The sequence below is a fragment of the Mytilus edulis genome, chromosome 8, assembly GCF_963676685.1.
Source record: "Mytilus edulis chromosome 8, xbMytEdul2.2, whole genome shotgun sequence".
In the NCBI taxonomy this organism is placed as follows: domain Eukaryota; kingdom Metazoa; phylum Mollusca; class Bivalvia; order Mytilida; family Mytilidae; genus Mytilus; species Mytilus edulis.
This window is the reverse complement of record NC_092351.1, coordinates 83,063,768-83,184,652: the sequence shown is the minus strand read 5'-3', so window position 1 is coordinate 83,184,652 and position 120,885 is coordinate 83,063,768. Positions and strand designations below refer to the sequence as shown.

Sequence of the window (120,885 nt, the reverse complement as noted above, 5' to 3'; positions counted from 1 at the left end):
GTTTAGTCCATTTTTTTATAATATACATGTATACTTATGATGTGGTTCGATACTTATACATCTCGTCATTGTGTTTTTTGCTATAATAGTCAATTTTGAGTTTTTCTTCTGCACTTTAAAATTGTCCATAATGCATATTATGTTTCTTTGTTGAAACAGTTATATTTAGTATAGTGATTTAGATTAATTTACACTGTTATCTGTTTTCATGTCTGTTTGTCTTGCTTACATATTGTTGTCAACATAATATAATTCGACTTTCATACAAGTGAGAGGTTAACAAAAAGGACATGCCCCTACCAAGTCAGTTACGTCCCAGCTCTTTTGTTCTAACAGGGGTGATCTGTGCCGGACTTATGTCTATTCCACAATAAAGCTCAGATTTATCTATACAGCATGTACAGATAAGACTAACTATCAAAATTTATGTAGAAAAAAATCTATTTTGATCCTTGGATTCAAATTCAAAACCTTTAGTATATCAACAAACGACCTCAACCCCTACATCAGGACGACTTGATTTGTAATTTAACATACTTAAATATTGTGTCCGGAGCTCATTGAATGTATATACTATATAATGTTATATAAAGTATATGATAAGGATTGTGTTGCGTTCTAAACTAGATTTGATGAAGTGTAAATATTTTTTAACTAACCAGGAACAGCTGGGATGTAAAATAATTATATCATTCGTACTTGGTGTGTCAGTGTCAGACCACTATTAGCTTGCATGCTACCTGAACCGTAAAGTCGTTATTAGTTTAAGTAAATAAAAGCAGCAGTAGTATACCGCTTTCGAAATTCATAAATCGATAGAGAAAAAACAAATCCGGGTTACAAACTAAAACTGAGGGAAACGCATCAAATATAAGAGAACTACGACACAACAGAAACACAACATTAAAATATAACACACACAGTCACTAACTATAATATAACTGTTACAATGGTCATTTCCCTGAATTGGTACAGAGCATTTTAGAATAAAAATAATGCGTTGAACCTGGTTTTGTGGCATGCCAAACCTCCCGTTTTAATGGCGATACTAATTATAACATATAACTGACAACATTACATGACAGGACTGCAGTACAAATAAATTTGAGAAAATATAGGACAAAGACACAAATCAATAATAGCCAACAAAAGGTACCAAGTTTAAAATTTAATATGCTAGAAGTGCGCTACGTCCACACAATACTTATCAGTGACGCTAAGTTTGGAAGCCAAAACAAAAAACACAAGGTTGAAAAGCACTGAGGTTAAAAGTCTCAAAAAGTTGTAACCAACACGCCAGGGACAAAATCATAATAATTGTTTACATCTTTAAGAGTAGAGAAATCCTATAGATAACCAGTATATCAGTCTGTAGGACTAGGTTACTTCGAAAAGAGGGTTGTATACCTGACCTAATAATGACTTCACGGTGTAGCTCAGTGGCGGATCCAAGATTTTGGAAAGTGGGGGCGAAATAAAAAAATTCGCCGAGCGGAGCGATGCGGAAAATATTTAGGGACCTTTTTTTTGCACAAAAAACATAAAATAAGTGTAAAATGCATTTTAGGTAAAGTGTAGGGGCTGGCCATTTTTGGTGCCGTATTCTCTGCATTGATTGTCTTTTATAAAATGATTGAATGGATCCAAAGCTATGTACTATTTAATATATTTGAAGTGGAATTTGTCAGTAAAAATGGACATGGGAAATTCCCGTTTGTTGTATGGTTAGTTAGCATAACTTTACAGATTTCTTGTTGTGAACAAGATATACGGCTATTTAATGAAATTTACAATACGATCGAAACGAAGAAAAACAAACAAAAAATTATTATCCATTGAAATGTTTGGTTGAAATGTTTCACCCAACAATGGAAGCGAGGGGTATAAATCAACCAAAAGGCTACGAATGAATTGGAAACGAAAATGAAGTTGTGAATAACGTTCGACACATGGATTCATATAGGCCACACCCAGCAGGCCGGTTGCAGTCGGGCTTTGAAAAAAATATTCAGTATATCAGTTCGGCGGAACAGATCTGCCGGTTAGATATGGGATTCACATGCAATCTTCCCGCCCATCCCCCCCCCCCAAAAAAAAAATACGCCCGTTTTTTAAGAGTGTAATAGGGTATAATTTTCTGTTGGTGGAATTGTGATAAAGAAGTCAATACGTCCTTGCTCAATACTTTGAAGGCGTCATCCTTAGCCTAAACATGTGTTACTGTAATCTGAATTTCAAAATTACTGAGCAACGGGTTTTTTTTTCGACGTACTTGTCAACTTTACCGTAGCGAATCACATAACTTTGACATAATCAATAATATATTACAGTGAATACGAGCGAAAAATATCTTTATAAGCGGAGAACTGTCGCATTAAAATTAAATACACCACAAAATTCACGAAGTCTAGTCAGCAAAGGGGGGGCGTACGCCCTCTACGCCCCCTCTGAATCTGCCACTGCAGCTAGTAAGCAAGCTTAACAAATATATTACCTTTAACTATACACTTAATAGAATCAGCTGTAAATAATAGGACTGTTATGTACCTTAGCTTGATTTAATTACTACCTTGTATATCATATTTTCCAACATAAACTTATACCAAACAGCTAGCATAAATGAAACCGAAAGCAAAAGACTGCCTTCAGTTCGGGGTTTTCTCGCTGCGTTTATAACATATTATTGGCCATGGGCTGCTGATGTCTTTCGTGGAGGTTGTTGTCTCTTTGACATATCCCTGTATCCATTATAATGTTAGTATTCATTTAAATATCATGTGATAACAAAAGATAGAATACTGATAAGTTGAAAGGCTAGATTAATGTGTTTTCTTACCTTCCATTACTCAGATTTCCACTGCACTAGTAAATGAACTCAATAGATACCAGGACTAAGTTTAGTATATACGGTAGACTCGCGTTTCGTCTACAAACGACTCACCAGTGACGCTCGAATCCAAAAATTAAAAAAAAGGCCAAATAAAATACTTTATTGGTGTGGATGTAATTATTTGAAGTTTTATTACAGTAAGTTGTAAATCATATATCTAATCAAGTACTTATTTTTAGTGTCAAAATCAACAAAGTGATTCGAAGCATTTGAGTGCATTTTCTTTACAAGCACCTACTTAACTATTTCCGTGTGTACTACTTACATATTTAATGATTTTGAAGTTTGCCTCAAGTCAAACTATAATAACTTTCTAGTAATAATTTTGTCAGTCTCTATCATCGACCTTTAAAGTACGTTACACATTCAAAGAATTTTGTAAGCTGATTTAAAATGCTGTAATCAATTCATATAACTGCTATCATATCAGCAACATCTCTCTGTAGATTAGTTATAATATACACAGAAAGTATAACTATCCAATACAAAATCAAGGATAGCAATTACAAAATGTATTTAATTGTTTTATTTGACGCATTTCTTTCATTTGACACAACTTTTGTTTTGATAAAAAAAAAAAAGAAATAGATAATACCGCATCAACTTCAGAAAATATTCTTGTCTAGAGTACTTTTGTACAGGAATATTTAAAACTATTTTCGGGTTAAATTAAACAACTTCTATTTTCCCAGTACTTTTAGGCAATTTAGATCAGGACTTCTTGCTTATGTAATGCTATGAAGAAGAAAAAACATAAAGCAGACAAGTTTTTGGTATGCTGCTGACGAAATCATTAATTAATCTGACAAATCATATGCATATGTTGTCAATTGTAAGAATAAATAAACCAATATGAATATTTTATTCAATTTCCTTCAAATGTCATAGACAGATAAAAGAGGCGGAATTTACCAAAGGAATTTTCAAACGTATAAGCCAAAGACAAGCCATCAATGCAGTCACTAAATGGAAGAACTCACAAAAATACCATAACAGTGAAGAACGCCCATATATAAAAACTCAATACTGACCAACAAGAACTCCAGAAAAATCCGGTTTTAATTCAAATTAATTAATACAAAAAGTATGTAGTGGTATTAGTGCTCACCAACCCTTTTGCTTTCCTCATAACATTTCTTTTCGCTATTCTTCTTTCATAATGGAATTAGACACTCAAAACTGAATATGATTCATTATAATAACATGTTTTCACATCACGTCATTTCAATTTACAGTTGATCAAAACGTCGTTGATTGATTATCTTACACATGCCAACGAAAACGGATATAAACAGATCATGATCATCCCTGTTTTTATCTGTTTTATAGCCACAAAACCTGGTTTAACCCACCATTTTTTTCTAAAAAAAGTCCTACACTTTGTCATGAAAATTGCTGTTGGTTTCTTATAGTTCGTTTTCTGTGTGTTGCAAATGTTTTTGTTGCACTTCAGTGTATCTGTCGTTTCATTGTTTTCTTCTGATGTTTGATATGTTTCCCTCAGTTTTAGTTTGTAACTCGGTTTTTTTTCTCTCAATCGATTTATGACTTTTGAACAGCTGTATACTACTGTTGCTTTATATTAATAACGCCACGATTGGACTTGTGTATCAAAGTTACTAGATGAGAGGGTTCAGAGACACCAGTAATACAAAAAAAGTTTTGTGATAAAAAGATTATAAAAATGTCACATGTGTCATGAGGATGACAATTTCTTGGGAAAATTTCAAATTAATTTCAACTTCTTATGATTTTGTAAATGAATACATAGCCAAATTGCTGAAGAACAGTATGTGTGTGATTCAAATACAATATGCTAATACATATTGTGTCATGAGTATTAAGACATGCAATAATAATCAATGACAAAAAAACCTCGTAAATGTGGAGACAAAACCAGTTTTATTGAATAATAAAACGTATTTATCAAACACCATGAAATAGTTGTAGACCGTTGATATAATGGGTTATGGCAAAAAGGTACTCAGATCAATGTTTGAGCATGTAAATTCAGTACCTGAAAAAAAAACAAAGTTGCCGTTGAATAAGTTGTACGGCCTCAATAAACGAAAAATATGAACCAATCATTTGTTGTCAGTTGTGACAAACAAAAACAAATCGACTTTTGGTTTAACTAACAATATCTTTATGAGAATATTTGACATTAACTCATATTCTTATATTCGAAAAATTGATAACTAGACTGTGAACGGTGGAAACTAAAGTGTCCAGTATACTCCAAAATTGACGAAAACTTCCGTTTTGTCAGATAGTGGCCATTATCTTTTTTTAATTTATTTAAAAATTATTAAGAGTGTACCTGTCTTGTCAGAAATAATGTTTGCTGTTTAGTTATCATAGATAAAATCAAATATCTTTGATAGAAATTATGATCTTGAATTTAATCATAAATTAGAAGCCTAAAATAGTAAGTTCTTGTTTGGATAAGACGTTGATTTTGCGATAGCGTATTTTTTCAATATAATAAGTTTATCTTTGTAATAGTTTATCATATAGCATTGCTAAGTATAGTTTAGGTAGGTAGCTAAACACAAATAACCAGTTTTGACATACACTAAACAGAACTTAATTGGCTGCTGGTACAAAGTGTGAGTACAACTACTGAAATGATCGGATTGAACAAGTCTTAATATTGTCTAAAAGACTGAGATGTGAATGCCCCGCTGTTGTCCTTTTTTAATAGTTTATTGTTGATTCTTTTAGAAGCTGTTTATAGAGAAAAAATTATCGATTCATTAAGAACGTATTTTCTAGTGAAAAATACTACATGCAGATCGTATATGTTCAAACAATGAGTTAATCCGGCGGTCATCTTTGACGCCTGCAATATCTACCCTATTAAATCAAAACAGATTCTTAGTTTTATTTCCATTTCATTTTCTAGTACTTTGCAATAGTAAAATTGCAGCTGTTAATTTGTTTTGTAGATTATACATCATCATGATTTTATACCTTATAGAGAGGCAAACGATACTAAAGGGAGATTCAAACTTATATGTATTACTATATCATCAAGGAAGAAAGGTGTATTGAGTTATTCACACTCAATGCAATAAAATGTGTACTCTTATAATTATTACACTGTCGACTTATATTGCTCCTTTTAATCACATTTGATTACCTTTTTTGTCGTTTGCTAAATAGTATTTGAACATCGTTGAACTACTTCTGTCTAAATGTAAATCTAATACGTTAAAATATTGACATTGGAAAATATATTCACTAAAGTATCAGTACATGGCTTGCGTTTCGGTATAATCACTAAGGATTGTTAGGTAATAATGTGGATCTTCTGTACAGAGTGCAGAATATCACGATATCAATGTTTTAATTTTTCAACGACTGAATATTCTGTTGGACAAAATATCTGTTCTTGTGTATGGATCGACGTTATTTTTTTTAATTCCAGAGTGTGAGTTAAAATAGAACTCCGATCAAAAACCATATAGATTATGTATTTGGGATTTAAAAACATTTTATGTTGACAATATCTGGTCCATATTCCTCGTACTCAGCTTTTGTGATCCACATGGATTAAAATTTAGACAGTGATGCAATAATTGATCGATCAACCTATGAGGAATCTTTTCTTTCTGAAGGCTCAACTACATTTGTCAGCATGCGTTCAGGAATCAAAGTTGCAAATTCTTTTTGCAGACGCTTTGCAAATCCTACAAGACATTGAATTTCTGTGAATTAGTATTTTAAGAAAAATAATTCTATACGCCCTGTTTTTTTAAATACCGATAAGAAATATGCCTATTGGTATGGCTTGGCTTGGCTTTGACAAATAAATTGATACTTATTGCCATTTTGCAGGTATCATTAATGACAATTAAAATTTGCAATGTTAAATGTTCTGTACACTATACAATAAAGAGTGCGTGGTGTGAATTCTAACGAGGCACCTGACCTTCAAAAGTTAGATGAAGTACTGTAAATTCAGATATTATCGCGATGAGTTTATTATTTCAAAAATGCGAGTCAGTTATAATCGAAATAATTTAAAATTGCATTTTTTAATATTTTAATGATACCGGATTATTTTTATTAACGCAAATGAACAGACTAAAATACCAAAATCGCAGTAATAAATGTACGCAAAATTATCTGAATTGTCAGTAAGTGAATGTAAGCAATCATAAGCAATCGTACGGCCTTCAAAATTGAGAAAAGTAGTAGGTTTTGAAATGCCTTGAAACATGTGAAGGTTGTATCCGAAATATGTATAGTTACCTCTCCACGTTACATGGCTTAAGTGAGTCTATTCTCAAAAGTCAAACACAACTTACAGTAACTTATACATGCAATTGCATAGTATCACATGCTGATAGTGATTGTAGAAGAGAGAATGTTTATTCTGAGTCATAATGAGAAAACAATTACTACACAAACACCGATCATATTATAAAGGAGATTTACATGTTTCGGCAAAAAAGTAAAATCACATTAATACTGAACTCTGAGGAAAATTCAAAAAGGAAAAGTCCCTAATCAAGTTGCAAAACCAAAATCTCAAACGCAACATGCGAGTGGATAACAAATGTCGTATTCCTGACTTGGTACAGACATTTTTTATGTAGACAATGGTGGATTGAACCTGGTTTAATAGCTAGCTAAACCTCTCAGTTGTATGACAGTCGCATCAAATTCCTTTATATTGACAACGATTCAAAACTGGGAAATTAAACAGAAGGAAGGAAGGTCAAAGCAAAACTATAACGAAATAATGAAAGAACACAACCATTGAGTATTAAAATCTATAATTGTTGATATTGAGATTAAAGATATGAACGACTATTTTTCTTTTTTTATTTCTGTTGTGCATTATGTGTAGTGTACCCCAATATTTTAATGAATCATTTTTTTTTTCTCATGTCATCTGGTTAGACAGGGGTCTTCCGTTATAAACAGATGCCTTACGGTATGTTAAGCTCTAAAACATTTAGTTAGGACTGTGATACTATAAATATACACAAAAGTGGTATTCAACTCTATCTGTCATTACCTGAGAACATTTAACAACCACCAGATATAACTATGTGTGTATAATAATGTTTTCTCCAGTCAATATCAACTGCCATTATTGAGTCGTACAATAACTTGTGTATACCATCAGATCCTATATCTAATACAGAACACAATGTGAACAATATTATAAACGCCTCATACTACCGATCTATACTGAACACCGATTTCTACTTACATGGGCGACACGACGGTTGCAAGATCGAGAGTAGGATTCGCATACATTTCTGGAGCATCAGGCTTTGTTGTTTTGGTACGGTTCGACTTTCTCAGTCTTTTGTGTTTCTATGTTATGTTTTGTCAGCTGCTGTATGATTTCATTTTGTTTTTCGTTTTTTGCCATTTTTTTTCGTAAAATTTTCGATTAATGAGTTTGAATGTCTCGTTATGTTACGTAACTCCCAATTCAATCCGTATAGTACATTTACTTTTGATAAGGATCTGCTGTACCTTAAACTGAAAACTACTGTCATATTATCATATTGTTTTATCTCATTTGTTTTTTCGCTTTAGGTGTAATACCACCATTGATTTTTCCCTATTAGTCTTTGTTAAATTGGCACTTTTAACAAAATTGTACAGTATTTACCTTTATTTCAACCAAAGAAATACTTTGCATGTATAAAGTTTAATCCTTTCCAGTGCTACAGTGAAAATTTCACACTACATTTCATTGCATATAAGAAAGTAACCATCACCGGAAGTAAACAACCCAAATTTTCACTGTTATTTACTGGTTACCTGCTTTGGTAACTATGTAACCTTAACGTTCCAGAATATTTTATAAGACCATCAAATAAAAAAAAGAATGATGCTTTCAGACACCCAACATACATGTTTATGACTCAGAAAAAATGTAAGTGCATTGAAATGCAGGGTTATTTTTCTACAACTGTTAAATTCAAGGGAATATTTTTAATACTTTCGTATACAACCGTATGTGACGTACCATGATTTGGTGGTATTACACCTAAAGAACACCTAAATGTCAAATAAACTTAATGTAATTATTTTCCCTCCAATTGCAAGTTATTTCAAGCAAAACTGTCAAGTTTTGTCTCAGTTAGAGCTATAGTTTCAGAGAAAATCACTATAATATGAGGCCATATCCTACGGCAATTTCAGTCTAATTTCTTCGAAAAATCCTAATTTCAGTTTATCATTATAAAATGCAGTGTTGACTAATATCTGATCATATACTCATGATCTATGCATTCAAACAATCAAATAAAATACAAAAGACAACTTTAAGATGATAAACAATTGTATTGCGCGTTTTAGAGTTCATTTGAAGGTCTGTTTTGGTCTGTTTTGGTTCATTTTTCCTTCTTCCTTCTTTTTTCATCAAAACTTGATATCTTTTGTCTAAAAAATAACACAAATGTGATTATTTTCCCCAAAAAATGAAATAAATGTAATGTTAAATCAATGATTAAAGTGTTTTAGCTGTAAGAACTGTCTCTATAAATATTAACATTCTACACGGAAGTTTCTATAGCCCTTATGTGTAACTTGAATTTTTTTTGCCTGTTCCCCTAGTGTGACAAATAACGGTTCCCTTTCAGTCAATCATTTATTGTTACTGGTATAAAAGTCTTTTTATTTACTCAAAACAGTAGATTTCTAATAGATTTACACAAAAAGTCCACTTCCTTGTATTATACATTACAAAATGGGGAGAAAGAGTAATAACAAAATACCTCAAAATGTTTTTAAAAAGGGTTATGTCCCTTGGAATGCTGGTAAAAAAATAATTGGTAAGCATTATAAAGTTTAAGTATGTGAGACTGGATTTTGATGTGTATAAATCCAGGACAAATAAGTGTTTAGATGATTTATTGTCAGTGCAAAATGCAGACGGCACAATGGCAAATTGTAAACTTTTGCGGCCAAAACAAAAAACAAACATGACATTAGTTGATACATACTTTAATGCTGAAGTGTCATCTGCAGACCAATTCACATCTAAGATTTTTCAACAGAATGCTCTTCAGAAAATGGTTAACACTGAAATTAAAATTCACATGTTGTATAAACAAAGCTGAAAGGGTGATTTAAAAATTGACACAGTAAACTGAATACAGCTTCATCTGTCCACCCATTTGACTTAGCAAACAGCCGTAAACCCCCATTTCAAGGCAATTTTACCTCAAACGTGCTTTCTGTGTCTCAATCCATTCTGAATAGTCCATGTTTACAATGTATGAACTGGTTTAGTAATAATTTTTAACTAGAGGCTCTCAAGATCATATTAAACAATGACACAGATAAATAAAATTCATGACAAAATTGTGTTTTGGTGACCATGATGTGTTTGTAGATCTTACTTTACTGGACATTCTTCTTGCTACAATTATCTCTATCTATAATGAACTTGGCCAAGTAATTACAGTGGAAAATATATTCTAAAAATTTACAAAAATTTATGAAAATGGTTAAAAAATGACTATAAAGGGCAATAACTCCTTAAGGGGTAAACTGACAATTGTGGTTATGTTGACTTATTTGTAACTCTTATTTGGCTGAACATTATTGCTGTTTACAGTTTATCTCTATCTATTATAATATTCAAGAAAATAATCAAAAAATGCAAAATTTCCTTAAAATTACTAATTCTGGGGCAGCAACCCAACAACAGGTTGTCTGTTTTGTCTGAAAATTTCAGGGCAGATAGATGTTGACCTGTTAAACAATTTATCCCTGTTAGATTTGCTCTAAATGCTTTGGTTTCAGAGATATAAGCCAAAATCTACATTTTGCCCCTATGTACTATTTTTAGCCATGGCCGCCATCTTAATTGGTTGGGAGGGTCACGCCACACATTTTTAAAACTAGATACCCAAATGATGATTTTGGCCAAGTTTGGTTAAATTTGGCCTAGTAGTTTCAGAGGAGAAGATTTTTTAAAAGAATACTAAAATTTTAGAAAAATTGTTAAAAATTGACTATAAAGGGCAATAACTCCTTATTAGGTTAACTGACAATATTGGTCATTAGACTTATTTGTAGATCTTACTTTACTGAACATTATTGCTGTTTATAGTTTATCTCTATCTATAATAATATTCAAGATAATAAGCAAAAACTGCAAAATTTCCTTAAAATTACTAATTCAGGGGCAGCAACCAACAACGGGTTGTCTGATTTGTCTGAAAATTTCAGGGCAGATAGATCTTGACCTAATAGATTAATTTACCTCATGTCAGATTTGCTCTAAATGCTTTGGTTTTAGAGTTATAAGTAAAAATCTACATTTTACCCCTATGTTCTATTTTTAGCCATGGCTGCCATCTTGGTTGGTTGGCAGGGTCACGCTACACATTTTTTAAACTATATACCCCAATTATGAAGTTTGGATTAATTTGGCCCAGTAGTTTCAGAGGAGAAAATTTTTCTAAAAGATTACTAAAATTTAAGAAAAATGGTTAAAAATTGACTATAAAGGGCAATAACTCCTAAAGGGGTCAACTGACCATTTCGGTCATGTTGATTTATTTGTAAGTCTTACTTTGGTGAACATTATTGCTGTTTACAGTTTATCTCTATCTATAATAATGTTCAAGATAATAACCAAAAACAGTAAAATTTCCTTAAAATTTCCAATTTAGGGGCAACAACCCAACAACGGGTTGTCCGATTCATCTGAAAATTTTAGAGCAGATAGATCTTGACCTGATTAACAATTTTATCCCTGTCAGATTTGTTCTAAATGCTTTGGTTTTTGAGTTATAAGCCAAAAACTACATTTTACCCCTATGTTCTATTTTTAGCCATGGCGGCCATCTTGGTTGGTTGGGCGGATCATCGCACTTATTTTTTAAACTAGATACCCCAATGATGATTGTGGCCAAGTTTTGTTTAATTTAGCCCAGTAGTTTCAGAGGAGAAGATTTTTGTAAAAGTTAACGACGACGGACGACGGACGACGACGACGACGGACGCCGGACGCAAAGTGATGGGAAAAGCTCACTTGGCCCTTCGAGCCAGGTGAGCTAAAAATGAATGTACAATAAGGTCACGTGTGCACATATAGTTTCCCTAAATAGGTGTAATACCACCATGGATTTTTCCCTATTAGTCTTTGTTAAATTGGCACTTTTAACAAAATTGTACAGTATTTACCTTTATTTCAACCAAAGAAATACTTTGCATGTATAAAGTTTAATCCTTTCCAGTGCTACAGTGAAAATTTCACACTACATTTCATTGCATATAAGAAAGTAACCATCACCGGAAGTAAACAACCCAAATTTTACACTGTTATTTACTGGTTACCTGCTTTGGTAACTATGTAACCTTAACGTTCCAGAATATTTTATAAGACCTTCAAATAAAAAAAGAATTATGCTTTCAGACACCCAACATACATGTTTATGACTCAGAAAAATGTAAATGCATTGAAATGCAGGGTTATTTTTCTACAACTGTTAAATTCAAGGGAATATTTTTTTAAGGCCTACCTTTGTATACAACCGTATGTGACGTACCATGATTAGGTGGTATTACACCTTTAACTAATTGTAAAGGATTGAGATATCTTATTGTTTGTCTGTTTGTTCTTTTCATTTTTAGCAATGGCGTTGTCAGTTTATTTTCGATTTATGAGTTGGACTGTAATTCTGGTATCTTTCGTCCCACTTTTATATTCTTTCTATTGGTATTTATAAGGGTTTAAACTGCCAAATTCATTGCTACTAGTTAATATTTTTTGCGACCGAGGAAATGCACTGCTTTATGTTTTCATTATACGACAAGACAATCGCAAACGTCAAACTTTCCCCTCCAAGTGCAAAGTTTTTGACTTCTGTTGGTTGCTTTTATTTTTACCGAGTACCAGAATGTCTAACTATATATAAGGTAACCTTTCAAATAATTATATAATCCGGAATCAAACGTCGGTAATATGAAAAAAGTCTATTGACTTTAATTATTGTATTTGATTTTAATATTAGACTTTTTACCAAATTCCAAATGCTCAACAGGAAAACATTCATAAACATTTTGTGTAAGTGCATAACAGCAGAATGAAAGGTTTGAGCAGTTATAGCAAATTTCAGGACTAAACGTAGCCTAGTTTCAACCTAGTTAACTGTTGATGGTTATATAACTAAGATATAAAAAGAAAGACGTAGCGCGTGCAAAAGTAATATGGTATTTGTTTATGTCTGCTTTATTGCTATAAAAAGAAAAGAAAAAAAAGAAGTACTTAGCCGAATCTGTATACGAAATTGTCAAAAGTGACTTTCCCGTATAAAGTAGGGGAAACGGTTTACAGATGCATTCTAAATACTGATTTCGTATACATCATGTACATAGCTCTTTTTTATCCTTATTCGGTTTTAATCCATCCGGTTTTCCAATAATTATCTTTGAACGTTCCTGATAGAATAAAATTGTAAAATTATAATTTAATTTTACTAGCACTGATTCCTGTCTATCTTATTTCTATATGGTATCATTAGCGTAGTAGCTGATACTGCGGTACTGGCATAATTCATAAAAAAAAAAACATTTTTTTCTCGATGGAAGTAAATCCAGAATTGCGTTCTAGATGCATATAATTGATACACTGTTATTTACTTTTTAGCTAATGCTGGAATTCGAAAATATTATTGGATATTTCAAAGATCGATGATTTGCTATAAAAACGACATTCCTTTTTATTTTCATTTTACCAAAGACACTCCCCCTACCCCTGCCTCCAACCTCCTTTCAATCTGAGTCTCATCTGATGTGTTCACAGATATTGATGTTTGAGACTGTCCTGCTAAATAAGAACAAAGTTTAACAAAAATACCCAAAAAAAGCTTCACCTTGGGTGAAAGAAAAAGATATGATTTTTTTTTAATATCTCTTTCGTCTCAAACGATATATTATTCTTACTTTGCATTTTGTATATGACCTTGGTCTGCCTATAACTGTGCTCTGCACACATGTTGGTTCTTCGTCACCAGAAAAACCGGCTCTGATCGTACCCGAACCGTTGCCAATAACAACGGCTGAAATATCATCATAATCAGACATTCTGAAAATAAATTTTAACTTTTAATATATGCAGTGTTGTATTTTTACATGTTTTCTTCAACATTTAACCATTTCTTATTCGCAAAAAGGGCTCCATCATTATTAACTGATGTAATTCTATCTAAAACTAAAGAAATATGGTATATATAAATGCCAATAAGACGATTTGCGATCAAATACAAAAGCAATCGGATGTAAAAAAAAAAAACTTTACTGTACGGCATCCAAGATTTTGCATCACTGTCGAGTAACAACAATTGAATTGAAGTTGATTTTTAATGTTTTAATGGCACTTTTAAGCACCGAAGTTTATTTCGTGGCGGTCAGTTTTTTTGGTGGGTGAAACCGGAGTGCCCGCGGAAATCCAACGCCTTCGAACTGACAATATTAGTATCTTAAGATGGGACCTCATTTTTGACGGACTAGTGATAACAATTGAAGAACTTCTTAGACCATGTGGCCTATAAGGCTCCTTTAAATATTTTAGTTTTAAGATTGTATGATTTTGAATACTAGGAACTAAAAAGTAAATAACAAAAATACCGAACTCCGAGGAAAATTCAAAACGGAAAGTCCCTAGTCAAACACATTAATCCAATGGCAAAATCATAAGCACCAACACATCACACGAATGGATAATAAATGTCATAGATTGTTTTGAATTTTACACTTATAAGGGTAACAAAATAAGGAAAAACAATGTAAATTCAATGCGTCCGAGTCTTTTTTCTAGTTACAATACCAATTTTCTAAAGTCCGACAACCTAGAAAGATTATCAATTTTTATCGTTTTGTTCTTCAACTTTTTACTTGTCTGGCTTTATACCTATATATAGATCTGAGCATCACTGATGAGTCTTATGAAGACAAAACGCGTGTCTGATGTATTAAATTATAATCCTGGTACATTTGATTAACTATTTACACCACTGAGTCTATGCCACTGCTGGTGGACGTTTTGTCCCCGAGTGTATCACCAGTCTAGTGGTCAACACTTCGGTGTTGACATTGATATCAAGTATATGTCCATTTTAGTAATTTCCTGTTGATAATTTTTTTTAATTTTCGTAAAACTAAGGATTTTCTTATCCCAGGAATAGATTACCTTAGCCGTATTTGGAATAACTTTTTTGGAATTTTGGTTCCTCAATGCTCTTCAACTTTGTACGTGTTTGGCTTTATAACTCTTTAGATCTGAGCGTCACTGGTGAGTCATATGAAGAAGAATCGCGCGTATTAAATTATAATCCTGGTATCTTTGATAACTATTTATTGTAAATTAAATTCTATTAATCTAAGTACAATACCACAATGCAATTAAAACAATTTCCAAAACTTAATATTTAACAAAGGTTTCAATATTTTATAGTTATGAACAAAAGGACCAAGTGATATATGTTTTGGTTTAAACACTCCTGAAGAGGAATTATTTTGATACGATATATTTTCATGTATTCATTTCAAATATTGCTTCTTAGTATTTGTTTAATAATTTAACTTTTATAATACTCATTTGCTAAGTTTATTACTTTATGAATATTTTCTTATTTATCATGTTTATTTTCTATATGTTTCTGTAAATTAGCTTCTTAATGATGTGAAGTAAATCTTACTTGTTTCTATATTCACTAGACCATATCATTATATTGATGATGTGTTTATCATAGAGTATATTCATTTATTAACCATTTAAGTACATTATTGCCATGCAAACATGACTGTTTATTGAAAATTACATAGTTTCTGTAATGGCCCTGTTTTTCTGTAATGGCCCTGTTTTTTTCTGTAATGGCCCTGTTTTTCTGTTATGGCCCTGTAGTGATGCCCAGTTTGTCTGTATTAAGCCCAATTAGGGTTTTTAATAAAATTAATAAAATTAAGTTGTAAAGAGTATAATACCTTTTTGTATTTTATTTAATTTAGTAAACGGCAACCAACATTAAAGAACCATATAAAGGGATCACTGTTCATCCTGTTTTTCAACACATAACTTCTTTCAACTTTTAATATCTTGGATATTTGGTATATCTAAAGATTTATGATGGTGAACAAGATTTGTATACAAATCCTTGTGGTGAAGTATAATTTATTTTTTTCAAACTAAACTGTCATTAAAAGAGTAAAAGAGTACATCAAGTTTGCAGCAACACTTACACTTTTGTTCAGTTGGTTAATAAATGTATTAAGAAATAGGTGTTTTTATAATGGCCCTGTTATATGTCCTCGGTCAGTAATTATGGCCTCAGATATCTGTAATGGCCCTCGGTGTTGCCTCGAGCCATTACAGACTTCCTCGACCATTATTACAGACCTTGGACATATAACAGGACCATTATAAAAACACCAATTAATGAATACTATAATATTACATATTATATATACATGATATAGTAATACGTTCATGTTGGGGAGCGTGGTATTACAACTATATTTTTCCTTTGTATTGTTCGTTTATAATGATACTTACATAGTTTGTGTACTTTCAACCATTTGCTGCAGTTCTTTACAGAAAGTATAAATATCAAACAAATATCCACTTCTGACTACATAGTTATGTGTGTTCTAAAAATAAATGACCTACACAACTGTAAACAAGGGAATTAATCCTAAACACACTGACAATTTCCCGCGAAACGTCGATAGAAATTACTACTTCAGAAATAAAAAGACATAACAAATGTACATTAGTACGAACAAACAAAATGAATTCGAAAGACAAAGACAAATCATTCGGATAGTTTTAAATTATAACATGTATAAATTACATAGGAGAACACAGTTTGATAAAAGTTATAATCACCGCTTTAATTTTTATCAAGCTGTCAATTGTTTTATTTTAAAGTTGTGGCTGCCATTTAGGTCCACAATATTTAAAAAATAAACAATCATTTAAATATTTGCATGGGGTTGGTATTGGTTCGACCCACATTTGAATAAACCAAAGAGATCATAAAGTGTTTTTTTTCTTTTTCGTATATAAAGTATGCATGGTATATGCGGGGAAATTAGAAAAACGTCGGTTTGATGAATTGGATAAGAAAATGGAGTTTTAATAATGATTCCGGTTATAACACAAAGCTGACTGCTATATCCACAATTTTTTTAATTTTTACCTTTTATATCTGACTTGCTCACACATTGATGTCAATAAACCTGTACCAAGTCAGGAATAGTTGTTTTGTACTCGTTAGATATGTTTGACCTTTTCATTTTTCTATTTTATAAATAACTTTCCGTTCTGAATTTCCATGGAGTTCTGTTTTTTGTTATTTCACTGTTTACACATTTTATAACCTTATCTTCTCTTCCATTTGCTAACAATGTTCACTAGTACTTTGATGTGACTATCTGCTTATAGTTTTGTTGTACTATGATTACTGTAGCGGCACATCTTCACCATGCAATCAAGATTATTGGCTGGTTAATATTATGTGTTTTATTTTCACGGCAAATGGTTACGTAGAGGAATGGAGAGGTTTAAAAATAACTGGCTTGAAACCAGCATTGTATAATTGATTGTTTATGTAACAAGGCATGTTATCTGACCTTGTCTTCGTATGTGCGACTGTTAATTTTCGGAAAAGGCAGTATTGTTGGTTTATATATATATATAAATATAAATGCCTAGTACTACATTATATATTAAATTATTCCTTCTATTGCTTGGGTACCGTATTATATGTCTTTAACAAATGCTTCTTAAATACTTATTTATCAACGCAATCCAAAATTTAATGTTAATTTTTTTTATTAAATATGAATGTACAAAATAAGTATTCAGTATGTTTCAGTTATCAATTTCATAAACTATAGATGCATCAAAATTGTGTCTTTTTAGTATCCAGTCTCTTTATTTTCTGTAGCATAAAATCTGAAAAAGAAAATTAGAACTGTCATTTCCGTTTTCAATCAACATGTACAATTGAATGAGTAGAACTGTTAAAAGTTATTCAAGAACAACAAAACATCTTATCATAGTCCGGATTATTATAATTTGTTGGTTTGTTTTTATGGGGGCGGGGGCGGTCACCGAAACATGTGATCATTCTTTTCCGATATTATAACTTTATGAGAAAACGGTCCAGTCCGATCTCTACGACGGATATGTTTTATTAGGTTTATGCTTGGATTTTTCCTTGTATTTAAGCCAGACAATTGTGTTTTAGTTAGAATTTTACTGATCAATGCAATTACGTATTAAATCTGAAATTCAGACCGTTAAAACGTAACACAAAGATTGTTAAGGGAGCTACCATTTGATTTTTATGGGGGGGGGGGGGGGGGGGGGCTAGGATGAAATTTGAAAAAAATAGGCAGGACAGGAGTTTTGAGTAAAAAAAAAAAGGCAGGATGAGACACTTGCATAAAAAAGAAGTCAGGATGACAATTTATGTAAAAAAAAGTCAGGATAAACTAAAAAAAAAAAAAAGATGTGATTTTGTACAGGTTATAACATGAACAAAAAATTTGTACATGTTATAATTTGTACAATGCAAAAATACAAGTTATAACATGTACAAAGTACCTCATACAGGTAATAACATGTACAAAATATTGCTTAAAAATAATTTTAACCTGTACCAAATTTGAAAATAAAAATATGTTTCTATAATTACATTAATCTCATTAATATTTTCATCATTTTTTTGTTTTTGTCTATTTATGTTAGTTTGATACCTTTTAAATACAGTTAATAACAAGATAAATAGTTTTTATAATTACTTTATACTTTTAAAAAGGCTTTTGAAATACACACATAGTCAATAAATAGTATGCGGTATTCTCACCTGGTATTCAAACAGAACTAGACTTAGAAGCAATATTTGAAGCAAAATTGGTATTCAATAATACAGATAGTGAAGAAACTTTTACCGAGACAGTCTTGGAACTTAATCATGTTAATACCGACACTGAATTTGAAACTGACAAAACAATGTCAAAGATGGATAGTATTACTGACACAAACACTGAAACTGTTGTTGAATTGAATGGTCATGCTTCAGCAGACAAGAATAAACAAACCATTGGGTTAGAAACAAAACAATGGTAATTAGATTAAGTGATGTTAACATGGCTAATGAAGAAAGTTTCAGCATGACATCTACTGATTTACTTCCTCGTAACAAGGCGCTTTCTGGTGGTGATATTTCTGCTAATAATTCTTTAGTTATGATTACTTTTAGTTGATTTCCAGTACATGGTCCCTACGGTTCCTCTTCACAAGACTCTTTTTTCTATTATATATCAATATCGTTTTATTTTAAACATGTATATATATTTCTGAATAACTGCAGATTTTTATTTTCGAATATGTTTGTATGTCATGTATGTTTAGGATCTTGAATACCAAAGATAACATAAATAAACAAAAACAAGTAGTGAGTTATTTGTATAGATCGCAGGGTTAGGCAAAGCCACGTGCACCCTTGTAAGGCATTGTCTATAAATGTCATTCAAGATACTGTAAATTTTAGTTTATATATATAAGGATAACACGCATGGAAGAACAAAATCATCGAAATGTTTATGAATTCATATACAAAGACTCATCGATGCGTGTCTATGAAGACACTAAATTATGATCGTGTACAGTGAGTTAGTATATCGATGCTGCATGCTTTAAACTATGGTCCCTTGTCCCTTGTTTATGATTATCTGTTTTCGTTTTGTATTCATTTTTTTTTTTTTAAATTATGTTGCAAAAGTTTATTTATTTACCAAAGATTGTCTATTGACGTCTTGTTGATTCTTGTATTCCTACTTTCTCTTGCTGGATCGGAGGGAGAATGATTTTGCAATTCCTTCTATCAAATGGTTCCGATGATTGATAACAATACAGTATTCCATATGGTACTAATCGAGCCTCAGTTGCATTATAAATTATTATGTGACTGTTACCCATCAACGGTTGTACATTTACATATGGAGGTGCCGTAAATTGGTGAACAGGAATAAAGTCCGCATGGTTGATGTCCCTGTACGGCAATCCACTCGGTACTATGTGACTGCTTGCTAAAAAATTACTCTCTTGTATGCAAAATTGACTGTTTCCTGAAAATAGAATGTAAGCTTTAATTACATATTTATACATCACAAATAACACAAACAAGTGGTGAAAAAAAATGTAGATTCTCGGTTTCAGTTTCATGATTCTAGCTTCTTTTTGTCAGCACACACAATAGTACTCTGTAAACAATCACTCGGATCATACAAAACATTGTTTAAAATTACATTACCAGCATGCTTGAGTTCTAGATTTTAAACATATTTATAACGTTTGCAGAACGTTTTTTTTTTTCATCAAAGATCGGAATTCCCATAGGAACCATTTGTGCTCCTTATCTGCTATCTTGTTGCCTTATTCTTATTAGGATGATTTGATACAGGACTTTTCATGTTACGCTATATAGATTAGGTCCTCCCACTGAATAATTCAAAGTAAGGTGACTATGATGAACATATAATTCTTGAAAAAAAGGATACATCGGATAGAGTTAAGTCGGCTTCACATCTTGACTAACGTCTAGAAATTGACAATGAGGGTCGGCTGAGAACAAAACTTCCCAATTGAGAACTCTCCATAATCAGTTAGCAACATTCATGCAATGCCTGCATATTGAGTATATATCTCCTAGTTGATACCATATTCTAGAACTTGCATTTTCTATCATGATTTATTATGTTAACAAAAAGTGGAAGCTACCAAAGAGGCTATTGACCTAAGAGTTCCAATTAGTATAGTTCAAATCAACACTTTGCATAATTTACGGACCCCATCGCGAGTTGGTTGGAGGTTCTGGAATTACACAGATGACGGCATAAGTTTTCCAGTTGCCGTAACAATACTCCTCGAGAGTGGCATACTAATTTAAACTTATCGCAATGTTTTAACTTACATGCATAACACGACAGGTGCTACAAGTGGAGCTTATCCCTTCCGGATCACCTGAAATCCCCCCCCTTTCCCATGTTTTTTGCGTGATCATGTTGTTCAGTCTTCAAATTGCTATGTTGTGGTTTGTGTACTGTTGCTTGTCTTTTCAATGTTTTTCGTATTTTGCCATGGCAGTGTCGCTTTGACTTAAGAATTTGATCACTTTGGTATCTTTCGTTTTTTTAAGCGGGTGGCTCAATGAAAAAGGAGTAAACGTTTTGGTCTTGCGTCTAGCATGTATAGCATGACTATGTACATACCATAAAAATGAAATTGTTGTCTAGATTTTTATGTGATATTTTTCTAGACAAGATATCAGCACTGGCGGATAAAGGATAAAACAGCGCTAGTGGAGGGACTTTTATAATATTAAGAAGTCCGGCGGAAACATAATTCTGAAATTGTACTTTACATTCTTAGTTTTTGGTCATAATGGAAGCTCGGATCGCTGGGCATTCCTTAGTCACAACCTGATCGAGTCGGTTTTCATGTTGAAAACAAACATTCTCTTTTTAAAAGTGGGTCTTTCAGCTACATTTACAGGGAAAAACATATCATATATATTTCATAATTCATAATGCAGTTACTTTTTTCTTTATCATAATCTTTTTCTCGAGATTAATGATTACATTCTTAAATGCAAAAGAATTATTATCTTCCCATTATATTTAATAATGAAAAAATGTTCAAAATAAAGAAATTATTAATTATATATAGTGCCTTACCTTCCATTAATAATTGTTATCCTTTTTAACAGAACTCCTAAGTGATGTTCAACTTTAAAACATCGAACAAATTAATAATCGGAAACTTTATTTGTGCTATGCGTACTGTTCGTCGGCTTCATGCTTGTTAGCGGACGACAGTTAAAAGGTGAACAACGATTTTATTAATAAAAGTCATTCACTGACCCCCTTACCCCCCTCTTAACTTAATTTGGGAAAAATTGATTGACCCATATGGATATATGTAAAAATCAATGTCGGATAAATAAATCCTGCAGAGTTCAACTATTTGAATAAAGTTTTTTATCTTACATTGATCTTTTGATGTCGTCCCTTAGACGACAGCAGTAATTATGATATCGTGTGATGAATAGTAAGGATTTCCCGTCGTGTATAATGTTTGTTAGGCGTTACAAATGTGAGTTGCATGTGTGTGCTGTTAAAAGCAGCTTAAGTACCATAATAAGAAATAATTATAATTATATTCAAAATTTGACATCAGCATCTAAATAAAAGTTTCAGTGGGCTCGTGATTCATAATTTCGGTGTCTTGAATGAAGTTCCTTCAGTAAACAGAGAAAATTTTACTATAAAAGTGATGACGTAAATTTTCAAAATTTGTACGTACGCTTAGAAACAGTACAAATAGCATTATACATATATGCATATATCTGGGAAAACTCCTAGTTAAGGCGATACTGTATGAAGCTATTTTATGAAGTATTGTAGCTTATACATGTACATTTGTAAGATGCCAAGGGTTCTTAATGGGAAATATTACGGACACCATCATTATATAAAGGACCAATCAGTGTTACTCGTGATATAGATGGTCACATATATGTTCCATTTACAAATACACTATTTCAAGCCCCCTTTCAACGTTTTTGCAAGTTAAGTGTTGCACACACTCTTTAATTTTCTGTCAGGTGTTTTGTGGAAGGTTGTTCAATTTGTCTGTCTTTTTCGGATTGTGTTTCTTTTTGGGCATGGAGTTGACTTCTTTCTTCAACTGGTTTTATAGTAAACAAATTATATACACAATCTGACTCGTAATAGTAATGTCTAGTCGGCATCTGCCGCAAATTAGCTGATATACCGACTTTCCGTAAGGGAAATAGTTTATAATATACGAAAGGCACATTATAATCGAGTAGAATTCCAAAATGGCATTTTTTTTTATAGTTAAAACATGTAATTAATTAAGTCGAAAAGGTACTCAATTGAAATTCGAATCCATACACACACTCTTGAAATCGAAAGTACGTGTAGCTAAACAAGGGGGTTAGTGGTGCGACTCCTTGAATGAAAATGATTATCTGTTTAACAAGACAAAATGCCGATTTCATGCCCACGCATTTGTCGTTTTATCTTACTCGCTTGCATTTTGTTATGACAATAAACAGATATAATATCATCTGATCATACGATATAAGGTTAATTTATATAGACAATAATAGTGCATTGACTTGACATATCAACGATATAAGGATGAGGCTTAGAAACGGGGAAATGCGAGGCTGTGCCGAGCATTTTCCCCGTTTCGGGCCGAATCCTTATATCGTTGATATGTCAAGTCAATGCACTATTATTGTCTTTATACTGCAATCTAAAAATACATTTTCAATTGTTGTTTATTGTGTTAATGTTATTTATTTGATTTAAATATTGGGGAAAATCCCCCTTTAAAAAGGCCTCATATCACACAGACGGAGAAATATAAAACACGATGAAATGTACATCATTACCGCAATCAATGATGAACGAATTCGTTGCAGACTAAAATATCAACAATAAACATAAAACATAATGATTTATAGGTTGCAAACAAAAAAATATTAATAATTGAAATATGTTTTCCCAAAAATTGCAAAAGAAACAAGTTTGAGTCGTTAAACGCATCGTTGTTTACATTGGAAACAAGAACAGGTTAAAGAGGTCGTATGAATAATTAAATATAATTTCGACAATTTCTATTTAAATATTCATGAGGAAAAGTGATATCAGGTCAGTGACTGTATATGGCATAGAAATATACAGTCAACGCATTTTGACTGCTCAAATAGAACGAGTGCAGTATAAAGGGGTTTAACATACGAACTCATTAAAGTGGTATAAATGAATACTGAACTTTAAATACTTTTATATCATTTAGTATGTTTATGAGAATAATACCATAACCTGTATTATATATGATACGTCACTTCATACATATGTTTTAATCAATGTATATCCAATGACGCAATAACAATTTCGTTTGCTGTGTTTACAACTAAACAGACTCAATTTGTTTTACGAAACAACTTAATAAAGAACCAAACGGTAAAAGCATAAAAAAAAAAAAAAAATAAATAAAAGTCATTGATATTTAAAGTTATAGACGAATAGATTTTTTTTTATATAAAACACTAATAAGCGTATGTGTTGAATGTTTTAAAAAGCATTCCACACAATTCAAAACCTGTAATTACTCATTAGATGAAGGAAAACTGTCAACCGCAACATCCAGATGCACATGTATTATAAGTTGGAAACTATCCCTCGTTACACAGTGACATATGTTGTTTTTCTTAACATGTTATGTTGAACTTTATGTCGCGTTTATCAAATGCGTCTATTTTACAAACCTTTGTTTTACCGCTTTGTTTTGTAAAATTGTGCCGATAGGGTTCCGATATTAAAAGCATGAAAAGATAAGAGAGAATATTATTTCCCGCTAAATTTTATATCTCGTAAACACCCATCCCTTAATGTGGTTCTGCTTTTGTTGTTCCTTGTTTGCTTAATGTCTTTCTTGTTTTGAAACTGAGTAGCGAAGATCCTTAAAGAAACCTCAAATTAAAAAAAAATGCATATGTTTTTATATAACTTAATGAATAGTTTTCATTATAAAACGTATGTACATATACTTTTTTCTAAAGAAAATTCTTTAATTTATTCATATTTAGAAGAAGTTTACTTTATTTTAATTGCTTCCTTCCAAGAAGCAATTCCCCCGACATATTCTCCGTATGCAATGTAACCTCAGTGTGACCCATCTCGTTAAAATCCGGTGATCGCAATACGCATGGATGTCCTTAAAATAAACTATTATCTAAATTTACATGTTAAACACGTGCTCAATTTCCATGCTTTTTTGTTGATATTTTGTTGTTTGTTGACAAACAGATGACAATCGTTAAACTTCGGCTTCAAAACACGTATTTTAATTACCTGCCATATTTTCACAACAACACTGACCGATTGAAAAAAAAATTGACGATTATACCAAATTTTTGCGAAAAATATGAAAAATTCGTGCATAGAAGACTAAGAGTATGATGTTTGAATGCATTGTTTCAAAAATTGGAAGAACATTATGTTTCACCGGTCACTCGTTTCTTATGACTTTAATATATAAACAAACTTAATCATGTTAATCTTACAAATGAATAAGCTGACTTTTAGAAATTATGTGTTGGTTACTATTCAAAGAGCTACTGCTAACAAACTATACCACTCTATAAGAATGAAACATTTGATGTGAAAACGCTTCCCATTTCAAAGCAAGTTCACACAAAGTTTAATACCAAATTTAAATGCAGCTCTCATGTATTGTTCTTCACATACATTTCAGTTCATAGTATGTTTTGGAGTTAAGTATTACGTCTATTTCCACTAAACTAGTACATATTTATTTTTTTATTTTATTCTTTTGGGGGGGGGGGCCGGCTCCATGTACGTGATTTTTTCGCTGTGTTGAAAATCCATTGATGGGGTTGGCATATTTCCAATTTCAATTTTCTTTTATATTTTATAAAACTATCAACATGACCTGAACATCCTGAATATAATAGCAAACAGGAAGCTGATGAGTGACGAACGCGAAAAGCATCACACCATAAAGTATGTGCACATGAAGCTTAATATTGGGGTAATTAATGTTAAAATCTAAATTAAATATTTACTCGAAAAAAAGTTATTCTAACGAAACAGGTTGCATGTGTCCAATATGTGCGAGGTAAAAAAATTGACAAAGCCAATTATAATTTATTTCGATTGACAGTCGCCAGACAGTGTAAAAATTTATTGGTAAATCAATAGACTGTTAAAAACCATAATTAAAACATTCCTATTTTTAAATACTTATCATAATTACAAGAATTCTCGTCGTATCAAGGCATGATGATTTTACAAAATATGAATATGCATTAGTTAATTCTTAAGGAAGTAGAATAGAAAGAATTGTGTTACTGAAACCGATATGTTTATGTTATAATAGCACTATATTTAAAAATAAGATTTTTTACACAGTTTTTAAAATGATTTTTCTGTGTATACTGTTAGTTTTATTAAAACACTAAGTCGAATAACAAGGTGAATTTGCTGCACAAAGTCAATAATTTTGTTGACTATCGAGGCACAAAGTGCTCTAAATATGTAAATGAAAAATAGGAAAAAGGTTCAAGTATATGAATCAAAATAATTTACTACAAAATAGTTTCCCCCGAAACAATATGTCATGATAATGTGTAATTACATTTTGTCCCAATCTATGTAAAAAAGATTTATAAGAGTCAGGATAGGGGATCCTTCATTTCTATAATCTCCAATGTTTTAGGTATTTTTTTCTCTATTCGTTATATATATGGCTTTATTCTTAAACAGGTATCTTAGCACCCCATTATTCTCTATTCTTATCTATTTGTCCTATTTTTTCTCTATTCTCTATTCCCCCTTTCTTTAGCACTTTTTACAGATTATTATATTTTCTGTAAACCCAATCATTTAATACCGTCATGAATAGTTATGTTTTCCTCATTGAAAAGGGTGTATACACAGTTAGATCATACTTATCTTCGTTCATACGAATTATATAATCATTTCAATCAATCAATTTAATGTATATAGGCAAACTAAATACAATTTCAAGACGTGAACATGTTAGGGTTCATCATAGCCAATGTTTGCTGCTAGTTTACTGCTAACGTTTGCCACAAGGCCTATTTTTCGGTAGGGGTTAAATGTCGAAATGCGTATCTGGTGTAATAACATTGATACCGTTTATTGTAATTATACATTCAAAACATAAGTTCTTGTAATATATTTCGATTTTTCTTTTATCTTTTTCTGTGTCAACAAATTTGGAGATTATGTTGATGTTTGTTTGTTTGTTTGTTTGTTGTTGTTTTGTTTTGTTTGTTTTTTTTTGGGGGGGGGGGGGGGAAGGGGCTTTTCAATACACAAAAACGATAACACGAATAAAAAAAAACATATTAGGCAGTGCCTGAGATCAGCCCACTATCTACACCCGACATATCCGAAAAGAAAAAACGTACAATTCAACATGAACAACAGATATTGACAGATATTGTCCTGACTTGGAAAAGGCTCCTAATTGGCTTTTCCGTTAGTTTGGTGTGTGTGTTTTCCAAAGCCTTTTGTTATACACTGACCGGGCTGTCTCCATAGGGAACACTATAGGCTATATATTCAAAGGTTGTGAGTTTGTATCTCGCTCGTGGTAGGTAACTGTTTGATTTTTACCTTACTTGAATAGGATCGCCAAGTTTCCTGCCAAACGTACATTTGTATGTGCTCCTCTCTTTGAACTCAAGCTTACTTCACAAATAAATACATGACGCCATGATATAGCCAAAAGTGCAGTAGTGGCATTTTTAACACCAACAATAAATAAATATATGCATACACCATTTTCGTTGGCATCTACAATGAGAAATATTACTGATACTCCTGTCGGATTTTAAAAGTTCAATGACAGATATTACGTCCATGGAGAGTTATTCAAGTGCAACACTTAACCTCTGGTCACATGAATATAGATATGAGTAGCGGACAGCCATAAATGAGGTCCTGGATGAGGATGAATTTATGTATGTATTCTCTTTTTAAAGGCATGTTCTCTACTCATTTCTTTAACATAAAATAAGAAGATGTGGTACGGTTGCTAATGAGATAAAATCCACCAGAGACAAAAGGCAGAGAATTCTACAACTTTTACCGATTATTCTCAATCCTTTATATCACAGATCCAAATATTCTCTATTCTATCCTTAGTAATGTCTTGCCGGATAATAATTTTTGATTGAAATAAGGCTCAAAAAGATGTATAGTTTGGTTTTAATCCTTTGAAAGGTTTATAATAAAATGGCAACAATTTAACTTCAAAGAAGGGAGGGGGTGTATGGTTTTTATTCCGAGCCAGAACATTTTTTGCGAACAATTTTAATAGTTTTTCGACGCTGTCTATCAACTTATTTTTTTTCTAAATTTTTCCCTTTAAGGGGGAAATCTCCATGCAAATTTTTTTTGTCATCTCTTTGACCAGAATTCATCAAATTATAGAGATAAGAATATTTTTTGTAGGAAAATACATTACGAACACCCCACCACCACCACCACCACACCACTTGAGTTAAATGGTCGTTTAATTCAGTTTCATTGAAGTCTGGAGCTGACAAGTCAGTTAACTGCTAGTAGTCTGTTGTTATTTATGTATAATTGTCATTTTGTTTATTTTCTTTTGTTACATCTTCTGACATCAGAGTTGGATTTCTCTCGAACTGAATTTAACTGTGCGTGTTGTTATGCGTTTACTTTTTGTTACATTGGCTAGAGGTATAGGGGGAGGGTTGAGATCTCATAAACATGTTCAACCCCGCCGCATTTTTGCACCTGTCCCAAGTCAGGAGCCTCTGGCCTTTGTAAGTCTTGTATAATTTTTGATTTTAGTTTCTTGTGTATAATTTGGAGTTCAGTATGGCGTTCATTATCACTGATTTAGTATATGTATTTATTTAGGAGCCAGCTGAAGGACGCCTCCGCGTGCGGGAATTTCTCGCTGAATTGAAGACCTATTGTTGACCTTCTGCTGTTGTCTGTTCTATGGTCGGGTTGTTGTCTCTTTGGCACATTCCCCATTTCCATTCTCAATTTTATGTTCCCTAACCAATGATCTAATATCTGAATACTGTGTGGATATAATAATGGAAACCTATGGATTAACCTGGCTACGAGACAGATATATAACAAAAAACACACACAAGAAGACATCATCATGATCATATATACAAGTTGATATAAAGTATTTAATAGACAAGAGAAGAGAAAAAAAAAAGATTCAATATTACATTAAATTTTTTGCTAGTTTAATGACAATAAAAATAACGGGTTTAATTTTCTCATTTTTTTTAAATGACTGTTGTCCATTTGTTGATTGTTTTGTTCATTGTTGAAGGTATTACCCATAATGCTTTATATTCAGAACCAGTCAGTTCCGATTATTTTGATTGTCCATTCGTCAATCTCTCCTATGCACGATTGTTGGTCCATATTCTTCGTATTCCTGTTTTGTTATCCAGTACGATTGAAATGTGGATAAAGATCCTAAAATAGATCCACCAATCCACACTGAGGATTTACGTTCTGGGTAAGCTATCACTTTCACTTTCGTTGTTTTTGGAACAAACGATTCTATTCCTTTCCTAATTCTCTCAGGAAAACCTGATTATTAAATTAAGAAAAACACCAACATTTATTAAGTATTACATGTTCTTAAAGGAATATATATATATATATCTGCATGGACATTTGTGGGAGTGTGCTCCAGTTTGGACCGAGACCACAATTATTTCGTAGTGCATTTCTTTTAGAACATAAATGAAAATTAAACAAGAATGTGTCCAAAGTACACGGATGCCCCACTCGCATTATCATTTTCCATGTTCAGTGGACCGTGAAATTGGGTAAAAAACCTAATTTGGCCTTTAAAGTAAAAAGATCAGCCAATAGGGAATATGTGTACTAAGTTTCAAGTTGCTTGGACTTCAGCTTCATCAAAAACTACCTGGACCAAAAACTTTAACCTGAAATGGGACGAACGGACGGACGGACGAACGAACGGACAGACGAACGAACAGACGAACGTATAGACGGACGTACATACCAGAAAACACAATGCCCCTCTACTATTGTAGGTGGGGCAGGAAGGACGCAGAGACCAGAAAACATAATGCCCCTCTACTATCGTAGGTGGGGCATAAAAAATCCCACCGGCGCTTTCTCAATGAAATTTTTACAGTGTGTTGTACTACTTTTGGGACAGATTATATCAAAATTATAGAAAACGTCATCGGCTCTAACTCAAAATATGGACATTTTCATGTTTAGGGCTTCTTGAAGTCTTTTGAAGGCTTCCGAAGTGCTAATTTTTAACTCTGATCAGCTGGACCAAATCACTACTTTCCTTTAAAATTCTGGACCCAAATTTTTTTACAGTGTAATTTCACCCCCTACTTGCAATTTGATGCATTAAACATGGAGAAATAAATTTGGAAGGGGTATAAAAATTAATGGCAAGTAACCCACTGTCAACACTAGGGACTATATTAAAATCAAGGACAACGAAAATCAAGGACAACGAAAATCAAGGGACGACAATTGTGGTCTCAGACCGTTTGTTAACTTCAAGGCGTTATTTTCCTTTATATTAAATAACAAATTCAATATATTTCAATTCATGAATTACAACATGTACTAGTCATATCATTGTTTGTCAGGGATCGCATGTTTTATACTGTCTTTTTGTTGATGCGCAGAATTTTCATTAATTACTTTGTTAGTTATTCAAGTTTCTTTACAATTTTCCCCTATAAGTTTGTATATTTTAATATACAAGATGGCCTAAAGAATCACTTGTTGACAATACAAAAACAAATGACTCATTTTCAATTGATTGAAGCAATGTTCTTTTCTACTTTTTTCCTGGCATTATTTGAGTGTAAAAGATATCACTAAGTAATGGGGAAAAAATAAATACTTAGTGTTTAAAAATACCGTTGATAGGTCATTATCTGATAATATATCGCAAATTATCTACGAGTGTGCTTGTAATTCGCATTACCTGGGTTGCGTTCAATATCGTAGCGGCTACGTAATACTACGTAGATTTATGACTATTGAACGAGTAGCTAGCTTATAGTTTCTACATAGATATTGATATCAGACCCTGTTTTGATTTGTAAGCTTAAGGAGGTGTTTTTTTTTTCGGTTGTTTTTTTATAAACATTCATCGTTGATTGACAGATGACCTATGCTAGATTATATCTTATCAGATATCGATTATAAAAATAAGGTCAACAATAGTTTACAAATGTTCGAATCCCGTAAATCCATAAAGAACATACGGGTTAAAAGAGTTGTCTCATTGGCAATCATACCACATCTTCTTATATCTCTATATACATATAAACTTTAAACAAGAGTGCACACGCTGAAATGTCTCGCCTTCTATACTAATCATTGATATTATGTTGATAGTTCTAAGTATAAAGCTTTAATACAACTGTCACATAAACTTAACATTAACCAAGATAACTTAACAAAGACCAATGAACCTTGAAAATGAGGTCAAGGTCAGATGAACCATGCCAGGCAGACATGTACAGCTAACAATGCTTCTATACAACATATATAGTTGACCTATTACTTATAGTTTAAGAAAAATAGACCAAAACACAAAAACTTAACACTGTGCAATGAACCGTGAAAATGAGGTCACGGTCAAATAAAACCTGCGCGACTGACATAAAGATCATAAAATATTTCCATACACCAAATATAGATGACCTATGGCATATAGTATTAGATAAAAAGACCAAAACTCAAAAACTTAACTTTGACCACTGAACCATGAAAATGAGGTCAAGGTCACATGACATCTGCCCGCTAGATAGGTGCACCTTACAATCATTCCATACAACAAATATAGTAGACCTATTGCATATAGTATGAGAAAAACAGACCAAAACACAAAAATTAACTATAACCACTGAACCATGAAAATGAGGTCAAGGTCAGATGACACCTGCCAGTTGGACATGTACACCTTACAGTCCTTCCATACACCGAATATACTAGCCCTATTGCGTGTAGTATCTGAGATATGGACTTGACCACCAAAACTTAACCTTGTTCACTGATCCATGAAATGAGGTCGAGGTCAAGTGAAAACTGTCTGACAGACATGAGGACCTTTCAAGGTACGCACATATCAAATATAGTTATCCTATTACTTATAATAAGAGAGAATTCAACATTACAAAAAATCTGAACTTTTTCTCAAGTGGTCACTGAACCATGAAAATGAGGTCAAGGACATTGGACATGTGACTGAAGGAAACTTCGTAACATGAGGCATCTATATACAAAGTATGAAGCATCCAGGTCTTCCACCTTCTAAAATATAAAGCTTTTAAGAAGTTAGCTAACACCGCCGCCGCCGCCGGATCACTATCCCTATGTCGAGCTTTCTGCAACAAAAGTTGCAGGCTCGACAAAAATTGAGGGAATCACGTGAACTCAAATACGATATCGTCTGCGTCGAAAGGGTGTGTGTCTCCAGCTATGCATCATTCAACTGCCATGTTAATCTACACTGAGTCAAAATGTTTCAATGAGGAATAATACACAACCTGCAGATTTAAAGATAGACATCTTTGCTTTACATATAAAGATCTGGAACCCCGAAAAACAGCTAGTGAGTTGAGAAATCGTATCTCAATAATACTATACGGAGACCTAGTTTTAAAAGTACATATATAACGCTGTTTTGAACTAACAATGGCATTTTTGGCAGGGAGTAAACAAATACCTCATGTGAGTTGAGACATCACATCCCAGCAATCCTATACAGATAACAATTTTGCATTACACTTTTAAAGCCGTTTTGAAATTACAATGGCATTTTTTGGCAGGGAGTAAACAAAAACCGAATGTTAGTTGTGACATCGCATCCCAGAAATCATATACAGAGAACACGTGTTAGAAGTACATGTGTAGCGTTGTTCTGAAATTACAATGCTATATTTTGTCATGGAGTAAACAAAGACCGCATGTGAGTTAAAACATCGTATCCCAGTTATTCTATACAGAGAAACTGTTTTCAAAAGTACATTTAGAGCGCTATTTTTAACTTAAAACGACATTTTTAGGCACGGAGTAAACACAGACCAAATGTGAGTTGAGACATGGTATCCCGGTTATCCTGTACAGAGAACAAGTTTTAGAAGTACACATGTAACTCTGTTTTTGAACTTTCAATGGCATTTTTTGGCAAGGAGTAAAATTATTTATGTTTACCCTGCCCTGAATATACAATTTGCTGTATATACTTACCAGGGAACATAGTAGTTGCTCCTGATAGAATGACATTACATAATAAATCTTTTTTGCAGTCTACGTCTGTTGAATCCAAATTACTCTTCAACATATCCACTATACCTCCAGATCCTACACCTACAAAGATGCAAATGTTTACAGCAAGTTTAAATTAACCGGCTAAATACAAATATGAAAGGAAAAAATATTTGACGGTCTATCATTTTTAAATAAACATAGCCTATGTGTATGTGCCCCCAATGGCGACTGGGTCACGTGGACACTGGTATTTTCCCGATCGACAGTAAAATGCTTGCCAAAGTGAGGCGTTCGTTTTGCAATGCGCGATGTAAAAGTTTGAAGCCACATCCGGTCAAATGGGGACGCGAAATTCGATACCGCGTGTACAAATTTCCCCGTACTACATCCCTCTATGGCCTCTATTACCAGACCTTTTGTATTTATTGTTCACTTTTTAACATTGAAGTGCATTAGTATGTAACGATAACGCAATGTAACCGTAGACTCGAATAGTATTGAATAGTATTGTTACATTTGTAATTTATCGGTTACTTACTTACTTACCCATCACAGCATTCCGGCAATTAGTCTCCAATGTAACAATGATTATTTTGTAACATTTTCAAGTAACCGTAGCCAGTGCCATCAATATATGTGTATGTTCATGGTCCAAAGATCGCAAGTATTCTTAAAACAGTTCAAATCATAATGAATTTACAAGAATATTCATTATGTTGAATGAGGACAGTAATTTGAAGAAAAAGAAGAACATGCTTATGTGTAAATTAATATTCCAAATGATTTGACAGAACCTTCATGATAAACCACCATTTTTACCGCATACGGGACAGTCAAACAACTGAACGGATTTGCATCCTAACGAACAGACGGACACACAAGCAATATGCCCATGCATACTATCAATCGGCAATCCTCGGATGACTCCGGTACTCTTCGTCTATTATATGAAGGTACGGAATTGGCCGAATTGTGACAAATGCCCATAATATTCTATGAATACAACCGTTTTGTTTATTTTACCAAAAATCTTTAAAACAAGCGATCGAAATACCGGAACTATTGAACCTGCTAAGACCAGCCGTCGTTTGAACCCCTAAATTGTGAGTACGTGCGAGGTAGAGAAGCCGGAACAAGTACAATGTATAGCCGACTACTATAGTATACGGTATGGGTTTTTTTCTCATTGTTGACGGTCGTACAGTTGCATATAAATGCTTACACCCACTTCATTTGAACTTTGGTGGATAGTTGTCTCATTGGCAATCATATCGAAATGAAATCTCCTTATATTAATATAGTAGTAAATATATCATTCAACCTTCTTTTCTGTCTTTAAATTTAGATCATGGTCGAAGGTTTGAACTGTGGCTTAACCTTTAAGCATTGACTAATCAATTTACAGTATTCTAACCCGGTATATGTCCAAATAACGCTTCCGGGCACATAAACCTCTCTTTCCCGATTGTGATTGCGTTTCCATCCGGAAGTTCAAATTTCTCATGGCGAACATTTATGACCTCTTGTTTACAATCTAAAGCTACATAACACAGTTTTTCTTTCATTTCTCTAACAATCTCCAATTCAGCTGCAAAAACAAAATAAGAAAATTAAATTTGCAAATATATTTGTCGTTATTAAACGTTTTGACACTGAAACCTTGTTTCTAAGTATCAGTAGAACATATATGATAATCTTCTTCTTCTTCTGGAAGTCCACCCTATCTGCAGGGTCACCGCATTTAAAAAAAAATCATCTATTATTAAAATTGCGTTTTTTTAAATTTTATGTACTAGTTAAAATTTAAAAATAATAGTAACAGAGTTAGAATAGGATAAAACTAAATCATTTAAGTAAATTAGTATATTATTCATCATACTAAACATACTGTAACATGTATAATGATCATACTCTTTCCAGTCTAATTTTACATTAGGTTTGAAAGTACCATTTTTAAAAATAATGTCAATGTTCCATGTATTAATTTGTTTCGTTTACACAATTAAAATCTAACAAAGCAACATTCATCTTTCAAATAAGCTGTGCTGTCCGCTGTTCTAGACCGTTTGTTATTGTTTTTAGTTTTGGGTTTTTTTTCTTGCTCTCACTTCCTTGTTATCATTTATTTTGTTTCTTATACCCCCCTTTACTAATAAATTCTGTTAAAAGTAACTTTTCATCGACGGTCGTATAAATATTAGTTCTCTGTTATGTTAGTCTATTCCGCATTCTCCCTTTAATCCCATTACTTTACTTACAATTATTTACAAAATCATATCCTTTATCGTGCAGCAATTTTTGTAGATTCAGTGTCAAATCCAGTCCGCCAAAATCAAGTCGTCTTGTAGCCGGCATAATACAGTGCCCTTTATATAACAAAATGTCAATCACTTTCAAGTTATGTATAATCAGAAATGTCCACCCTCTACCCTTTACCCGAATCTAGTCCCTTTCATCAACTCTGAATTTTTCAGCTAGTTGATTAGATTTTTTGAGAATTTTATAGACATTTTCTAAAACTATCAATAATCAACAAAGGTTATGAATTAATTCTTCATCAAATTTATAGTTAAAAGGGCTGTTTGTCATCTCTAAGCTTTGTCGATAAAAGGGTTGATAGATGAATACCGTCCAGCGGCGGTGTTGGATAGTTGTCTCCTTGGCAACCCTTCCACATCTACTCATTTTATATGAGATACTAGATCGTAATGTAACAGTTCGTTGGAAGTCATGCCACCCTTACATAACAAATTATTCAGATTGTGTGAGCCGAACAGTGTTTCATATTTCTCCAAATTAATGCATGCTGTTCGCTCAGCGAAGCATCAGTGAATATACATTTCATGTCTTTCCTCTAACCATTCCTCCCCAAACCAATCAAAGTTTTATCGGTTTACGGCATTCATAGGACTAAAATTCAAAGTTTTCTGAGATGTCGGATGAAAAATTAGGTCAGTTTCTGTATTGTCTGTTAAAGTGTTTCTATATCATTTTCTTTACAAATAAAATTGAGAATGGAAATGGGGAATGTGTCAAAGAGACAACAACCCGACCATAGAAAAAACAACAGCAGAAGGTCACTAACAGGTCTTCAATGTAGCGAGACATTCCCGGGGGGGGGGTCATTCCCGCACCCGGAGGCGTCCTTCAGCTGGCCCCTAAACAAATATATACTAGTTCAGTGATAATGAACGCCATACAAATTTCCGAATTGTACACAAGAAACTAAAATTAAAACAATACAAGACTAGCAAAGGCTAGAGGCTCCTGACTTGGGACAGGCGCAAAAATGCGGCGGGGTTAAACATGTTTATGAGATCTCAACCCTCCCCCTATACCTCTAGCCAATGCAAAAAAGTAAATGCATAACAATACGCACATTTAAAATTCAATTCAAGAGAAGTCCGAGTCTGATGTCAGAAGATTTAACCAAAGAAAATAAACAAAATGACAATAATACATAAATAACAACAGACTACTAGCAGTTAACTGACATGCCAGCTCCAGACTTCAATTAAACTGATTGAAAGATTATGATTTCATCATATGAATATCAGGCACAATCCTTCCCGTTAGGGGTTTAGTATCATACCATCATAACATATATAAGAAGAACATAACCCGTGTCATTCCAACAACTGGTATTTTAATAAATGTGTTTAGTTCCTATGCAAAGACCCTATAAGTGAATCAATATTAACGCCAAAATAAGCAATCTTTAGTGACCTGACAACAGTATCGTAACTATATCCATTCTTGATAAGTCTATTTAAAGGTTTTGTTAGTTTCTGAGGTGAATACTGACATTTTTGTGCTTCATAAAAAATATTTTCATAAAAAATTGGATGTGAAATACCTGAACGTATAAGAAGTCTGCATGTTGAGCTATATTTACGAATGATGTCCTTATACCGATGATAAAATTTAGTAAATGTTTTGACTAGTTTGTGATATCGAAAACCCTGGTGTAATAATTTTTCAGTAATACATAAATTTCTCTCGTTAAAATCTTAAACATTGTTACATACACGAGCGAATCGTACAAGTTGAGATATATAAACACCGTAAGATGGTGACAATGGAACGTCACCATCTAAAAATGGATAATTAACGATAGGAAATGAAAAATCATCTCTTTTATCATAAATTTTGGTATTAAGTTTTCCGTTAGTGATATAGATATCAAGATCGAGGAAAGGGCAGTGGTCATTGTTAGTATTAGCTTTATTTAAAGTAAGTTCAACAAGATAAATTTCTTTAGTATACATACTGAAGTCGTCATTATTGAGAGCCAAAATGTCATCCAAATATCTAAAAGTATTATTAAATTTGTTTATGAGATGTTGTTTCGATGGGTCTTTGCTGATTTTTGTCAAAGCATACATTGATAAGATGTAAATTTATAAAAGATTCACACGGAAATCACAAATTACTACCGAGAAATGTGCATGAAACGGGAAATTCGATTTGAAAACAAGATGACCGTAAATCATTATCAAAATATTTTCAAGATGACCGTAACATATAACAAGGATGACCGTGATTGGTAAAAAGATGACCGTAACTTGTAAAGGATGACCGTAATTTGTAAAGGCTGACTGTAATTTATAAAGGATGACCGTTACTTTTAAAGGATGGCCGTCTTCTAAAAAATATCCGTATTTGTATTCATAGCTTTTTGTTGAGTTTGTCTCGGTTAGCGGATATAAATATGTTTCATTAAATTCTTTTTAACTATTTGCCGTATTTTGGGTTCATGACAATGATAGTAAATTGCATATTTCTCGAAAACAATGAAATATTCATTGATAACGACGGACGTTAAAATTTTAATACAAATCAACAGCGATACGACGAAAAGTTGAAGAATTTCAAACATGAATGTGTCCCTAGTACACGGATGCCTCATCTACACTATCATTTTCTATGTTCAGTGGACCGTAAAAATGGGATAAAACTGTAACTTGGCATTAGAATTAGAAAGATCATATCATACGGAAAATGTGTACTAAGTTTCAAGTTGACTTCAACGTTATCAAAAACTTCCTCGATCAAGAATTTTAACCTGAAGCTGGACATATGGACAAACGAACAGACGAACAGACGAACGGACGCACAGACCAGAAAACATAATGCCCATAAATGGAGCATAAAAAAACATTAATTAAACATTTGAATATCCGGTAATCGAGCCCATGTGTATAGTTCCAGAGGAAGCAGATTAAAATCTTAATTTGTCTTGATATATTAACAACATTTCTATATATATATAAATTGACAAGGTTCCCCCTTGTGATACGCTATATTCGTACAAGACTATTTTAAGGATCTATTTTGCTAGTTTGGTCGTATTATTTAAAAAAAAAAAAACATTTTCAAAGACGATATAATATCAATGGGTGTACATGCATTAGCATTTTTAAAAAGGTGTATTTATAATATGTCATTAAAAGGAATCCCAGAAATAAAAAAAAATCTGTGCACCGCCTTTTTTTTTTTATTATACTAGTAAGGTGTCATTTTATCGCGCTTTTGTTGCATGTTTTCCCAAATTGTTCATGTGCATGTCTTGTTGCAAATTCATTTTAAAATTACCCTATACCGTAAACAAGAGTGCACACGCTGTAATGTCTCGCCTTCTTTACTAATCATTGATATTATGTTGATAGTCCTAAATAAAAAGCTTTATTACAACTGTCACATAAACTTAACATTAATCAAGATAACTAATTAACACAAAGATCAATGAACCATGAAAATGAGTCAAGGTCAGATGAACCATGCCAGACAGACATGTACAGCTAACGATGCTTCCATACAACAAATATAGTTGACCTATTGCTTATAGTTACAGAAAAATAGACCAAAACACAAAAACTTAACACTGAGCAATGAACCATGAAAATGAGGTCAAGGTCAAATAAAACCTGCGCTACGGACATATAGATCATAAAATATTTCCATACACCAAATATCGTTGACCTATTACATATAGTATTAGATAAAAAGACAAAACCTCAAAACTTAACTTTGACCACTGAACCATGAAAATGAGGCCAAGGTCAGATGACATCTGCGCGTTGGACATGTACACCTTACAGTCCTTCCATACACCTAATATACTAGACCTATTGCTTATAGTATCTGAGATATGGAGTTGACCACCAAAACTTAACCTTGTTCACTGATCCATGAAATGAGATCGAGGTCAAGTGAAAACTGTCTGACTGGCATGAGGACCTTGCAAAGTACGCACATACCAAATATAGTTATCCTATTACTTATAATAAGAAAGAATTCACAATTACAAAGTGGTCACAGAACCATGAAAATGAGGTCAAGGACATAGGACATGTGACTGACTGACGGAAACTTCTTAACATAACACATCTATATACAAAGTATGAAGCATCCAGGTCTTCAAACTTCTAAAATATAAAGCTTTTAAGAAGTGAGCTAACGCCGCCGCCGCCGCCGCCGCCGCCGCCGCCTGATCACTATCCCTATGTCGAGCTTTCTGAAAGAAAAGTTGCAGGCTCGACAAAAAGATACATATCGTTAACTATTTATTTGAAGCACGTCTTATTTTCTTCTACCTAGGATAATACTGTCATATAAATAAGTTTATACCAACACAATTAATCATTTGATACAAAAAAAAGGAAGTTATATAAATACGGATATTTCTTAAAATTGACGGTCATCCTTTAAAAGTTACGGTCATCATTTATAAATTACGGTCATCTTAAAACCAATTACGGTCACCCTTGTTATGAATCGCTGATTCTGTTACGGTCATCTCGGTTGTGATTTACGGTCATCTTGGCGATTTTTTCAAATCAAAATTTCTGTTTCATGCACATTTCTCGGTAGTCATTAGTGATTTCCGTGTGAATCTTTTATAAATTTACATCGTATCAACATATGATTTGTAAAGAAAATGATATAGAAACACTTTAACAGACAATACAGATACTGACCTAATTTTTCATCCGATATCTTGGGATTACCCCAGTGAATGTCCATTAAGTTTTCGCAAAAAAAAAAATTAAAACTAAAAAACTTTGCTTTTACCTTCATAAATCGTCATAGCATATGACACCCCGTCTCCTACATCCACAGTGATACCTGAACCACGACCGGAAGCGTATAAGGAAAGTTTGGACGACAAGGCAAGAAAAAATGCGCACGCATTCAATTTTTCAAACATCACTTGAACAGTCCTTTCTTTTTGCGCTTTTGGATTTAAAGGGGGTTCTGTCATAATTATCGGATGGTCCGCCGGGTCTACCCTCAGTTCGTCATTAAAACAATGCTGCCAAACATTCTCCATGTCGTCCCAATTCGTAATGATGCCATGTTCTATTGGATAGTTCAAATTAAGCGTTGAACGTCTGTGCTGAGCCTCGTCACCGACATAAAAATCCTTATGGTCACTGGCAGATACCTACAAGTATAACTTATAAGACTTTTTCTTGAAAATTTGGATTTCAAAGAAGATACAAAAGGGGGAAATAAAAATGTAAAGAAAGACGAGGACCATAAGAGTTACGGTTCCGCTGCTGTAAGGAACCCATAAGGTGAATATTCATTTGACCAAAGACGGGTTAGCAGTTCAAGTCCGGATCCTTCCTAACTATTTACACCCGTCTTATGTTGTTGATAGCAGATCACAATTCAAAAAATATACAGAAATAAAATGGTTGTGATAGTGCATGGAAACAAACTGATTTATATATTTACACACACAAAAAAAACACCAAAAAATACGTATTGACATAATCTTAATTCAAATTTCCAACGGAGTTTGCAACCATAATTTTCTATAAGAATACATCTTAACAGTGTAAAAATAGAAAATGACATACCTAATTATGTCTACAAATTAAAACTAATATTCCTTAATCAGCATTTTAAAGTAACTTCTAAAATTAGATTGACATCTAATCATCTCAATACAATACAACATTTCTTTATACATATTTAAAAGCAGTGTAAGGGAGGTAATTCAAACATTGTGTTTGGATTACCTCTTTTACACTGCTTTTAAATTGTCTTACGTATTGTCCATTAACCAGGAAACCCTTGTTTTCCCCCTTTAATTCCCCTAATTCCTGAGCCATCCCCTTATTCCTAAACTGTTAGGACATTAACCCTCAAAATCATTCCCAGCCTTTCCTATTATAAACGTGTTTAAAATTTATAGATTTCTATTAACTTATCCTGAAGTTAGTATTCGGACGACGTTGACGACGACGACGACGTGATACCAATACGACCGCAATTATGTTTTTGGTCGTTTAAAAAAATACTAGGCAAATCAAAACAACAAGCTTTTCCTTGTATACAAATACAACACTTTAGCATTGTCCATGAATTGTCTATTAGGCAAAACAAAAAGGATGTGTGATTACTGTACCCCAACCTACACTATGTTTTATCACATACCCTAAAGTTTTTTGGGCCATTTTTGATTAAGCACTGTTAAGTTAGAGTCACAATGTTGCTCCCATAGACTCAATGTAAAAAAATTTAAAAAAAAAGTCCCTACCTACCTTACCTACACTGGTTTTTTTTCAGCATGTGACGGTAAACACACATACTTTTTTGTTTGGCCTTAAATGAATATAGAATTTAAAGCATTAATGAAAACCTGATATGCTGGGCGACCAGGTCGTCCAACTACTGTCGAGAAAACAGATCTATGGCAATCATCTCCTGCAAACCCCGCCTTGATTTTATAAGAACCGTTGTCAATGACGACAGCATCTACGTCATCATCTGCCATAATATAGCTTGTGTACACCAGCTTACATTACAGTATGCATTTGCCTGTAAGAAATTCAATCGTTATCATAACATACATATGCGCTAGCCAAGAGATACGGAAAACATTCTCCTCCTCTTCTCCTCTACACAGAAGAGGGGACTGGATCGATCCTCTGAGTCTCCTCCTCTACACAGAAGAGGGGACTGGATCGACCCCTCCTTCTCTTCACAGTGGAGGGAATGGGTCGATCCTCTGAGTCTCCTCCTCTACACAGAAGATCGAATGGGTTGATCCTCTGAGTCTCCTCCTCTACACAGAAGAGAGGACTGGATCGATCATCTGAGTTTCCTCCTCTACACAGAAGAGGGGACTGAGAAGGTCCTCTCCTTCTCTACACAGAAGAGGGAATGGGTCGATCCTCTGAGTCTCCTCATCTACACAGAAGAGGGGACTGGATCGATCCTCTCTTTTTCTTCACAGAAGAGGGAATGGGTCGATCCTCTGAGTCTCCTCCTCTACACAGAAGAGGGAATGGGTCGATCCTCTCCTTCGTTCTCTTCACAGAAGTGGGAATGGGTCGATCCTCTGAGACTCCTCCTCTACTCAGAAGAGGGAATGGGTCGATCCTCTCCTTCTCTACACAGAGGAGGAGAATGGATCGTAACTCTCCTCCTCTACACAGACGAGGAGAATAGCTCGTTACTCTCCTCCTCTAAACAGATGAGAATGGATCGTTACTCTCCTTCTCTACACAGAGGAGGAGAATGGATCGTAACCCATGGCTATCGAAGATGCAAAACATACTAAATTTATTCATAATGGTACAAGTATTTCATTAATAGTTATCCCACGATGACGCGGTGTGTCAGTGTAAGATCATCCCGATGGCCGGAGATACGGACTTGGCCATCAAACTTAACCTTGATCACTGATCCGTGAAATGAGGTCGATGTCAGATCATGAACCCAGTCTGGCGGACATGTAGACCTTGCAAGGATCTCATAAATGGTGTACAAGATGTAAGTTTTTACAAATTATAATTTGTACATGGTGTTTGTAAAAGTTATATGTGTTCTGATACATACTTTCTTGTACCAGGTGATGGAAGTTTAATCTTCTTAGTGTATCAGTCAAATGTTTTAAAATCAAATTTATATACTAGTACTTCAACCCAAAATTTAGTGCTATTCTCCTTGTCTTCAAACTGAAAATGAGGATAACTGAATGGTTTAAATTCTAATGTTTTGTTTGGCCTATTGCTAATTTGTGACTGAGCTTACTGTATGCATGATTTTGTATTTTTCATTGCATACAGTATAAGCTCTGTAATCACATGACCAGAGTTATTTAAATGAGTACAATGAAACAGGTTTGAAGCACATGTCTAATGTTTTTGTTTTGAATGGAAGGCTGTTACACTACTCATACTTACTCCATTGAATATTTTATATTAAAATAAATAGACGTAACATAGAGACCTATAAAAATGAGTAACTTTTTTGATTATTGGTTCAAAATTATGATATTCATAGTCAGAGTTCGTATACATCATACATTAACCTACATGAAGAAAAAAAATATTTATTTGTAAAAATGAGTACTTAAGAATTATTTTCTGAAGATTTATAGAGGTCAAACGAACTATATATATCCAATAACATAATCGAAACGAGTATTTCACATAAAAAGAGATACAATATTTTTCAAGCAGTCACAGAACCATGAAATCGAAGTCAAGGACAAACGACATATGAAAGACGGAAATATGATGCAACAAAAAGGCATCCACATCAAGGTATGAATCATACAGTTCTTCGATACTTCATGCATAGAGGTGTCATACCACAGGCGCGGATCCAGAGGGGGGGTTCTGGGGGTTGGAACCCCCCTTTTTTTGGGACGATCAATGCATTTGAATGGGGACATGTAGTTGGAACCCCCCCCCCCCCCCTCCTTTGTCCTGGGTTAGGAACCCCCCCCCCCCCTTTTTTTTTAAATGGCTGGATCCGCCCCTGTACCACCAATTATGGTACGTCACATCCGGTTATACGAAAATAGGTCGAAAAAAAAAATTCCCTTGAATTTGACAGTTGTAGGTAACAAGTAATAGTTTTTCAAAAAAGGCTAGCCGTCTCTTAGTTGATGAAAATGGAAAGTGTTGTCGCTTTGAAGATTAATTCATTCAGAATAGCCTTGCATATCAATCAACAAATTTTACCACACACGTGAGGTCACACGTTATGAAGTAATACATTGTATATAACGTTTAAGGGAGTTGGCTTCTCAGTTTCAAAGTAATTAACTTTTCAAAACACTAGTTCATATAGATAGGGGGTTATTATAAAAGGAATCCAAAGAGCAAAAAAAATATATAGGTCACCGTGCTTGTTTTCGAGATATATGCCATTGAAATTTTGGCGGGAAAATATTCTCTCTTGACTTTTCATAGCTTTATCATTGACAAGTTGAAGTTCTCAAAAAGTGTTTAAAAATAATTAAAATTTTATAAGACTTTTACAGATTGCTTATCATTATACATGTAAAAGATTTATAAAAAGAAAAATTGGGGTCACCGGGCAAATTTTTTCCAGGCATTCAAATGGATAAAACCAGAGGATTCCGAAAATCTGTCAAAAAATCCAAAACATGACAAGCCAGCTTCCTTAACAATGTGTGTGTTTTCAAAACTCCAGATGATTCCAATCGGCTATTTATAGATAAAAGTAACCTGTGTACCAATACCATGAATATGCATGAAAATGACCAAGCAAAATCTAATTGCTAAAGTAGAGAGGACAAATCCGATACTCTACGGGATTTAAAGACATTTACTAGGTTTGGATTGGCCTAACCAATCAACAAAATTTGATTATTCACGTCTCGCAATATCTTCCAATCAGGTAGTAAGAAGCATTCAGCGCACTGACTGTCTAACGTTCAATCCTTAATAACGTCTTCGAGGAGACGTTAATTAATTCTACATTTTATTGCAGTAAAACATTTCTGGGTCATAAACATATATCTTGGGTATTTCAAAGCACCATTATATTTTTATTTAATGAATGGCTATTATCTATTTTGAATTTATTGAACAATAAAACTAATTTTTGACTCTTCACATTGAATAATCCGCGAAGCGGATTATGTCAAATGTGAAGAGTCAACCAGATGCTCCGCAGGGCGCAGCTTTATACGACCGCAGAGGTTGAACCCTGAACGGTTGGGGCAAGTATGGACACAACATTCAAGCTGGATTCAGCTCTAAATTTGGATTGTGATTAATTAGTTGACACAGCATAGGTTTCGGACACAGAATGAATGTGGTCTTATGAACTTGAAATATTTTTTTTGCCTTCGAGCAATTCACTATGCTGTTGAATATTAATCCTCTCAAAGTCAAAGCGCTGTAAGCACTGAAGGCAGTTAACCAAAAACCAAAGCAAACGGAATTATGAAAACTGTGGCATTGTTGCTTCAATTCTTTTTTTTCAAATTTAAAAAAACAAACATTAAACATTTATGTTTATCTAATCAATTAATTAATATGTTATCAAGGTTTTCAAAAGTAACGCATATATCAATGTATATTTTTAATGGCGAGTCTGCAGTGGTATAAGTTTGCAATGATTGCAGTTGTTCTAGTTGGTACATGTAGTTAACGTTGGTATTAGTTGACTGTTAGTAGTACAAGTTGACTTAGTAAGAGCTTGTAATAGTATGAATGGACTTGCTTCCCTAGAAAGAAAACTGAGTTTGTGTTCTATAATACAAAAGTTATGAGACACAAATCAGACAAATGTTTACTACTACAGGGATCAAAGGTGAGGTCTGACTGACCTGCCCACAGTAAATGTAAATGACCCCCACCTTCACCCAAAGTCCATGATGTCTAAGTTTGGAATAAAATGATAGGTGATTATAAAACAGTTGGTCAAACATTCTTTGGCTTGAAAGATTTATATGTTTTCTTTAAAATGAGCCATAAATGAAAATTTTTATAGGACCACAAATAATTCAAAATATAATTAAGGTAAATTCTTTAAACCTACTCATTTTTTGCATCAATAAAATTTTATAATAAACAAGAAATAATTGTAACAGCACCCTGTCTCCCATAATTTTTCATTCCCATGGTCGCCTGACATTGGGCAAAGTCTAGTACACATTGGACGGTTAGGTCTAGTAAAGTGATATGCATATGTGACGCCTAGGAGATTGATCTTGTATTTCATTCAAATCTTTTTGAAATGACGAACAGGAATAAATATGGTTTAGGAGTTGGTAAGCACACACAGGAGGGGGTGGGGTGACCCTAGGGACTACTCCTATATTTCATTTGATTTTTTATATTGTCCCATACATGAATATATATGGTTTAGGGGTGGGAACTCTACCGTTTTCAAGTTCTCAAACAGGAGGGGACAGGGTGACCCTGGGGACTTCCCCTATATTACATTTCATTTGTTATATTGATCCATACATGAATATATATGGTTTAGGGGTGGGGATCTCATCCGTTTCCAAGTTCTCAAACAGGAGGTGGTAGGGTGACCACAGGGACTCCCCCTATATTTCATTTAATTAATTATATTGTCCCATACTTGAATATATATGGTTTAGGGTGGGGATTTCATCCGTTTCCAAGTTATCAAACAGGAGGGGGTAGGGTGACCACAGGTACTCCCCCTATATTTCATTTGATTTGTTATATAGTCCCATACATGAGTATGTATGGTTTAGGGGTGGGGATCTCGATTGTTTCCATGTTCTCAAACAGGAGGGGGTGGGGCAACTCCAGGGACTCCCTTATATTTCATTTGATTTATCATATTGTCCCATACATGAATATATATGGTTTAGGGGTGGGGATCTCGACCGTTTCCAAGTTCTCAGACAGGAAGGGGTGGGGTGACCCTCTGGGACTCCCCCTATATTTCATTTGATTTGTTATATTGTCCCATACATGAATATATATGGTTTAGGGGTTGGGATCTCGACCGTTTCCAAGTTCTCAGACAGGAGGGGTTGGGGTGACTCCAGGGACTTCCCCTATATTTCATTTGATTTTTTATATTGTCCCATAACTGAATATATATGGTTTAGGGGTGGGGATCTCGACCGTTTCCAAGTTCTCAGACAGGAGGGGGTGGGGTGACCCTCTGGGACTCCCCCTATATTTCATTTGATTTGTTATATTGTCCCATACATGAATATATATGGTTTAGGGGTTGGGATCTCGACCGTTTCCAAGTTCTCAGACAGGAGGGGGTGGGGTGACTCCAGGGACTTCCCCTATATTTCATTTTATTTATTATATTGTCCCATAACTGAATATATATGGTTTAGGGGTGGGGATCTCAACCGTTTCAAAGTTCCCAAACAGGAGGGGGTGGGGTGACCCCAGGAACTCCCCCTATACTCTATTTGATTAGTTATATTGACCCATATATGAATAAATATGGTTTAGGGGTGGGAATCTCGACTGTGTCCAAGTTCTCAAACGGGGAAAGGGGGTTTACTTCAGGGACTCCCCCTATTTTTCATTTGATTTGTTATATTGTCCCATTACTGAATACCACGTGTGTCTATCACTTACTGTTTTCAAATAACAGTCATTTGAAAATTTAATTAAAAAAAACACAAAAAAACATGGGGTTCTTCAGTAAACCCCTCCCTTCTTTAGACCCCTCAAATACCCCCAAATAGACCCCAATGCACCAATGAAAGATTGATGGCTCCGCTAGACATGTTAGTCTAACATATTATGTAACCCTAAGTAAATCTGACAGACGGTCAGTGTTGTCTTCCAAGACGGTCCGACTTGTCTCGGGGACGAGTTGTCCCCATTCTGAAAACATCCCATCAACGTCGATTTCATGATCTTTTTCATTCTTTAATTGTCATTCGCGTCGGCGAATGACTATATAAAGATAGACAAGACTTTACTTTGAAAATATAATCTTTAAAACGTTTAAAGTGACGAATTTCTGTTTAGGCGCTTGATTTTGTCTCCTGTCAGGGACGTTGAAGTGTTGGTGATAAAAACAAAAATGTTAATATGATGACAAATTGGCACAAGATAAGGAAGTGGAAACAAACTTTTGTATAAACAAGTATAATTGATAAATATAAATTATATTTTATGTGAAAAAGTATCTCATTAGTTACATTTTATTTCGAAGTTGCATGTGTTGACATTGATGTAAATATACACTTTATGTTGAGTTATGATCTATTAATAAAAGAAAAGACGGTGAAGTGTTGATGATAAAGAATACTTTATACAAAAACGGTAATATGATGACAATTTGGCATACGATATGGAAATGTAAAAAAACTTTTATATAAACAAGTTATAATTGATAAATATAAATTATATTTTATGTGAAATACTGAATCATTAGTTACGTTTTATTTCGAAGTAGCATGTGTTGACAATGATGTAAATATACACTTTACGTTGTCTCATGACCTACTAATGAAAGAAAATATGGGTATTCTGTTTCTGAGCTTCTAAAAACAAATTTGTTTTAAAATGTAAAAAATGCGTTGAATTTACGACATATTTTTATGAATAAGAATCTTTTTATCTAATCAACCTGTTTTCGCTATGAAAAGATTGTTTTTGCCAAGATTGTTCTTTCACTTTCGTGCAATTTATTTTGATTTTGAGATGGTCCCTATAAAGCTTTAATCATACCTGGGGTTTACATTTGCACAATCACGGTTGTTTTCGCCTTTTAATATTGCATTGTGGGATCGCGCACAGCTATCAATTTACCTGTTTACCGACATTAAACTGTAGTAATATAATTATTCCCCACGCAACAAAGTTTTAAGGATATAATGTTTTTGACCCATCAGTCTGTCAGTCTTAATTTTGTCATGACAACTCTAAAACTACACCACAGAATTCCATGAAACTTTATAAAAAGTAAGCACTCCACACGTAGTTGTGCATGTTACCATAAAATTGTTATCCCTATGTTTTGTGGGAATTGTACCTCTTTCAACTTAGAAATATACATTAATGTACCCCTGAATTAGCTAGTAAACAGAACTCCTCTGAAACTACTCAACAGAATTTCAAGAAAATTGGTCAGTAAGGACATCACATATAGTTGTGCATATTACTAAAAAATTCTTTTCCTCCTTAATATTCTAGAAGTTATACCCCTTTGAACTTTAAAAAAAGGTCAAAAGTCAAGGTCATATGAAGTTACAATGGAAAATGGCATACTGTCAGATTGAACACATCATATTTGTCCTGGACAAAAAACAATAGCTTGACATTAACATGATTAGTCATGGTCATGGAATACTAATGTTATGTCCTGGACAAAACAATATGAAAAAAATAATTTTGACCTTAAGGTCACAGGGTAAAGTCATATGATGTTCACAATAGTGTATAACACAACACCACAACCTTAATACATCTTCCTACCAAATATGATAAATGGCACACTGCCTTGGCCTAATTTCTTCATATATGTCATGGACAAAAAATATGGAAAATAATAATAATTTGACCTTGAAATGGACGTCACAATGGTGCATGAGAAATCACCTTAGCCAATTACATTTTCCAACCATACATGATTCGTCAATGTCATGGGATAATAATGTTATGTCCTGGACAAAACAATTGGAAATCAGGTGCTCCGCAGGGCGCAGCTTTATACGACCGCAGAGGTCGAACCCTGAACAGTTGGGGGAAGTATGGACAAAACATTCAAGCGTGATACAGCTCTGAATTTGGATTGTGATCAAATTTTTGACATTACATGGTTTTTTTTTACACAAAACAAATGTCAAGATTTTACAAATCAATTAAAGATTTCTTCTTCAAACTTTTTAAATCTAAAATTAAATAGTTGACACAGCATAGGTTTCTGACACAGAATGAATGTGGTCTAATGAACTTAAAAGTTTTTTTTTGCCTTTGAGCAATTCACTATGCTGTTGAATATTAATCCTCTCAAAAAAAAATTTGAAGAAATTTTCTTTTTATTTATGAAATCTGAAATGAGAAAAATTTAACCCCCCCCCCCTTTTTTCACATCCCCGTTTCCCTTTCTCCAAAACTGATATCAATTCAAATTTCTAATGGAGTTTGCAACAATAACTACTCTTTTAAATACATCATAAAATATTAAAATGTAAAATAAAGTGCTTGTTATCACTGAATGGTAAAGATTTGTTGGTAGTAAAAGTGAATATACATTGTTTATTGTATAAAACAATAAAAAAAAACTTCATCAGCAACATTTTATATTGGCAAATTTCCAATGAAGTTATTTACATAAAGTTATTGGCAAATAAAAATAGAAAATGACATCATAGTCATGTCTGGCAAATGTCCAACATACATTATCTAAAAACATTTTAGATAAGATAAGGAAAAAAAGCTTCATCAGCAACATTTTATATTGGCAAATTTCCAATGAAGTTATTTACATAAAGTTATTGGCAAATAAAAATAGAAAATGACATCATAGTCATGTCTGGCAAATTTCCAACATATATTATCAACTACTATTCTATACAAAGAAAGATAACTCCAATTGAAAATTAATTGCTATTGCACAATATTGTGCAATTAGATATTTCTTGCTATTGTGCAATACTGTGCAATTGAAAATTTCTTGCTATTGCACAATACTTGATATGGAATCCTGATTTGGACCAACTTGAAAACTGGGCCCATAATCAAAAATCAAAGTACATATTTAAATAAAGCATATCAAATAAGCCCAAGAATTTAATTTTTGTTAAAATCAAACTTAGTTTAATTTTGGACCCTTTGGACCTTAATGTAGACCAATTTGAAAACTGGACTAAAAATTAAGAATCTACATACACAGTTAGATTTGGCATATCAAAGAACCCATTTATTCAATTTTTGATGAAATCAAACAAAGTTTAATTTTGGACCCCCATTTGGACCAACTTGAAAACTAGGCCAATAATTAAAAATCTAAGTACATTTTTAAATTCAGCATATCAAAGAACCCCAAGGATTCAATTTTTGTTAAAATCAAACTAAGTTTAATTTTGGACCCTTTGGACCTTAATGTAGACCAATTTGAAAACGGGACCAAAAATTAAGAATCTACATACATAGTTAGATTCGGCATATCAAAGAACCCCAATTATTCAATTTTTGATGAAATCACACAAAGTTCAATTTTGGACCCTTTGGGCCCCTTATTCCTAAACTGTTAGGACCAAAACTCCCAAAATCAAACCCAACCTTCCTTTTATGGTCATAAACCTTGTATTTAAATTTCATAGATTTCTATTTACTTATACTAAAGTTATGGTGCAAAAAACAAAAATAATGCTTATTTGGGCCCCCTTTTGGCCCCTAATTCATAAACTGTTGTGACCTCAACTCCCAAAATCAATCCCAACCTTCCTTTTGTGGTCATAAACCTTGTGTTGAAATTTCATTGATTTCTATTTACTTATACTAAAGTTATTGTGCGAAAACCAAGAATAATGCTTATTTGGGCCCTTTTTTGGCCCTTAATTCCTAAACTGTTGGAACCAAAACTCCTAAAATCAATCCCAACCTTCCTTTTGTGGTCATAAACCTTGTGTCAAAATTTCATAGATTTCTATTCACTTAAACTAAAGTTATAGTGCGAAAACCAAGAAAATGCATATTTGGGCCCTTTTTGGCCCCTAATTCCTAAAATATTGGAACCAAAACTCCCAAAATCAATCCCAACCTTCCTTTTGTGGTCATAAACCTTGTGTTAAAATTTCATTGATTTCTATTCACTTTTACTAAAGTTAGAGTGCGAAAACTAAAAATATTCGGACGACGACGACTACGACGCCAACGTGATAGCAATATACGACGAAAATTTTTTCAAATTTTGCGGTCGTATAAAAATCAATAATTTGATTTAAAGGTCATAGGTCAAGGTGATATGAAGGTATCAATGGTGTTTGACACACCATCTCAATTTAATACACCTACCAAATATGATAAGTCAATGTCAAAGGATAGATTTATACCCTGGACAAAGTTGTATGAGAAGAAGAAAAACTACTAAAACAGTATGACTCCCTTCATCTGAAGGGAAGACATTATAACAATGCAAAACATTGAGAAATGACAAAAAATAATAGAACAAAAATTACAAAACAATGCAATAACCATTGAAGGTCCAACATTTACTCTCAGAAAAACAAATATAACATTGGGTGGGCTGGAAGGGTAAACATATGAAGATGACAACTTTAAAACTTTTTTTAAAAACATTTCTAAAACACATATTTTTGAAATAATCATCATTCGTTTATTCACAAAATGCCAATCGAATGACCTCAGCTTTTTTAAAAAGCTAATCTTGTAATAACAAGTGTAAACATCGTATGTTGTTGCATTACTCACTTGACAAGGTCATTTTATATGTGAAAACGGAGTAATTTAAAAGAATGAAATTCAATTCTGAATATACAATTTATTAACACGCATCTCAAATAAAAGGAATATCAGGATTATAATCAAGAATTAAAAGTATGAAAAAAGTGTTCAATTAGTTATATATAACATAGTAGTCAGCTAGATAATAACAAAGGCACGTATTTCAGCATTTAATGGGTAGAACACAAATCTAGGGTGCAGCTTAACTGCATAAACATGTTTGAAGAAATTTTCTTTATTAATGAAATCTGAAATGAGAAAAATTTACCCCCCCCCCATTTTTTTCACATCCCCCTTCTTTTTCCAAAACAGATCTCAATTCAAATTTATAATGGAGTTTGCAACAATAACTACTCATTTAAATACATCATAAAATATTAAAATGTAACAATATTGAAAATGTCTTGCTATTGCACAATAGTGTGCAATTAGATATTTCTTGCTATTGCGCAATACTGTGCAATTGAAAATATTTGCTATTGCACAATACTGTGCAATTGAAGATTTCTTGCTATTGCGCAATACTGTGTAATTGAAAATTTCTTGCTATTGCAAATACAGTCAAACCTGATTAAACCGGACCCTGAATAAACCGGTTTCCTGTCCATTCCGGCCGAAAATGAAAGTCCCATATTTTTCCATTCAAAGTCTTTGTTAAAATACCCTTTGTGAACCGGACCCTGTGTATTCCGAATTCCGGTCTTATTATGAAGTCCCAATACTCTTAATTACATTAATTATTACCTGTCAAAACCGGTTTGTCTAATTAATTTCAATGATCGATATGCAATCAAAACATATTTGTTGATACAATATAACTTTTCGTGATAATCAATTAGTCAGGTGTCAAACTGTGAACCTACAATCGTACAGTAGTGAGCTGTATTATTTATTAAAACATTATAAACGTGTCAATTAAACGAAAAGACACACCGAATATATATCTCGGATTGAACTTACGTTTTAACTTGGATAAACAAATTAAAATCGCGAAGTAAAAAGTTCACATCGTAATTTCGAAATCCTTGGTTCCTTGTTGTGAACCCCTAAACAAATGACCTTGATAATGAAAAACACCCGGATGACAACAATCAATGGATATTGTACACTGTACGACAACGTTTCGAAAGTGATGACATTACGTTTGATAATATTCTGGCTTTTTAATCGGCCATTCCAACATTTCAAATTATTGATCATGGGAGTAAATCGAAATTGTCGTCTTACAATCCAAACAACGCGAGCATTATGATGCAAATGCAAACAATGAAAAACGAAGTGAAAGTATTTTAATTTATCAGACATAATTTACAATCAGAGAGAATTTTTTCATGCAAAATGTCGGACATAACAAGTCATTAACTTCCGGTCAAAACAGAAACCTGAATAAAACCGGCTCAATGTCCAAACCGGCCCTTTTTCATGGTCCCGTAGCCGGCCGGTTTATACAGGTTTTACTGTACTGTGCAATTGCAGATTTCTTGCTATTGCTGAATACTGTGCAATTGAAAATTTCTTGCTATTGCACAATAATTAATATAATAATTTTGGATCCTGATTTGAACCAACTTGAAAACTGGGCCCATAATCAAAAATCTAAGTACATGTTTAGATTCAAGATATCAAAAAAGCCCAAGAATTCAATTTTTGTTAAAATCAAACTTAGTTTAATTTTGGACCCTTTGGACTTTAATGTAGACCAATTTGAAAACGGGACTAAAAATTAAGAATCTACATACACAGTTAGATTTGGCATAGCAAAGAACCCCCATTATTCAATTTTTGATGAAATCAAACAAAGTTTAATTTTGGACCCCGATTTGGACCAACTTGAAAACTGGGCCAATAACCAAAAATCTAAGTACATTTTTAGATTCAGCATAACAAAGAACCCCACGGATTCAATTTTTGTTAAAATCAAACTAAGTTTAATTTTGGACCCTTTGGACCTTAATGTAGAGCAATTTGAAAATGGGACCAAAAATTAAGAATCTACATACACAGTTAGATTCGGCATATCAAAGAACCCCAATTATTCAGTTTTTGATGAAATCGAACAAAGTTCAATTTTGGACCCTTGGGCCCCTTATTCCTAAACTGCTGGGACCAAAACTCCCAAAATCAAACCCAACCTTCCTTTTATGGTCATAAACCTTGTGTTTAAATTTCATAGATTTCTATTTACTTATACTAAAGTTATGTTGCGAAAACCAAGAATAATGCTTACTTGGGCCCCTTTTTGGCCCCTAATTCCTAAACTGTTCAGACTTCAACTCCAAAAATCAATCCCAACCTTCCTTTTGTGGTCATAAACCTTGTGTTTAAATTTCATTGATTTCTATTTACTTATACTAAAGTTATTGTGCGAAAACCAAGAATAATGCTTATTTGGGCCCTTTTTTGGCCCCTAATTCCTAAACTGTTTAAACTAAAACTCCAAAAATCAATCCCAACCTTCCTTTTGTGGTCATAAACCTTGTGTCAAAATTTCATAGATTTCTATATACTTAAACTTAAGTTATAGTGGGAAAACCAAGCTAATGCTTATTTGGGCCCTTTTTGGCCCCTAATTCCTAAAATATTGGGACCAAAACTCCCAAAATCAATCCCAACCTTCCTTTTGTGGTCATAAACCTTGTGTTACTAAAGTTAGAGTGCGAAAACTACAAGTATTCGAACGACGACGACGACGACGACGCAGACGACGACGACGACGACGACGCAGACGACGACGACGCAGACGCCAACGTGATACATGTACCAATATACGACCAAAAAATTTCCAATTTTTGCGGTCGTATAAAAATTAGTTTTATGGTTCAATAAAATCAAAATAAATTATTGCCATTCATTATAAATAAATTTCTATCAAAAATAAGGCTCAAAGAACGTTTTATATTATTTATATAAACAATAACAACGTACACACATGTTGGCGTATGAATACACAACGTCAGAGTGGGCGTGTCGCCATCAAAATTGACAACATTGAAAATAAAACTAATAATTTTAACTAATCAGAATACAGTTAATACACCAAATTTATTTATTTAGGGTTTCTATGGAATATTTTGGAAACTTGAGGTAACATGGTTACTAAAAGCTTGTACACAGGTTAAATAAGGGGGTGATTTGATTGGTTAACTTCAAGTGATAGTTATTTTCTTATATGCAATGTTATGTAAAAAAAATCTTTAGTACTGGACAGGATAAAACTTTTCTCATACCAAGTATTTCTTTATTTGAAACAAAGATAAATTCTTCACAATTCTTTATAAAGAATAATAGTGGAAATCAACATGGTGGTATTATACCTAGATATAATAGCTTCATTTAACGCTAACCGTTGGACGATAATTCTCTCCAAGTTTCGTAATATTCCATGAAGGTATGACAAATTTATCGATGTCTAAAAAAAATAAGTAACTTCAGACTGCAGGTACAAACATTTGTACGTGTATGAGGGATACACAAACAAATCACACAATCACAAATTTTTCTCAATCAATATCCGTCATGATTACCAGGACTAAAAGTACATAATTTTATGTTAAAGGGCATTAGCTATACGAGATATATGCATTTACATTAGTTATTTCTTTTACATTTAAGAAACTATTAGTATACTATGAAGTGTGCTGTCCAATAAAGGGACTCGAGTAACAGACAATGGGCCATTCCAGTAAATATCTGCTAAAGGGGGTTGGATGGTCCTTTCTGAGGGGTGTAAAAATTATACATCTTAGGGGTGAAAATTTTGGGTTTTTCATCTGACACGTACACTTATATGCAAAAAACTTCTGATGGTGTTGCAGCAGTATATATAATTTAAAATAATTACATCTTAGGGGTTACAAAAATGCCTATGTCAGATCTTAGGGGTGCTTTTGAATGTAGACAGTTACGTATAATGCATTATCTGGTATTGTATTTAAAATTCTGATGGGTACAATCCTTGCAGTAAAAAATTCTGATAAGTCATTTTTCCCATGAAAGCCCATCCACTCAATATGAACAGAAACTCTACATCTGATAGGTCTTAATTCTTAGATCTGATAAGTAGTTTTTCATGATGTTTTTTTCTGATACCTATGAACAAAATTCTCCCCATCCATCCCCACCTATCAGAAATTAACTGGAATGGCCCAATGGGTCATATTATATTATATATTTTTATTATTAAAAATTGCTTACTTCATTTGCTTTAACATTTTATATAATCAATTAAATTAAATCAATCATATTATGTACTTTGTTTAACTTTTTTAATCTACTTTACATTATGTTTGAAAATTATATTGTAATTATTCTGCTCATTTTGGGCGCCGTGATTGGCAAATAAAATATTTGTGTGTTTGTTGTTTGTGTGACAAACCGGATATACTGCTAAGGAACGGCAATGAAATTTGAGCTCCCGAAGAAAGAGGATAATACGGTAAATTTTGGAACTTATTCTGAATGAAAAGTGCAACAGTAATTAGTTAAAGGATAACTCGTTAAAATGCAAACTTAGTATATAAAAAAATCAATGCCAACTTACAGAACTTGTGAAAATTGTAAATCAGCGATACCTTCATCTTGACAACGTAGCACCGTCTCCAATAGTATCCTAATGTTCTGAAAATTGTTTTAAATATGGCACCTCAGATACAATACCTTGATACATTAATACCGATGATATATTTGTTGATAAAGTAAAACTGTACATACGAAAAAGACTTTTTGTGAAATAATAATGTCTGAATATAGTTTTGACACCAAAACTGCTACGGTTCTAAACAGTTTATTAGAAGTTGTTCGCGATCTTCAACATCGATTCGAGATGTTTGAAAAGCAAATTGAGAAGATAGCCGTAATACAAAGCACGGTTAAATCACTTGCACATAGAGTCGATGATATAGAAAATAATTTAGAGTCTGTGATGAAAAGGAGCACTGAAATGGAAACGAGCACTGAAAACATGGGTCACTTAATGAACAAAGTGTTGGATAGGTGTAAAGAAAACATTTCAAACATAATAAGTTTGAAAACTGCAGAACTGCGACAGAAAGATCGTAATGACAACGTAGGTTTCAGATTGAGTAACACTGAAGATGATGTTATCGGGCTAAAGTGGCGATCAATGAAACCTAATCTTTACTGGAATTCAATTTTACTCGGAAGTAAACACAGAAGATACACTTAATTCCCTTATTAAACAAAAGTTAAACATTGACAAAAAGATCAACTTCGTTACAGTTCACAGATTCGGGGAAAGAGGTCGCGGAGGTAATCGTCCGATTTTGGCAAAATTCATTTCAACTAAGGACAAAGAAATTGTATCAAAAAATGGATTCAAATTAAAGGGGACACATTTTGGAGTACAAGAACAATTTCCAAAAGAAATAGAACAAAAAAGAAAAATGTTATGCCTGGTGACAAAACAGGCCAGAAGAGAAAAGAGGAAAGTACTGTTGGTTAGAGACAAGCTGTATATCGATGGTAATCTGTTCAAACCGAATATAGAAACATCTAGATCTGGAAACGAAAAACTACAATACGCATGTGCCGATAATATCATGCATCTGCAAAATATACAACAAAACTGTAACAAAAGACTAACACCAAGTCATGAATCTGAATCTTCACACCTCTTAACTAACATGTGCTGTACATGAAAGCAAGTTGTCCAAACCAAATATTGTGTATGATGTATATAAAGTTTTATGTATTGATGCTACTAATGGCAAAACAAATTGGGCATCCAATGTAAGAGACCTTTTGTTTAGTTTAGGTTCGAATTATATATGGATTAACCAGGATCACATAAATGTGTCATTTGACCTTATTAAATCACGTATCAACGATCAATATTATCAAAGCTGGTATGCTAATATTAATGCTTGTGAAAAACTGTCTATCTATAAATGTTTCAAACTAGATTTTTGTTTGGAGAAATATTTACAATATGATTTTAATACCAGTATACTTACAAAACTACGTAGTGGAAGCTTGAAATTATATTTAGAAACAGGTCGCTATGACAATATTCCTAGAGACAATCGTATTTGTAGATGTTGTAAAATGAATAATATTGAAGATGAATATCATTTTGTGTTGATTTGTCCTGCATATAGAACACTTGGATGTAATTTTTTGCCAAAGTATTATTGTTCATGGCCAAATACACGAAAGCTAATTTTTCTGTTACAAGCTGGGTCAAAAAGCTTAACTAAAAACCTATGTAAATATCTTAAAGCTGCATGGAAACTAAGATTGCAAATTATCAGTTAATATATTATTCATACTATTATAAGCTATCTCTGCATTATTTAATTTGTCTAATTGTTCTCTGTATTCTGTCATATTTGTCATATATGTATATATGTATTATGCTAAAGCAATGTTGTTGCTAATGCAATAAAGATTCATTCATTCATTCATTCAATTCAAAAGTGAAAAGGGAACTTAATTTTGTCAAAATATTACTTTGCTATCAAACTTTTTATTTTATTGACAATCCGGTACATATTAAAATACTTTTATGTAAACCTCATGTTTCACAGTTGCAATGTGACTGACGGTAACTTTGTTGTTATTATTTTCTGTATACCATTGTATTTACAAAGGTTATCGGAATAAACCTGGATCCTGTATATAAAAAATCTAATATATTATTTGTTTTTGCTCAATCAATATTGAAATGAAAATAGTGAAATAATATTTCGCTTTTATCGGCCAGTATGGTTCAATTTTGTCAAAATAAGCTTTAAAAAAACAAACATTGATTATGAATGATTCACTTCACTTGCAATTTAAGTGAATAATTCGACCTCATTGAATCCGTGAACTTCAATTTAACCCTTTAGCTTGAGACGGATAACACGTGAATTGTATGTGTAACGTTATTTAAAGGAAAAGAATGTCAACATTGAAAGTGAAACAAAGGTAAATCGATTGACTGATAAGATCCACAAAAAAATCATTCTTATACAGGTAAAAACGATGATTATCATTTGTTTTTCATCTACTATATAGAGAATAATACATGGCAAAATCCGTATCATATGTCGTATCATCCCGAGACATCAATATCAGCCCAAGGGCCTTTAGGCCCGAGGGATGATATTGGTCGAGGGTGATACGGCATGTGATACGGATTTTGCCATGTATTATACACTTTATCATATATTTCAACAGAAGAGTATTATATTATATGAACTGTTTTCTGATCCATAGCACGGGGTTACCTTCAGTTCTACTTTTGTCTTGTTTCAAAGAACTGCTCAATTACTTATCCGAAGCACCTGGGTTACTTTACAATTTGTGTGCTGTTGTTTTAAAAACATTTTATTTATTATTGTATTAATTTGTGTGTTTTGTATTTTTCATAGTTGCATTTAGTGTGCCAAAAAATATGAAAACTTGACGTTCGTGACGTCACATACAATATGAAAACTCCGAGTTCGTGACGTCACATACCAAACAATGACGTCATTCAAAAAAGATTTAACTATTTTGAGGAAAATTTTTCTTAAGCCAAAAAAAAACCAAAACTGACTTTATGTAAAAAAAAAAGTAAAAAAAAAAAAAGTAGGGGTGTGATAAAGGGTAGGGGTGCGATAAAGGGTATGCGATAAAGGGTAGGGGTGTGATAAAGGGTATGCGATAAAGGATGCGCATCAAAGTTGCGCGATATGGATTAAACAGCAGGCTATTTATCACATATGCAAAACTACTGTATTTACTACTAAACATATGATAAATGAAATTAAATAGACCTAGGATAATCAAACAGCACGAGTTTGCTTAATCTATTCATATCGATATATTTATGTTGACATCGCTTATATGGTCATCAGAGGACTAATAATAATAATAATAATAATATCTTTATTTAGAGAGAGTAACTCATTTGGATTACACCAATTTTCAATAAGGCTCTCTTAATACAATAATAATTACATTACAAATAAACAATGCATCAATAATAATAAATTAAATAAAGATTATGTACAATTTAAAATACAATAAACAATTATGATATGGCATTACAGTAAAAAATATGATGGTAATGTTAAAAGTACATAGATTTGTATTTATGTTTAAATTCGGATACTGTATTTGATTTTTTTATTGAATTAGGAAGAGCATTCCACACTTTTGGTCCATTGTACGAGAAACTAGACTTATACAACTCTGTATTTGGTTTTGGAATAATAAAATTATCTGAGGATGAAAATCTCGTATTATATTTTTGGTTTGCAGAAGCTGATACAATAAGACTGGACATATATTCTGGAGCTAAGCCATGTTTTGCCTTATACATTAGTAATGATTTGTGATAAAGTATTCTTTGTGTGATTGGCACAATGTTACATTCGTGAAATAATTCTCTTGAAGGTTTGGTGTAATCATGTTCGTCTAAAATTATTCTTGCTGCCCTTTTTTGCAGTTTTAGTAAACTATCTAATAGAAAGTTATTACAGTTTCCCCATATTGAACAACAATAATCTAAGTGAGGTAAAACGTAAGCGTTATAGTACATTTGTCTAGCTTTATGATTTAGATATTTCTTTATCCTTTTTAGTAAAGCTAAAGAAGAGTTAACTTTTTTGATTATATAATCGATATGAGAAGACCAAGATAGAGATGCATCAATAAAAACACCTAGAACTTTTTCACATGTACTTTCTATAATTTGTTGTCCATTTAAAGCAAGATTAATGTTTTCATTTGATGTAACGGAAAGCTTTTGTTTAGATCCAATGCATATAGCTTTCGTTTTAGATACATTTACAGCCATCTTATTGTCATCACACCAGCGAAAAATATCTTGTAAAACCGTATTAAGTTTTTGACTGATGCAACTTTTGTTTTGTCCAATGACTGATATGGTGCTATCATCAGCAAATAAATCGGTGTTATGATTAGGATTAGACAAAGGAAGATCATTAATAAAAATTAAAAACAACACCGGTCCTAATACGGATCCTTGAGGTACACCCGTTTTTTGTTTTTGTACGTCTGAAAATGTATTTGAAATAGATACTTTCTGATATCTGTCAGCCAAATATGATGTAAACCAACGTAATGAAGTATAAGCTAATTTGTATTTGTTTAATTTTTGAATAAGCAGTTCATGATTGAGAAGATCAAAGGCTTTTGCTAGATCTAGAAATACTGCTCCAACAAGATCGCCATCATCAATGGCTTTAAGCCATTTATCTATTAAAGCTGTTAAAGCAGTTTGACAAGAATGGTTTGCACGAAAGCCTGACTGCATTCTATACAATAACTTGTATTTATTAAGATATTTTACTAAGTGTGTTTTCACATGTTTTTCAAGGATTTTAGAAATGAGTGGTAAAATTGCAATTGGTCTATAATTAAAAACATCCTGTTTTGAGCCTTTGTTCTTATAAACTGGTATGACTTTTGCCAGTTTAAATGAGGATGGAAAAATACATGTTTTGATACTCAAATTAAAAATATGACAAAGTGGTAGTGAAATAGCATGAGAAGACATCTTTAAAAATTTTGCACTTATGGTATCAAGGCCTGTTGCTTTTGATTCATCTAGTGCTTTTAGTTGTAAACACACAAAATCATTACTCATAAGTGGTATAGAAAAATACACGTCATCTGGTACATGACCCGATATAAAATCACCAAGTTTGTTAAAACAACTACTAGAATTGTCGATGTTTTGATCTATATTAAGATTATCTGTGATATTTGTGAAATAAGCATTAAAAACATCAGCAATGCCTTTTGGTTCTAAAATTTCCTTTTTGTTACAATCACTTATGATTTTTATACTGGTATGATTGTCGGTACCGCTGACAGTATGTAGGTGCTTCCATAATTTACTGCTGTTGTTCTTTTTTTGTTCTATGATATTGGTATAATAATTTTGTTTAGAGTTTTCGATGAGATATTTGACTTTATTTCTCCAAAGTCTATAACTATACATATCTTTTTTCTTATGATAAAAATCACGTTTTTTCATGCTATCTAGAATTTCATCATTCATCCACTCATTTTGATACAAACGTTTTACTCTCTTTTTAATGAGTGGAGCATGATGATTTAATACTTTAGTAAAAATATTCAAAAAAGACAACAGTGCTTCTTCGGGGTCATCAATTTCTAATACACAATTAAATGAACACTGTGATATGTCATTGACAAAATCATTTTCATTAAAATGTTTAGTAGATCTGAACGTAATATATTCATGAATTTTCTTTTTCGATTTTAACCCTCTTTTGTGAGAAATGCATACTGGATAATGGTCACTGATAGAATACTTCGGAACAGATATAAAATGAATATTATGTGGTTCATTGCTATAAATATGGTCTACCAAAGAGGAAGATGTTTGTGTGACTCGAGTAGGAACTGAGACTATTTGAGACAAGTTAAAAATGTTTTTTAAATGTGACCATTTAGCTGGAATCTTTCTCGACGACAAATTAATATTAAAGTCACCCAAAATAATCATTTCCTTATCTTCAATATCGACATTTGTTAACATTAATTCAAATTTTGTAACCCACTCTGCATTACTTTTTGGTGGTCTATAAATGTTACCAATTAATATAGGTTTTTGATGAACAAAAATAATTTCGATCCACATTGATTCTATATCATCATTTTCCAAATCATGTCGTCTTATTGTGGTTAACATGTTAGAAATATAAATTAAAAACCCACCGCCAGATTTTCCAATTCTGTCTTTTCTGTTTGTATCATAACCCTTAATATCTATTTCTTTGTTTTGGACAGAATCTGACAAAAATGTTTCACTTAAACACAGCACATCTGTGTTAGATTTTGATAGCAAATATTTAATTTCAGAAAACTTTGGCAATATATGATTGATGTTTAAGTGACATATATTAAGTGACTTGTGTGGAAATATAAAAGGGTTTGTAAATGGAGATGATTTGGAATTAGATGATAGAATATGTGTTGCAGTACATAAATACAAAATAACAATACTGACAATATTTCCTAAAATAGAATTACATGTTCTGGTAGTGGAAAAGTTATTGGTTAAATTTACCTCCAGTACGTTTGACTGGACACACTTTGTTCTTGAGTTGTTGTGTTGTTGAATGGTATAAATCTCCTCCCTGTTGACCTCACCGATTGAAAATTTGATTCAGTTTCTGATGTACAATTTGAAAATTGAAATAGATTGTTGACGCAGGAGATAATGTTGTGGCTTAAAACTTTGGCACCAGCAACATTTGTGTGAACATGGTCTGCAAATAAAGAAAGATTGGGCTGGTCTCCATATAGAAAGTCTAAAGTATTGTCCAAAATTTCCACATGTTGTTCCTCTAGAGAGAACAGATGATTATTGACATTATAAATTGTATGATTAGCTTGAGAATTGGTTGGCCTTGGTAGAATTGAGGAAATTACCAGCTTAGTTCTTGGTAAGCTTTGCCTGACTGTACAAATCAAATTTTTGAAGTCGTCCATAATAGCATGAACAGAGTCTCCATCTGATACATTGTTAGTGCCCACATGAATAACAATAACATCAACACAATCAAGTCTGCCTTCTGATATGTACTGAATTAGGCAATCTTCAATGTCTCTGATCCGTCCTCCCCGGATAGTCTTTACTTTGGTATTGATTTGTTGAGTTGACATTTTCCTAGGAGACATCTTTTTAAGAGTTGAACTCCCAATAAGAAATAAGTTTTTCTTGTCAAAAGACCGATGAAAATGGGGATAAGTAGATTTGACTTCACGGTCCGTGTATTTTGTATTTATTGGTGACCTTTGTTTTTCCACATAAGTAGGACTTTGAGCATTATGCTTGTTACCTAGATTTGTTCTATTTAAAGAAACTGGCTTATTAGAGCTGCTTGGTAAACCACTTCTTACAGCGTTGCTGTATGTTCCAGGTGTTGGTTTATTTGAAGCTGAAATTCTTTCCTCTCTTTTGCGATTTGGTGTTTCTGTCACAGTTTTTGTTAAATCGTTGACGTGAGATGATTTTAAATTTACAGATTTAATCTCATTTGAAACGGCATTTAATTTGTCCCACAAACTGTTGGATTTATTTATAAATGCCTTATTGTTTACATCGATATCCGATTTAATGAGCTGTGTTTGTGTAAAAACTTCTTGGACGGAGGTTAAAGCTGAATTGGTTTGAACTTTAACCGTATTTGTTAGTGATGCAAACTTGTCTTTCATCTCTTGAAATTGATTGTTTGACGAGTCAATATGACAGTTAAGGGCATCATTTAAATTTAAAACTTCCTCAGAAGTTGACAATAAAAGACTTTCAATTCTCCTGAGTGCTGACATGGTACAGAAAGTCGGAGAGTTTGCCTTATTATTATTTTTGCGAAATTTATTGGTGGAGATACTTCGACGCGGGGTTGTAACCTTCATCGGTATAGTTTCCTCTTCATCGTCGGTCCATTCAGTGTTGTTACACACATTCACGATACTATTATTATTTGCTTGAACGGTGTTTCCAGACGTTTTTATATTTAAAGCAAGTTTTGCGAGTTTATCGGCTTCAATCTGACCGATTTCAGAATCACGAGCAACGTGCGCCCACGTTACTTTTATATTTGATAACAAATTATCTATCTCTGACCAGAGTTCTTTGTTTTTCACATCATTTCCGGAAGATTTAAGTTTCCAGTTGTTGCTTTTCCAATAAACAATGTCATTTGTTATACCTCTAACTAAATATTCACTGTCGGTTTTAATGATAATGTTTGATAATTGATTTTCGTGTATTTGTTGAAGGCATTTTACGGCAGCATACAGTTCCCCCGTATTGTTTGTTTGCTTGTAAGATTCAGGAACTGGACCATTTATATTTTTGATGTTATTTGGTTCCCAAAATATACCATAACTGGCCTTTGCCAATGGCTTGCCGTTATTCTTGCATGCTCCATCAATGTATACTTCCATTATTTAAAAATGTCCTAACAGTTCAGGAAAACGTTAACGTTGTTTTCGCGGGCTTTCTGATATGACGTGATGAACATGGTTTTGATTTAGAAATTTTGCTTCTTTTGTCTTTTGTTACAATAAAAATGTTAATATTGATAACAAATAGTAAAATTTACCATACCGTTATACATTTTGAAGTCTATCAAACAGTAAAATCCATCGTAATTCACGAATCGAGTTTTCCTAAAAAACAACATCCACAACGGACCACTGCAACTCGTCTCAAATGTAGAATACACTATAGGAGTGTCCAGTAATAACAAATAACTTCGAACAATGTTAAACGATGCTTTAGAAAATAATTTCAACACTTTAAAAGTCCTGTGATCAACGGAAATAGATAATATTCCTGCATTGAATGATCGTGAATTTTTTAGGCAGCCATTAGACCTTCGTGACGTCACCGCGGTCCAACTCGATTAAAAATTAGATGGCGTCTAGACTAAAATACACACGAAACGAAGCTACGTATTTTCATGCCCGTGCCCTGTTAATTGTGGTTTTTTTTAGACTTTTAATGTAGGATTTAATAATGTCCTCCATGAAAAAATGTCCACCGGACATATTTTGACAATATTTACCTGTTTAAATGTGTCCTGGACACAGTTTCCTATGAAAACATGTCCTCAGGTATGAAAAAGTGTCCATGAACATGGACATTATTCACTACCATAATCACGGTGGGTATGGTTGTCCTGCGAGAGAACGTTCTGTGCTGGTGATTCGGTCCTGACGGGTGCTGGTGATCAATGAAAAAATGTAAACAAAGACGAAAATGATGATTTTTGACGTTTTCACTCATAAAAAATGGAAGAAAACAGTTGAAATTTTTCAATTTTGTTTCTTATGGGTTCATATGTAAACCATTAAAAAGTTGACCCTCTAAACTGTTTCAGTAAGCGTAACACAAAAATGCTCATTTTCAGAAAATCTAGAACTGAAAAAATAAAACAAAAATGCTCATAGAGTCCGCTTTCTATACCGCAATCCACACGACAAAACTATTTTGTGAAAAAACATTGCAATTTATTAAAATTTAGCATTTTCTCAATTTATTCATGTCCTGATACTGTGCTGGTGGGTCCTGTCATTGTGCTGGTGGGTCCTGATACGGTGCTGGTGATTTTGGATAAGAAGTTGGTCATATTTGAAACAAATGTTACAAAATCAATAAAATTGGGCAGATAATTGTTGTCAATAGGATCTATGACTCCTATTTTAGCTCTTGTGCATCCATTTGGCTGTTTAATATGTGTTTTCAAATGATCGTAACTTGTATTACATAATTACATAAAAGGGCAACATCTTTCGTCCAATATCAGATAACAATATGTAGTATCTAAAATAAGAATAGTTTTATTAAGGTATTAAATGCCCCTTACATTGATGCTTCAACAATGATCAAAGCTCATGCCGCATAGACATGTTTGTAAGCGCTCCGCATATCCCTCCCCACTTCCACCCAACCAACCCTCCTCATTTCCTCCTTCATTGTTACAGTGGTGTACCAACACAACAATTTATCACATAAAATAATAACACAAAGTCACACATTATTGAACAACGAATGCTCGCAGGTACTGAAAGTTAGTTCAAAGCCGCATTTTCAACTAATAGATAAACCATGTTCTCATATACAAAAATTCCAATCGTGTCGATTAAAAAAGTCTCAAAACTTAAGTTCACATTTTAATGTTTGATGAAGCAGAACTTTAAAAGTGTGCAGTGAATCTTGTGCTCACAACAGTTATTGTCATAATTATGGTTACACATTTCCATCTTCTTTTCTGAAACATGTTTCCCAGCTCATACTTGACAGGATTGTTATCCTAGTAAAAGGTGTAACCAATGAATTGAACACAAGTTAAAAATTCCACAATACTATATAATTCATTTTATGTGTCAATTTGTTCGAAAAAAGTCGAAAAGAAGAGAGTTTTTTTAATGTCATGATTATCTGTCGCTTTCTAGATCTATGCTTAGCATTTATTTCAGATGACATGGACTCCTCACCCTGGTGACCCTGCTGCCTTTCATAACTTTATCCGGATACATATATTAATAGATAAACAAAAGGCTACAACAGGTATTTTTGTATTTAAAATGATTCGTTGTAACGAGAATATTTGTGGTGAATGGAAACTGTGAGGGTCAAAATCTTAGATTGCTTATAAATGTTGCTGGACCCAGTTTCGTTATCTGATCTGAATTTTCTGAAATGTGCAAGGTAGATAGACATTGGCCTTTTGATATTTTTACTCGGTAAGTTTTGCCCTAATTGCTTGAACTTTTGCAATATTAAAGCCGATTTCAATGAGTGTGTAGACAAAGGGAATATCTTTGGTTATCTTGCTTGCTGAACAGAAAAGTCATTGTTAGGTTATGTAAACGACCCTACTTTAAGAGTAGACTAGTCCGACAAATGACACATCTTTCTGTCTGTAGGACCAGGCTACTTCGAAAGGAGGGTAGTATACCTTACCTAACAATGACTTCACGGTTTAGCTAACAAGCAAGCTAACCAAAGATATTACCTTTGCCTACATACTCAATGGAATCGGCTGTAACTAAAAACTCGAATACATTTTAACAGACAGTGGTTATGTTTGTTGATCACTGTGTATCATCGCCACCGGAAATTGGGTACTAACGAAGCGGAGAGAAATAGAAAAAAAAGTAAACAAGTTAAGAATTCATTCAATTTAGAGCATTTCCACTCATTGGATGAGGGTGCCGCTTAAGAAATGATTTTCTGATATATAATTCTTTAAATTATTATGCAGATAAGTACAAAATTAATACAAGATTGTGTGTAATACTCCAAAACTTGCCACTTAGTACCGGAAAATTTCGAGGTCTATCGTCCTCTGTCGCCCCATTCTCAAGATATTGAACTGTTTTTCATTATTTTTCCAGACACGTTTTTAGATTATTATAGTGTGACATCATATTTACTGAAATTTGTTGTCAAAAACATGTTTTTTTAAGAATATGGACAAAAACATTGTATGTTTGTTGTACGGCGAATTGCAGAACGTTGTACGGCGAATTGCAAAATAACAACTTTTGTCTGTACGGCGTCTTGCAATATATTATAATTTTTAGGGGAAATTAATCACTGTTTAAATAATATCAAGTGACGATATTTTGTTGATATCAAAGCTTTACAGGCTTACAAATATACAAAATGTCTTACTCATCAAATATTATTAAATATATGCCGTTAATTCAGTTCAGAAGGCCTCGTTGCGTACCGCTTTTCGATTTTGTACAAAAAGGTTTTTTTCAACCATATTATCCTAAATACATTTATATATCGTTATACTACTAACGACTGTTGTCTTATTTGTTGTTAGGTTGAATTGTATAAGTTCAATAAAATAAACCGTCCATTCCTCTTTTGTTGGTGCTAGCTTTTTTTTATAGATAAAAACAGTGGAGATGTGGTATGATAGCAAATAAGATAACTATCCATCACACGCAAGTACCACAGGCACTTGCCTCAGAAAAAAATTCCTATATTAAGGTATTTAGGAAAAAAAAAATTCTGAGACAAGTGCCTGTTGCAAGTACCATATTTTTTTATTGACACATGGACAGACAATTGAACGGATGGAAAAACAGACGGAGTGATCGACTCCAAGAAAAAGGACTATGTCATGAATAATCGAAAATGCTTCAAACAGCAAAAGGGAGGCTTCTTCTGGTTATGTATATTGTTGAGTAAATGTTTTATGTCAATCAGTCGTAGTAAACTTGGGTTATCGTCATGACGTAGGAAAGTGTAACAAACAGTTAGAATGAGTGAATACTATAGGGCGTGAACATTATTTTTTTTTATGGCGGTAGCTCTTTTAAATTATGGTTACATCTCAGTCAAAGTATTCATACGACTCATTGCTTACATGATTTTATTAAAAGGAATTACGAAGGTTTACTCATTTTTATTTTAAATCATCAAAACCAGTGTATAAATCAGAAAGTAACATGTAAGGTGTCACAAGTTGAAGCGCTCTTTCATCTCCAAGTCCCAATTAGGAACTCTGAGCTGATATAAAAAAGCCTTGGTCCATCTTTACATTTCTGAAGTCTTAGACTAGCAAATTTGACATCAATTTGAGAACCAAGTCATCATTTTTCGGCCTCTTCTACCAGGCCACACTGTTCAGTTATTTTACGAATTGCAAAATGTAAAGGTACTTTATATTTCACGATTCCGTCCAGGTACTCAGGGTCAATATAACTTATCAAACATTCCACATACTTCTGAGTTATTTTCATCATAGGACTGACCAGGGTTTTAGCTGGATAAGAAGTGGCCTTTCCTTTTAACATTTTTGATACATAACAAATAGAAGGCAGATATAACTACATTGGTTAGACGTATAAAGAGGGGTACGAGATATCTCTAAACATGTTTAACACTGCCGCATTTGTTGCACCTGCATGCCCCAACTTGAGTCTGTAACCTTTGCTACATTTTTATATAGTCTTGTATTTATTTCATTTTTTAAATTTTGGTTCATTTATATGTTTCAAGAAACAAACATTGAACTTCTACCCCCTTTTTGTAGTTAAATGATTGATCACTTACGAGACAGCTTCGGGTATATCAATACACAGTTACAAGTTTAGTTTCGCATTATAGCCATGGTGAATTTTCTAAATATGAAAGTTTTTGTACAATTGAATTGATTTTTAGATAGTTGAATAATAATATAGCCTTCCTATAGTGGGTTTATACAGAGACATATAGTATACATGTCTCTGGTTTATATGAACATTTAGATTGTTTTTAACATGTTTTAGAAGCCATTTTACAGTTTGAACGTCCATACGTTGCTATCCGTACCGCCATAGATTAAAAAAAATTGTATTGTTTTTCAACAAAGATTTGACGCTCGATCTTTTCAATTCAAAATTATGGAAAAAACGCAGAAATGCATATATTTTTTTTTTACCTTTTGATAGATATATGTCTATGGTTTCAGGAAAGGTTTCACTCTTATTGATTGACATTTTCCTTTGGACCAAATTTTTGAGATCTTTTTTACATGTTCAACCCCTTATCTGGCAATATTTGGTATCAAATAAATGCTGATTGTTGCCATGGTTACACAAAAAAAGATTATATTTCACAATTATTACTATTGGAAATAAAATCTATTGACGATTCTCTTTCCATAAATATACACATGCATAACTCAAATAGTAAGCCTTATTTATTAGAAAGGAAGGGAAAGAGGGTGTTTAAAAATTATGAGTGTCAATTCTAAGTTTTTTTCTATCTGTGAATTGACACCCCATCCTAGTGAATAATCTTCTCGTTGCGTTGGGTAGTTTCTTCTATTTGGTTGGGCTTCTGTTTCTTCGACATTTTCCTCATTTCCATTCTCAATTTTATCAAGGATTTACTATACTCAAAGATTTTTTACTTTGCGGAAGCAACGTAAAAAAAGGAATGGACAGCAAATTAATTTGTATGTGATTCTGGTAAATTACAGTTAAGATCAGTTAACAGAGAAAATAATGTCAAAAACAGTGAACACTTAAGTATTAAGTAACAGATAACTGGAATCTCAATTTCAAATAAACAGTTAACAACATTGCAAATTTTAACAAAACAGATTACAGACAGTGGGTCGAACAGTTAAGGGTGTTTAAATTTATCAGTCAAATAACAGTTTTAAACAAATTAAAACCTTGAAAAAGACAAAAACAGTTTAATTTAAAAGGGACCCCCCCTTCCCCCACCCCTTAGATATTTGAACTTAATACTTTATTTTCTTTGAAAGGACGGTAAATAACTATTCTAAAATTAGCAAGTTGCCATACAGTTAAAAACAAGTTGCCATACAGTAAATTTGTCAACACGAACAAGTTGCCGTACACTAGACTTTATTTTTCATGGTCTATATTCTTTAAAATACATCTTTTTGACAACAAATTTCAGTAAATATGATGCCACACTATAATAATCTAAAAACGTGTCTGGAAAAATAATGAAAAACAGTTCAATATCTTGAGAATGGGGCGACAGAGGACGATCGACCTCGAAATTTTCCGGTACTAAGTGGCAAGTTTTGGAGTATTACACAAAATCTTGTATCAATTTTGTACTTATCTGCATAATAATTTAGAGAATTGTATATCAGAAAATCATTTCTTAAGCGGCACCCTCATCAAATGAGTGGAAATGCTTTAAATTGAATGAATTCTTAACTTGTTTACTTTTTTTTCTATTTCTCTCCGCTTCGTTAGTACCCAATTTCCGGTGGCGATGATACACAGTGTTGATGGATATTGTTTTTCCTAGATTCACTCTTGAAAAATCATTTGGTTACATTTGGTCAAGTAATTTCAGAAAAGATCTTTTTTGTAATTGCGGACGCCAAGACAATACATGAACCTCACACGACCCCTCGACACAGGTGAGCTTATATATGATCTTATAGCGATTCGGGTTGATAACCAGTTGAAATTAAGCCAGTTTTTTGTGTGTGTAGATTTGTATTGTTTTAAACTGTTATGACCTTTTAAAGTTAAATGTAGGTGTTTAATCTAAGAATTTCCTTTTTAAACTTATATACATGTACTTGTTTTATACTCAATTGGTAGTATGAAGGTACGAGATATTTTAATTTTTGAAATTGAAGGCACAATTAACAAGGCAAACGGTAGTTTCAAATACTTTTAAATAGATCTTTAAGGATAATGTACCCTTGTGTTGATCCCATGCTAAACATAACAAAAATCTCTGTACAAAGGTTATCTCGTTATCATTCTCTGACATATTCTAGTCTGCCCTTTCATAAAATAGTGAATTTTTTTTTTTTAGTGTTCTATCGAACTTTCGAAAAAAAATACCTGATAACCGTTCAGACAAAAAAAATATGTTAAAAAAAACTTACAGATACAGCAAGTGATTCTTAATAGCTATAAGATACATTTTTCTTTTAAAAAACTTTCATTGTAACCTCGCTCTAACTTATCCCCCATCCCCCCCCCCCCCAAAAAAAAAAACCAAACAAACAAACCCGCAATACTATTGTCATTCTTATAGTCAGCACTAAATTGTTCACAAACAAATGTGTTTTATGCTGCTAAAGACATATGATTCAAACGCTCAGAAAGTCCTTTGTTCTATATTTTTGCTCTCCATCTTTATGCAAAACCTTTTACATTTTTATTTTATGGGTTATTGTTGAAGGTCGTACGATGACGTATGGTTGTTAACACATACTTCCTTTGGTTTCTTATGGAAATTTGTCCATTGACAACAAACATACCACATCATCTACTTCATATAAGTATTGTATAAATTACAACGTATTTTGGTGATCCCGAATATCGTAAACATATTTTCTTATCTTAAAAGGGAACAAGAAGGGTTCCATTAACAGGCCAATAAATAAGATTACAGTTAATTAAAAAAAAAAATATAAGAAAATAGGGGTATTTTTTCTCTCATAATAACAGTAAACAGATTAACAACAATGTCAATTTCAAGAAAGCAGACAACAGTTAATTAGTCAATAACAGTACAGCTTCAATGATCTTGAATATATGCCACTTTTAACTAAAATATAAAGGCACAGAACCAGGACATAGGAGCACAGAACCAGGACCGTTTTTCTTATCACCAGCACAGCGTCAGGACAATTCCGTTTAACGAACTTGCACGACTTTTGCAATATAATATTGTTGTAATATACTTTGCATGGTACTTATGACGCATCAGAGAAAAATTAAGCAACAAAACAGTCGTTTTATTGCCGTTCTGAATTCTGATACAATGTAAACAAACCCACCAGCACAGAATCAGGACCCACCAGCACCTGACAGGACCAAATCACCAGCACAGAACGTTCTCTCGCAGGACAACCATACCCACCGTGATAATATTGTCCAGGTGGACATTTTTTCACAGGACATTGTGTCCGCCAGGGCATTTTTTGATATGATTAAAGTATTAAATGATATGCATTGCCTTGTTGTTACTGGACGCATTTTTACAGAGGATGACCTTGAGGTCACTCCGATGTATTGTTATCGCTTAAATTTCCGTCATTCATAAATTCTAGTCAAATTAGTTTTGGGTTTTCAACACCAGTGAAAAAAGTGCATTTTCATACTTGCGATTTCTTTTCTCCGGTTGTACGATGTTTCAACAAAATATGGAATCATTTCAGTTGTTGATTTAGTGGTGAAAATTTGACTGAATTATATCTTAATAAATACGATTTTATATGTGTAATTGGTGTTTCAGAAAGAGGTCAGGTGCTCTTGTTCATTCATAAAATTATCGTTCATTCATGAATTTATCGTAAAATAAAAATCACTATTCAGGTTATGTACGTGTAGTGTAAATGACCACCTGTAATCTAAAAATAGCGGTCTCACTAATAACGACAAGAAGAACTTTTAGCGACAAGAAGCGTCAAGAACGGACAAGAAGAATAAATTAAGCGACAAGAAGACTATTTAGCGACATGAAAACTTCTCGTACCGCATGAGGATGACACATATCAAATGAACAATTATGTGTGGGACTTAGTTTTAAGAAATGATGTCAAAAGTAACACTATGAAAATATTTTAAGTAAGCTGAAATATATATTTATTTTTTACATGTTTATGTCTTGTAAGTTATTTTATCTCTGCCTCATTTTTCAACATTAGCGTCTCGAAAGTTGAAATGTTTTAACTGAATGGTTAATTTAAATTAATTATGAAAATAGTTAAAATTAAATAAATAAAAGTAATTATTGCCCAGTTACAAACACTACCAGGGGATAATCCATAATTACCCCCAACTTTAGCCTGGTAAACTTGTTGTCTCCTTGTGAAATATAAAACATATTAAAAATGATTTCCTGCTTAAGTCTTTTATTGATATAAAGTCAAAACCTTCTTGCTTTTCACTAGACAACCATGTCCTGTCAGGTTTAATTCTTATATATGTATTTTTTTATATAGATTAGACCGTTGGTTTTCCCGTTTGAATGGTTTTACACTAGTAATTTTGGGGCCCTTTATAGCTTGTTGTTCGGTGTGAGCTAAGGCTCCGTGTTGAAGGCCGTACTTTAACCTATAATGGTTTACTTTTTAAATTGTTATTTGTATGGAGAGTTGTCTCATTGGCACTCACACCACATCTTCCTATATCTATGAAAAATAAAAGTGTCCCAAAACATTAACATGGCAGCAATTGCTTTTACAGCCTTTAAGGCTTTGATTTTTTTACAGAAGAGTGTCCACCATGCACTTGCACTGTACTATAATAATAGTAGAATAAAATTATCAAATATACAAATAGATGAAAATGATATTTATCGGTCGTTCAACTGTCTATATCAATCTGCTCAGCTCTTAATAAAACTCCATATCACGGCTTTGTGACGTCAAATACGTTGACCTGGCCTTAATAACTTTGACCCGGATATATCAGCGACGTCATAATGTTTGAACCGACGTTGATAAGTTTGACCCGAACTTATCAAGTCAACTTCCGGTTGCTGGTGAAACTAAGACAATACTTCCAAAAGACGCAAATGCAGCCCGATAAATCGATTATCAGGTTATCGGCATATTAATATTGTAAAATATCAGCTGCTCGACATAATATGAAGGCTTTTTGATCTCGTTCGCTGCGCTTACTCGACAAAAAGCTTAATATTATGTCTCGCAGCTGATATTTTACGATATCAACATGCAGACAACCTGATAATCGGTACATACATGCAATCGTTATGTTAATAATATATATAACAACAAACCAGTGTATTCTCTACGACTATCATTATACAAGTATAATAGTCCAAGGTATACTGATTTCTTGCACTACAATATAATAGTTATTACGGTGAGGTTGAATTTCCTGTCATTTATTCATCATCCAAGCACGAACTTGTATCAGAAAAAAATATCTCTGTAAATTAACCCAAGTTTCAGGTATAGAGATGTGATCTGTTTCTGTGACATGTGCTTTTGACCATCCACAAGAACCTACGGTCATCCGATGTTCAGTACTTCAGTACTTTGATTACTTTAATTACGAACTTGAATTTATTGTTACTTTGACGTAAAAATTGTCTCATTGGCACTCATAACACCCTTATCTTCATATCTATATATCTTTTAATATAATTATAAACACGTATAATTCAAACTCAAATAAGTAACAGATGCTGTTCAGTTTTCTTTTCTTTGGAGGACACAATTTAATGAGGGTCTTTTATAACATTCACTACAAAAACTTGTTCTGCAGATGAACCATATTTCACAACTGTTGCTGTAAAATGCTGTCCACTTAGGAGACAACATTTCATGGCAATGGACATTATTTATTTTCTATTGCCTTCTCCTCTGACATAATGAATATAGTAAAGTTCTTCATATTTGATTTTACACTTTGCTTATTGTTATTCTTTAATTGTCATTACCATTTGCTGGGAATTTCTTAGAACTTAAATTTCTCTATATTCACTTCTACCCATTATTTATTTGTTTACATTTGTATATTGATCAATTTCTCATCAATCCGGGTGTGTTCTAGTTTAAATTAAAATTCAAGTATAATAAAACTTTGTAATGACCTTTGTATTACTTCCCTTGGAGGACACAATTTAATAGCAACTACTATGAAAATTTGTTTTGTGAGTGGACACTATTTCATTTTGTTAGCAGTAAAAATCTGTCCTTTTGAGGGACACCATTCCATGGCAATGGACATTATTAAATACCAAATTTCAATGAAAAACTGTCCATGTGGACACTTTTTCATAGGACACTATTATATCTTACATTAATGAAATCATTAATAGTTTGGATAAAAGTTTTACATTGTTATAAATCAAATATGAGAATTTGATTTAAACCGGTGAACATTAATTTGATAGCTAGTGTCCCTTTAACGTAAAAACATTGGCAAGTCCATCTTTAACATATAGTTATTGATAAATGAGGGGGAAATATACTTCAAAATTGTTTTCTCACATTAATACTAAAAAAAAAAATACATTTAAATAGAAGTATTTGGAGAATATAAAATGTATTTGTACTTGCAACGAAACAGGAAAAAGCTCGAAGAGCCTCACTTTTGAGTTTTCTCTACTGAGCTGTCTCTAAAGCTCCATTCCTTCACTGTTCGAATATTGTATTTTTATTTATATTATAAAATTAAGTTAAACAGCTTGTCGAGGAATCTAAATAAAAGCACAAATAAACAACATTTACACGGCGACTATCATACTAATGTATTATGTCCCAGATTTACACGAGACGATATTAATCGAAAATGTTGTGTTAAGCTGGCTTACCGTATAAAAATAGTATTATATTATCAGGGAAACGAGACATTTAAAAAACAACAACATATAAACGTAAATAATACACTGAAATATATTGTTTTACAATTATGATAGAACTTATATTGAACTATTTGAACATATAGTTACATTACCGTTCCAAGATTACGAAAACGCCTTGTTTACGACGGCAATCCCCTCGCCATTATTATCATCAAGTTATAAATAAATGTTATTTATGGTTATTTATAGATAAGAAAATCCAGGTATATTATTATGAGGGTCTGCATAGGGTTACAAGAGCGCAATTATTCGTAATGCATTTTCCATAGGGTACCACTGGTGATCCGGTTTTTTTCTCGAAGACTATTACACAAACTAGGGAAAACAGGTAGCAGTTCCTGTTACTAGAAATGCCAGTGTTGCATTACAACCCGGCAAAATATTTTAGGTCATGCGTCAAAAATTGTCTAAAAATGCAGTTGAAAAAGATCGGCTATTTTTTTTTTTCGCTTAATGTAAGTGAGGTGTAAAATGCTGAAAAATGTATTGCACATCAATGGAGTATATTCATCTTGAGAGCAGTGGCGGATCCAGAACTTTTCCTAAGGGGGGGCCCTCTGACTGACCTAAGGGGGGGCCCTCTCCAGTCATGCGTCAGTGATTCCCTATATAATCAACCAAATTTTTCCCACGAAAGGGGGGGTCCGGGTCCCCCAGGGCCCCCCTGGATCCGCCTATGGAGAGTTTTCATTCGCATGACAGTATGTTTTGAGCGCATTTATCATTCACTAAATTTCGTGGATTTTTTTTAATTTTTATTTCATACGTGAATTTTAGAACGATATACATGATATATGAATTCTTTTTGTTATGCATTAGAATAACGGTTCTGTAGTTAACTTTCTTTTTCATTTTAAGTTAAACACAATGAAATTCAAATAGTGTCTGCACATGAATTACATAACATTTGGATTTAAATTACTTTGGAGGTAACTCTACTAGTAACATATCCATTAATATGTTACGTTGTTCATCTCTGAATCTGCGCTAAATATAGATATATATCTAGATTTTTTTATTACGCTGTTGTTAATCACGTGATCATCAGTTTCATAATTTTTCTTAGTGATCAGATTTGACTTTTTTCAAACGGCCAATCAAATTGGTGTATACAGTATTGTTAATTCACTGCTATTGATCATTTTATTACGTCAAATATTCAAATCTCCAGAATATTCATAATGTAAAAGTGACCAGTATCTGGAAGAAGAAATTGTGTAGCTAGGCAATATGAAATGCATAATATCATGATCATATTGGCGATTTTTATTGTTTTACTTTTATTCATGTGTGTTTAAATGAACAAAGATGAATTCGATCAATAACAACATTGTTTGCACAAGCCAAGATTTTGTTAAGACATTTGGATGGTATGAAATATCTTACTCATTTAGGAATTGAGCTTGAAGGAATAACTTTGCATACACAAATAATATATACATGGCAGGTAAGCCACTGCTGAAAAAAATAATTTACAATATAACTTTTAAAATGTTTATCATGTTTATTTATGAGGTTTAAAACAGAACGCACAGAATACAAATAACTTTATATTTCCATGGATGTACATATGTTTTTTATCCTAAAACTTACACCCGACACTATAAGGTTTAGTTGTTTAAAAACCAAATAGTTGTGACCGATATTTCTATGAAATAGACATAGTTTAAAAGCAGACCGCCAAGAGGAACCAAAATGAACTGTCACACAAATAGAGATATTCATAAAACTGTACGTTTAATTTACCTAAACATAAAACTTTGTATGAAAAAGAACAAAAACAGTTGAATATCTGGCCAACTGGACGTCGGATGACGATAAACTCCAACATATTCTGGAACCAAGTTCATATTTTAGAATACAACACAAACTCTTGTACTTGTTCTCAACTGTTCTGCACTAGACACTATATATGTATAAAAAAAAAATGGTTTCATATCCGGTATCCTCCTCGAAGCGGTAGAGGTAGAGGGTTTAACTTGAGGGAATTCCTACATTATTTACTAGTATGTATGTTTTTTTTACTTTCTATACTATTCGTTGGTACCCAATTTTCTAGTATCTTCTATTTGTACAATTGTTGTTGGATTTTGGAATAAACATCTTTATATGAAATAGTTTTAAATCAGTTAATATTATAGTGTTATTAACTGGCTGGTATAGATTCGGGAGTGATCCGTTTGCGCCAAAAAAAATGCGTCCTTCTGCGCCACAACTTTTTGTCTCCAATACTACGTTTGTGCCACCTGTTTTAAAATTACATGGTGTCATTCGCGCCAAAAATAAAACATACGTTTGCACCAATTACAAGAAAAATGACTTCCCTCCTCCTTTATTCGGACTTGGAACCGGTAGTTTACACGGTAAATGTTTCCTTTTCTGGCACATACTTTCTTCTTACTGCTGCTGCATGGGTACTTCCCAATTTTTATTTATGTAATAGGTTGTAACTTCACTTTATTGTTTTTAAAAAAGTCAAACATTGAAGGGTGAAATGCATAAAACAGTTCATAATAATTCCTGTGGAATGCTTTTGCTCCATTACTGGTACGTCTTGCCGTAGATAGAGTTTCAGTCCATACGGATGTTGGGAACAAAGCACTGTGTCATGAAAGTATGTGGCTAAAACATAATTAGCAATTTGAAGCTTCTATTTTCTTCTCTTTTGGCATATCTTGTATTAAATATTCAGAAAATCAATAAGTTTTCTTCTCTCTCAAACATGGACTGTTTAATGCATTTCAAGTAATTTCTCGCCAGATGCTCACCTTCATGGTGAAATATCTCCAAACATTTGATACTTTGTAAGCCGAGAATAAATATTAATCGTTAATATTTATGATAGATATGTGTACAGGCAAATTGGCGCAAATGAGTCCCGATTATTGGCGCAATTGATACATTTGGAAAACAAAATTTAGCGCAAATGATACCCCTGAAAAACAGCAATTGGCGCAAAAGGACTGCTGCTATAGATTCAAGGTTTGCTGTTTTGGCCTCGAGACCGTAGAATATATATATGATGTGAATATAAGGCCAATATTTTCAATACGGACTGGCAATTATGTGAATATAGGGCCAATATTTCCAATGCGGACTGGCAATGATGTGAATATAGGGCCAATATTTCCAATACGGACTGGCAATGATGTGAATATAGGGCCAATATTTCCAATACGGACTGGCAATGATGTGAATATAAGGCCAATATTTCCAATACGGACTGGCAATGATGTAAATATAAGGTCAATATTTCCAATACGGACTGGCAATGATGTGAATATAGGGCCAGTATTTCCAATACGGACTGGCAATGATGTGAATATAGGGCCAATATTTCTAATACGGACTGGCAATGATGTGAATATAGGGCCAATATTTTTCAATATGGACTGGCAATGAATCCCGAATTACATGCACAATATATGTTTACATGTAAATTTCAGGATACATTGCCAGTTCGTATTGGAAATAATGGACCGGAACGAGAAGCAATATAGATCACATAATTTGCATGACCAGGACGACGTCACCAGTATGACACATGCTGTTTTGGTAGTATTAGGGCTGTTTTAATCGTATTAATTAATAAAATCTTGAAAATCTATTTTTTTTATGAATTTACGGAACATTATCAAGAACTCCCACCCCTCCTAAAATAACAATAAAGAATGTGTTATTGTATTATGAGTTTTACTAATCATAAAAACAACTTAAGATATTATCAAGCTTATATTTTTGTCTAATATATATATCATATGTAAGTCATCTTACAAAAATGTACCTGAAGTATTCTCCCTTTATTATGTTAAGATATCACAATTTTCTTATTAATAATCGCGTTTAGATCGAAGTAGAATGATCATCCCAAGATTCGATTATGGTTAAAACTATGGGCTATAGTACAATTGCCCAATCTAATTAAAATATTGATCTCTGTTTACGTTATACTACATATGAGCTAACGTAATCAGAGATCAATATTTTAATTAGATTGTACAATTGCCCAATTTCATTTTACCAGAATACAGCTTTCCCCTAAAACCCCGTTATAAACCCTTTTATCCGCTACTGTTAATTGTTAGTCTGACATAAATATAAAATGTCTATTATAATAGTACACAACTTTTGTTTTATATTAGTTATCACTTCATTTTCAGGAAATCGTCGGCTTTGCACACAAGAGAGTAACTTTTCATCAAGCAGTGAATTAGTACCTACTGGATTAATCTACAGGACATTTAACCATGCGGACTTTATCCCCGTTCATCAATTTACACTAGCTTTGCAAATACACGCGCAACCTTTCATTAGGAACAGTCACATAAGAATTCCTTATGCAACTGAGACGCAATTTGTACCATGTGGAATATTGTATAGTTACCAGTCAACAGAACCTTATGATGGAAGAATTGTCAACTCATTCTCCTTCCGATTAACCAAGAGAAAATAGGAATACAAGAAACATGTAGACTACGATAGACAATCTTTGGTAAATTATTACAAGGAACATAATTTGACCAAAAATTAAATAAATGCAAAACCAATTTTTAAAAAAGCAATAAAGACCTATAGCTAAGTACGTGCTGCAGCGACGATAGTGGTTCTCTGTACCTCTTAACCAAGGGTCTTCATGGCAATGAATGCATCGATTAGCTTTAATGCAAATCAATAATTTTAGCAATGATTTTGTGCTTCTCTGTGCTTTATCTGTATGGTATCTTAATGAAAAATGAAATTTACAATATCTACCTAACACTAAGAAACCTCTGCAATTTTATACGATGTATTAATAGTAAGCTCACTCATTCTTAACAACCATAATTTATTTATCATACTTAATATACACAATAAGTATTTCTTTATACAATTTTAGCTTTCACATTTGACTGCATAAGTATATATAGATCTATTCTTTTATATGTTATCTCATCCGAAATTTTATGCATTTTTAATCACATATTTTTTTTTTTTTTTTTTTGTTATTATGTATAAAATATTTTTAACTTCTCTGTAAGGGACGACATCAAAAGTTAAATGTAGGATAAAAAAACTTAATTCACATAGTTTTTTCACTGACCCCCCCCCCCCCCCTCCCTCCCTCTTAATTTAATTTGGGAAATATTGATTTACCAATAGGGATATATGTAAAACTCGATTTTAGATATACAAAACTTGCAGAATTTTAACCCCCACCCCCAAACTATTTAAGTGTTTTATCCTACATCGATAGTTTGATGTATTCCCTAACCTATGTACTTACATGGTTTTATGTGAATACACTATCTATCTATCTACCTATATATTTGCATGATTCCGCGCACACTAATTATTGAACACGCAATCAGCGGTTATTCATGAATGACTAGAAAAAACTTAGAAAAAAAGTTGAAAAAGATGAGAACAAGAATAAACTTAAATGCAAGCCAAACAATTTGTTTCAACTGTAGAAGCCACTTAACTTATACGGCGAACTACATTTTCAGATTTTTAGTCAGCATTACTCAGTACAATTTTGAAAAAAAAATTAATTGGCTGGCTAAAATGTTAAAAATACAAAAAAACCAAAAAAAATAAGAAGTTAATAAATAAATAACATAGCGTTTTTCATACAAATCTGATTAGCGGGATCAAACCAATAGAACTGTTTATCTTATTAAATAAAATTGGGTTTTCGGAAAGGAAAATAATTGACACCACTGTTTACAAAATAATATGTTTTTGTTACATTCGAGATTTACATACTAATCATAACATGGTGTCTCCCCCCACCTCAATAAAAAAGAATAATAAAATACATGAAAAATCAGACAAATCATGAATCAACAAATAGGACTATGTATAAGAATCATTAATGTGTTATTGTTTTTGGACATTTGCCTATCAATTGCTAATTATACATCTCTATATAATGATTCAAAAAAGTAAAACACAGTCTTGGTTTTCTTTTTCAGATTTACTGCCACAGAAGATAAAAGAAACTAAATATTAGTTGTGATGCATATGCAGATTAAACAATTAATTTCTTAATTAACTGAACATGACAAATATTTCATGCGTACAATGTATACCTTAATTGTATCATATGTGCATAATTTAAATAAAAAAATATCATCAAATGTAAAAAAAAAATGTATTAGTCTTTAAGGAGTATGCCCTTATGAAGAAAGAATTCTTCAAAATTGTATCATTTTTTTCTGAAAGCATATATAATCAACTCAGTGGATCTTAGAAAAGACGGATAGCAGAGGCGGATTTAGGGGGGGGGGGGGGCAGGGCCCCCCTTTTTGGGAAAAAAATTAGGTTGCTTATATAGGAAATCACTGAAGCGTGACTGGAGCGGGCCCCCTCTTAGGCAGTCAGTGGGTTACCACTTATAAAAATTCCTGGATCCGCCACTGGATAGACATATAGGGTGTTAAAACGTGTGACTTCGCCTTCTTATTCACTCAAGTTTGATATAAGACACTATATTTGTTTCCAAAAATATTCTTAAGGGTACAAAAATGTAACTTGATTAAACACATATTATATGATCATTTTAATCATAATATCTATATCCTACATATCTATGTCGTTTTCTATCCGAAATGCGTGTTTCATGTGTTTAGATTAATAAATCTAGAGTAATTGTTATTTCTGACCATACAAAAATAAGAACCACAAACACATCAAACGAATGCATCAAAACTGGAACAGTTATATTCCTGACTTGGTTCTGGAATTTTCTTATGTAGAAAATGGTGGATTAAACCTGGTTTTATAGCTAGTTAAACCACTCACTTGTATGACAGTCGCATCAAATTCTACCAAATTGACAACGATATGTGAAAAAAACAAACACACATACATGTAATAGGTATAAATGTCAAAACTTGGCTCTCTCTTCCTATTGGTTGTGTGTTTGCTACACATGTTATGCTATTTTAGGTCATTTTAAATCATAACTTATTAATAAGAATGTAAATACAAATGTAGTTATCAAAGGTACCAGGATTATAATTTAGTACGTCAGACGCGCGTTTTGTCTACATAAGACTCATCAGTGACGCTCATATCAAAATATCTATAAAGCCAAATAAGTATAAAGTTTAAGAATATTGAGGATCCAAAATTCCAAAAAGTTGTTCCAAATACGGCTAAGGTTATATGCCTGAGATAAAAAAAAAAAAAAAAAAAAATCCTTAGTTTTTCATAAAATTCAAAGTTTTGTAAACAGGAAATTTATAAAATGACGACATTATTGATATTCATGTCAACACTGAAGTGCTGACTACTGGGCTGGTGATACCCTCGGGGACGAAACGTCCACCAGCAGTGGCATCGACCCAGTGGTGTAAATGTGTGTATTTCATTTTTATTATTATCGTTGTTGTCTTCTACTGTGGATTAAAATCAGTTATTTTCGTGGGTAACAATTTTTGCAGATTAAGGAAATTTAAATATTTGTTGATATTTAATTTCGGGGTTTTTACCGAAGATTGCATACAAGCCTAATAAGTAATTTGGCATTCGTTTAAAATTTAATTTCCTGGTTCACCTTTACAAATATCGGAGAAAATGTGTAATTATAATGTACAAATACTCCGGCATACTAGAAATATCTAAAACGGTATGATTATTGTATTCAGTATATATAATATTCACATTTGAAAATGACGAAATTTAAAAAAAAAGCTTAAGTAAATTAAATTTCACAAATTGTTTTTCCCTGTCATCTGCTTTTAATTTTATGCTTACTATTTTCAACTTTTCGCGGGTAATATTTCGTTGATGATTACATCCCTTTGCTCATCATGCTCATGGTTGTGTGACTTCTATAGATTTGTTATCTATTTTTAGCATTTGTAGTAAACATAGTATGCAGTCAACAGGGTATACTTTGTTGGCTGTTTATACTTTTTGTGAAGAATTCTGAAGAACCAATGGATTGACAATAAGACAAGTATGTAAGTACTATTTAAAAACAGTAATTTCGGGGAAAATTAATATAGTAATATAATCACGCCCTCCAAACGAAATAAATTATTCTATATATGGAAGGACGTTAGAGTAAACACTTCATTCATATTATGATACGGTTTATTGAATCTATAATAAAGGTAATACAATGTTATTTAACAAAACCAAAAGACAGTCACAATTCACCGAATCAATTAACTAACATAACTTATAGGTTAGACAGTATTTGGTCATGTTTTATGAAGATTTAAGCCCACGGCGAAGCCGAGGGCTTACATCTTCGTAAAACATGACCAAGTATTGTCTGGCCAATTTAGAACATATTCACACATTCGAGTGACCTTACAAAATTATCCTCTCTCTTTGTAATATTCAACCCTAAATAAGAGTTCACTTTTTATAATGAACTAAATGTAAAACATAGGTAATCATTTCAATGGATGACATGAAAAAGCTCGGACATAGTTTGTGAGTCCGAATTGTGGATAAATTGTTTTTCTTCTACTTCAGGTAAAATTTAATACTTATATACCTTGAGATTTGTTTATGTTATATAAATCCCCTTTTTGAAATTTTACTTTTTAGCTCACCTGGCCCAAAGGGCCAAGTGAGCTTTTCCCATCACTTTGCGTCCGTCGTCCGTCGTCCGTCGTCGTTAACTTTTACAAAAATCTTCTCCTCTGAAACTACTGGGCCAAATTAAAACAAACTTGGCCACAATCATCATTGGGGTATCTAGTTTAAAAAATGTGTCCGGTGACCCGGCCAACCAACCAAGATGGCCGCCATGGCTAAAAATAGAACATAGGGGTAAAATTCAGTTTTTGGCCTATAACTCAAAAACCAAAGCGTTAAGAGCAAATCTGACATGGTAATTGTTTATCAGGTCAAGATCTATCTGCCCTGAAATTTGCAGATGAATCGGACAACCCGTTGTTGGGTTGCTGCCCCTAAAATGGTAATTTTAAGGAAATTTTACTGTTTTTTGTTATTATCTTGAATATTATTATAGATAGAGATAAACTGTAAACAGCAATAATGTTTAGCAACGGAAGATTTACAAATAAGTCTACATGACCGGAATGGTCAATTGACCCCTATAGGAGTTATTGCCCTTTATAGTCAATTTTTAAGCATTTTTCGTAAATCTTAGTAATCTTTTACAAAAATCTTCTCTGAAACTACTTGGCCAAATTAATCCAAATTTGGCCACAATCACTATTGGGGTATCTACTTTAAAATATGTGTGGCGTGACCCTGCCAACCAACCAAGATGGCCGCCATGGCTATAAATAGAACATATAGGTAAAATGTAGATTTTGGCTTATAACTCTAAAACCAAAGCATTTAGAGCAAATCTGACATGTGGTAATATGATTTATTAGGTCAAGATCTATCTGCCCTAAAATTTTCAGACAACCTGTTGTTTGGTTGCTGTCCCTGCAGTAGTAATTTTAAGGAAATTTTGCAGTTTTTGCTTATTATCTTGAATATTATTATAGATAGAGATAAACTGGTAACAGCGATAATGTTCAGCAAAGTAAGATTTACAAATAAGTCAACATGACAAAAATGGTCAGTTGACCCCTTTAGGAGTTATTGCCCTTTATAGTCAATTTTTAACCATTTTTCGTAAATCTTAGAAATCTTTTACAAAAATCTTCTCCTCTGAAACTACTGGGCCAAATTAATCCAAACTTAGCCACAATGATCTTTGGGGTATCTAATTTAAAAAAATGTGTCCTGTGACCCGGCCATCCAACCAAAATGGCTGCCATGGCTTGAATAGAACACAGGGGTAAAATGCAGTTTTTGGCTTATAACTCAAAAACCGAAGCATTTAGAGAAAATCTGACATCATTAAATTGTCTATCAGGTCAAGATCTATCTGCCCTGATATTTTCACATGGATCGGACAACCCGTTGTTAGGTTACTGCCCTGAATTGGTAATTTTAAGGAAATTTTGCCGTTTTTTGTTATTATCTTGAATATTATTATAGATAGAGATAAACTGTAAACAGCAATAATGTTCAGCAAAACAAGATCTACAAATAAGTTTTCATGACCAAAATAGTCAATTGACCCCTTAAGGAGTTATTGCCCTTTATAGTTAATTTTCAGCATTTTTCATAAATTTTTTTAAATTTTTAGAAAATATTTTCCACTGTTATTACTGAGCCAAGTTCATTATAGAGATAATTGTAGCAACAAGAATGTTCAATAAAGTAAGATCTACAAACACATCACCATCACCAAAACACAATTATGTCATGAATTTATCTGTGTCCATTGATTAATATGTACATAGACCTAGGTGAGCGACACAGGCTCTTGAGAGCCTCTAGTTTTGTAAATACAAAACTCTGTGTATAAATATTTGAATTCAGACCATTCAACATTAAATGCTTACTTTTTATTGATAAATTAACATGTATTGTGTTTCACCGAAAAAAATCTTTGTGTAACCGGAGAGCACGAATTTCATTTCAAAATTGCTCGTCTCCACCGGGACTTGAACCCGGGACCTCTGTGTTACAAGGCAGCGCGCTAACCGACTGAGCTAAAGAAGTACTTCCTTAGCTCAACCGCTTACGGCTGACTAAGTATCTACCAAATGTTCTAAGGGAAGCAATCCCGTCACACTTCCCCCACCTCAAGAGTCATCATACCATTATGACTCTCACACAAACATACCCTAGCTAGAATTCCTCTCTAACTACCGTGGGTTATTTAGTTGGGCGCCAATGTAACTGGCCATGGAGAGCACGAATTTCATTTCAAAATTGCTTGTCTCCACCGGGACTTGAACCCGGGACCTCTGTGTTACAAGGCAGCGCACTAACCGACTGAGCTAAAGAAGTACTTCCTTAGCTCAACCGCTTACGGCTGACTAAGTATCTACCAAATGTTCTAAGGGAAGCAATCCCGTCACATTTGTATATATCAGCAGTCTGGCATTGTTTTCTTGAAAGAAAAAAAATCCCTCAAATGTCAGGTTTATAAATCAAATAAGTATTATTTTACATACATCCTTATCCAAATTGTTTTTTATTATTGTATATATGTGTACCGTTAGAACATGTATGAAAATTCAAAACGTTTTGATTTAATCTTTGCTCTTTCATCCTTAATTAGTAGGCACTTTTCCCATGGAAAATGCCTTAGGGGATTGTTCACTTCGTTAGTGCATCTATAAAGAGTTCACTTTCATAATTAATTTACCATGAAAAGTCATCCATGTATAGCATTTCATAGGGCATGGAAAATCATGTACTATGAACATTAGAGGGGGAAAACTGACTTTTCATTGGACGAGAAGGGGTGAGTATGTTCTAATAAAACGTTGTTCTATATTTTAAAGTCTAAAGTAAACAATTTACAATGCAAAATTGTCGATAAAATGTATCAGCATTTTGTGTGTATTTTATTTTTGAGGTCATTTAATTAACCACCGAAGTGACCGATGAAATATGCCGATGTTCATTTTACACGATATAAACATAAATATATACTAGAATACACCCGCGAAATCGCGGGCACATACAGCTTGTGAACTGTTGTAGGATGATTTTTTGTAAAAGATATTATGAATGGAAAATTTCATAAAAGGTACCAAAAGCCCTCTCCCTTTTTCCAAAGTCCGATATTTGTTTCTTTTCTGTTAAATTCAATTATTTTCGTGTTTCTGGCCTCAGACCACAATTATTCTTTTGCTTCAATGCTTCATTTGGTAAAAGTAAAATCAAATTAAAAATTTGTACCGTTTCAAACATCAAATAAATGTAACTGCTTATATATAGACCATTATAAGTCTAATAAGATATGCTTCAAGGACAATCCATTAGTGTTTTTTTTTCTTTTGAGAGCCTTACTAACATGCCAATGGTAGGATATGAATCTTGTATAAATGACTAAGACCGACTAAGGCTAATTTGAGGGGTGGTCGGAGGGGTCCTGATCCCGATATCACGAGATGCATAATTTAAAGAAATTCATATCCCGAAATCCCAAAATCGAAAAATATATCCCCGGATCCCGTAAGGATCAATCCCCAAATCCCGAGCTTCAAAACACCCGATCCCGACGCCCCGAAAGAAGTCCTGCCTCCCTCTAATCTCTACTTTACTTTCATTTTTGCCAAATCACTATTTTCACTTTCAATAATAAATTGTTATGCCACATCTAGTATGTGCATCCGCGCGTTCGTTCGGTCGGTCGTCCGTCTGTCCCGCTTCAGGTTAAAGTTTTTGGTCGAGGTAGTTTTAGATGAAGTTGAGCATGTTTTACTTATTTTAATATATATGCCAGTGGTATGACCCCTTAAATAGTAAACATTTCAAAGAAAACAGTAGACAGAATCAGGGACTTTCTATACTAACATAGAAAGTCCCTGACAGAATACAGAAAGTCTCTATATATTAAAGTAGTATAATCGTAGTTTACATGTAGATAAACGCGAACAATAGTTGTCCTCTCTAAGGAGGTATAATAGTTGTGGTTCTTGCGATCTTTACACCATGAAATGAAACGCGAAAAATAATTGTCCTCTCTCTGGAGGTATAATAGTTGTTATTTTTGCTAAACACCATGATATGGAGAACGATCTGAACGGCTTATATATTTTTCATTTTTGTTATCTATCATACGATTGGTTTTTTTTTTAAATGTGTCACATGTTTTACTTATTTTAATATATATGTAGTCGTGCTTCCCATGTATTTAAATAAACACAAACACGTTGATAGGTCTTAGGTTCTTTATTTCATCAGAATTGATGTTAATATTCTAACAAAAATGACCCTGAAATAATAACAATATATTTCTTATACAATTCAATAAGTAGTAATTATCAATTACTATAAAATCAATATATCTATATGCATAGAAGAAACTGTAGATTTCCTTTGCTCTTTAAAATAATATTTGTACAAGCTACACAAAACGATATTACACCATTCCGAATTCTGTATTAAATAAGTACATTCTATATTTCTCTGTATTTAGTGCATTGTGAAATATGCAACGACAGACTAAGTTCACAGCTAATGCGTAGCTACGCTTGTAGTATCATACCAAAAATAGTTAGTTTCACATAATAATAACACGCAATTGTAAGTGCAAACAAGACATTCCGTTTTGCAACAGTTACACAAAGCAGACAATACATTTAAGCAAAGCAACATAAAAGTAACATGAACAATACAAACTGTATACATATAAACATACCTCACATGTAGTGCAAAGGTCTTTTCACCAACTGATTGATTTGAATCAGTTTACATTCTGTTTCAATAATATAACCTGAAGACAAAATATTAAAATCATAGAAACCTTATTTATACTGCTAGATTAGAATAATCAGAGTTATCTATCCTTAAATCTGGTTAATCAAATATTTACTTGTATTAACTTTAAAGAAGTATAAAATCATTTAACGCTCACTCATACAAACTGTTAAAATAGATTATATATTAATGTTACTAGAAATTAAAGTATAAATCATACTTTTACCAGTTTTATGTAGAATTTATATAGTTTATTAAATCTTACAAATAAAACTATATTATCAAGTTTATCTTTATTACTTTATGAGTTATGAATAGTTTACACATAACTTTACTATTTAATCAATCGCACACACCTTTTATAATACGGTCACCTATTCATACAATTATACACTTGTATATCACTCACTCTTGGACATTAAAACTGGAATGTTATTGTAATGAATATATTAGTAATAAACTGACCTTATAATAGAATATGAAAGTCCTAGACTATTTCAATATCAAATTAAAGATATAACAACTTCCAATAGAGCTGAAGAAAATGGCTATCACTTCATATAAATATTTTAGCCAAGTTGAAGAGTGTTAGTTCCAAGAAGCAATGGTATCTGAGTGTTATAGTTGCTATCCGGTATCACTAACAGCAAGCATGGATAAGTGTTGGTCTGATGTGGGAGAATAATTTCAGTTTCCAAATACCCTTCATATGGTAGTTGTTTTCCATCAGCACATTCAATATCAAGTAGCTCGTTCATGTGTAGTAAAGGTATATCTGTTAGGTTGCTGTGGTAATATGTATGACTGATAGTAGATACTGTTGATCCTGTATCAAGTAAAGTCTTCACTGTTTTTCCATAAAGTACAACTTCAGTTTCTGTTGGCTTTCCATACAATCCTGGTGGTAAACTATAAGGACCTGATGCTGTTCCTGATGTACATAAGTCTATCGATGGTCCTGCTCCATAGACTTCTTGAAGTTTAAAGGTTTACCATCTTTATCCAGTTTCTCAATACATCCCAACTTCAAGTGACCTGGTTTTCCACATCTAAAACATCTTCGTTCATCCTGGTTGGCTGATGAAGCTTGTGGTTTAGATCGGTCTTGCCATCTTCGTTGTCTGGTATCTGTATATCTGTTGTTATTCTGACCTCTGTAGTTAATATAGCCTCTGCCTCGTCCTCTATAATCGGTCTCCATTCTATCAAATCTTGTGGTGAGTTGTTGATTAAGTCCTTTAACTTCTTCAAATTCAGATGTATTGTTGATAGGTTCTGATATTGCTGCAGCTTTGGCTGTTTGTGGTTTCTTTGATGTTTTCCTTTCCTCATGATCTCTCTCAATATGTCTCAGTGCTATCCTCAGTTCATCAAAGTCTTTGATCGTATCGTACTTATGTCCAGATATATCTTTAAGTTCTGTTTTAAGTCCTGACCATAGCATGGAATGTAGCATAGTGTTGGCATCCTTGTGTTGTACCATTCCTTTCTCAATTGCTTTCCCAATAATATCCTCTAATCTGCAACTCCATTTAGTTACACTTTCATCATCACCCTGTCTGGCTCTGTAGAATTGAGCAAGTAGGTCTTCTTTCTTTTCTACATCTCCATAAATGCTGTCCAACTTGTGTATGATATCTGGTAGACTAGCTTTAGGACCAAGGTGCATAACAATAGTTCCTGCTTCTCCTTTGAGTGACTTGCGTACAGCATAGCTGATGTTATCTGTGTCGTGTACTTTATCTTCCATGAGTCCACAAACTTCATATCTCCAAAAGGCATAAGTGGCTTCACCCTTGCTGTTGGATCCTGAACAATTTGTTACTTTGGGTGGATCTCTCATCTTAGTATATGTGACAGTTGTCTTGGTTTTAGATGTTTCCTTCTCTTGTGATTCCTCTTTCGGTGTAACTATTTCTCCACTAGTGGCTAAGTATTCTTTCATCCAGTCTTTCAATCCTTGAACATCATCTCCTTTTGGTTTCTGTTTTACTTCCTTCTTGAGTAATTGCAAGAGTGCGAAATCCTCTTCCGATATTGTATTTTCTTTTGGCATGATTATGTCGTATAAATCCAAGTATAACTAGTAATAGTGTGAAATAAAGCGAACTATATGACAAAAATGTCAAGTACTTAAAGATTATCTAACTATAGCCAATGAAAAATAGTAAATAGATGACAAACAATAGTTTGTAAATAATCTGAAAAGTAAGATAAGCTATTAACTAAAGTAATCTAAATGTAGAAGAAAGAGAAACAAATCAATCAAATAACTACATATGAAATATGTCCTGTAAAAATAAATTTTATTAATAAATTTATGCAAAGAAATATGTACTAAGTACAATAAGTATGATGTATGTCTACTATCTGAAATTCAAACTAAAGTAATTAGTATTATGAATATGTATAAATAGATATAAATCAATGCAACTGAAAATGAATCAAGATTAATGAATGCAATCTAGTCAATATGAACACAATAAGTACAATCAAAATGTCTTACTTACTTGATACAATATCTAAACTTGGATTTGAGTTGTAAAGCTTCTACGTTTACACTCAACTCAAAAGAAAGTACTTATATATAATAATATCAACTATCTATAAGTATGGTAAAGTCAGTATACAAATATAAGACTAGAGTATGGCAATAGACAAATCCAATATAAATCACCTCAAAAACCAATCAAGACTAAACTCAACTACAATAAATACACTAATAATATACCCAAACTCTGGAAAAAAAAATAACTCACTCAGTCCTGAAAGAATTAACTAACAGACAAGTGCTAAAGTGGGTAATAGTGTCATGCTTGAGGGATAAGGATAGTTAATAATGTTAAAGTGACAAAGTGTTACGAGGTATTCAGTCTCACTACTGCTCTATCTAAACTTTTAATATGTACCTATTAAAGTTTAAGATTTAACTACTTTATGTCCTATTTATATGTAAACTCAAAATTTGAATTATATCAATATGACACACAACAATGAATCATCATACAAATATTCAACATAAACACAATGTACACTAAGTATCAAAACACAAAAGTCAGTATAAATGCACAGTGACAACACACAAATACAATCTATCAATACACAATGACAATACAAATATAGTAATACACTATATCACATATAACACAAATAAAGTACAAGTATCAACTATAAGGTATAGGGTACTAGGTATGCTATGTGTATGTGTATGTAAGTAAATATGCACAAGTAAACAAGTAACTGTAACTGTGTATGTAATAGCTACAATCAATCAATCATGTGTGTATTGATGTATGACTATGTCAAGTCTAAGTCCAACTTGATATGTAAAGTGTGTAAAAATATTTTAAAATATTTTAAATGTACAGCCTAAGTGTATGTGTGTATGTACAAAGTAAGTTTCAGTAGTGCAAAAGTCTATCTAAATCAGTAAAGCTTAGTGTAATAAGTGGTTGCTAATGTAAACAAGCTTTGTGTATACAACTTCCGGTTCCGGTTGACCTTGACCTCACCCTGGGGGGTTGGGTAAATAAATGGGGGGGTCAAGTCTCAATTACAAAAAAAAATCAAAGTACAATTACAACATGTACAAACACATCATATATAAATGTCTATATACTATTACAACTACTGTACAATCACTGTATGTAATAACTCTAAATCAGTTAAACCAAATCGTAAAATTTCAAATTTGTTTTCTGATGCTAATTATCTAAATGTTTCTAAGTTTACAAACGTAAAAAAAAAAAATCAAAGTTTTTTTTTTTTCAAAGTTCGCTTTTAAAAAAAAAAATCAAAGTTCAAATCTATATGACATATATTATATGAACACACATGTATAGACAAAACATCAAACAAACACAACAGTGAACAATGACATTGATTATAGTTACCATAAAACTGCAATATATTTTCACTGAAAATCCGTGTTGTTGACGTCCTATTTCTTGACTTCCGGATGTAAACACAAAGTTCAATATACGTATGTCGACCAGTGACGTACCACTTCTTGTGACGTATCGATACACTAATGTCTATTATGTAATAACGGAGTTCCCTCCACAGGTAATGGAAATCGTTGATCTTTAATAACACTGATGAAATCTACGTTGGGCGCCAAAATGTAGTCGTGCTTCCCATGTATTTAAATAAACACAAACACGTTGATAGGTCTTAGGTTCTTTATTTCATCAGAATTGATGTTAATATTCTAACAAAAATGACCCTGAAATAATAACAATATATTTTTTATACAATTCAATAAGTAGTAATTATCAATTACTATAAAATCAATATATCTATATGCATAGAAGAAACTGTAGATTTCCTTTGCTCTTTAAAATAATACTTGTACAAGCTACACAAAACGATATTACACCATTCCGAATTCTGTATTAAATAAGTACATTCTATATTTCTCTGTATTTAGTGCATTGTGAAATATGCAACGACAGACTAAGTTCACAGCTAATACGTAGCTACGCTAGTTGTATTATACCAAAAATAGTTAGTTTCACATAATAATAACACGCAATTGTAAGTGCAAACAAGACATTCCGTTTTGCAACAGTTACACAAAGCAGGCAATACATTTAAGCAAAGCAACATAAAAGTAACATGAACAATACAAACTGTATACATATAAACATACCTCACATGTAGTGCAAAGGTCTTTTCACCAACTGATTGATTTGAATCAGTTTACATTCTGTTTCAATAATATAACCTGAAGACAAAATATTAAAATCATAGAAACCTTATTTATACTGCTAGATTAGAATAATCAGAGTTATCTATCCTTAAATCTGGTTAATCAAATATTTACTTGTATTAACTTTAAAGAAGTATAAAATCATTTAACGCTCACTCATACAAACTGTTAAAATAGATTATATATTAATGTTACTAGAAATTAAAGTATAAATCATACTTTTACCAGTTTTATGTAGAATTTATATAGTTTATTAAATCTTACAAATAAAACTATATTATCAAGTTTATCTTTATTACTTTATGAGTTATGAATAGTTTACACATAACTTTACTATTTAATCAATCGCACACACCTTTTATAATACGGTCACCTATTCATACAATTATACACTTGTATATCACTCACTCTTGGACATTAAAACTGGAATGTTATTGTAATGAATATATTAGTAATAAACTGACCTTATAATAGAATATGAAAGTCCTAGACTATTTCAATATCAAATTAAAGATATAACAACTTCCAATAGAGCTGAAGAAAATGGCTACCACTTCATATAAATATTTTAGCCAAGTGACCAGAACAAAGAATAGTTAAACAAAAGATTCCCGCCTAAATCATACTGACCAATAGAAAAGATATAAACAATAAGAAATGTTCTACCTGAGTAAACTAGCATATTACAAATTATAATAACTGTAAATAGAATATATCCAGTATATATTCTAATAACATAAAATCTTAAATAACATAAAACATAAAAATATAGCTCTACCACATATATGCAACTGGTATGACCCCTTAAATAGTAAACAATTGAAAGAAAACAGTAGACAGAATACAGAGAGTCTCTTTATATTAAAGTAGTATAATTGTAGTTTACATGTAGATAAACGCAAAAAATAATTGTCCTCTTTAAGGAGGTATAATAGTTGTGGTTCTTGCGATCTAAACACCATGATATGGAGAACGATTTGATTGGCTTATTTATTTTTCATTTTTGTGTTATCTATTATACGATTGGTTGTTTTTGTGCATGTTTCAAACCGGAAGTCTTAACTGTGACTAAAAATCAGTCTGATGACGGAATCATATCCGGACTCCTTTTTTGTCGTTTTTCTCCCAAAATAACTCAATCTGAATAATCATAAGAATGGATGACAAATGCGACTATGAATGTTACCTATAGGACACAGAGGCATGATGATTGATTTATTGTGGAAGGAAGAGAAGCGACACACAAAATGAGGTCTTCTCGTTTAATAGTATAAAGATGACGAGGAAAGGTAACAGCCGACCACAAAAAGCTGTATTATTGTGACGCCTAGGTGGCCGAGTGGTTAATCATCATAATCAAGTGCAAAGCGAATTGGTGTCACAATATCTCAGAAGCATGAGTTCGAATCCCGGCGAGGAAAGAACAAAATATGCGAAAGCAAGTTTACAGATATCTGACATTGTTTGGCTGATGTTTAGACGAACTACTTAGTGTATATACATATATATATATAAATGAGTCTAAATTGAAAACTACGTTCAAACCTATGACTGCGTTGGATAAAAACCGCAATTTTTATACGTGTGAAAACAAATTTCGTTGTAGAAGGGTCTAAAAACAGCACAAACAAAAGGGGGACGAAAGATACCAAAGGGACAGTCAAACTCATAAATCTAAAACAAACTGACAACGCCATGGCTAAAAATGAAAAAGACAAACAAACAACAGCACACACGACACAACAAAGAAAACTAAAGAATAAACAACACGAACCCCACCAAAAAACTAGGGGTGATCTCAGTTGTTCCGGAAGGGTAAGCAGATACTGATCCACATGTGGCACCCCTCGTGTTGCTTATGTTATAACAAATCCCAAACGAAATAAATATAAACAAGTCTACATTGAAAAAAACGTTCAAATAAATGCAACAGTAGTATACCGCTGTACGAAACTTATAAATCGATTGAGAAAAAAACAAATCCTTGTTTCCAACAAACAATTTCGAAAAGACCAAAAAAGTGAAAAGTATATTTAAACAAAACGCATTTGACTAACAGGTCGACCAACTGATGTTCTGTAACCCTGATGACTGCCATTAGCGATTGCCAAATAAAATTGATCACAAGATGTAACAAAATGGATCTTAATATAAATTTAATACTAAACAGAAAAAAAATAACTTGTGGCCACGATGTTATGCGACAAACATACGGTGTCAATATTTTCTTAGTACACCAGATCCGGATTTCGACAATAAATGTCTCTTCAGTGATGTTAGGGATCGAAACGGTATTTGGAAGGCCGTATAAAAAGTACCCTCATTTTTAGAAAAAGTACCCTCATTTTATATAGACTCTTGAATTTTAAAGGTCAATATAGGATGAACGGATCATATAAACCGGAGGGAAAATATGATACAAGCCCAAACGAAAAAATATAAACGAGTCTAAATTGAAAACTGCGTTCAAACCTATGATTGCGTTGGATAAAAACCGCAATTTTTATACGTGTGCATGTAAAACAAATTTCGTTGTAGAAGGGTCTAAAAACAGCACAAACAACATTTTCGAAAAGACCAAAAAAGTAAAAAAGGGATATTTAAACAAAACGCATTTGACTAACAGGTCGAACAACTGATGTTCTTTAACACTATATATATATTTTACAGATCTAACATTGTTGGGTTGATGTTTAGACGAGTTATATATATATATAATCTTAAACCCTGCTTACTGCCATTGTCGATTGCCCAATAAATTGATCACAAGATTTAACAAAATTGATCTTATTTAAATTTGATAGCAAACAGAAAACAATAAGCGTGTGGCAAAGATGGTTAACCACACAAATGAGGTGCTTATTGTTTTACGTCATATCTGGATTTCGAAAATTAATGTCTCTTCAGTGATGTTAGTGATCGAAACAGTATTTGGAAGACCATATAATTACCACAATTTTGAATAGACTCTTGAATTTTAAAGAGTCGAAATAGAATGACGGATTATACAAACCTGAGAGAAAATATGATACAAGCCCAAACGAAATAAATATAAACAAGTCTACGTTCAAATAAATGCAACAGTAGTATACCGCTGTTCTAAACTTATAAATCGATTGAGAAAAAAAAACAAGTCCTTGTTACAAACTAAAACTGAGGGAAACGCATCAAATACAAGAGGAGAACAACGACACAACAGAAACACAACATTAAAATGTAACATACACAGAAACGAACTTTAAAATAGCAATGGCCGTTTTCCTGACTTGGTACAGGACATTTTAAGAAAAAATATAGTGGGTTGAACCTAGTTATGTGGCATGCCAAACCTCCCGCTTTTATGGCAATGTTAGATATCACATTAGAATAAGAACATTATTTGACTAACAGGTCGAACAACTGATATTTTTAAACCCTGCTGACTGCCATTGACGATTCCCTAATAAATTGATCACAAGATTTAACAAAATGGATGTTAATGTAATACCAAACAGAAAACAATAGACTTGTAATATATATATATATACAAATTGAAAGCGAACTCGTGCAACTGGATTGTTTTATGTCTGTTTGATTTCAAATTATATGTTTAATAAAGGCAACAGTAGTATACCGCTATTCAAAATTATATGTTAATCATCGTTTTATAATCTGTATCAGAATGGGGTTTTAAGGATTGAATCAATCAATAAGATGGGTTTCCCTTGTTTCACTTTCAATGTTCTTTTTTTTTTTATATTAACTGACTACGTCTAAAACATTTGTAACACATCTCTAGTTATGGTGTTACATTGAAGGTCATGCTTCGAGGGTCATGCACATGAATACGGATTCAATGAGGTCGAATAATGCACTTACAAGTGAATAATTCATCAGCGATGTTTATAATCCTGGTACATTTGATAACTATTCTTAGCTTATTTTGACAAAAAAAGACCGAACTGACGGAATTTGTTTAATGTCCAACGATAAATTAGTACTGCGATTGGATATCTCAATTTAAGTGGTTTTATGCATACGGGCCATGAACATAAATTTCAACTTTGTCATATGCTCACATAGCCAAAAATTGCTTGATAAAGGGAAATCCAACTTAAGGGGGTTCGCGGGTCTAAATCATTTATATAGGATTTCTCTATATTTTTCTATAAATGAACTTTATCTTATAGTTAATAGAAAAATGAAATAAAAAAGTGGGGTCACCGTTCATTTGCGCTCACAATCTGCCTTCGAAAGAAGCATACATTTTTGTAAAGGTGGTTTTTTTCTGTTGAAGTAATAGGAGAAATAAAGGTAATATCGAAATAAAAAAAAGAAATTTATTACAGAAATCGCTAAAATTTTACAATAATTTAGTTTAAGTACAGCTTATATGGAAATTATATTAAAAAAGATAGGTCACCGATGAGCTGAAAAAGATATTTCAATTTTAGAGCCAAAAAATGGCATTTTTCCACCAAAGGGAGATAATTTGGAACTTTTTCAATGATGTATACATTTTGAAAGTCATCTGGGGCCAACACGAATTGATTGTTTTGAATGATTTTTGTACCATATGATAAAGTAACAACTACAAAAGGAAATAAATAAAATTTGTAATGAAAAACAAATGTTTGATTTTTTTCTGAATTTTTTATACCCTCGAGCATCCTTAACGAGCATAGCAAAAATACTGAACTCGGAGGAAAAATTAAAACGGAAAGTCCCTAATCAAATGGAAAAATCAAATGATGAAACACATATAACGAATGGACAACAACTGTCATATTCCTGACTTGGTAGTACAGGCATTTTCAAATATAGAAAAGACAGAGTGCATGATATGCCAGACAGATATGGTCAATATCATTGCGTTACCCTGGCCCTTTTACAAGTTACTAAGTGAACGAAAATTGTAATTCTGATAGGGTAGATATGCTTTACAAGAGGAATAACATATGTTCTTGTAACATTAAACTGATTAATAAAAATCATGCCAAATACAAGATGAAATTTGATATTCCGGGGCACAAAATGCAGTAAATAGTTTTGTAAAATAAAACAGAAAGATAAATTTCGGGCGTTTCTGTGTGGCGCGAAATAGATAAATCTGACTAGGCTTTCAGGTAAAAATTATTATTCAACCATGAACAATTTCCTACTTCTTTATAATAAAAAAAAACCACACAAATTGAAGGCCGTACGGTTGTTATTTTCAGCCTTGTCTTTTAGTCTTTGGTCGACAGTGGTCTTATCTCCACACTTTGTATTTGCAAACAGAGACTCGTTTATTTATATTGTTGGAATTCTGCCTGCAAGACAGATTATTGTCTCTAAATTGGACAGATATTTCGCGCGATGTTTTTGTCTGTTGTTCTTATTTTACTCTTCATGTTTTATCTTATTCATCAATTAGTTTAATTTGATAAAAAAGATAACTTGTGGAATACAACACTACATGTAAGTTAAATTATCTTTTCAGAATGTCTGTAGACGACGATATGCAAGCCGTTGTCATTGACAACGGGTCGGGTATGACCAAGGGCGGTTTTGCTGGTGATGATGCCCCGAGATGTGTGTACAGCACGGCAGTGGGCAGACCAAAATCATATACAGAATGTAAAGTAAGAATAATGTTTCTTATGAAACATAAATACAATTTTAAACAAGAATGTGTCCATAGTACACTATTTTTTTCTAAGTTCAGTGTACCGTGAAAATTAAAAAGATCATATCATATGGAAACATGTGTACTAAGTTTCAAGTTGATTGAACTTCAGCTTCATCAAAAACAACCTCGACCTAAAACTTTAAACTGAAGCGGGACAGAGGGACGGACGAACGGACGCACAGACCAGAAAACATAATACCCATAAATGGGCATAAAAACAACCAAAATCGGCCTCTTCTTCTGCCACAACATAAAGTGTTATTTTTATTGTTGTAAAAGTTGACCAGTTTAAGTAGGCGCTCACTATGGATACAATAGGATATACATATAACTTCAATTTTGATGCACACAAAAATCGTAATCGTTAAAATGCAATTTTTGAATAGATACGAGAAAAGATTTTCCGCCTTCTTTTTTTCATTGCATGTTTTACGGTAATACGGTTTAAATTCTGGATCTGCCTCTGCACATGTTACCATGGTTACTTGCGAGTCTTTATAGATACTGCAATTATAATTGTAAAAAGACAATAATAATTTTTCCTCAACTTGCAGGAATGGTTTCCATCAAATACCTTCTCCAGTCCCAATTTAACATTTGTTTTGCCCCATTAATAGGCTTTATGTTTTCTGGTCTGTGCGTTGTTCGTTGTCCGTCCTTCCGTTCGTTCGTTAGTCCCGCTTTAGGTAAAAGTTTTGGTTAAAGTTTTTGTCCGAGATAGTTTTTGATTTTGTTGAAGTCCAATGAACTTGAAACTTAGTACACATGTTCCATATGATATGATCTTTCTAATTTAAATGCCAAATTATAGATTTTTACCCATTTTCACGGCCATCCGTGTACTGGGGACACAGTCTTGTTTAATACTAGCTGCATGTGTTATGTGTCATCACTTATTACTCAATTTATTTCACTTGACTGGGCGGAGTTTATCCAGTTCTCTCATAATAAACCAGTCCATCTATAGATAGGTGTTTTAGGATACATTCATCAATGCATTAACCAGTCATTCTTTTGTAAATTCCTTTGAGGTCACTGATCTCAGTAACTGATAGGTGATTAGAAATCAGTAATAACTGTTACGGAAATCATCGTAATTACACACATTTTCAAATCGACTGTCCTCATGCAAATTAAAACGTAAGCTCCGCCCGATCAGTTGAAATAACATTGGTAATAGCTATCTGTGAAACTAATTTGACTTTGGCATTAAAATACTACTTTAGTAATGTGAAAGTATTCACGTTATTCCAGAAAATATTGGATCCTATTAGTTTATTGAAGGCACATTAGCTGTCAAATCCTAATTGGTTGATTTTAATAAATTTCTCACATTTGATTAAAAAATATTAAAGGGGCACTAGCTACGAGATATATAAAAAATCTAAAGTTTGATTTTTTTTCTGTTCAATCAATAATGAAAGTGAAATAGTGAAATAAATATTCGCTTTTTGCAGCCAAAAAGGTTAAATTTTGTCAAATTACGCTAAGAAACATTGATAATTAGTTATTCACTTGCAAGTGATTGAGTCGACCTCTTTAAATCCGTATTCATGTGAACTTCAATTTAACCCCTAGCTAGAGATTGACAACGCATGCAGTGTACGTGTACTGGTTATTTAAAGAAAAATGATGTCAACAATGAAAGTGAAACTACGGTAAATCATTTGATTACTAATTCGATGCACATAAAATCATTCTTATACGGTTAAAAACAATGAGAAACATCTATTTTTATACGACCGCAAATTTTTTTATTTTTCGTCGTATATTGCTATCACGTTGGCGTCGTCGTCGTCCTGCGTCGTCCGGCGTCGTCCGTTGTCGTCCTGCGTCGTCGTCGTCGTCCAAATACTTTTAGTTTTCGCACTCTAACTTTAGTAAAAGTGAATAGAAATCTATGAAATTTTAACACAAGGTTTATGACCACAAAAGGAAGGTTGGGATTGATTTTGGGAGTTTTGATCCCAACATTTTAGGAATTAGGGGCCAAAAAGGGCCCAAATAAGCATTTTCTTGGTTTTCGCACAATAACTTTAGTTTAAGTAAATGGAAATTTATGAAATTTTGACACAAGGTTTATGACCACAAAAGGAAGGTTGGGATTGATTTTGGGAGTTTTGGTTCCAACAGTTTAGGAATTAGGGGCCAAAAAAGGGCCCAAATAAGCATTATTCTTGGTTTTCGCACAATAACTTTAGTATTAGTAAATAGAAATCAATGAAATTTAAACACAAGGTTTATGACCACAAAAGGAAGGTTGGGATTGATTTTGGGAGTTGAGGTCCGAACAGTTTAGGAATTAGGGGCCAAAAAGGGGCCCAAATAAGCCTTTTTTTTTTGGTTTTTGCACCATAACTTTAGTATAAGTAAATAGAAATCTATGAAATTTAAACACAAGGTTTATGACCATAAAAGGAAGGTTGGGATTGATTTTGGGAGTTTTGGTCCCAACAGTTTAGGAATAAGGGGCCCAAAGGGTCCAAAATTAAACTTTGTTTGATTTCATCAAAAATTGAATAATTGGGGTTCTTTGGTATGCCGAATCTAACTGTGTATGTAGATTCTTAATTTTTGGTCCCGTTTACAAATTGGTCTACATTAAGGTCCAAAGGGTCCAAAATTAAACTTTGTTTGATTTTGACAAAAATTGAATCCTTGGGGTTCTTTGATATGCTGAATCTAAAAATGTTCTTAGATTTTTGATTATTGGCCCAGTTTTCAAGTTGGTCCAAATCGGGGTCCAAAATTAAACTTAGCTTGATTTTAACAAAAATTGAATTCTTGGGCTTCTTTGATATGCTGAATCTAAACATGTACTTAGATTTTTTATTATTGGCCCAGTTTTCAAGTTGGTCCAAATCAGGATCCAAAATTATTATATTAAGTATTGTGCAATAGCAAGAAATTTTCAATTGCACAGTATTCAGCAATAGCAAGAAATCTTCAATTGCACAGTATTGTGCAATAGCAAGAAATTTTCAATTACACAGTATTGAGCAATAGCAAGAAATCTTCAATTGCACAGTATTGTGCAATAGCAAATATTTTCAATTGCACAGTATTGCGCAGTAGCAAGAAATATCTAATTGCACAATATTGTGCAATAGCAAGAAATTTTCAATTGATTGGAGTTATCTTTCTTTGTCCAGAATAGTAGTTGAATCAACTTAAATCATTGATTTATACAATATACAATGTATATTTTTACTTTTACTACCAACTGATAAATTAAAACAATCTTTACCATTCAGTGATAACAAGCACTTTTTTTTACATTTTAATATTTTATGATGTATTTAAATGAGTAGTTATTGCTATTTCTTCATTTTTTTTTTTGAGAGGATTAATATTCAACAGCATAGTGAATTGCTCAAAGGCAAAACAAACATTTTAAGTTCATTAGACCACATTCATTCTGTGTCAGAAACCTATGCTGTGTCACTATTTAATCACAGTCCAAATTTAGAGCTAAATCCAGCTTGAAAGTTGTGTCCATACTTGCCCCAACCGTTCAGGGTTCAACCTCTGCGGTCGTATAAAGCTGCGCCCTGCGGAGCATCTGGTTAAGATATAAAATAAAATCAAACAGACCTATAAAAATCCAATTGCACGTTTTGGTTTAATCTATTCGTGTCTTTATTTATGTTTACATCGCTTATATGGTCATCTTAGGTCAAATCGATAGTTAATTAGATGGCGTCTGGACTAAAATACACACGCAACGAACCTATATATTATCTACCCCATGCTCTGTAAACTGTTTATTTTAGACTTTTGATAGTTTGGATAAATGTTTTACATTGTTATCAATCAAATATGAGAATTTGAGTCAAATCGATGACCATAAATTTGACAGCTAGTGCCCCTTTAATACAAATATCAAAATAACAAAAAGTCTTATGTAAATAAACTCATCATAGATACCAGAACTAGATTTTATATTTACGCCAGGCGCGCATTTTGTCTACAAAAGACTCATCAGTGACGCTCGAATCCAAAAAAAAAAGAAGAAAAAAGCCAAAAGCCAAATAAAGCACGAAGTTGAAGAGCATTGAGAACAAAAATTCCTTAAAGTGTTGCCAAATAAAGCTAAAGTAATCTATGCCTGAGGTAGAAAAGCCTCAGTATTTCAGAAAATTCAAAATTTTGTAAACGGTTAATTTATAAATATAACAATATCAATGATAATTGAGGGGGGGCAAGGGGTTTAACTGTTATGCTGTTATGGGGCAATTTAATTCTTTGTTATCTGTTATTCTGAAAATATATTTGCTGTTAGCTGTTATTGTCTTATTCTTTGTTAGCTGTTATTGGGTTTTTAGTTTTTTTGTTATCTGTTATTGTGATAATGTATTTGTTGTTAACTGTTATTGAAAATTGGAATGTTAGCATTTTTTTTACAGCAAATTTTCGGTAGAAATTGAAGATCATTTGACATTGGGGTCTACCACTACTAATACGTTGGTCCCGTATTCGGAGAAGGATTCCATTAACATATACCCATCACAGAAGTGAGGTCCAGGACAATTCCAGTATATCTTAAGATTATCCTTTGTAATAAATTCCATTTTTTGGAACATGTATTTAGAATTATCTTTTTTTTTTGTGTATGAGGATAATGTTCCTTGTTTCCCGTACCAACATATTAAATCAGAACAATTCTTAATATGACAAAAAGGAAAACATATGGGCAGGAATATCTGACAAGAATCTCAATTAAGGACTAGGTCTTTACAAACAGTTAACCTTTTATATAATATGGTACATTGACTCAGCTCTGTTATTCTTTTCAAGCAGAACCAAACACATTGTACAATGAAAGTTCCAACCATGTACTGGGTTCCGAAGCTGCACATAGCTCATTACAAACAAAGATTTATTTTGTCTTCAAGCAATTGTTCCCCTACTATATATATCAATATATATAAACAATACACCAAAGTTTCATGAGAACTGCTGAAAAGATTTTTGAGTTATTGTCCGAAAACTGGAAAAAAACACCTTTTTAATGAATAGAACCCCTCAACTCAATAACATAAAATCTAAAATTACTGAAAATAGAAAGGGCGCTTACAACAATAGCTATAACTTAAAATCTAAAATTTATAAAAATAGAAAGGGAGCTCATGTCAATAGATATAAATAATTCACCAAAATTCCGTGCAAATTTGTGAAAGGATTTTTGATATATTATCAGAAAACTGAAAAAAAACATTTTTATTAAATAAAATCCCGTTACTCAAAAACTTTAAATCTGAAATTTATATAAAAAAAAAGAAGGGGAGCTCACGTCAATAGATATAAACATTTTTCCAAAGTTTTATGCAAATTGGTTAAAGAGTGTTGAAGTTAATCATGTTAATGTTTGACATGTTGACGACAGACGGACAACAGTATTCCATATTTACGTCCCGTAAACGAGCGTATAAAAATATACTGAGTAGTAAACACATTCTAGATACATAATTTTAAGAACATGTTCATAGAAAATGGAATTCATTACAAAGGATTATACCCGTAATAAGAAATACTGGATCTGTCAATGACCCGACTTAGTTTAATATCTCATTTACTGTTATCTGTTTTTGTCCATTTTAATTCCTTGTTATCTGTTATAAGCCAAATCAATTTGCTGTTTTGCTGTTATTGGGACCCCCCTTGCCCCCCCTCATAATTCATGTCAGCACAAAAAGTGCTGACTACTGGGCTTGTGATACCCTCGGGGAAATAAATCTCCACCAGCAGTGGCATCGACCCAGTGGTTGTAAATAAACTCATCATAGAGAACAGGACTAAATTTTATATTTATGCAAGGATACAAATCCTTGATTTATGCCAGACGCGCGTTTCGTCTACAAAAGACTATATCTATATATATAAAAGTATATCAGTGTTTCGTGTATACAGATTGGATGAGATTAAATTATTGACTTTTAAGCCAAGAATACATCATCAATGTTTTTGAGATTATTTGACAAATTTGGGCCGAACTGACTACTTATAATGAAATTATATTGCGAAACTCCTTTTTTATAAATACTTGAAACTAAAAGAATCGTTATTATTTATTTTTTTGGTCGAAATCGTAGCTTATAGCACTTTACTATTTTATGATGAGATTTGATTCCATTACATTTGTTAACGATTTTTTTGTATCTCCAGAGTATGGTATTCAGGGATAACTATGTCGGAGATGAGGCACAGAAAAGACGTGGTGTGCTTTCTCTTGATTATCCCATAGAACATGGAATTGTAACAAACTGGGACGACATGGAACTTATATGGCATGATATTTTCTATAATTATCTTCGGACGGAACCAGAGGAGCACCCATTTCTCCTAACAGAACCCCCTCTTAATCCAAAATATAACAGGGAGAAAACGGCACAGGTACGTGGATTAAGTTTTACTTATGTACCAATCGTTCCGTAATCAGTGCTTTGTCACTGTCATGACGTATGGTATACATTTCTGAAAGTTATTATGAAAAAGTTAGAAATTATAACTTCCTCAGACAAATATACATCTTCAAAGGTTCCGTATGCAGTGTTTGACCTCTGCCATGATTTGAATTGATTTGTCGTGTTTTTACGCCTCTTTTAAGCTCCGCATTTAGGCTATTTCTTGGCGGCTAGTTCTTATTGGCGGAGGAAGCAGGAGTGCCTGAGAAAAACATTTCTGAAAATTATGATGAAAAAGTTAGATATTATAAAAGAGGGACGAAAGATACTAGAGGGAGAGTCAAACTCATAGATAGAAAACAAACTGTCAACGCCTTGGCTAAACATAAAAAGACAACCAGACAAATAACAGTATAGAAGACACAACATAGAAAACAAAAGACTAAGCAACACGAACCCCACCAAAAACTTGGGGTGATCACAGGTGCTCCGGAAAGGAATCTGATCCTGCTCCACATGTGGCACCCGTCGTGTTTCTCATGTTATTTCAACAGACAAATATACTTAGACTTCAAAAGTTCAATATGCAGTGCATAATCTCTGCCATGATTTAAACATACGATACTTAACTTTTACGTTGATGAACTTGGAAATATTGATAAAATGACATGCCAAAAACCTTCAGCGAAAGTTAACTGAAGATCATTTAGCTATATTGTGTAGGTTTCGCGTGGTCTTTAAATATTAATACAAGATTCTTGGGGTTGTAAAATGGAGTAATTGCCCCAAAATTGCAATCTTTACAATTTTGCTTTGCATTTTCTGCCCATATGATAGTCTTTTAACTTTTTTTGGATTCGACCGTCACTGATTAGTCCTTTGTAGACAAAACGCGCGAGTGGTGTAAGTACAAAATTTTCTCCTGGTATCTATGATGAGTATACTTAAAAAAAATATATCAACAGGAACGTCTTTGTTTTAAGCATTACTTCTTATTTAGACATAGGAAAACTGATACAAGTAACTACAACCTATCATTGTTATTGATTTCAAATTAAAAATACACGTCAAGATATCGATACTTCCGATGATCGAAAGTCTAGCAAGGAGGGATATAATTCGTGTCTTTCATGTAATTGCAAAATGCTATTGTTCTTAACCTCAGTGGCAAACTTTTATTGTTTTTTCTTATTGAACATTTCTTTTTAATTTCAATTGAAAGTTGTTTTTATATATTTCTTATAAAAATAGTTGTAAGATAACATAAAATTATTTGTATGCAGATATTTTTCGAAAAGTATAATGTACCTGCATTTTACGTGAGCATGCAAGGTCTTTTGTCATGTTATGCATCGGGGAGAGGATCTGCAATCATGCTAGAAATAGGAGATGGTGTGACACATATAGTTCCTGTTTGTGAAGGTAAGTTTGCAAAATATGCTACATAAAACTGTCAGCCATTTTGGCTAGCTAACTTTCACATACATAAAAACGCATAGTGATAAAACAGTTCCATCAAAATAGTTGAAAAAGTAGGAAATCATTTCCATTGATGCTTTTTGTCAAACAATGGAATTACTGGACAAATAGGATTTTTATGTACAATGTTTATCATATCGTAAAAATACAGTTCGTTGCTACATTATAACATCAGGACACCTCACAATTGGTCATATTTATGTTCGTTTCCGAAACATCAGGTCAAAACTTCACCACATTTGAACGTATATAAGATATATAATTCATTGCCGAAACAACTGTCATATACTTGACTTGGTACATCGTCGGGGAGAGACTCTGCACACATGCTACAAAAAGGTGATGGTGTGACACATATAGTTCCTGTTTGAGACGTTAAGTTGACAAATTATGCTAAATAACACTGTCGGCCATTTTGATTTGTTAAATTCTGTGCACATAAATGACTACTCACAACGAACAAACAAGACCTACAAAGTAATTGAAAAAGGGAGCCATGACATGTGATTGCAAATCACCGGCAACTTAGACATTTTATGCTAGAAATTTAGTTCGTTGCTGAAACACATCGTTGAGACATCTGAAATTTTTTTCAGCTCGAAGACATTCAATTTGTTGCTAAACCACTTTGCCAATGCATTTCGACATTTTTATATATATGTATATAAGATGTTCAATTCGGTACTGAAACACAAAGCTTAGGCATCTTAACATATACGATGGTCAAGAAAGGGTATCTCGAACTTGCAAATATCGAAACTTTTCCACTCGCTGCTGAAACACTAGGTCAGGTTATCTTGAACTTGTACATATCTAAACTAGTTCAACTCGTTGCTGAAACAAAAGGTCAGGAAATTTTTGACATTGTACATGTATATCTTAAATATTCAAATTGTTGCCGAGACACAAGGTAAGGTCATTTTTCACATTGTACATATCTTAACTATTCAAATCGTTGACGAAACACAAGGTCAGGGCATTTTTGACATTGTAAATGTCTAAACTATTCAACTCGTTGCTGAAACACAAGGTCAGGGCATTTTTTACATTGTACATGTCTAAACTATTCAACTCGCTGCTGAAACACAAGGTCAGGGCATTTCGACGTAGTACGTAATTATCTAAAATATTCAACACGTTGCTGAAACACAAAAACCCTGATTGGCAAATCACCAGCAACTTAGACATTTTATGCTAGAAATTTAGTTCGTTGCTGAAACACATCGTTGAGACAAGGCAAATTGGACACCTATTTTTCATTCAAAAGGTCATTTGACTATGAAAATTATTTAGATTTAAAGCACCCACAAAAACATTTGTTAACAAAATACAGACTCAGCAAACACTGTTTAAGAATAGAAACTAAGGCAGACATGAACGAGTTACCAATGTATGTAGTAAATATGAAATATTACCTCGACATGAGAGGATATGTTTATATTGTAATTCAAATTGTATTGAAAATGAAATGCACTTTCTTCTGGAATGCCCTCTTTACAATAACCTCAGAAGAGATATGACTGATTATATCAAAAAATACCACAGTTTAAACAGAAAAGATCTTTTTTCATGGATCATGATTAATGAAGGTATCAGATTTTTATCTATTTTATGTGCATACCTCGATAAAGGCCAGCAACTTAGAAAATCAGAAAATTAGTTAACTTAAATACTCTTATAGATATCAAAATGATCTCCCCTTGACCACTGATCCTTTCCTCATGCATTTGAATTACATCTCAGCATTTGTTCGTCGTTTATACGATAGTCAATTTGTTACTGAAACACCAAGCAAGGACAAATTGACATTGTAAATATATCAAAACTATTCAATTCGTTGCTGAAACACAAGACCGTGACATCTCGATATTTCATTTGAAAAAGACACAACTAACCATAAACATACTCAGTGAATAAATCTGAAATTATAGTAAATATGAGATAAAAAATTCCAACTTATATATATCATGGGTATCTTTTATGGTTACGTGTTGCAGAAAAATGGACAACAAAAGTGAATGAATATGAAAAATGAGTAAATGATCATTATTTAAATTTTCTAGAGGACAAAATTCAGGTGTGATAGTTTTTGATTGAGAGGCAAGTTAATCTACGTATACATTTCTCTTCCCTTTTTATTCGATAATGGTATTAATTTCTTTTACAGGATTTTGCATGCAACCTGCCATTAGAAGGCTCGATTTAGGAGGCAGAGACCTAACATCTTATTTACAGACTCTGTTGCATGAAAAAGGACACGATTTTGTAACCACTGGTAAGTTACTTTACTACGAAAGAGATGATTTCAATCTCATTTTGAACCCTCCATTTCTCTATTCATCATTTGAAAATGCAGAGAACTTCTCTCCCCTCTCCTCTAACAAAAAGTTTACATTGCTTGTATTTCATATCCTGTTTTCATTGACAAATAATAGCAAAAGAGAAAGCCATCGAAACAAATGGTTAAAACCATCCATTTGAATGTATATGGAAGCCCTTCTTTTTCCAATAAAATTATGACAACACTGAGTGTAACTTGGTACCAAAATGAGCACTTTCAATGATTTACAGGACACTAGTCACTTTAGTTCAGCAGAAAATACATGTCCTTTAGTGATAACCACTGGCTTTTGGTTGAGTTTGTGTTGCTCATTTTTGTTTTTAATTGACCACCACTAATTCTAAAAAAGTACAAAAACTCCTTTCATTCTTATCTTGTATTTTGGAATAATACTTTCGAAAAAAAAACTTTGATTTTGTTACGTTTTTGGAGATTTTTTCAACGGATAACTGCTATTCCTATTCAATTGGAAGCAACTATGGCAACGCTATAAGTCAACATACTTAAAACAAAAGAAATTTAGATAATTGAATACTCAGGGAGCTGAATATATAATGTAATACAATTCGAAAACTCTTTGTGATTGCCTATATGTTCTTCTCATTGTTTAGTTCAGTTTTTATGAAATGCTCACATATGTACTCAGTCTCATAAGAATGAAGGAATAAGCCAAAAAAGACCAAGCAAGTAATATAAGGGAGCTACCATTTGATTTTTATGGGGGGGCTAGGATGAAAAATTTTGTCCTGCATTTTTGTTTAGTTGTAATCTCTGTCCTGCCTTTTTATTTTTCTTTCTGTTTGGTCCTGCTTTTTTTTTACCTAAATAGTCGTCCTGATTTTTTTTTTGCAAGTGTCTCATCCTGCCTTTTTTTTTACTCAAAACTCCTGTCCTGCCTATTTTTTTCAAATTTCATCCTAGCCCCCCCCTAAAAATCAAATGGTAGCTCCCTAAAGAACATCAGACAGCACAAGATTGATAACATGTTATTTTTGGTTCCCATCACAGTCATGCTACCTTTCATTTTTGAATTTAATTAACAATGATTCGATGATGTTGCGTTTTAATATGTCACAAAACTATTTATTGCAGGTGATTTTGAAATTGTAAGAGAAATGAAAGAAAAATTGTGTTATGTTGCTGAAGATTACTCAAAAGAAATACTATTGTCCGAATGCTCAAATGATGTTGATAAATCATATGAACTTCCAGATGGAAATTGTATTACCATTGGTAAGGAGAGATTCCAGTGCCCAGAGCTTTTGTTTCGACCTATGAAAGGTACGGTAAATCTATCAACATATTTTTTCAACAGGTATTGAACTGAATACTTACATATACTAGAGTTATCCTTCTTGTCTTGAAAAAGTTTACCACTATTGTTAGTACTTGTATTACACAGAAAAATTCTGGAATGAATAATACGACCCCAACAAAAACCAGTAATAAAATCATGGCACATGTCATGCCGTTTTCAAGCTCTTCAATTGTTTCGGATTTCAAATGTGTGGCTTTGAGCGTTCTTAGTGAAGGGAAATCTAGAAAAGCGATTTTGACACATACAATTTGTAATTTGTTGTTTTCGTGAAGTCTTTTATTCCATGTAAGTAAAACACTTGACGTGACGTTTGAAGAAAATTAAAAACAGATCGCTAATACCCCATTTATTTAAGTAAAATCGCTTTCCAGACCCTCATGCTGTGATCACAACAATTTAACAAAGTCTTAATTCATTAATTTATTGCTAGAAATTAAATAAATTAGTAAAAGCGGTTGTACATGTTGAATTACTTCCACCAGGAACGCTCAAAACTTTGAATGGGAAGTAACGTAATAAGCTAATCAACATGATCAATACGCTTCAAATTTTATTTATATTTTCTCGATATTTAAATGCATTCTATAGATACGCTGTATCTGTATAGATCTGTATCTGCAGAAATTTTACTTTGCTTTATCTGCGAAAGTATAAAAGGCATATAAATAAGGCACTGGCTACGGTTACATGGAAATGTAACAATAATAAAAATACTGTTGTTACATTGGAGACTAAATTCCGGAATGCATGGTTGGGTAAGGACCTGTTTAATTACGAATTTAATAATAATTATTGAGGCTACGGTTACATTGCGTTATTGTTACATGAAAAAAAGCAATGTATGATGGGACTAGTAATATGTACTAAATAATAAAAATTGAGGACATTTATTACATACATTTATAACACAATTTATTTACTGTAATTTTTTAATTACAATGACAATTTCTACAAATCCAGTAAGTTGTTTTCAAAGTCCGACACATTTTTGATGATCGAAATTACGTCCTCCACGGATACGTGTACATACAGAATTTCTTAGTATTTAAGTTACAAACTTTGCTTTTAATTATCAATTTGCGTCAAGTTATAATATTAAAGCTGTATGAAATGTATGTCTTGATATTGTTTCAGTTTCGTTTAAAACGCATCCCAAGAGTTTATTTTTTTCACCATAAACAAAATTGGTCCAAAGTATAATGACAGTAATAATAGTAGGTGTGCAGTTAAATACTTTAAAAAAGTGAAACCATTGAACTATATTTTTCGCCTTTGACAGTCACACTCCTAATCTTGAGTAGTATCTTAAAGAACATCAAAACCATTAATACGTAGTAAATCTATTCAAGTTGTACACCATTTGTTGAATAATAATATTTTATTATTTATCAGTATTAAATTACAAGTATTGTTTAGTATATATGAAAGAATGAAGCAATACAACTATAGAAGATTTAAGTTTAATCAATCTAGCGTACATTGCTGTTTTTCATGTAACAATAACGTAATGTAACCGTAGCCTTAGTAATTATTGTTACATTTGTAATTAATCGGTTCCTCACCCAACTTTGCATTCCGGCAATTAATCTCTAATGTAACAATAATATTTTTATTATTGTTACATTTCCATGTAACCGTAGCCAGTGCCTATAAATAAAGGCAAAAGTGTTCAGAATTCTAAATCGATTGAGAGAAAACAAATCGGGGGTAATAATAAAACTGAAGGACTTAAAATAAACTTCAGCAGTACATTAGCTTGGGTATTTTCTACCCCATGACCTCCTTGATTTGTGTGATTTACTGCATTTCTAACTCCTTAGAAAGTCCACGATTTTGAAAAGAATAAATTGTGATATTTTGGTTTTATACATAAACTAAAGCTGGATTTTGAAATTTTAATTCAGTAGAAGCATATTGTATTTGTAAAGTGAAAAGGCCTCAAATACATACTAAGACAATTAAAACTTAATTTGGTATGTATACATGCATCCTGTGCTTGCAGATTGGTGTATATCGTCCCAGCAAGTTCACACAGTTCTCAGTAATAATTTTTTTGAATCAAAATTGAAAAAAGAAACAACAATTTCACGAGGAAGAACTATTTCATTGCCGGATTCGGCCGACAACAAATCATATGTATAAAGTAAAAGGACGATTTACTCTCCTGATGTTATGCCATGAAATAGAGCACACCTAAATCGCAAACTACTATTGCACATACCGGTCTGTCTATTTATATCTTTGTCATATCATTAAGTCACTTTTATAGTAATCGGTAGTCAACGAATTTATTCACCACGACAGTAAGAGTTGGTTTAGCCAAACATGCACGTGAACTGCTCAAACTTCTCACAATTCTTTCCTGATTTCATGCATTCGTACTTCATGAAACTTTTAGAATTCTGTTTCTTATTCAGTATGCTGGAAATAAGACTTAAGGAGTATGAATCCATTCAGTATTTATGAATTTGCAGCTGATTCCCTCTTTAAATATCAACTGAAAGGGTAAAGATGTTTCTAAATCCTTTAAAAGTATATCACATGAACAGTATTTGGGCTGAAGTAAAAAAAAAAATAGCAACCTGACAATAAAATTGGATTAAAAATTACAGCAATATTAAAAAACACAAATTACTCTTATTTTATTATCATTGTCATAGTACCGGATATGACTGATATATCGAGTGTAAATTTGCATTGCTATTCGACGAGTTTATGTACCGGGTATTTTGAACATCCAACATTAATGTATTCATTTTTGAAGTTTCTGGTATGGTTTTGGTTTGAAAACCCGTCATGTCTGATCGTGTGTAGTCCAAATAATTACGAAATTGCCTTTCCTTAACATCATAATCTTGAAAATTCTTTGGACGAGTACTGTAAAAAATAAATGTATAGAGCCCGAGATTACATTTTAGTAACGTCAGCGCGTCACTTTTATTTACTATTATTTTATTTGTTTGTGCGTTTCTCTGTGATGAGTGTGCTTGTGTGTGTGTTTGTTTTGAAACTTGTCACGTAAAATTGTCATTTCAGCGATTTTTTTTTGTAATTGTCATAAAGCTGGAGGTTTGGCTAGCAGGTTCAACCTACCAAATTTTCTTAAAATGTTCTGTACCAAGTAAGGAATATGGCAGTGGTAGTAAATAGTTCGTTTCTATATATGTTAGCTTTTCTTTTTATTTATGTACTTCAGTGTTCCTGTTGTTCGTTTGTTGTCCTCTTATATTTGATGTGTTTCCCTCGGTTTTGGTTTTTAACCCGGATTTGTTTTCTCTCAATCGGTAAACTACTGTTGCCTTTAAGTAAGGTACTCCAAAAAATAGAATATGGATCCTGCTCCTTATGTTACACATGTCGTGTTGATTATTTAAGTACAAACTTGGTAGTAAGTATGATTTTAAAGTATGTGACGTTTATAACCTGTTAAGATTTTTGTTTTGTTTTAGATATAGGATCTGATGGTATACACAAGTTAGTGTACGACTCGATAATGGCAATGGACATGGACTGGAGAAAACATTATTATACAAACATAATTATATCTGGCGGTTGTACAATGTTCTCAGGTGATGAAAGACCGGATCATATTTACAATACACTAATTGTTTTTTTTTTCTTTATATCTATGAGACGTCTCCACTTTTCATACATTGTGTATTTTATTTGTGGAGTCGAAAATAATACGCATTACTTTCCTCTGTCTCAGAAAAATTAAATAATGTTCATCTGAAACGTAACACTGCAAAATCATTTAAAATATACAAGTCATTTAATTTCAGTTGTGAGTATGGACTCACTTATTAAATATCGGACTTGGGTTCGCTGCAATTTTTTAATATGAGTCTCATATTATTTTGCAGTATACTTTTTCAGTTAATCCTAATTAATGGTACCCCAAAAATGGCGCTTAATATTTGGTATATATTCCAAAGCTAATTCCTACTTAGACACTGTGTTAAATCGATGTTAAAATACATGTTACAAGATTTTATAGAAATGAAATTATTAGCTTTTCGGTCATCACCAATATGTAAAATTTAAATGTATTGTAGGATTTGCAAAGCGTTTGAAAACAGAATTTGCAGCTCTGATTCCAGAACGCATGCTAACAAAAGTAGTTGACCCTCCAGAAAGAAAGTATTCAGTGTGGATTGGTGGATCCATTCTTGCTTCATTATCAACATTTCAATCTTGGTGGATAACAAAAGCACAGTACGAGGAATACGGACCCAATATTATCAACAGAAAATGTTATTAAATCATCATAATATTATCTTTAATTTCTTTGTTGGTCCTAGTTCAGATTTTTAAAATTTTGGGGCTTTAATATATCCTTAGACAATAGCTTCAAAATGCAGTTTCATAGCTTTCTGGCTAACTTTGAAAAAAGACTATCAGAAACAATTGCTCGAAATATACCAGTGTTGGCCGTAATTTTTCAGAATCTTCTGACACCAGCTTACACATTACTACTTTTGAGAAAGGACATTCCCTCCTTGTTGTTTTTTTTTTATAAAATTTTGATATTTCAACGTACTAGTACTATATAATAATGTTTAATGCAAAGTCGGTATTTCAACATTGAAACAATCAGAGGATTTTGCATTCTGTACAGTTAAATAGTAATAAGCATTGAATTTAAAAATATGATGGCCTCAAACATCACTGAAAGACATTTATCGGTGAAATATCTAGTGCAGAAAAAAATAATACCGTTAATTATACCCCCGCTTTGAAAACTAGAGGCTCTCAAGAGCCTGTGTCGCTCACCTGTTAATGTGTTTACAGATGTTGGCCATCTTCGTTGGTAGGCGGGGTCATCAGACACTTTTTTTTAAAAAAGATACCCTAGTATTATGATTGTGGCCAAGTTTGGTTAAATTTGGCCCAAGTAGTTTTAGAAATGATTTTTATACAAGTTACAAAAATGACGAAAAGTTGTTCAATATTGACTATAAAGGGCAATAACTCCTTAAGGGGTCCTCTAACAATTTTGATCATGCTGACTTATTTGTAGATCTTACTTTGCTGAACATTATTGCTGTTTACAGTTTATCTCTATCTATAATAGTATTCAAGATAATAACCAAAAACTGCAAAATTTCCTTAAAATCACCAATTTTAGGGCAGCAACCCGACAACAGGTTGTCCGATTCAATTGAAAATTTGTGAGGGGATATATCTTATTCTGATGGACATTAAAATCTTGAAAGATTTGCCCTAAATGTCTTAGTTTCAAAGATATAAAACAAAAACTGCATTTTACCACTATGTTCTAATTTTAGCCATGTCGGCCATTTTGTTTGGTAGGCTGGGTCATCGGACACATTTTATAAACTGTAAACCACAATGATAATTGTGGCCAAGTTTGGTTAAATTTGGCAAAGAAGTTTCAGAGAAGAAGATTTTTAGAAAAGTAACAAAAAATGACGAAAAGTTGTTAAAAATTTACTATAAAGGGCAATAACTCCTTAAGGGGTCGACTGACCATTTTGGTCATGTTGACTTATTTGTAGGTCTTACTTTGCTGAACATTATTGCTGTTTACAGTTTATCTCTATCTATAATAGTATTCAAGATAATAACCAAAAACTGCAAAATTTCCTTAAAATAACCATTTCACAGGCAGCAACCCAACAACAGGTTGTCCGATTCGTCTGAAAATTTCAGGGCAGATAGATCTTGACCTGATCAACAATTTTACCCCATGTCAGATTTGCTCTAAATGCTTTGGTTTTTGAGTTATAAGCCAAAAACTGCATTTTACCCCTATGTTCTATTTTTAGCCATGGCGGCCATCATGGTAGGTTTGACGGGTCACGCCACATATTTTTTAAACTAGATACCCCAAGGATGATTGTGGCCAAGTTTGGTAGAATTTGGCCAAGTAGTTTCAGAGGAGAAGATTTTTGTAAAAGTTTACGGACGACGGACGCCAAGTGATGAGAAAAGCTCACTTGACCTTTCAGGTCAGGTGAGCTAAAAAGGGGGGTATACTGTTTTACCTCTGTCTGTCCTTCCGTCAGTCCATCAGTCCATCAGTCCGTCAGTCTGTCAGTCAGTCCGTCAGTCCCATGAATATTTTTCGTCACATTTTCTCAGGGTCTACACTACCAGGATTTCTGAAATTTGGTTTCAGGCTTGATATAAGTCCGCTATACTGTGTGATGCGTTTTTCAGATTCATCACTCGACAACTTCCTGTTTACCAAACACTTGTATAATTTTTACACGTTTCCAAATGCATATTTGTACGGGGGTATCATCAGTGAGCAGAAGCTCACAGTTTTACTTGTTTTACATTGTACTACTACCACTGTCTTGATGAACTGTTAGTTACCCTAGGGCATCACCAACCCAGTAGCCAGTATTCCGGTACTGCATTGTATGAAAATAAAATTTACTGTTACAAAATTATTTTGAATTAAGAAATAAATCTTCCTCGTGCAATGCTCTGATTCCTTGCCAGGTTTTGTGTATACTTTTTTTGGTACTTTTTGGATTATAGCTCCGTCTTTTTAATAAGCTTTCAACTTTCAAGCTTTTTGGCTGCGAGCATCACTTAAGAGACATTTACCATTCGCTTGGAGTGTTTGAGCTTTTAATATTGACATTTGATTACGCAATTTCTGTTTTGAATTTTACTCGGCGTTTGGTGTTTTTGTTATATTACTTTCTATTGTAGAAATTCACATCTGGTGGAGAACAATTGGTATCATTTAGGTTATTCTATAAAGTTAATGTTTACGGTTGTGTTTAAGACCACAAATGTTAATTCCAGAAATGTAGTTTACTACTCCCGATTTTGCTATGTGTAATTCAGTCATTAGAGTAGTCGAAATATGCTCCACAGATAATTGTGAGATTCTTAGACATTTTTCGACTATATTTACATTTCAAAAACTTACGAGTCGAATAGAAAATGAAAAATCCTCAGTTTTAAAATTAAAAAGGGGAAACAACGAAAAGACAAACAAGTAGAAATTATACTGTGGAATATAGAAAACTAGAAAATAAGCAACAGCAAGCCAAACAAAACTGGTGCTTTGGAAGGGTAAGCAGATCCTGATTCTCAAGTTGCAGTAGTAAATCTAAGATGAAGACAATATCAGATTTCAGATTGGCCAGTTATTTGTTGAACACCCGAAACAATTGATTTGATATGAGATATGATGTCATGTCATTAGAAGAGAGGCGAAGGATACCAAAGGGACATTCTAACTCACAAGTCGCAATATAAAATGACAAAACGGTTAGGCTTTAAAGGTGGAGATATACACAAATAACAGTACACAAAACACAACATAGAAGGTGCAGATTTTTTTTTCTTTTAATTTGGTGTTTTTGCTGTTTGTGGCCTTGTGACAGAATAAAAAATATTGCTTGAAAAGTAGTTTCTAAAAGAACAATAAAAATATCATAGAGGTGTTATATGTAAATCACTGATTTCCTGCTCGATCTTGTCCTTTGGTTTATAAGCTTTTCTTTGTAAAATTAAACATTGGATATTCAAAATTTTGAACCTCAAACTTCCCTGAAAAGACATTTTTGTCGGAATCAGCATCTGATGCAGAAAAGAAAAATAGGTATCGTTAATGTTTGTTGCTACCTCTCTGGTTGACCGTGTGTCCCTGAATGGTATCAACATCCCAGTAGCTAGTACTATGGTAGTGGCATGAAAATACTGATAATGTGTTATTATTATTTGCGGTTAAATTCATAATTTAGGAATATATCTGCCTCTTGCAAAGCTCCGATTCCTTGTCCAACTGGTAAGTGTTGAACTGCGAATCGGTTCTGGTCACCAACAAGCATTTTTACTAAAAAAAAATTTTTATTAAAAAAAATAAAACATTGCAGAGGGGCAATAATTCTAGAGAGTTAACTGACACTTTGCCATGTTGACATATCTGTAGTTTTTGTCCTGCTGATAACTTTGCTTTCATTAGTTCCTTAATAATTTGTTTCTATTTCTAAGATAATAGACCAAAAACTGGAGAGAAAAAATGGTAAACACATATTTAAAGGGAAATGTCTCCAATATGGAGTCGACTTAAGATTTTAGTCGTTATGGCTAATATGAAGATGAAGTCTTGCTGATAATTTTTTAGATACAAAATTTCCAACCATTCATTATAGTTTGAAAGAAAAGTAGGAATTATTAATACAGAAAATTGGAATAAATCGGCATTAAATAGTCAACTGACAATTTCGGTCATGTTGAATCATTGGTGCAGCTTGCTTTATTAATATTTTCGCCAGATTAATTAAAGAATATTGGTGAATCGTGTACCAAGTACAGTTGTACTTGCAAAAGCAATTCATAATTTAACAGTAATAATAACCAATATTTATGCAATAACCTTTTTATTGCATTGTAAATTATTGAAATATAATTTGACAAGTGGATCGAGCAGGATCTGCTTACCCTTCCGGAGCACCTGAGATCACCCCTAGTTTTTGGTGGGGTTTGTGTTGCTTATTCTTTAGTTTTTTTTATGTTATGTCATTTGTACTATTGTTTGTCTGTTTGTCCGAATATTATATGTACTGAATATTACTAACATGTTCAACTTTCTCCTCTACTGTCAAATTAATAATATATTACATATAAAACTTGTAAATGACATGGCAGTAGATAATCCTATGTTTCCAAATCTGTCCGATAATGAAAAGCTAGTGGTCCTTCTAAACCAAGTGAAAAAAACAGTTCCTTTATAAAACTTTAAAGTCTTAAGAGCTGAGGACAGGGGACTTTTGGTAATTTTTACTTGTATATATATATATGCGTGTTCAACTCCGTTATGTTTTGTTGTTGTTACTTTTGTTTATGCCACAAGTATAATTTTACTTATGACAAAATAAGAATAATAACAAATACTAGCAACCATTAACCCTTGTATATTTTAATTTAATTACTAATGTTAACGAGGCTGGGATAGTGTTCCAGTATTTGATGTTTTAAACTCACAAATACAGATTTCAATAAAAAAAAAATTAATAGACCATGACTGCAAATAATAACCATGGAATTGAATACACCAAAACTTATACAAATGCACGATGTTCATCAATTACAAGACCAAACTAGAAGCTCAAAAGAGCCTGTGTGGCTCATCTTGGTCTATGTGCTTATTCAACAAAGGACACTCTAGACGAGAATAGAATTCATGACAAAAAAATGATTTGTTGATCAGTTATGTTTAGTATCATTTGATAAATGAAATCCTTATTTCAGTGGTTGGGCTGTCTCACCTTTAAAGAGTGGCAGTCTTCTTACTTCAACAGACAAATGCGACTTTTAAGTAGTTCTTGCCTTGTTGATAATTTTTGGGATTTATTTATTGAATTGAT

At 32.9% G+C, this 120,885-nt stretch overlaps 2 protein-coding genes and 3 long non-coding RNA genes across 9 annotated transcripts; 2 read left to right on the top strand and 3 right to left on the bottom strand.

Moving 5' to 3' along the window:
• Window positions 1–9,208: 9,208 nt before the first annotated feature.
• LOC139486458 (uncharacterized) lies at window positions 9,209–13,012 on the bottom strand. The gene is made up of 3 exons (XR_011655582.1): window positions 12,062–13,012; window positions 9,868–9,946; window positions 9,209–9,304 (listed from the first exon to the last, which is right to left on the bottom strand). It is a non-coding gene; the product is annotated as an uncharacterized lncRNA (long non-coding RNA).
• Window positions 13,013–17,727: 4,715 nt separating this feature from the next.
• Window positions 17,728–76,559, bottom strand: LOC139486451 (actin, muscle-like). 3 transcript variants are annotated; one of them, XM_071271334.1, is made up of 8 exons: window positions 76,471–76,556; window positions 41,472–41,650; window positions 39,893–40,265; window positions 35,077–35,184; window positions 34,233–34,406; window positions 32,798–32,917; window positions 19,682–20,014; window positions 17,728–17,834 (listed from the first exon to the last, which is right to left on the bottom strand). In XM_071271334.1, exons 2-7 carry the CDS (start codon window positions 41,604–41,606, stop codon window positions 19,692–19,694), a joined length of 1,233 nt encoding a protein of 410 aa, XP_071127435.1. In that variant the 5' UTR covers window positions 41,607–41,650; window positions 76,471–76,556; the 3' UTR covers window positions 17,728–17,834; window positions 19,682–19,691. The 3 variants fall into 3 exon arrangements, with proteins under 3 accessions (XP_071127435.1, XP_071127436.1, XP_071127437.1); XM_071271335.1 differs by lacking the exons at window positions 17,728–17,834; window positions 19,682–20,014 and adding an exon at window positions 28,691–29,125 and having other exon boundaries at window positions 76,471–76,559; XM_071271336.1 differs by lacking the exons at window positions 17,728–17,834; window positions 19,682–20,014; window positions 34,233–34,406 and adding an exon at window positions 28,691–29,125.
• LOC139486459 (uncharacterized) lies at window positions 58,859–82,454 on the top strand. Its single transcript, XR_011655583.1, has 3 exons — window positions 58,859–58,956; window positions 80,539–80,870; window positions 82,333–82,454. It is a non-coding gene; the product is annotated as an uncharacterized lncRNA (long non-coding RNA).
• Window positions 82,455–84,176: 1,722 nt separating this feature from the next.
• Window positions 84,177–115,805, top strand: LOC139486423 (uncharacterized). 3 transcript variants are annotated; one of them, XM_071271294.1, is made up of 8 exons: window positions 84,177–84,327; window positions 99,799–99,940; window positions 106,153–106,380; window positions 107,675–107,813; window positions 110,038–110,145; window positions 111,304–111,492; window positions 114,979–115,098; window positions 115,585–115,805. In XM_071271294.1, the coding sequence occupies exons 2-8, from the start codon at window positions 99,800–99,802 to the stop codon at window positions 115,788–115,790; spliced, it is 1,131 nt and encodes a 376-aa protein (XP_071127395.1). In that variant the 5' UTR covers window positions 84,177–84,327; window position 99,799; the 3' UTR covers window positions 115,791–115,805. The 3 variants fall into 3 exon arrangements, with proteins under 3 accessions (XP_071127395.1, XP_071127396.1, XP_071127397.1); XM_071271295.1 differs by having other exon boundaries at window positions 84,203–84,323; XM_071271296.1 differs by lacking the exons at window positions 84,177–84,327; window positions 99,799–99,940 and adding an exon at window positions 101,509–101,645.
• LOC139486424 (uncharacterized) lies at window positions 89,032–93,632 on the bottom strand. Its single transcript, XR_011655579.1, has 3 exons — window positions 93,520–93,632; window positions 89,568–89,642; window positions 89,032–89,141 (listed from the first exon to the last, which is right to left on the bottom strand). It is a non-coding gene; the product is annotated as an uncharacterized lncRNA (long non-coding RNA).
• Window positions 115,806–120,885: the final 5,080 nt, after the last annotated feature.

Excerpts from the sequence above, each read along its gene's own strand:
- LOC139486423 (XM_071271294.1), top strand. The coding sequence starts at position 99,800 with ATGTCTGTAGACGACGATATGCAAGCCGTTGTCATTGACAACGGGTCG. Across the intron at positions 110,146-111,303 it reads ACACGATTTTGTAACCACTG|GTGATTTTGAAATTGTAAGA; the intron begins GTAAGTTACTTT and ends TATTTATTGCAG. Across the intron at positions 115,099-115,584 it reads CGGTTGTACAATGTTCTCAG|GATTTGCAAAGCGTTTGAAA; the intron begins GTGATGAAAGAC and ends AATGTATTGTAG.
- LOC139486451 (XM_071271334.1), bottom strand. The coding sequence starts at position 41,606 with ATGGCAGATGATGACGTAGATGCTGTCGTCATTGACAACGGTTCTTAT. Across the intron at positions 34,407-35,076 it reads ATATGATTTTGTAAATAATT|CTGAATTGGAGATTGTTAGA; the intron begins GTAAGTAAAGTA and ends TTGTTTTTGCAG. Across the intron at positions 32,918-34,232 it reads GTTATTTGGACATATACCGG|GTGTAGGATCTGGAGGTATA; the intron begins GTTAGAATACTG and ends GCATCTTTGTAG.